This window comes from Herpailurus yagouaroundi, unplaced genomic scaffold, assembly GCF_014898765.1.
Source record: "Herpailurus yagouaroundi ecotype Mexico unplaced genomic scaffold, PumYag 77, whole genome shotgun sequence".
Classification (NCBI taxonomy): Eukaryota; Metazoa; Chordata; class Mammalia; order Carnivora; family Felidae; genus Herpailurus; species Herpailurus yagouaroundi.
The window spans coordinates 15,771,173-15,893,270 of record NW_024412388.1 but is presented as its reverse complement, the minus strand read 5'-3'; the positions used below and the strand labels follow the sequence as shown (position 1 = coordinate 15,893,270).

At 51.9% G+C, this 122,098-nt stretch overlaps 3 protein-coding genes across 21 annotated transcripts in view; 2 read left to right on the top strand and 1 right to left on the bottom strand.

Annotated features, from left to right (window-relative positions):
* RAP1GAP (RAP1 GTPase activating protein) overlaps window positions 1–21,736 on the top strand; it is a 62,129-nt gene extending 40,393 nt beyond the window's left edge. For 6 of the 17 annotated variants that reach the window (XM_040463973.1, XM_040463962.1, XM_040463983.1 and 3 more), the window contains 22 exons: window positions 300–335; window positions 1,445–1,492; window positions 2,421–2,459; window positions 2,923–3,108; window positions 5,236–5,339; window positions 5,601–5,679; window positions 6,042–6,095; window positions 7,142–7,225; window positions 7,432–7,532; window positions 7,667–7,796; window positions 8,814–8,969; window positions 9,427–9,498; window positions 10,142–10,228; window positions 10,676–10,813; window positions 12,639–12,770; window positions 14,572–14,649; window positions 15,558–15,667; window positions 16,592–16,747; window positions 18,291–18,414; window positions 19,406–19,508; window positions 19,854–19,957; window positions 20,690–21,730. In XM_040463973.1, coding sequence (XP_040319907.1) covers window positions 300–335; window positions 1,445–1,492; window positions 2,421–2,459; window positions 2,923–3,108; window positions 5,236–5,339; window positions 5,601–5,679; window positions 6,042–6,095; window positions 7,142–7,225; window positions 7,432–7,532; window positions 7,667–7,796; window positions 8,814–8,969; window positions 9,427–9,498; window positions 10,142–10,228; window positions 10,676–10,813; window positions 12,639–12,770; window positions 14,572–14,649; window positions 15,558–15,667; window positions 16,592–16,747; window positions 18,291–18,414; window positions 19,406–19,508; window positions 19,854–19,957; window positions 20,690–21,532 — 2,964 coding nt within the window. In that variant the 3' untranslated portion in view covers window positions 21,533–21,730. Of the gene's footprint in view, window positions 1–299; window positions 336–1,444; window positions 1,493–2,420; window positions 2,460–2,922; window positions 3,109–5,235; window positions 5,340–5,600; window positions 5,680–6,041; window positions 6,096–7,141; window positions 7,226–7,431; window positions 7,533–7,666; window positions 7,797–8,813; window positions 8,970–9,426; window positions 9,499–10,141; window positions 10,229–10,675; window positions 10,814–12,638; window positions 12,771–14,571; window positions 14,650–15,557; window positions 15,668–16,591; window positions 16,748–18,290; window positions 18,415–19,405; window positions 19,509–19,822; window positions 19,958–20,234; window positions 20,277–20,689 lie in introns of all 17 variants that reach the window. The other 11 variants (XR_005787042.1, XM_040464044.1, XM_040464066.1 and 8 more) reach the window with 11 other exon arrangements.
* A 13,048-nt stretch (window positions 21,737–34,784) lies between these two features.
* On the bottom strand, window positions 34,785–92,840 carry ALPL (alkaline phosphatase, biomineralization associated). Of its 3 annotated transcripts, none has more exons than XM_040464081.1 (12): window positions 92,713–92,840; window positions 54,030–54,194; window positions 50,111–50,230; window positions 49,666–49,781; window positions 48,360–48,534; window positions 47,433–47,608; window positions 43,608–43,751; window positions 41,633–41,702; window positions 39,155–39,289; window positions 37,024–37,215; window positions 36,459–36,578; window positions 34,785–35,762 (listed from the first exon to the last, which is right to left on the bottom strand). In XM_040464081.1, the coding sequence occupies exons 2-12, from the start codon at window positions 54,088–54,090 to the stop codon at window positions 35,497–35,499; spliced, it is 1,575 nt and encodes a 524-aa protein (XP_040320015.1). In that variant the 5' UTR covers window positions 54,091–54,194; window positions 92,713–92,840; the 3' UTR covers window positions 34,785–35,496. The 3 variants fall into 3 exon arrangements, with proteins under 3 accessions (XP_040320015.1, XP_040320024.1, XP_040320009.1); XM_040464090.1 differs by lacking the exon at window positions 92,713–92,840 and adding an exon at window positions 65,680–65,773; XM_040464075.1 differs by lacking the exon at window positions 92,713–92,840 and adding an exon at window positions 58,965–59,165.
* LOC121022690 (ATP synthase membrane subunit DAPIT, mitochondrial-like) lies at window positions 83,920–84,166 on the top strand. The gene has a single exon (XM_040464102.1). The coding sequence runs from the start codon at window positions 83,981–83,983 to the stop codon at window positions 84,155–84,157; it is 177 nt and encodes a 58-aa protein (XP_040320036.1). The 5' UTR covers window positions 83,920–83,980; the 3' UTR covers window positions 84,158–84,166.
* Window positions 92,841–122,098: the final 29,258 nt, after the last annotated feature.

Sequence of the window (122,098 nt, the reverse complement as noted above, 5' to 3'; positions counted from 1 at the left end):
CCCCCCCCCCCCCCCTCAGGCGGCCGACCCCACCCTGGCACGTCCCCGAGGGGGCGGGGCGGGGAGGGGGAGCCCTGGGCTGACTTCACTGAGCAGTTGGTCAGGGCCTGCTGGTCAGCTGCACGGAGCTCCCTTCTGCAATGCCCTTTCCACTTCCTCTTGCTGCTCGGACAGGCCCACGTGGTTAGTCAGGGTTGGGGGAACCAGGAGGGCAGAGGTGGGTGGAGACTCCTCGGGGACTTAGCAGGGTCGGCTGGGCCACCTGAGGACTGACCTGCCCTCCCCCGTCTCTGTTGCAGAGCACAGATCTGTTTGACATGATTGAGAAGATGCAGGTGAGGTTGGCTCTGTCGCCCTTTTCGGGGAGCCAAGGAGAGGGGTGGGCCGGGGTGAGGGCCCTTGCTCTAGCTCCAGTCCTGCAGCCTCTCTGAGGACAGGCCGGGAGCCCCAGGCAGACTGTGCTGGCAGGAGATGGCGGCGGTGAGTTTCCTGAGCCCTCGGTCTGGGGGTCAGAGTAGAGGATGGGGACCGGCAGTGCTAACTCCCTGTCTGACCCAAGGCCCAGGCCCCACTTGTGTCTCCCCTTCTCCCATTCCTGTGGAGGTCCCCAGCAGGGCTGGGCTCGGTGCCTCATCCCCCCATCCCCCCCCACACACACATCCGCACACACATCTCCCGCACACACCCACACGCACACACACCCACACATCCACAGACACATTTCCCATCCCCCTGAGAGGCGTCACAGGCTCTACAGGACCCCCATGTAGAATGGGAGAAGGGACAGATACCAGGCACAGGGTGACCAGAAGCTGTGCCACAGGCAGGGGGAGGTGCCCCACACCCTCGGCCTGACCCCTGCCCACTTTCCATGCCCAGCCCTGGTCTTCCCAAGCCTCTTTCTGGTGCATGGGTACATGTTGGGAGGTGGGCGGGGGTGGGGGTGGGGCAACTTGAACAAACCTCAGGAGCTTCCCCCCCATGTCAGTTCACCATCCAAACCCTCTCTTCTGCCCCTTCCTGTTTCTCTGCCTCTTGTAGTTTTTTTGTCTCCGCCTCTCGCCTCCTCTGTCTCTCTCTCTCTCTCTGTCCTTTTCTCCTTCTCTCTCTTAAAAACACACATCTGTGTAAGTAAATTTAAAAAACACACATCTGTGTAGATGCAATGGCCTCTGCCCCATACTCACACACTAGTGCGTGCCCCCAACCCTGTCACCACCCCTGCCCCCAGCCCCAGTGGCACACACTCCTGCGCAGAGCCCCCAGCCCTCCCTGCAGAGGCCTGAGTAACAGAGCCGGCCAACACCCTGCCCTGGGAGTACCCCCGCACAGCCCTGGCTTCCCCCTTCACAGGAAGAGGTATGAGCCTCCCATGGGAGCGCTGGCAACAGGCATGGGGGGGGGGGGGGTGTGTGTAACGGGACGTGTTACCTTCTCTTTGCAGGGAAGCAGGATGGATGAACAACGATGCTCCTTCCCACCACCCCTCAAAGTAGGTTGGAACCGTGGCCCCACCCTACCCTTCTGTGGCCGTCTGCCTGTGCTGTTTCCCGAACAGTCTCTCCAAAGGCCTTGGGACCTGGAGGGGTTGGGGAGACTCTCTCGCCAATCGTGATCAGCAGTTACAGGAAGACTCAAACCCAGGACCCAGGAGGCTTCTGCCTGGGAAGGCAGATGGGGAGGGGAGGAGAGGAGGAGATGGGAGGAGTGGCCTGGTTGCCCCCCAGCCTGCTGCGAGGAGACTGAGAGGAGGCGGGGGATGGAAGGAGATGCAGGGAGGCTCTTGTTTAGACTCAGAATTTTCTTGGGGTGGGAGTTGCACATCCCCTCCAGATAGGCGTGTGGTTCTATGCTGGATTTGGGACCTCAGCAATCCAAGAAGACTGGTGGCTGGCCTGGGAGGGAACAGGGGGACGCCCAGGGCTTCAAAGTGCGGGTTGAGGAGGGGGCTTGTGAGCATATGCCTGATTCGTTGTTCAGAGCAGGGTTCTCAAAGTGTGGTCCTTGGACCAGCAGCAACAGCATTGCCTGGAAGCTTATTACAATGTAAATTCTTGGGCCCCACCTAGACCCTGGGAAACGGGATGGGGCACAGCAGTGCGTGTTTAAGAAGCCCTCAAGGGCCATTCTGATGCACTGAGAATCACTGGTCCCTGGGTTTCTTCTGGGGAGGCGGTGAGCCTCCTTTTCCCCAGGCAGAGAGACACCCAGGGGAGACTGCGAGCACTCACTGAGCTAAGCTTGCTCAGCCCCTGCCTCATGGGGTCACCCCTGGGAAGCCCTGGGGAGATGACACAGCCCCATCCACACTCCCAGCCCAGGTGGCTGGCTGAGCAATGGAGCATTCTGGGGAGACTGGGAGTAAGTAAAGGGTGAGGGTCCCACCCCAGCTGGGTCTCTGGCCTGCTTGTGTTTTGTAGACAGAGGAGGACTACATTCCCTATCCGAGCGTCCATGAGGTAACTGGCCGGACCCCCTGAGCCCGTCCTCACCCTGAGTCTGGACTCTCAGGTCCTCCTCCCTGCCAGGAGCCTGACCATAGACCTTGCCATGGGCTCTGGGGCCTCAGTTTACTGGCCCAAGTCTTTATAGAGTCCATGTGAACCCTTAGGCCTTTAATCCCGACGTTTCAGCCTCTTGGCCAAGGTCATTCTTCCAGCTCTACCTTCCCGAACCAAGTCCCCATTCTTGGAGACTGGAACGGGGTTCCATGTGGCCTGGGTCTGTGCCTGCAGTAGGAGGGAAAGGGCTGGAGCAAGTACGCTGGGGGGGTGGGTGCAAGCCCTGGGGTCCACGTGGGCTCTGGGTTGTTCCCTAGCTCTCCTAAGCCGTGGCAGAAGTGACCCTGGGTCTGAGTTGGGGGGTGTCCTGGGGCCCTGGTAGGGTGCAGTGTGGGTGGCTCTCAGCTGAGTCCTCCGTCAGGTCCTGGGGCGAGAAGGACCTTTCCCCCTCATCCTGCTGCCCCAGTTCGGGGGCTACTGGATTGAAGGCACCAACCACGAAATCACCAGCATCCCGGAGACAGAGCCGCTGCAGTCACCCACGACCAAGGTGAAGCTCGAGTGCAACCCCACAGCCCGCATCTACCGGAAGCACTTTCTTGGCAAGGTGGGTGGCCCGCTGGTGTTGGGGGCTGGGCCCGGGAGGGAGCCAAACCCAAGGGCTGGGGCTGGGTGGTAGTCCTGAGTCCCACGTCCCGGAACATTTGTGGTGGATTCACGCTTTCATTCAACAAACATTATGGCATAGTGGTTAACATCAGAGACTACCGCGGCACGATCCTGGCTCTGTCACTTGCTACGTGGGACAATGGGCAAGTCACTTACCCTCCCCGTGCCTCTGTTTCGTCATCCATAAACACGGAGAGGGTGATGACACCCACCTCAGGGGGATGCTGCACAGCTTTAATGAGAACGATGCTTGTAAGGTATTTAGAATGGGGTCCTACATAGAGTGAGTGCTCAGTCAAGGTTAGAAAATAATGAGCACCAGCTGTGTGCCAGCCGTGTTCTAGGCACCAGGAGTGCAGCAGCAAACCAAACAGACCCGGGCCCTGCCCTCAGGTAGCGTGAGGTCAGGGCTGGGAGACTAGTGTAGTGTCATGGCCTGACCTGGCTTGGCACAAACCCCTGCCCCGTCTCCAGCCCCAGAGCAGGGATCCTGCCCAGTAACAACTGGTCAGAGTGTCACCCAGCAGTGCTCCAGGCAGAAGTTACCGGGTGAGATTGTGGTAGCTGGAGGGGAGGTCCCATGCTGGGATCTAGTGCGTGCCAGGCCCCATGCCAGCTGCTGTACCTCTGTCCATCTCCAGCCCAGCTGGTGGAGTGGGGTGTGGGTTCTGGAGTCTCATGGCCTGTGTGTGTATCTTGGCTCTTCCATTTATTGATGGTGTGACCTTGGGCAAGTCGTTTGACCTTCCTGAGCCCGTTTCCTCATCTGTAAAAATGAGGGTAACAAAAGTACACGTGAAGTATAGAGAACCATGCCGGGCACATAGTAAGTACTTAACGTTAGCTATTACTACATTTTCATAGTTACTCTGTGAGATCAGGATTGCTCTCGTTTTTACAGAAGAGGAAACTGAGGCTCATAGAGGTGAAGTTCTTGGCCAAGGTCACACAATTACTGAGCCAGGAATTGGACCTACCTCCAGCTGACCTTCCCTTAAGACGTGCCGGGAGGGTTTATGCTCTTGGCTCAGAGGACCCGAGGACTTCAGCGCAGCCCTCTTTGCCAAGGACCTGCCACTCCCTCTCTGCAGATGGTGCCAAGCATTTGTCCCCAGGCAGGGCTGAGGGGGACTCTTGGCTCCAGGCCCACTCAGACTGTCCCCGAGCTGCAGATTTGTGGGGCACATCCCCTGCCCCTGCCTCCTTCTCTTCCTGCCCTCCGAGCACAGGTGTTCACGTTTCAACAGAACTGACTTCCAGGATGACTCCTAGGGTGTGGCTGGGAGCCAGCCCCGCTGCCAGGGCCAGGGCCAGCAGGGGGAGCCCAGGGCCGGGCTGAGGTGGAATATCTTGGCACTCCTGGCCTGCCCTTGATTTGAGGACGTCCCCCTCTGGAGGTGCCAGCCCCGGGCTCCTCTCTGGGGGTACCGTTCCTGCCACAGCTTCCCCTCGGGCCTTCTGCAAGATTTCTTCCCAGCCCTGTAGCTTCTCCAGGTGAGGCAGGAGGGTGGGAACCTGCCCGGTGAGCCGCCCAGTGTGTTCATGAGATGTTTCACTTCCTGTTTCTCACGAGCCCTGGCTTCAGGGGCCAGAGAGCCACAAATTGAGCAATCAATCAGAGTATTTTTATTGAGCACCTACTGTGTGCCCAGCCCCGAGAAGGGCAGGAGCTGGGAGACAGAGAGGCAGGTACAAATGTGGTCCTGACTTTGATGAGGACCCCAACAGCCAGAGTAACTAACCTTCACCGAACGCCTACTCTATGCTAGACTGTTTATCTCTTTCAGCCCCTGCCACCATCCCACGAGGTAGTTGGCCTCCCGTTTTACAGAATGGGAAACTGAGGCACAGAGAGGTGAGGTGACCTTCTCAGGCTCCCCAGCTGGCAGGTGGCAGAGGTAGGATTTGAAGGCAGATCCGTCTGATGCAGAGTCTGCCATTAGCCATGACACCAGCTGCTGGGTGAAAGCCCCCCATCTGGGAGCGAGCTGGCTCTCTGGCCTGGTTTCTGGAGGCCCCAAGCTCAGCTCTGCCCTCCGTCCGCCCCCCCCTCCTCCCACCACAGGAGCATTTCAATTACTACTCACTGGACACTGCCCTGGGCCACCTTGTTTTCTCACTCAAGTATGAGGTCATCGGGGACCAGGAGCACCTGCGGTTGCTGCTCAGGTGAGGGTGGGGTGAGGGGTCCTGCGACAGCAGCAGGGGCTGAGGTCTTGTCATCTAAGAGCCCACTCTTCTAACCAAGGCCCAGGGAGGGCAGGGAATTGCCTGAGGCTGCCCAGCAAGTTAGCACCCCAACCAGGCCTGGCCCCATCGTCACCTCTGGTCCTCCCTGGGGTGTGTCCCCTCTGCCCCTATTGTGTGTGGAGGGCCTTCCGTCTCTCCTTCCCACTGCCTCGCCCCTCAGCGCGGGCTTTCTCCTCCCAGGACCAAGTGCCGGACACACCATGATGTCATCCCCATCTCCTGCCTCACTGAGTTCCCCAATGTGGTCCAGATGGCAAAGGTGAGGCGTCTTTGGGCACCCTAGGTGGGCACATAGCTGGCACGCTGTCATCTGTAGCCCCACACCCCAGCCCTGTGTGCTGCAGCCCTGTCTCCAAGGCCCCACCTCTCACGTGTCCCATGACGTTGGCATGCTGCCATGTGTTCTGGGCTCCTGTCCCCTGCCCGGTGCTTTTGGGTCACTTTGGAGCACCTTTGGATACAGGAGACCCCATTCTGAGCAACAGCGAGCCCCTAGTCCTGCTGCAAACTCCCTTGTTCCCTCTCCTTTCTGCTGCTGTCCTCTCCAGCCCGCGCGGCCGGTTGGTGGCCAGGGAGGCCCTGAGGCCCCAGCCTCAGCTGCTCCCTTCTCTCTTCCTGCAGCTGGTGTGTGAAGATGTGAATGTGGATCGATTCTACCCTGTGCTCTACCCTAAGGTATGGCTGCATCTGGGCCCTGCTCACTGGGGTGGGTAGGGAACGAGGGAACTGGGCACTTATTGGGCACCTGTTGTGTACCGGGTGTCTCCCGTAAGTCCTCTCAGTTAACCCTCACAACAATGGTGCAAAGTCACCAGTCTGCAGAAGAGGAAGCAGAGGCTCAGAACTGTTCTGTGTCTTATCCGGCGATGCACAGTGGATAAAGGAGGCCTGCCTTCAAACTTGGTATTGTCCACGTTGGAGGCCGGCCTTACTCTCAATGCCATTTGGGGACCCTCCCAAGGCAGTCAGTGTTCCTGAGCCAGGGGGCTCCACTGGCCTTGCCTTCTGACCCAAGGGGAAAAGGGGAGAGGGAATAATAACACAGGCACCTCTGTAAATGCTGCCCCGTAGACAGCAGCCACGCTCCCAGCTCTGGTGCTGGGTTTGAGGTGCTATGACCATGTGGGAAAGGGATGGTGGCTTGTCTTCAGTGAGTCAGGGGTGCTTCCCAGAAAAGGTGGCCCCGAAAGGCATGTAAGCCCTTGTGGCTCTGACTGAATTCTGGAGCCGGGAGAGGGGTGGTGGGGTCCAGGAGAGGTCCCCCAAAGGAAGGGGCCTCAGAAATCAGACGTTACCTCTTGGGTACAAAAGAGGAAACTGAGGCCCAAGGTGAGGGAAGGGGCTACTTCTCAAGGCTCCACTCAAGTTGGTGAGACTTGGCTCATTCTAGAATGACGCTGTGGGTTTACAGAGGAGCCAAGGAACAAGTTAGGTGTTGCAGAGTGGATGGAATAGGGCAGGGGGCCTGTGGGCAACACTCAGGAGCAGTGAGCTTACGCTTTGGACATGAGTTCAAGTCCCAGCGCTGCCACTTGTCAGCAGTTGACCTTAGGCAAGTTACAAGTTACTTAAGCTCTCTGAACCTTGTCTCCCTCGTGGGCTTGTCCTAAAGACTGAACGAGATGACACAGGTAAACTTCGCGGCACAGTGCTTGGCACGAAGAGCAACAAATGGCAACTTAAAAAAGCGGCCTATTTCACCCATCGCCCTCTCCCCCCAGGCTTCCCGCCTCATCGTCACCTTTGATGAGCATGTCATCAGCAATAACTTCAAGTTTGGAGTCATTTATCAGAAGCTGGGGCAGGTGCGCTCACCTTCTCCTCCCTGCCCTCCGACCCGCCTGGCTGTGGATGTGTTGCCACTGGGAGCACCTGCCCAGGGACTCCGTTTCCCAGGACCTGGGGGTGGGGTGCGAGAGGCTCCCAGCCTTCTCTGGGTGCAGGTGGGGGGAGGGACAGCAGCTGCTTAGCAGCGCTAGCTCGGTGACCTCAGTTCCCCATGTGTCCCCAGACCTCCGAGGAAGAGCTCTTCAGCACCAATGAGGAGAGCCCTGCCTTCGTGGAGTTTCTTGAATTTCTCGGCCAGAAGGTCAAACTGCAGGACTTTAAAGGGTGAGCATTAGGCGGGACAAGCACCGATTAATTGGACCCGTGCCCTCGGGCAGGGAGGGAGCCCCTGTCCTGGCCCCACAGAGGCCTGGCTGGGGCTGGAGACTGAGCCATGGCCTGGGGGGGGGCCGGGGCAGGTTCCGAGGAGGCCTGGACGTGACCCACGGGCAGACGGGGACCGAGTCTGTGTACTGCAACTTCCGCAACAAGGAGATCATGTTTCACGTGTCCACCAAGCTGCCCTACACAGAAGGGGACGCCCAGCAGGTAGCCTGGGCACCCCCCCCCCCACCTGCTTCCCACCTGTCCTCCTGTCCCTCGCATCTACCTGTCTGTTCAGTGTTCACCACACCAGGTTCAGGGGGCCCTGGGATATAGAGATGGAAATGATCCATTCTCCCAACTCGTGGGCTCTAGCTGGGGCAGGGTGACAAGCTGCTACAGTGTTGGGAAAGCCTCAGTTTCCACATCCATGAAATGGGGATGATAATGGCACCTACCTCATAGGTGAGCATAAGACGGGATGCATCTAGAGTGGCTAGAACAGTCTCTGGTACATATCAAGAGCTCCATAAATGTGAATTAGTACTTTTACGGGGGGAAGGGGCATTGTGGGGTGACATGGGGGCTCTTAAACGTGGCAGAGGTGGGAGTCAAGAAAAGCTTTCCAGATAAAGTGATTTTTAGCCTGCAAAGTTGCTGGGAGAAGGAGGGGGAATGTTCCAGGTGGAGAAAATGGCTTCCACCTTCTTCAGAGGCCTGGAGGCAAGGAAGTGTGGGGCACATTCTGGGAGCTGAACTCCTGTCCTAGGCTGCCTGCAGGGCTGTCTACCTTCCTCCGTGCCCCCACCCCAGGGGGATAAAAGGGTAATGTGAGAAAAATGGAAATATTTGTTTCTAGTGTCTTTTGATTTTCTTCTAAGAAGATCCTCCGTTCATCTCAGCAACATGAGTGTATACCGAGCGGAACCCGTTTGCTCATGAGAGGCCATGTGTGGGGCATTTAGGAGAAGGGCTGGGAGGTAGAGCCTGGGGACCAGGAGCCCTGAGTTTGTTCGAGTCCTCTGCTCTCTTGGCCTCAGTTTCCTCATCTGTCTCGGGATTCCAAGCAAACTAAAATAATTTTGAAACAAGTTTTTCACGACCTTGTGTTGAGGGGAAGCAAATTCTTAGACGTGCCCTTCTGCCGACCCCAAGCCCTCCCACACTCCTGCGGGCACCCTCCCCCGTGCCCAGGGAGCCCCTCTCCGGCCAGGTTTTGAAGGCCTGTGGCCCTGTGCTCAGTTGCAGCGGAAGCGGCACATCGGGAACGACATTGTCGCTGTAGTCTTCCAGGATGAGAACACACCCTTTGTGCCTGACATGATCGCATCCAACTTCCTGCATGCCTATGTGGTGGTGCAGGCCGAGGGCGGGGGGCCCGATGGCCCGCTCTACAAGGTGGGTGATCGTGGAGCTTCCCAGGGCTCTCAGCCACAGCCCCTCCCTGAGTCACTCTGAGACCTCTCTGAGCCTCAGTCTTCCCACCTGTAAATAGGGGGACTGTCCAGAGGGCTCTGAGCAACCCCCTTGCTCTGTTGATGGGGGATTCCCATCCCAGCCTCCCTGCTCCCCCAATTTTCCCGCCTCAAAGGAGCTGGTTGCCCTGCTCTACCCTTTAGCCTCCTAGGCCTTCCCTATCCTCTCCTAGGCCTTCCCTATCCTCTGTGACCTCTGAGAGCCTCCACCCTTTCTCACCATTCAAATTCAGGACCAAGGACGGAGGAGCTGAAATCCTGGGGTTCACTTACCCAGTCTGCAGTCACTGAACCTTCCCCAGCAGGGGGCAGGCCAGGGATGAATTAGGGGTCTCTGGCTGGGGTGGGGACTCCACAGAGACTGCTGCTCTCCCTTCCAGGTCTCTGTCACCGCTAGAGACGACGTGCCCTTCTTTGGGCCCCCCCTCCCGGACCCTGCTGTGTTCAGGAAGGTGAGGGGCAGCCCCCAGCCCCAGTCATGGACTGAGTAGGACAAAATGGGTGGGGGCCGAAGGAGGGGTGCACAGTCTGCTGTAAGAGGTCCTGAGGCCCCACTGTGTGCCAGGGCAGCTGGGCTCCCCTAACCCTGTCACCGGGGACTGGCTTCTCATTCACACGGATGGATACACACTGTGATCTTTATTTATAAAGTCAGGGAACAATCTGCATCATTATTTTAGATTTCTCATAGAGGCTCTGTGGCCCTTCCTAACTTGTATTATCTTTTTGACAATTACAGTCTTCTTCCTTCTAAAATGTTTGGGAAGGGGGCAACACATTTCTCTCATCTCTCAGAAGCCACACCTCGAGCCTTGGCCTCAGGCCCCTCCCTTCTCCCCCATACTGAGGCAGTGGGAGACCCCAGCCAGCCCCTTGCATCTGTGAGGTCTGCTCTTCCAAGGGGTGGGCAACCATGAAGGGCCTAGGGGGCCCTCACAGGTACCTGGGCTGGGGGGCTGAGGCCAAGGAGGCCCCCTTCTGAGAGAGATGAGGATGGCCCCAGGGCCCCAGCAGGGTGCGGCTCAGGAGCTCCAGCCCCTTGTCTCTGTGTTCACCTGAGCCCTTTCTCTCCTCTCCACGCTTGGGGGCTCCCAGGGGCCTGAGTTCCAGGAGTTTTTGCTGACAAAGCTGATCAATGCTGAATATGCCTGCTACAAGGCAGAGAAGTTTGCCAAACTGGAGGTGAGGATGGGCTGTTGGGCTGAACCCCTGCCTGCAACCTGGCATTTCAGCCTTGCCCCTGGGGAGGGAAATGCCAGGTTCAGACTTTGGCCTCTGGGAGAGCTGTCTGGGGTGGGGTGGATTTAGGGGCAGCAGGGCTGTGGTCCAGGGGGAAGAATTAGGACATTTCTAGGGGTATGTGAGGAATGTCCCAGGAGGTGCTCACAGGTGGGCAGGCTGGCACAGAGGACACCATGGGGGAAGGGGCAGACCGTGGGTTGGGACATGAGCAGCCTTGAGCGCCGCTGGAGCTGCGAGGTGGGGGTCCCAGGGAAGCCAGCATGGGCTCCTGGGGCCCTGGGCCCAGGCCCACTCCCTACTGACTCAGAGAAGGTGGCCAGGATTCGAATTGTAGAACCAAGGGCCAATCACTGGGGTCTCTCCTGATGGCCTCGACCTGGCCCACAGGAGCGGACACGGGCTGCCCTCCTGGAGACGCTCCATGAGGAACTGCACATCCACAGCCAGTCCATGATGGGCCTGGGCGGTGACGAGGACAAGATGGAGAATGGCGGCGGGGGCGGCGGATTCTTCGAGTCTTTTAAGGTGAAGGGCCAGGGTCTACCTGGGGCAGAGAAACTGGGACCTGGCTGGGGTGGAGTCGGGGGTGGGACTATGGACGAGGCTTGGAGGGGCGGCTAGAGGCGGCTCGCATTGGGGGTGGAGTCGGGTGGGGGCGGAGCTCTGGGTGGAGTCTGGGGGTGGGGTTGTTAGACGTGAGAAGAGCTAGGAGCTAGGTGGCAAGTACCTGGGCGTGGAGTCTGGGTGACAGCGAGAGGCTAGGTGACAGCGAGCCTCAGGACGGACCTAGGCTTTAGGGTGGGGCTCTGACTTGGGAGGAGTTAATGGTTGGAGGCGGGGCCTAGGCTTGGGGGTGGAGTCTACCTGGGAGTTCCGCGAAGGTTCGAGCCCTCTGAGCGGCAACCAAGTGCCTCTGGTGCCTCTGGTGGTGGCTACCAGGTCAGCAGGCAGAGAAGGGAGGAGGAGGTCTCCGTCCTCACTGAGGGAGAGAAACAGAAGTCTGAGATGCCATTTGTGAACCGAGTGGCTGTAGGAGAGGAACCTGGCCTGTATGACCTTAGGCCTGTGTGACCTACCATGGCTGTCTCCGCATTATCTTAGAGTTAAGAGTACAGACGGCCTGGGTTCACTTACCAGCTTGAGCATCCTCTGAGCCTCAGTTTCTTTCGTTTCTTTTTTTTCAAGTTGTATTTGTTTAAGTAGTCTCTGCACTCAACATGGGGCTCAAACCCACGACCCTGAGATCGAGTCGCATGCTCTTCCAACTGAGCCGGCCAGGCACCCCTGAGCCTCAGTTTCTCTATCCACTGGGTAGAGCAATGGCCGTTTACTTCATACAACTGTTGAGAATCATTTGTAAAGCAGCTAGATTAGTGCAGCGTAAGTTCAAAAGCCCACCTACCTCAGCAACTGCTGTCCAAAGTGAGAGAGGAGGAGGGAGTGTCTCTTTCCCCCGTAGGGCCTGGACGCCCCCAAGCTGCAGGTCCCCAGGCTGTGGCTCCTTTGCCACCTTCTCCGCTCCCAGGAGGGGGGCTGCCCATCCTCTGGGTGCCCAGCCAGGCTGGTTGGGCCTCACCGTCACCCCAGGGCAGACAGCAAAGCTGGAGACGCGGGTTTGCATAAGGGGATTGGCCCAGCTGCCCGGGCCTGCCCTGGACTTAGGCGAACAGACTTTCTTTGAGAAAGGGGCCTGAGGAGAGCCCTGCCTGTGCCCACCAGAGACCGGGAATGGGTGGGGTGAACATGGGTCTGGGGGCTCTTGAGGGAGGGCTCCAGTGGTCTCAAATCTAGTAGGTGCCGGATCAGGTCAAAGAATTTCTTAGAGGCCGAAGAGCCCACAGTGAAGGGCATGTGATTTGGCATCTGGGTTCCAGGCTCATCTCATTTGTAAAATGGGCATGATAATAATGCCCACCTGGTAGGGGGCATTGAGTGAGAAAATGAGAATGAAGTACCTGGCCCCATAGGAAATGTTCAGTGTAGATTGGCTGAAAAAAGCAAGGAAGAAAAGGAGAGAAGGAGGAAAGAAAAGCAGGGAGAGGAAGCCCTAAAGGACCCTAAAAGCAAGAAACTGAGGTTTCTGGAGGGCTCTCTGCGTGCTCTGGCTCATGCCCCAGCATAAGTGGCTTGCCCAACGGCCCCCAGCAGGCTGGTGGCAGAGCTGAGGCCCAAACTGCCCTTAGGCACCGTGTGGACTCACCTCTCCTGGGGCCTCACAGGCAGGGACTTCCGGGGGTCCCCTAGAGTGGCATTGGTGGGGAGGGGCCAGACGCCTGGGCTCCTGGGTTTCTGTGGGGGAGTGGGACCTCATGAAGTCTGTGCCGCCTCCACTCCCACCCCACCTTCACAGCGGGTCATCCGGAGCCGCAGCCAGTCCATGGATGCCATGGGACTAAGCAACAAGAAACCCAACACCGTGTCCACCAGCCACAGCGGGAGCTTTGCCCCCAACAACCCTGACCTGGCCAAGGCAGCTGGAATAGTGAGTGCCACCCCCAGTAGCCCTCCGCTCTCCCCGACCTCCGAGGCCCGGCCCCGCCTCCTCCCATTGCCCTGGCATTTGAGTGCCCAGCCTGGGTTCTAGACTCAGCCTAGCCACTGCTCTCCATGGGGGTCCAATGTCCGGGCCATGACACTGGGGTGCACAGAGCCTGCAGCCCCCTTCCCTCCTCCTGGCCCCTTATTCAGGTGGCTTTCTGTGGGTCAGCTCTGGGGCTCTCTCTATCTGACACTCTTTATCGAGCACCTACTGTCTATCACGTGCTGGGAATCGGGCTGCTTTGTGGGCACCTAATGTCAAGCCTTGAGTTGCCGGGAGCATCTACTGTGTGTCAGGACCTGGATTTCTGTGTGAGCACCTGCTGTGTGCCTGGCTCTGAGATGCGGGTGGGTGCCTCCTGTGTGTGGGGACTTGGGCTGCTATGTGAGCACCTACTGTGTCAGGACCTGGGTTGCCATGTGGACGTGTACTGTGTGAGCATCTACTGTGGGCCCGCCCTGAGTTTCCATGAGCACCTACTGTGTGTCAGGTCCCGGGCTGCTGTGCGGGCATCGACTCTGTAAGTATCTACTGTATGCCCAGCCCTGGGTTATTCTGTGAGAACCCAGCGTGTGTCAGGAGATGAACTCCTGACTGAGCACACAATATGTGCCAAGCCCTGGATATCAGTGAATCTGCGCTCTGTGCCAGGAAGTGAGCTGTGTGGTGTGAACATTTATTCTGTGAGCATCTATTTCTGTGTCCCTGGCCCTAGACTGCTGTGTCAGCACCTACTGTGTGTCAGGGCCTCTGTGGTTGTGGCTCCCTATTGTGTGTCAGGAACTGGGCTTCTGTGTGAGCACCTGCTGTGTGATTACTTCCTGTCTGCCAGCCTCTGTGGGATTCTGCTGCTAACACTGAGCGGGGGAGGGGGGGGGTTTGCTGGGCGCACGGGGTGGGTGAGGCCTTCGGCTGTGGGCTCATCGGCTTTCCGCCGCCTAGTGGCCACCCCTGGCATTGCACACGCAACTCTGCTCCTCCTTGTCCGTCCATCTTTCTTCCACTGATCTGTCCGTCCTTACTTCTGTCCTTTATCGCTGTATGCTGCATGCCAAGCCCTGTGCTCAGTGCTGTAAGGCCGTGTCACATGGCAGGAGATTCCCCACCCCCCAACCCCCCAGCCACCCCTGCCCCATGGTCTGGCCCGGCCCGGGGAACAAGGCGGGACCTCTGCCGTCCTGCAGTCACCAAGCCCACTGTCACTGGAGAAGCGGGCCCACCCCCTCCCTTCCCGCCGAGTGGCCTAGCCTCCTGTGGGTGCTGTAGAAGGGGCCCCGGGGCCGGGCCAGGCCAGCAGCACCCACCATGGCAGTAACCAGACCCATTTCTGTTTTTGTTTTTTGCACAACTCTCTTCTCTCCTGCTGTTTCCTTTTCCTTCTACCGTCTGCATTTTCCCTGGTTTCCCTTCTCTTTCCTTCCCTCCTGCTCCCCCCACTGACACCTTCGTCCTCCTCCTCTTCTTCCTCTTTCCCCACACTTTTCTCTCCCTGCTTCCTCCTTTCTGCCTCCCCGTTCTTTCCATCTCTGTCTCTCTGTCTGGCTTTCACTCTGTGACCTCCGTGTGTTCCCCCACATGTCCCTACCTGTGTCTCTCTCTGTCTATTGGCCGATCTTTCCCCCGTCCGCTGTGCCGCCCCTTCCTGGCCGTGTCCCTCTCTGTCAACCCCATCTCAATCTCTCTCTGTCTTTCTCCATGTCTGTCTGTCTGTCTCTCTCTGCCCCCGCCCTCTGCTGCTTGCCAGTCATTGCTTATTCCTGGGAAAAGCGCGAGTAGATTCGGACGCCGGGGCAGTGCCATAGGCATAGGAACGGTGGAAGAGGTTGTCGTCCGCGGGGCCGCCGGCTCTGGAGGCTGCCTGCACGTGCTGTTCTCTGCTCGCTCTCAGGACGGAGGCCATATTGGGGACGTTGCCCCCCCCCCTTCCCCCGGGCTGGGCCCGGGGGTGTGCAGGATGGGGTGCCGGCAGCTCTGATGGCACTCAGCACCTGCTTTGGGGCCTGGTACCTGTGTCAGAGCCAGCGCCCCCCCACCAGGGGCTTCTGGCCCTGCCCTGGCCCTGGGGACCCTCGCCCAGTCCCTGCCAGAATCTGGTGCCCAAAGACCCTGTGCCCAGCCGCACGTCCCCCAATATCGCCGGTTCTGCATGGACCTCCATCCCTCTCCTCTGCCCTGATGCCCCCTCCGCACCATGAACTGGCCTAGGGTTTCCTGCCCCTCCGTGCCTCCCTGGGGCCCGCCTTCCCGCCTCCCCAGAGAAGCTGGGGCATGCTTCTGGTGCCTGGGGCATCCCCCCCCTCGTGTGGTTAGAAACTGGGGGAGGGAAGGTGTCTTGCAACTGCTGGGCCCGAATCTCCCCCAGCCAGTTTGGAGATTCCGAGGTGGGGCAGGGGTTTATGTTGCTACATCCACTGTCTCCCCGCTGCCCTGAGGCTTCAGGTCCCATGATACCCCCGAGGGGCCGAGAGCCGGTAGCCATTCTGAGGACTCGGCCTGGGATGCGGTTCCAGGCGCTGCCCTGCTATGTGATCTCGAGCGCCCTCGCCCTCACCAGGCCTACTTCCCTCTCTGTTAACTTGAAGGGCTGTCTCTGGAGATGGGCATTCCTCTCATTCTTTCTTGTTCACTGCCTCTGCTTCAGGGCCTGGGGCAGCAGGGCCCCAGGTGGTATGTGGGGGACAGTGGCTCTCCCAGGGCAGGTGGGCACTGAGTTGGGCCCTTTCCCTGCAGTCACTGATCGTCCCTGGGAAGAGCCCCACGAGGAAGAAGTCGGGCCCGTTTGGCTCTCGCCGCAGCAGCGCCATCGGGATCGAGAATATACAGGAAGTGCAGGAGAAAAGGTGGGTGGGATGGGTCCCCTGTCACCCCCAGCCCCTTCCCTGACCCCCGTGCTGTGGCAAAGGTACGCAGGCAGGAGGGAGTGCCCACTCTTCTGCTCCCTGTCCCTTTCTGGGGACAGTCAGGTACCTGCTGTGTGTCAGGCCCCAGGGCCAGCTCGTCACCTAACGTGAGATGCCTTCATCGGTTCAGCGGTTCTGGTGGCTCCCCAGGGGGTCACACCTTGCATGTCAAGATGCTGTAGGGGAGAGGGCTCAGGAGTTGCCTGCCCAGGTCACGCAACCCGGGAGAGGCAGAGCCGGGATTTACGGCCTGGTCTGTGGGGGTCTGCGGATGCGTCTGTGCGGGCAGTGTGCAGGCAGCACGCCATACGAGCAGCGGAACAGCCCCTGGGAAGCGGAGGATAGTTCCTGAATGTGAGTCCTGTCTCTACCACACTGGGGCTGTGTGACTCTGGAAAAGTCACCGTTCCTCTCTGAGCCCCACTGTCCCAATCTGGAAGATGAGGACAAGCACATGAGCAACAACCCGGGGCTGCGGCAGAGGTATGGTGTAGAGCGCATGAAGCAGGGCAGGTGCGCTGAGCCCCCCAGAGCGGAGGTGGTGCCGTCCTCACGGCCACGAGAGCCCAGAATCCTGTGAACCCTGGATTTAAGCCTTGGCTTTGCCATGTCCTAGCTGTGCGTCCCTGGACGGATTCCTTCCCATCTCTGGACTCCAGTTTCCTTATCCGTGCCAGGGATAAGGAGGGTGCTGTCTTACGTGGGCACTCCATCACTGCCTGTTCCTCTCGCCGGCCAGGCCAGCCAGGGAGCTGCAGGGACCGCTCTGGGGTTGGCCCCTGAGGATCTAGGGTGCGGGGACGAGGCAGGAGGCGCCCGTGACCTTCTCTCACCACCTGGGCCTCGTTCTACCCTTGGTGCCAGGCCTGGTGCTGAATCCCCCCGCTGCCCCCGTGTGCCCCGCAGGGAGAGTCCCCCCGCCGGCCAGAAGACCCCAGACAGCGGGCACGTCTCACAAGAGCCCAAGTCGGAGAACTCATCCACTCAGAGCTCCCCAGAGATGCCCACGACCAAGAACAGGTTGGGGTTTGGGGCACGCCGAGCCAGGGGGCTCGGACTCACCCTTTCCAGTCCCTGCGTGGGCCTGGGGCTGCCTGGGAGCATTGGTGCTGCCACACCAGGGCGTCAGGGGTGCCTGGGTACTCTCGCAGGCCCTCCGTTGACACGTACCTATACCCACTGAGAGCTTCATTCATGCCGGGCCCCATGCCAGGCTCCAGGTCCAGCAGTGAGCTGGGCACACACAACCCCTGCCTCGTGGAGCTGACAGTCCAGAGTAGCATGACCTGATGAACTATTTCTAGACGGTGCCACAAGAGAACAACAAAGCTGGGGGTGCAGTGGGGAATGATCAGGTGGGCGGGGGGTAGGTGGTGCTCAGGGAAGACATCCAGATATGGGGGAGGCTTAAATTGAGAGCTCATTGAAGAGCCAGCCCTGCTAGGACTGGCATGGCAGAAGGAAGAGAAGCACAGCAAGCACAAAGGCCCTGAGGCGTGCTTGAAGGATTGAAAGAAGGGTGGTATGGCTGGAGCTCAGTGAGCGAGGAGCTGGGCCCCGGCAGACATTGTGCTGGGTGATGTCGGAGATGAGGTCAGCAAGGTGGGCAGGGGCTAGATCCAGGCTTTGGAAGCCGTATTGAGAACTTTGCGCTTTACTCTAAGTTGGGCCAGGAAAGAGCCTTTGGGATTTTAGTTAAGAGGAGTGAGACTTTCGAACCTGACTGTGGGTAGGATGTGAAGAGGTGGGGTGGGGAAGAACGGACGCAGGAGGGGCCACCCCTCCCTTCAACGCTGTGGCTCTAGAGGGCTGTGCTCTGCTGAAGAGTCAGGCAGGTAAACAGAGAAGCGGGAATGGATGGCAGGGACAGGGAGAGACAGGGCTCGCACACCCAGAGTGAGGAGGTCTATTCCCACCTTGAGAGGAGGAATCAGGGAGGAGACGCTTCAAAACCTTGGCCGAGTTTTGAAAGATGAATTTGCTTTTTGGGAATTGAGGGAAGGAGTGAGACTCCAGGCGGGAGACACAAAGTCCTGGGCCTGGAGCAAAACTGAGAGGGTTGAGAGTAGAGTGTGGAGTTGGAAGGCCTGGGTCCAAGCCCCTTTCTCCCACCTATGGCTGGGTGACCTTGGGCTGGGCACCCACCCTCTCTGAACGGTGTTTCCTCAGTGTTTCCTCATCTGCAGAGCGGGTCTAATAATGATAGCAATGAGACCACTCGGGCAAAGGCACTTGAAACAGTGCCTGGCCCAGTCGAGCATGCACTAGACCATAGTTTTATTGTTAATAGTTACTATTATTACTGAATACCAAGCCAGGGAAATTAGACTGTATCTGGGACAACGGGGAGCCACGAGAGGGCTTTGTACAGGGGAGGGGCATGCTCAGATCCATGAATTAGGAAGGACAGTGGTGGTGGGGAGCCTCAGAGGCCTAGGCAGCCGTCATGGGGGGCACAGAGGTACTTGGCTGGCTGCAGGCTGGGCCTCCCGGGGCAGGGAACCGGGGTCTGGCTCAGGAGGAGCCCAGAGCAGACGTGGGCTCACGGGGTGCTGTCTGGCAGAGCGGAGACGGCAGCCCAGAGAGCCGAAGTGCTGAAGGACTTCTCCCGCTCCTCGTCCAGTGCCAGCAGCTTCGCCAGCGTGGTGGAGGAGACCGAGGGTGTGGACGCGGATGACACAGGCCTGGTGAGAGGCCCAGGGAACGTTGGCGCTCTACAGTGGCCCGGAGGGGGGGCTCTTTGGTCCCCGTAGATGCTGCAGGCAGAAACATGAGCTTGGGTGTGACTGAGATGAGATCAGGGGACCCAGTCCAAAGGAGCAATGCAGACTAACCCTCCCTTACTGTAAAGCCTTCCATGGCTCCCCAGTGTTGCCCACAGAGCACCCAATCTCTGAGACCGTTGAAGATCTGGTCCCTCCCTACCCCTGCATCTCTCACCACTTCGGCCAATCTGCGCTCCTTTGCAGTCCCTCCAACATACCAGGCTTACCCCACCTCTGGACCTTTGCACTTGACATTTCCTCTGTCTGGAAGACTCTGCCTGCCTCCTCTTTCCCTCTCTGTCCGACTGACTCCTACTCATCCTTCTTGACTCAGCCTCACATCACCTCTGAAAGCTGCCTAGTCCTAGGGTAGGTTAGGAACCACCCCCCGCCCCCCGTTTAATGTTCTCGCAGGCCCCCCTGGGGCTTTGCCCCTAGCACCCTTGTGTCATTCTTCATTCATCAAACCTTTAGCGGCCACGTGTTCCTTGCCAGGCCCTGTTCCAGGTGCTGCAGGTGCAGCAGGGAACAGGGCAGACCGCGGCCCTGCCCGATGGGGCTCAGACTCTAGGATTGTAATAGTTCTTCACAGTCTGTCTTGCCTCCTAGACCTCAGTGTCTGAGGGCGGGAACCGGGCCTGATTTCTCTCAGTGGTTTGGCCCAGGAGAACATCAGTGAATGTTTGCCGAATGAACGCGTGGGGGTGTGTGGTGTAACGGCTGGGACTGTGCCTGTTCCTACTCTGTCCTCCGGGTCTCCCCGGGGCAGACGTTGCTGGGCCCCCATCCTCTTTGCAGGGGCACAAGGGTGAGGGTGTGTGGGTTGCAGCAGGCAGAGGACGCTGGGAGAGGGGAGGGAAGCAAAGCCAGTGCCATGGACGAGGGCTAACCTCCCTTTTCCTCCCATTCCCAGGAGAGCGTCTCGTCCTCAGGGACGCCCCACAAGCGGGACTCCTTCATCTATAGCACGTGGCTGGAGGATAGTGTCAGCACCACGAGTGGGGGCAGCTCCCCAGGTACCAGGCCGCAGACAGCTTCCCCTGCCAAGGCATTCTCGTGGCAGGAGAGGGACAGGGATAGGCACAGAGGGTCGAGACGACTTCTCATGCCCCAGGTGGTGGGTGTGTGACGGGACTTCCCCTGACATAGGGGACAGTGGGTGGGTCATTATCTGGCCTAAGACGGTTGAGGGCTCATGGCTTCTGGAAGGGTCTCGGAGGATGACAGAGGGGTGGGTAAAGACGGGAGTTAAGGGTGGGGCAGGGTCGCGGAGCACCAGTGCCTACCGCCCATCCATGCGTCCATCTCCTTGGTGCCTCCCCGCGGCCAGTGAGGTGGCTCCCTCCTGCCCCCCTCCCCAGGACCCTCCCGGTCACCCCATCCCGACGCCAGCAAGTCGGGGGACCCTGCGTGTCCCGAGATCAAGATCCAGCTGGAGGCATCTGAGCAGCACACGCCCCAGCTGGTATGTGCGGCTGCCAGAGGGCTGGCCAGGGCGGATGTGACCAGCCTAGAGGCTGCCTTGTGAGGACACTCACCCAGGAGGGGGTTAGCTGTTGGGGGAAGGGGACAGGTGTCCCAGGGGACCAGGGGTGGGTGCTGGACCACGAGGTCCCCCTGAGGCCAGGAGGGGTTGGGCTCATCTGGCCTGGGCACAACCAGTGTCTTCTGCTTGCCTGTGTCTCCTGCCCCATGTCTTCACCTATCCTGTCGCCTGCCTCGCTGCCACTCTGTCTGTGCAGGGCTGTTAGCCAGGCTCCAGCTCTGAAGGTGAAACTGAGCAGGTCAGACCCAGTCCTCAGCTCTTGTTTGGGGGGAGAGGGTGGGAGTGGGTGGGAGTGGGGAGAAGGGGGGTGACTCCTCCTGTTCCTCTGTCACTTCCTTGGGCTGAGAGCTGTGTACCTGGATTCGAATCCTCTGCTACTTAAATGCTGGGTGACTTGGGCAGGTCATCGGCCCCTCCCCGGAACTCAGTTTCCTTTTCTGTGCAGCCGGGCTAATAAATGCTGCCTCGCCTCTGCCCACGAGTCAGCAGGAGGATTTGGTGGGAGCCTGCAAGGGACTAGGTGGTTGCCGGGAGGGAGGGGCCTGGAGGGTCCCCAGTGGGATGGAAAGACCCAGAGCCTGGATCTGGGGCAGGCCCTTCCCGCTCCCGTCTCCCCGCATCGTGGTGTGTTCCTCTCTCTTAACCCTGCAGGTGAGGCCGCAGAAGCACAAGGTGAAGACGCAGTGTCAACTCCAGGTGGATAGGACCTCTGCCCCCACAGCCAGCACCAGCCTGTGGGCTGTCCCCTGCCCCCGCCTTGGCCACCTGTCTGGACTGTCTCTGCGGGGCGGAGCCATCCGGACCCAGGAGGGGGAAGCTGCTGGCATCATCCCCACCCCCCAGGCTGAGACAGGCAGTGGTCAGTTGAAGCAGAACTCCAGGCCTGGCTTGCCCCCGCTCCGGGCCCTTTGTCACACCCGGGTGCATCTCCGGACCCCTGGGGGAGCAGGACGGGAGGGCAGGATTGAGATATCTTGGTGTACACAGGGCCCGTTGCAGAGGCGGTGGGACGTGAAACGTGGTGGGATGGGCACTGGGCTGGGAGTCCCGAGTCCTGGCTTCCAGTGTGGGTTCTGCTGTGTGACTTTGGGCAAGTCAGTCTCCTTCTCTGGGCGCCTCTGCTACATGTGGACAAGATTGTTTCAGAGGTCAGTGATGACTGTGATTCCATGCACCTGCCCCAGAATGGGGGATTGTCCTCCCAGGGGCCCCCATTGCCCTCCCTTGCATCTTGGGCTCCCTGGGACCCCAGGTGGGCTGAGGGGCTGGGAGCTGGCTCTGCCTGTTGCCCCTCCTGGACCCTCAAGCTCTACCACAGATCTGCCGATGCCCCGGCCACTGCCTCCACGTGACAGACAAGTGACCCCCTTAGGGGGGAGGGAGACCTCCCTGGCTTCTCAGCCAGCACCCAGCTTAACCCCTGCCATCCCATGCTCTGGGCACTCCAGGTCGCGGGGTCTCACTGGCCTAGAGTTATGGGCCTCGCCTTTGTGACCCCTCCACCCAACTCCCACGGAGGGGCAGCCAGGCACAGCTGCTGTGAGTCCACATCCTTGTGTGTGTCTGTCCACACTTTTTAGGCACCACGCCAAAGGCCAGCCTTCCGGCCCCAACACCCATTTTGGAAGCCCCCGTGGCTGTGTGTATGTCGGTAACAGTTGTACAAAATAAATTCTATTTATCGCTATTGTACCCCGAGTTGGGCCTGGCTTTGTGTGAACCCTGCCCCGCCCGACTCCGGACAGATCTCAGTGGTGCTGAGGCACCAGCCTGCCCGTCCCCTGCACCCTACCCTTCAGAGCTGCTAAGCTCTGGGGGCACCTCCACGGTCAAACCACGGGTGCTGTGACCACCAGGCATGCTTCCTTTCCACCGTGCTGCCCTCCCCTCCACCCTGTTCCCCTTCTCCAAGGCAGGGGAGGGAGGGGTGGAGAATACAGCTCTGAAGTCAGGCAGACCTAGGTTTGAGTCCCCAGACCATCTCTTACTAGCTGGGTGGCCTTGATAAATTTGAGCCTCAGTTTCCACTTCTGTGAAATGGGAGCAGTAGTACCTCTCCCAAGGGTTTGTGATGAGGGTTCGCTGGGCCGGGGTATATCAAATACCTGGCACAGCGTCTGGTTCACAGTGGGTGTTCAGAGACCAGCTTCCCTCTCTCCTTTCTCTTGCTCAGTGAAGTCCAAGAATTTCCTCAATGTGGCCACCAGGGGGCGCCAAGGGATCGCTTACCAGGACTGATGGGGGCAGGGGTGGGGGCTCAGCCGCGCAGGGCAGTTACAATCAAAGGTACTGAGTGACACGGGGTTGGGGGCGGGGCGGGGGGGGGGGGCATGTGCACAAGGCGGGGCCCAGGCTGGGTGAGCGAGACATGGAAGACTCCGCAGCAGTGGTGACCGAGCATCCTGGAAAGGCTTAGGAAGGTGTCCCTAGGGCAGGAAACTGCAGGTGCAGAGGTATGGAGGAGAGTGTCTGGAACTGGGAAGGTAGCAAACAGTTCTGAGCGATGGGAAGGTTACAGGGTAGAGATGAAGCCAGGGGCCACATGGCCTTGAATGCCAGGTCAAGGGGTCTGTGCTGAGGGCAGCGGGGAGCCATGGAGGGATTGTCATAGCAGTTGGGAACTGCTGGTGTAGACCAGCTGGGCAGTGTCAGGCAGGGAGAGGAGGATCAAGGTGGCAGATGTTGGGGACAGAGGGCAGGAGGACAGTGGACAGGCCTGGAAGGACGGGGGTAGGGTGGGGCGTGAACATCTGGGTGAAGGACCTGATGGGATGTGGGGCTGAGTGGGGAGTCCAGCCTGGGTACTGGGTGAGGGGGGCCCCCTCTGAGGTTGGAGTGCAGGAGCAAGGGCAGCCTGGATGGCCACCTACCCTAGCCTCCCTGACAGTTTTGCAGCCCCCCTTCCCCTGCCACCAGCCCCCACGCCCTCCCCAGGACGGCGGTAAGTGCACCCACTGCCATGCTCTTCCTGCCAGGGCCCTTCTGTGGCGCTAGGATGTCTGGGGCCACCCGGGGGCTGTGACTCACACCCAATGCCTAACCGCACCCACCTGGTTTGGCTTTAGGCTGCCCTGGGCTCTGTGGGTCCCCTACTAGCCCCAGCCCTTCCCTGCACAACCGCACCCCAGTTCTCCGGCCATCACACCCCCTCCCATTCTCCATCTCTGGTCGGGTCTCCTCCCATCCCAGCGCCGAAGGGCCGGCAGCCACACTTCAGCACCAAGGTCAGGAGCTTGGCTCTGAGTTCCTTTATCTCCTCTCCGTGTGAGTTGGGGCACATGATTTGGGCTCTGTGGGCCTCAGTTTCCTCAACTGTACAGTGGGAACGCTAAACCCTGACGTGAAGATTCAAAAGTGCACCCTGGCACGTGATAGGCTCTGAGAAATAGTGTGCGTGTTGGGAGTGGGAGCCGTGATTAGCCATGAATGGGAACCAGACCTACAGCCCACATCAGAGGATGTGGGGTCAGCTTTCTGTGTGGACGATGGAGTAATCGGTGTCGGGCCTGACACGGGCGTCCGGACACGAGGCTTTGGGAACATACGATTGCGGGTTGCTTCCTTGAGCCTCAGTTCGCCAGGCTTTACTGGGACTGACGATCCTTTTATAAAAGAGTCTGGGCACCCCTGCTCATGGCCCTTACTCCCTCGTGCAGCTCCGACCCACAGCAGGGCTAGAGCACTGGGGGCTGTCGTGGCAGAAGCAGACCTTGCCTTTGCCCCCCTGTCTGCCCGGTCTGTGCCAGCCCCCCATCTGTGGCAAGGGCAGGCCTCTGGGCTGGCTTTCAGGCTGGGCCCCAACCCACACCCACCTCTCCAGGCTCCAAGATGGGGCCAGGGGAGGCTGAGGAGGAATCCGGCCTCTGGGATCAAAGTGTCCAACGCTGTTTCTCTTGTGCCTGCGCCAGTTCCGTGCTCACTCTGGGCTCTGAGGTGGGGAGGGCGAGCCAGGACACTGACCCGAGGCTGGAATTAGGGCTTGGGTGGGGGGCACCGGGCTCCGGGAAGCACTGGACTCTACTTAGAAATAGCTCTGGTGGTGGAAATGGCAGCCAGAGGTTTCTCCAGACGCAGGAGGCAAGAGGCCTCCCGTGGAGGGACTTGGGCACCTGGCTGACCTACCGGCCCCGTCCCCCGTGCCTCAGAGCTGGTACCTGTCTCTCCAGGCCTCAGGTTCGTTGCCTGTCAAAGGAGGACAAAGCCTTACCTATTGCTGTGAAAAGACTGTCATGGCTTCTAGGGTGCCTGGCCTAGTAGGAGGGGTCCTCCCCTGTCCCCTGGGGTGTCCCTGGACGTTCATGGTTAACCCTGAGGCGACTTTGCCAAGGAGACGGCCGCAGGCTCAGGCCCGCCCAGTGCCAGGGGACGGGGACCTGGATGTTCTCTACTGCTTAGGCCACAGGGGGTACTTAGCCAGGGACCCTGGAATGTAGAGGTCCCTCCCTCCCTGTACCCGCCCTGCCGAGAGGACAGCCAGGGACGGAGTCTCCTGAAATAACCAGATCTGGTTAGTGAGGCTAATTTTAAAAGCCACTCTGGCTGCCCCATAGGCCCTTCTGGGAAGCCATGAATATCCCTGTGTTGCCCCTGGGAAGCAGGGTGAGGGGAGAGTGGCAGGGGCTGGGGCTGGACTCCCACCCCTGACTGTTAGTGCGGGAGACCCCAAGCTGCCTCCCAGGGCCTGCCCATCCAGGACCCAGAGTCCCAGGCCCAATGTTGGGGCTCGGGAGCCCAGCCTCTGTCCCGATCCACTCAGGGAGAACTCCCGTGGGCTCTCAGGACCCTCCGGCACCTGCACTGGTCTCCCTGAAGCAGCACTGGATGGGGGGACTCAAGCTCTCTGGCTCTCTCCCACTGTCTCCATTGCTGACTATGTTCCTTTATCTCTGGATCTCTGCCTCTCCCTGTCTCACGCTCGAGGTCCCTCTTTGCAGCGGTGGCTCTGTCCCCCTCTCCCGGGGCCCATCGTGAAGGAGGTCAGACAGCATTCCTGACAGTCCATAGGCTGGACTCTGTGTACCAGGTGGGAGTGGGTGTCCACCTGGGAGCTGAGGGCCCGGTGGGGGAGGACAGCAGTCCTGGGGGCGGACAGGAGCTATAACTGGGCAGGCAGGGGGCCATGTCCAGGCACGACATGGGCCATCTGGACAGGCCAGGTGCCAGCAGAAGGAATGAGCTCCAGGGGTAGGATTGCCAGATTTAGCAAGTAGAAACACGGAGCCCAGTTAAACTTGAATCTCAGATAAACAAGAAATAATTTTTAGTTTTAAGTACACCTCATGCAATATTTGGGACATACTTATACTAAAAAATCATTCCTTGTTTATTTGAAATTCAAGTTTAACTGGTCATCCTATATTTTGTCTGGCAACCCTATCCTGGGAGGCTCTTGGAGGGAGCGGAGAGGTTTCTTAGGAATGACAGGTTTTATACACAGACCGTGGGAGCCCCAGCCTGGTGGGGTAGCACAACCATACCCCAGTGTCACAGCGCGGGCACACCTCCTGCCCAGAGAGATTTCAGTTCTCTGGGGGTGGGGACAGTCCTTGGGAGGCCGTGACCCCGACATCAGTTACCTCCTCGGTGGAACCATGGACATCAAAAGGGAGGGTCTGTGTACGTTCTCTGCTGAGCCCAGTGCCTAACCCAGGGCCCGGCACATAGTAGGGGTTGCATAAATATTTGCTGAATGAAGAATCCTCCCAACCCACCCCCCCATGGGGATGGGGATGCTTGGCCAGCAGGGGGCTCCAGCAGCCTACCTCCCAAGCTCCTTGAGGCTAACTGGTGAGTGCAGTGCCCCCACCCTGGGGACTCCCAAAGTGCGCTGCAGGAAGAGAGTGAAGGGGCAGACGGAGAGAGGAGGCCAGTTTTTCCCTATCACACCCCTGCCCCAGACCCCAGTTGCAACTCGGAGTTCAGCCTGGGCAAGAGTGTGGAGGGGGGTGGGAACGAGGGCAGGGTGACTTTTGGCTTCTGGCCTTGGGGGGCTGCTTGGGACTAAGGTGGAGGGGCAGGCCGCAGGGGTGTTGGCAGGGCTCGTCTGCAGGGCACTGGGACAGCCAGGGAGATTCCTGGGACCCAGAGGGTTGTGAGTTCGTGTTTCTGGAGAGCTGAAATGGGCATTTTCCCGTGGACTATCAATCTCAGGGGTCTCCCTGGAGGGATGACTATGCCCTCCCACACCTCCCCAGGAACAGAGTCCCTTAAGTAGCCTTTTCATTCACTCACTCATTCATTCATTCATTCGCTGACTCACCCACTGTCACCATTTGCTGAGAGGAACTCACTTCGGGTCTGGCGCTAAAGGACCTTAGCAATTTGGCTGGGCTCAAACACCTGTTCCACTGCCTGCACTTGCCACTGGCTCCCGGTGGATCCTGGGCTAGAGACTGAGGACCTTGGTTTTGCCCTCCCTGCGGTGGGGTCGAGGCCAGCAGCTCCCTCCCGGGGTAACTAAAGACAGGAGTTGATGCCTGCCCACGGTAGGTGCCGCAGGAAGGGGGGGCCTCACGATCACTGTAATTATCATCAGTATCATTTCGAGGTCCCTCTGGGCTGGGCAGGGAGCTGTCACTGGCCCCGAAGCCCTGGCTTCATGGCCAGTGTCACCCTGAGGCCCCACCTCCTCTCAGGGGTTTCCGCCACCTCAGCCCCCATCCCTCCTTTTCAAGAAATGTCATCTCTTCCAAGGTGTCTCTGGCTTCTAGATGCAGCAATGAATCCTTCAGAGAAAAGCAAAGAGATGGGGACAGAGCCTGGAGCGGCCGTCGGAAGGCAGGGCTTGGGCCTGGCCCCCTGTAACCTGCGTGTGAGCTGGAGCTTGTCCCTTCCTGCCCTGGGCCTCGGTTTCCCCAGTTGTACGGCGAGGGTGTGGGGCTGGACATCCTCCATGCCCGGGAAGGGACCTGTGTGGCATCCTGTTAGTAACGGTTTAGCTCCGAGCCTATAATCACATCTGCCCTGGGAAGAACTAACACAGCGTTTCTTTAAATTGGGCTCTAATTGCGGCTTTTAGTGGAGTCAGATGCTCCCCTCCCCCAGCTGCTCTGAATCAGGGAGGTTGTCCCAGCCTGCCCCGCCAGGCCCAGGAGTCCCCTGAGATTACTCTGGCTGTCACTGAGCCGGTGACGGGTCAGGGACTGATGTCTCGCGAGGACCTACTGTGTGTCATGCCCTGAGCCGGGTACTTTCCCTCCAGAGGACTCTGGGTCACCTCACTACAATTGTAGGCGGCAGGGGCCACTGAAACCACTTTTCAGAGAGGACATTGAGGCACAGAGAAGTGTAGTCACTTACCCAAGGCTGCTCAGCTAGGATGTGGCAGAGTCCGGATTTGAACCCAGATCTGTTGGATTCCAGGGCTTTGTTCTCAGCCTGAAGCTGAGATGCGCCCTGCCCCGGCTCAGTCCAGCCTCCCTCGCGGGGGGCTCTGCAGGGGCAGCCAGCATGGCCAGAGCCCCGGTCGCAGCCTTCTTCTGCTTCTTCCCTACTGGCCATGACTGGAGAACAGGGTGTCGGTGGACGTGGCCAGAGGCAGCCCCCCTCTCCTCGGGTGGGGCAGGGGCCTGTGGTTTCCCTGTTTGTTCTGGAGATCCCAGCCGCTTCCCTGAGGAGACAGCTAGCGGTTCCCAGGCCACAGCCCCTCGGGTGGAGCCAGACCGCGGCTGGCCAACCTGGGAGCACTGCCCACCAGCCCCACTGGGGTCTGCCAGGCCCTGGCGCTGGGTGGTCTGGGCAGGGGCCAGGAGGGGCCTCGATCTGGGCTGCGGGACGGGAGCCAGGCTTGGAGTCAGGCTCAAGGCTGCCCTGCCAGGGACTCGGAGGGCTCCTGAAGGCTGGGGATGGCTGGACAAGGGGTAGAGGCAGGCATGGGGCAAACACTGCCTTGAGGGGAGCCCAGGAGGGAAGGCCCCAGGCCCCAGTTCCATCTGAGGGCCCCAAGAGAAACATCCATCCCCTTCGGGATTGTCTCCTTTGGATGGCTTCCACTCAACCATTGAGCTGGTTCAGACAGGAGCCGACCTTAGAGGCTGGTGGAGAAGACAGGGTGGCAGGCAGAAGACCTAGATCCCAGCTCTGCCCGCCTCTGGGCCTCAGTTTCTCCATCTGTACAATGGGAAGGGGACAGGACTCCACGTTTGACAAGAGCTCCTCTGGCTGGGTAGGCGGGAGTTGGGGGGGTGGGTAGCCCAGACTGGAAGGATCTCAGTTGTTCCTGGATTTATTTTCAGAAGCTTCCGGCACCACCTCCCTTCCTCCCTCTCCCACCTTGGAGGAATCCCAGAAGTGAACACCTGCTGGAGTGAAAAAGGCTCCTGTGGGTTTTGGAGTCTGACGGACCCCGGTTCAAATCCTGGCCACTGGCTGGCTGTGATCCTGGGCCCATCACGTTCTCTCTGTGCCCTGCAGCTTTAAATACCGTCACGACCCTCTTCCTTGCGTCTCTAGCTGAGCTCCTCCACTGAATCCAGACTCATCCTTCCCAACTACCCACGGGCATGTCCACCCCCGAGTCCAACGGGTATCTCTAAGCCAACGTGACCCAAACCACTTCTCTATTTTCCCTCCAAATCTCTTCCCCCATGTCCATAAATGCACTCCTCCCAGGTGCCCAGGCCAAAAGCTCAGGGGGCATCCCCGGGTCCTCTACTTCCTCTGCTCCCCACATTCAGTCCCTCAGCAAGCCCTGCTGGCTTTAACTCCCAAACTTGTCTGGGCTCCAGCTGCTTCCCGCCACCACCACACTTAGCTGGCCCAAGCCAGCTCCACCCCCAGCGACAGCAAGGCCTCCAGACTGCCTCCAGCGTCTACTCCTGGTGTTCCCGGTCCTTCCTCTGCACGGTGGCCAGAGTGATCTTTCCAAAGCACAAACTGGACCACGTCACCTTCTGTGTCTAAGCCATTTTAGTGTGTGACTTCAAGTTGGTGTCTGACCCTTTCCGGGCTGCCTTCCTCCCTGGCCTCCAGCCCTGAGCGTGGTCTGGGGGACGGTGGAGAGAGGCCTGCGCCCCAGGAAGCACCAAAACTTGCCATGAGGGAAGATGCTAGGACGGCATCTGCTCATGCCCGGGGAGCGGGCAGCAGCCCCTCAGGCCTCGGCCGCGGGGGCTGTGGGAGGGAGCGGGGTGAATGGTCACATCTCACGCTCCTCCAGATCCTGCCTCAGGACCCTCCTGCACTCTGCCCCGGCCTTTCCCAACCGGGTGGGCTGAGTGAGCAGGGGCCTGATCACAGGGCCCTCAGCCAGGGTGTGCAAGCCCAGGCTGCCCTCTGACGCCCTGGAGCCAGCCACCCTGGCGGGGGCAGGTGGGGACAGAGGCTCTGCTGGCAGCCCACGGGCATTCCCCACCAGGACAAGGGCCCAGGATCTCCGCCCGTGATGTCCCGCCCCTGCCACCTTTGCAGTGACACTCCCGACCTCTCCTGGCTGCTCACCATGCCCAGAGGAGGTCTGGGCATGATTGAATCCCGCGCTCGGGCTCCACGGCGCTCAGCTTCCCGTCCTTCATCCCTCGGTAGTGTGTGACTTTGCATAAAGTGACCAGTTTCTCTCTGCTTCCCTTTCTTCCTCTGTAAAATGGAGACAGAAACAGTCCTGCCCTCTCTGAGAGTGGTGGGGAGGCTAAATAGGCTAAGTGCCCTGTGAGGCACCAGGAACAGTGCCTGGCGCTCTGGGAACACCAGAAATGTTCGCCCGCGTGCCTTGGCTTGGGTTCCCGCTACCTCAACGATCGTAGGCCTCTGTTCCCGCGGGTAGGAGGGACACGTGGCCCTGGCTGGTGGCAGACCCCAACGCGCCTGCCCCCCGCTTGGCTGGTGGGGCATGTGTGTCCTCCCCATCCTGAGGCCGGCACAGATGGCTGAGGAGCAGGACTCCATGGCCTGGAGTCATGATCACCGCGGCAGCACAAGGAGGCCCCAGGGAGCCACCCAGAAACTCGGGAGCCCAAATCCTCTTCTAAGAACTTAATCTCCCCAGCCCACCCTCCCCACCCCCCGATCGGCTGGTGCTAGATCTTGGTGGGAGGTCTTGGGTTAGCCACCAAGGCTAATTATAAACTCTGCTGGCTTGGGGCTCTTACTCCCCCATCGAAGGGCTTCTGCGGCTGATGGGGCCTGGCTTGTTTTCCTTGAAGGGATTAGCACCCAGAGGCCAGGGAGGGGACACGGGCTGGGAGTCAGGCACACCTAGGTTCAACTTGCAGCTGTCACAAGCCATGGGCCCTGAGCAGGTCACTGTGTTCTGCCACGCCTCACCCTTCTCATCTGCGAAATGGGGATGATATTGCCCACCTCACAGGATGGTGGGGGGCGTGTACGTGACACATGTGCCCGCAAGGTGTCAACCTCACTGCAGTTGATGTGCTGCTCCCTCCGTCCCTCAATATCAGCGCAGTTTGCTGACGAACTATTCACTCACCGGCTGCTCCAGCCGCCTTCTGGACAGGTGGGAGCTGGGACTTTCAGGCACATATTTGGGGTTTGTTCCCCCTTCCCGTCTCCATGGGCCCAGCTTCTCCTGCCTGGTCCACCGTCACAGTTTCTTTGGGCAGCCATGATGATCTTTCAAAAATGAGGCTCACTCCCAGGCTCCAGAACCTTCCATGGCTCCCCAGGGTCTTCGTTCACCTCCAGCTTCTTGGAATGGCATTCGAGACCTTCCTGCCCATCTGTCCCCACAAGGTCTCCTCTGGAATCCTCTCTGTACCCCCACGTTCTGCCTCAGTGCTCCTTGGCCCGTCGGGCCCCAGCCTGCTTGCTGCCCTCTCTGCCTCAGTGCCCGCCCCACCGTGCCCCCTGCTGGTTAGCTGCCCCCACAGCTCCTTGCTTCGCCTGTGCACTGGGATTGCTTCTGGCCATCTTGTGAGATGTGAGCTTTCCAAGGACAGAACCATGGCCCGTTCACAGGCATGGGTCCCGAGCTCTGTCTCCACCTGGCCGAAAGGGGCTTAGTGTGAGTTCCTTGAGTGCTGGGGACGGTGGCAAACAGGAGAGCCACACGCTGGATGGGCCGCCATCTCTCGGCTCAGATCAGCCACTGCCCTGCAGAAAGGTGCAGCCGTGCCAGCCAGACCTTCCAATTTCTCGAAAAAGCCAGAAGTCCAAATGTTACGTGATGTGAAATCTCCCAACGTTTTCAAACACCCTGAGGATGTAGTGATGTCTGGGGAGCGAGTGAGCATAAGCTCCGAGAGTCAATAATGCTGAGGTTGGAAACCTTCTCCAAAGCTGAAGATGTCACTACTCAGCCTTTTTTGCATCTGGGTGGTCATGTGACCACTTCTTACCAACGGACCATGAGTGGAGGTGATGTGTGGCACTTCCAGGAAGAAGTGGCTAAAAAGAGGGTCCCCCCCATCGATGTGCTGCTCACGCAGAACCTCGGTAGTCCCAGTGAGATGGTGCATCCCGGACTTGGAGGAGGCAGGCGCCCGACCAGAGGCACCAGATGTTTAAGATAGCAATAAACTCTTCCTGGGTTAAGTTCCGGATTTATCTTTCACAGAAGGCAGGGTTATCTGGATGAATACATGTGGATTTGCCATCCTTTCTTTGTTCTGGAAACCCTTGTGCTGTGGGTACTGACTGCCATTCCAGTGTAGGAATGGAACAGCAGCAAAGTGAAAGAACTTGCCCCGTTCGTAGAAACGACAGTGCAATGGAGCAGCGGCAGGCACCCCTGTCTCTCTGACCCACAGTCCGTGCTTTTTAGCCTCCTCCGCGTATCGCAAAGTTAAACAGATACTATTGGTGCCCTGTTTGTGTCCTCTGAGCATTTAACGTCCCAGCACGTGCCCGGGGGCTTTCTCTCAGCCCTTCACGGGCAGGTTGGAAGTGCCGAGCTGTCATCTTTCCGGGAGCAGCCCTTGGCCAATGAAGGATGAGAGTTGGTGAGTAAACGTCACAGCTCCCTCACCTGCCGGCAGGAGGATGGATGGAGGGGTGTCTTCTGCTGGGCCTCCTGGTGGCCCCGGGGCGGGGGGCAGGGGCGGGGGTTGAGTCCTGGTTGCCCCTGATGGCGAGCTGCTACATAACTTACCTTTTATCAGCTTCCCTCCTTCTCCTGTCCCACTTCCCCACTCTCCGCCTGGTGCCTTCTGGGTTCCTTTTACAAACCGCAGGTGCACAAATTCTTTTCTCAGGGTCTGCCTTTGGAAAGCCCAACCCAAGACACAAAGTATGGCTTGCACATCCTGGAGACATGTAAGCTGACTTCAGGTGGTACTGGGGAACGTTTAAAGCTCAACAGCTCCCGTGTGGATTTAAACAACTGTTTAGGACATAATAGTAGAGATAACATATAAATTGTGAAGGTGGTAGGAGTTGTGTTTTTGCCCTGGCAAGAATGTACGCATGTAGTTTTAATTTTTTTTAATGTGTATGTATTTGAGAGAGAGAGGGAGAGAGAGAGAGAGAGAAAGGGAAGGGAAAGGACAGAGAGAGAGGGAGACAGAGAATCCCAAGCAGGCTCCACATTCTGCACAGAGCCCGACATGGGGCTTGAACCCACGAACTGAGAGATCATGACCTGAGCTGAAATCAAGAGTAGATGCTTAACTGACTGAGCCACCCAAGTGCCCCATAGTTTTTTTTGTTTTTTTTTTAAGTTTATTTATTTTGAGAGAGGGAGAGTGCAAGCGGAGTAGGGACAAAGAGAGAGGAGAGAGAATCTGAAACAGGCTCCACATTGTCAGTGCAGAGCCTGATGTGGGACTTGAACCCACAAACTGTGAGTTCATGACCTCAGCTGAAGTCAAGAGTCTGATGCTTAACCGACTGAGCTGCCCAGGGGCCCCCAAGCACCCCTTAGTTTTAATTTTCTCTCCCAGCATCGGCGTGGCTGGACTCCCCTTTCTGCCAGGACTGCCAGAAAGTTCAGAGAGAAATCAGCTTGATTGCATTTTCTCCCCTGAAGAAGGGCACACTTCTGACGTGGTTTCTCATCTTTCTGAGTTCACATTTGACTAGTGTGTGTTGAGTCACTAGTATTGGCTGCGTTAGAATGTTGTCAGGAAGTCGGAAACGTATTATAAACAAAGGATGTCATTAAGTATAGGGGTTTTGGAATCGGATGTACGTGGATTCAAATCCCAGCCCCACAACCTGGGGACCTTGAGCAATCACACCACGCCTTGCACCCTCGGCTTCCTTAATCTATAAATGTGGATGACAGGGGCCTACTTCCTAGTGAGGATCAAATGAACTGAATCCATATAGATCACCAAGCAGAGCTTGTCAGCTGGTAAGTGTTCAATGTTAACGATTATGATTATTACCTTTATAGGGACTATCATTCCAATGAGGCAAGGAGCAGACTTGGAGAACCCTGTATACCCAATATCAGGTGCAATCCTGAGCCCAGTTCTCAGGCCAGATAATCAGGAATGGAAAGATCACCATCGCCAAGCTAGGCTGAAGCTCTGTGAAGGCAAGGAGCATGTCTGTGTTGTTTGCCACAAAATTCCTAAGACCTGGTCTGGTGCCTGTCACCTACTCAACACAATTAACCCTTGAACATGAGCGTTAGGGGCACCAACCCCCTGTGCAGTAAAACATCCGTGTATAATTTGTGACCCCCTCCCCAAAATTAGCAAATAGCCTCCTAAAGACTGGAAGCCTTACTGATAACATAAAACAGTCAATTAACTGTTAACATATTTATGTTGTATTATGTTAAAATAAATGTTAACAATTGACATATTTGATATCATATGCACCGTATACTATATTCTTACAATAAAGTAAGCTAGAGAAAAAGAAATGTTATTTAAAAAAAAAAAAAAAAACAGGGGCGCCTGGGTGGCGCAGTCGGTTAAGCGTCCGACTTCAGCCAGGTCACGATCTCGCAGTCCGTGAGTTCGAGCCCCGCGTCAGGCTCTGGGCTGATGGCTCAGAGCCTGGAGCCTGTTTCCGATTCTGTATCTCTCTCTCTGCCCCTCCCCCGTTCATGCTCTGTCTCTCTCTGTCCCAAAAATAAATAAACATTGAAAAAAAAAATTAAAAAAAAAAAAACATAAGGAGGGGCACCTGGGTGGTTCAATCGGTCGAGCATCCCACTCTTAATTTCGGCTCAGGTCATGATCTCACAGTTCGTGAGATCGAGTCCTACATCAGGCTCTGCGCTGACAGCATGGAGCCTATTTGGGATTCTCTGTCTCCCTCTCTCTCTGCCCCTTCCCCTCTCTCTTTCTCTCTCTGTCAAAATAAATACATAAAAAAAAAAAAGTATCATCTTTAAAAAAAAGAAAATAAAATCTTAAGGAAAATACATTTCCTGTCTTTATCCCCCAAAAATCTGCATGTAAGTGGACCCATGCAATTTAAACCTGTCTTGTTCAAGGGCCAACTGGATTTACAGGATGAATGAATGAACGAACGAACGAACGAACGGCTCCACTGGACCAGGACACGGAGCTCTGTCTGTCGGAGCTGTGTGGCAAGAGTGTCACAGGGCCCTTGAAGGCCTTCTTGCTGTGAGTTTCAGGGCCCAGAGGCATACTTTTCTCTCATAGCAACCCAGACCGGACTGCGTCCCATTCTATAGCTAAGAAGACAGAGACACAGAGATACAAAGCAGTTTGTCCAAAGTCACGCAGGTAACGAGTGAAGAAGCCCCCGGGTCAGCAGGACGCCCCTTCCTCCCCGCCGGACTCCATCTGCCCTCCTGGGCCCGGAGTCCAATTCTTCCCAGAGAAACAAGCTTGTTTCATTCTCTTCCTCACTGACCACAAAGACTCAGTTCTGTCCTCAGAAATGTTTGGAAAGTTTTATTTAAATGTCTTGTGTTCCCTTTTAACCAACACCAAAAAGAGAAAAAAAAAAAAATTTGCCATTCCAAACAGGGGTGTCGCTTCAGAGAGGAGTGGGCGTGCGTGTTAAGAGCTGGGAAGTGTCCGGCCACCCTGGGGTTGGATGGCCAGTCCCAGTTTACTTCCTGGGAGCCCCTGGCGGCCTCGGAATGAGTGAGCAAACCCCCATCCTGCAGGGAAGGACTCGGTCTCCCCTGCGGGTAGGGACATGAGCATGATGGGGCCTGGTGGTTCCAAGAGGGGAGGGGAGTGGGAAGGTCAGATCCGGAATGTTCCATGGAAGCTTCGGGGCCTCCAGGCCTGGAGAAATATGTTTGCTAGAAAAATAAGATGCTTTGAGAATTTCGGCAGTCTGTGTTCTCTGCCTGCCCAAGAGAAACCTACTCTGTTGGCCAAAGGGGCAGCAGGGAGGGAGCAGAGGCCGGAGGCCAGGAATGGGTCTGGTGCCAGTGGAGGATTCCAGAGGGGAGCAAGGCGGGCAGCAGACTTTGGTTTCCTGGGTCCTCTTTCTGGCAGCCGTCGAGGCTGTGAAGGCCCCCCCCGCCTCCCCAGCCCTTGAGGTGTGGGCTCCCAGGTGGTGGGCAGTGCTGAGAGAGGGAGGCTGGCCATCTGTCATGGGCTAGTGGGTGCCTGGGCCGCGGGCCCTCAGAACAGGATGCCCAAGGGGGGCAGGGCCAGCAGGAGGAACAGGGGACCTGGTGAAGGGCCACCTGCCGAGCTGGCCGAGGCACAGTGGTCAAGGTTGGCACCGATGCAGGCCGCGTAAGCCATCACGTGGGGAATGTAGTTCTGCTCGTGGACGCCATGTAGCAGGTGCGCCATGGGACCCTTGGCGAAGACCGCCACGTCCTCCCCACCGTGGGTCTCATGGCGCAGGGGCACAGCAGACTGCGCCTGGTAGTTGTTGTGAGCTGTGGGCCAGAAGAAACACTTGCTGAGAGCCTGCCAGGGGACTGGCAGTGGTTCACATGCCCTCGTTTCATAGAGGAGGAAACCGAGGCTCAGTGCCGGGAAGTCATTTTGTGTAAGGCCACGGGATTTGGGCCTGAGTCCGTTCTGACACAGAAGCCTGTACCCTCAACCCCCAGAAGAGAAGAATCAACCTCAGCTGGGCTGTTTCAATTAGAAGGGAACAGTCAACCCGGGAGAGCCTCCTACCACTGGCTGCACAGTTAGACCCCCATGGGCTACTGGGGCCATCATGAGCAAATGAATATTCAACAGGAGGGAACCAGATGAATACACTGAGAAGGCTCAGATTTTGGAATATTATATAGCCCATAAAGATGGCAGTGTAACACAGCAGGCACCTGCATGTGCCGGGCACGACACGAAGCTCCTCAGACCCAGTTAGTCCTTCAGACAACCTTGGGAGCTAGAATTCTTTTAAGGAGGAAAGGGAAGCTGGGGAAGACCACGTTGCATGCCCAAGGTCACAGAGCTGCTCGATTGTACAAGGGGGTTTGAACTGGGATTGCTCTGACTCAAGTCCTGGCTCTTAGGAGACCCCTGACCTTGGGGTCTCCTACAGGGAGCCTGCAGGGTTCCCAAGCCCATCCCCAAGGGGCACCATGTCCCCTCCCAGCTCTGGACTTTGACAATCTCACCGTAGTCCACCATGGAGACGTTCTCTCGCTCACCACCTACTACCTTGTAGCCAGGCCCATTGCCATACAGGATGGAGGTGAAGGGCTTCTTATCTGTGTCACTCACCATGGGGGCCAGACCTGCACAGAAAGGCATTGGCCCCGGAGTCATGTTGGAGTCCCCAAGCCCCAGCCTGGCAACCCTCAAGTCCCCTTTGAACTACTCCATGGAGCCACCTTCTAAACCTGGCTTACTTCCAACTAACCACCCCTCGGTTTTCACTGTGCCCACATCCCCCTCATCTGGTATTCCACCTGTCCGTCTGTCCATCCACCCAGCCCTCACCAGTCCATCCATCCATCCTCTCATTCTTCTATCCACCCATCACACAGGTAGCCACCCATCCACCCACGCATGCGCTTGACCCTACACCCCCCACCCATCCGTAACTTCTCTGTCCTACCCAATTCTCATGGATCCCACACGGGCCAGGCCCCGAGCTTGCTGGCTCTCCCACCTTGCGCCTGCTCCCAGACGGGCAGCCCTGGGAGTGCCCCGTGTCCACCCCAACAGCGGCCCACCTACCAAAGATAGAGTTGCCACGGGGGGTATACCCGCCGAAAGTGAAGACATGGGAGTGGTCTGCAGTGACGATGGTCAGTGTGTCTTCCACGGACGTCATGGCGCCTGCCCGTCCAATCGCCTGGTCCATTTCTACTGCCTCATGCAGCGCCTGCTTGGCCTTGCCTTCATGATGCCCGTGGTCAATCCTGCCTCCTTGAGACACCGAGGCAGAGGGCTCGGGTGAAGGGGACGGAAGATCGGTGCCCCCAGTCCCCACCACACTACTGCTGGATTAACCTTTCTCTGATGGGCCCCCTGTACCATGCCAGGCACTTTATGCGGCGTTCAACCTTTACAGCGGCTCAGAGAAGGTAGGCTGTAGACCAAGGGCTCATGCAAAGAGAGAGCAAAGCCAGATCCACCTGACTGAAAACTTTGTGCTCTGTCTGTGACCCCATGGGGCTCTCAGGGCAGCATCTTCAGCTGCTTGAAGGAGTCTGAGACCTCAGACAGACAGAGAAGGGAACCAGCAAGCCTGAGGTCCTACCGAGTGCCAGGCACAACAAGCCGGTGTCTTATTTCCTCGTAACAACAATCCTGGGCAGAAATGGGCACAACCGGCCCCATTTACAGATGGAGCAAATGAGTCCTGGGGGCAGAAGTGACGCGACCAAGGTGGGAGTAGCGGGATTTGAATTCAGGCATGACTCTCATTCTCAGTGCCCGTGGCAAGCCTTCATAAAGGCCTCTGAAGCCTGGATCCTGTGCCGCCTCTCCTATATGAGCGCAAGATGCTTGGCTTTGAGCCTGGCTTTAAAGGTCATGGCTCAGGGCTACATGACCTGAGGGGACCCCTCCTTGTCTCTAACAGGAGAAGGATGCCTGAGTGGACACTCCCAACTCTGAGGGTCCTGAGCCGGGGCGGCCTGGCTGCCCTCCCTTCCCACTGGCCTGAGCCTCACCACTCTGGCCTGGCAGGCTGGCAGGGTGGGTCCTCCCTTTGTTGTGGCTCTGGGAGCAGTCACAAAGAGAAATGCTCCCAGGGGAGCCTGTGCTCACCACCATTGGTTCCTGGCTGGGTCCTTGGCGTCAGAGGCCTGTTCAGGCCAGGCTGAGACCTGCCATGCTTAAGTGGGAACCCTGGGGTTTGGCGAGAAAGCGGCCAAGCCGGCTTGGCTGCCACTGGCCTCTGGAAGGCAGAGGGGCCTGAGTGTGTGTATATGTGTGGTGAGAGTATATGTGCAAGTGTGTGTGTGTGTGTGTGTGTGTGTGTGTGTGTGTGTACCTCTAGAGTTCAGTGAGGCAACATCAGGAACCACAGAAGACAATGGCTATTAGAACTTTGGAAGATTCCGGAAACTTTATCACTTCCTCACACTTCCTATTGTTATTGACTTAGCTATTGTGTAATCATAATAATGGTAATAATAGAAACACGGAAGATTTATTCTCTGCTGGGCCCTGTTCCAAGTACTTTATGTCTCTGAACGCAATGGATGCTGATAACACTTCGAAGACTATTTTTGGCCTCATTTTACAGAAATGTACAGGTAGAGGCCGCAGCAGCAAAGAACACAAGCCCGACTCCAGTGCTTCCCATCAGCGCTGGGAAACCCTGTGAACGTTGGTACGCAGCACTGCCAATCCCCAAAGTTCTGGCTGTCCCAATCTGGGGGACCCGGGACATCCCAGGGCCTGCCTTGGGTCTCCTTTCAGGCACAGGACTCACGAATCTGACGCTGGCCCCACACGTGCCTAGGAACGGCAGATACGCACCATCCAGCTGAGGGCTCCCGCAGACTGATGGGCGTGTGTGGACGAGGACCCCGGGCCTGTTCCTTGAGCCCAGCCAGGCAGCCGCTCAGATGCAGGGGGGTCCATCAGGGCCTACTAATTTGTCTTTTGGAAGGAGTGAAGCTCAGGGGCCTCGGGGGACTGCTCCTGGGAAGTCTTCTTGGACTAGTCAGCCTGACGGGCCATCCTCAGGCCCAAAGGAGAACGGCTTGCTGGGCTGGGGGCTTCAACACCCTGCGTACCCCATCTTCCCCAAAAGGAATCTCCTTCCCCCCAAAAGTAGACAGCTGTCTACCCCATCCCCCGACACCAGGAAGCTCCCCGGGAAGTGGCCCTGAGGCCAAACCTGGGGCCATACCTTCCACCAGCAAGAAGAAGCCTTTGGGGTTCTTGCTCAGGATCTTGATGGCAATCTCCACCATCTCAGAGAGTGACGGGTCAGTCGTGCTGTTCCTATTCAGCTCGTACTGCATGTCCCCCGGCTCAAAGAGACCTGAGGGCACAGGATGATATGGATGGTGAGTTCTCATGACACTGCAAGGAGGGCCCCGAAGGAGCCCGGGCTATCTCAGGGAACACAGGTTGGGCGCATACAGCTTGGGGTGAGAGCAAGCAGGGGGGCAGGGAGAAGCTCCTGTGGGCCCAAATGTGCCCAGTGCTTTGAGAACATGCCTCCTTTTGCCTTTGCAGCCACACTATGGGGAAGGGCTCACCGAAGTCCATTTTACAGAGAAGGAGACTGAGGCACCGGTGCTCAGTAGCTTGGTATCTTCGGCTGCTAAGTGGGAGATCTGGGACTTAAGCCCATCAGCCCAGCCCCAAGCCTGAAGGCCTCCAGGCATGGCACCACAGCCCCCAGGCTGAGGGCATGGATTCAATGGGGGCAGATTGCGTGTGCACCTACGTGTCATTTACAGGTCAGGTGTGAAGGGTATAGTGTCCTGTGCGGTAAAATGGTAGAAGGTTTGGCTCACGTCTTGGTTTCCTCACTTGTGAAATAAGACTGGTCCATTCTTTGACCATGTCACGAGATTCCACGTGTACCGGGGTGGTATTTCTAGTCCTGGATGTTCTTTTAGAACACCTTACCCCTTCTGTGAGTGGGGGCACAGTCAAGCAAGAGCTCTAATGGACAGAATGCTCACCGTGTGCCACAGGCCGTCCTAAGTGCTTTGGAAGCACATAGGTGCCAGCCTCCAAGATGGCACCCAATAGTCCCCGTCTTCTGGAATTCACGCCCTTGTGTGTCCCCTCCCACACCAAGACTATCCTGTGTGTCCAAAAGAATACTGAAGACATGATGGTATGTGACTTCCAGGCCAGGGCATAAAATATTACAGCCTTAGCCGTGCATACTCTTCTGAGGGAGGCCAGCTGCCATGTTATAAGGACACTTCCGCAACTCTATGGAGAGCTCCATGTGGCGAGGAACTGAAGCTTCCTGACAACAGCCTGCGCCAACTTGCGAACCTTAGGAGTGAGCCATTACGGAAGCCCCAGCCCCAGTCAAGCCTTCGGATGACTGCAACCTCAAGGGAGACCCAGTGGAGACTGCAACCCATGGGAGCTGCTCCCAAATTCCTGACCCCCAGAAACCGTGTGAAGTAATAATGTTAACTCGTATTTTAAACTGTTAAGTTTGGAGATCGTTTACTACACGGTAACAAGTAATTTATTTATTTATTTTTTAAATGTTTATTTTTGAGAGAGACAGACAGACAGACAGACAGAGCATGAGTGGAGGAGGGGCAGAGAGAGAGGGAGACACAGAATCCAAAACAGGCTCCAGGCTCTGAGCTGTCAGCACGGAGCCCGAGGCGGGGCTCGAACTCCAGAATGGCGAGATCATGATATGAGCCAAAGTCGGTCGGTCGCTCAACCAACCGAGCCGCCCAGTCGCCCCAACAAGTAATTTACACAGTGCATTGGCTCACGTGTACTCATGGCAGCCCTGAGGTAGGCCCCATCATTAGCCTCATTTTACATTATTCCTACTCTACAGAAGAGAAAACTGAGGCGCTGAAAGGAGAAACCACCCGCTCAAGGTTGCAGAGCTCATATGTGGTAGAGTGGGATTTGAACCCAGCACTCTGGCTCTAAGATCCATGAGTGGGCCTGTTGTGCTGCATGGGAACATGTATAACTCTACACACCTGTGTGTGCTATAGGGTGTGTGCTGTGTGACCCAGGCAAGCAGAGGGCTGTGTGTGTGTGTGTGTGGTCTGTCTAGGGGATCCTCCCAGGTGCCCAGCTTTGAGCCCATAACCTCCAATGATACACCCAGGACCTAGAGGTGTGCTCTTTGGAAAAGGTTTGTAGGAAATTTTGCCACCACTCACTGGGCACAGCAGCCAGGTGGGAAAGGGGACCCAGGTGTCGGCGTGGTGGTGCTCAGGGCCTCATTCCACCTCACCAGGGCCCTGACTCCCCACTCCCCGGGGGACATCCCCCAGTCAAGACCAGCAGAGACAACCCGGCTGGCTTCTGCCCTGGCCACACAGCAGGGCTGGCTCCAGGCCTCCTGCCCCAGCCGGGGTTTGGATTTACCTGGGCCCTGATGTTAATGAGATGAGTGGGATGCCACAGGTCCCTTCCCCTACCTGAGCGTTACTTTCCCTTTGTGCTCAACGGAACCGTTCACTTTGCACAGCCAGCAGATTTCAGGCCCAGTTCTATGAACCAGACCCCCTTCCTCATCTCTCCCAGGTCCTCGACCTGGGAGCAAAGGTCCCTAAGTAGAGGGAGGGCTGGGACCTTGGCCCCTCAGGTGCTGGACTCACAGCCCCAGCCCCAGGGCACCCAGCTGGGTGTCCCCTACTCCACACCCTCCACTTACCCAAGAGGTAGTCCACGCTGTAGGGGTCAAGGGTCAGGAGTTCGGTGCGGTTCCAGACATAGTGGGAGTGCTAGGAGGAAAGGCCAGTGTCAGCCACGTGGGAGCTGGGGGGTTGGGAGGACAGAGCCCAGTGGGTCTCAGGGACTGGGGCACATATTTGTTTCCTTCAGTCATTTACTAACCCCTCCTTGAGGACCTCCCATCTCTGCCTTCAAGAAATGACATAGAGAATTCCGAGAGACCAAGGGGCACTGTGGGCCCAGAGGCAGGATCAGGGAGGGCCTCCTGGCGCAGGTGATGTCCTAATGGGGCCCTGGAGCACAAGAAGCCATCGATCAGCCTGGGGTCAGGGAGGAGAGTTTCAAATAGCAGGGAGGGATCATGGAGCCGAGAAGAGGAAGGTGCAGGTCACCAGGGGCCTTGAGCACCCACTGAGGGGTGTGGGCTGTGTGTGTTCTAGAAGCTATGGAGAGCTAAGGAGGAAGTAAAACCCTAGGTCTCCCCCAGCAACCTCATCTAAGAGGCTGATAAAGGAAGTGCTGCTTCCCCAGGACAGAGGCCGCAGGAAGAGGCTGGCTGACTTAACTGGAGATGTCACCACTCAGCACCAGAGAGAGCCAGGGGCTACAGTACCGCCAAGACTCAGCTGTGCATCCTCAGGACAGCCCCTTGCCTTCTCTGGGCAATGGCATTGGGATCTGTGGTTTTGGAGCCTCAGTGACTGTTAGGGAAGGAGGGCGGGAAGGCTGAGGAAGTGGGGTTCCCCACCCCCGCTTTGCTGAGCTGGTTCTCCTGTGTGACCTCATTCAGGTCTCACGTCAGCCCTACGAGGGAGATACTGTTATTCCCATTTTGCAGACAAGGATACTGAGTCACAGATGACAGAGCCACTGGGAGTCTGACTTCAGCATCCACTGTTCAGGCATGAATTTCAAGGTATGTACGGCCTACCTGGGAACCCACAGGGACACCCTGTCCGTTGACTGGTGTGGGTCCTGTCTCTCCCTCTTGGAGTCCAGATTGAGCTCCAGGGTTAAGCACCTGCCCAGGCCAGAAGGACTAAATCCTAGCCCCGTGTCCCGCACAAAGAAACTGAGGCTGGGAGGGGCAGTGTCTCTCTGGCTTGGGCCAGGAAGGGGCCCGGCCCGGCCAGAGCTGACTCAGAGGAACAGAAAAGGTTCAAAGCGGCTCAGTCCCACCCTCATCTACCCTGTGGGGGCCATCCCCAGGCCCCTGCCTCCACCTCACTCTTGGCCCAGCCCCATCCCACAAGGCCTCCCCGGGGGCCAGTCCTGGAACCCTCAGAAACCCAACCCCAGAGTGACATCAAAGTGGCTCCCAGGCTGCTCCCCACTGTCTTCAGCCCTGACCACAGTCACTTCCAGACCCCAGAACCACTCCAGGGAGCCAGCGCTCGGGCCCTTCCAATGCTCCAGCCTCCCGTCCCCAGCACGTGCCCTCACCAGGGCCAAAGCCAACTCAAGATGGATGGCTTCCACCTCCCACCGTGGCTCGCACCCTCCCCTTCCTGCCACCTCCTCCTCTACTCCTCCTCCTCCTCAAGGCTTCTCAGCCCCTCCCTGTGGTCTGTCCCCTGTGGGTTCCCGTAGGTCCTGGGCTTCCAGCCATCCAAGCACACAGAGATCCACATTCCTTTGACCATCTGATTCATCCCTTGGAATTCATGCCCGGCGAGGGGTCCCACACACAGTAGGGGCTCAAGTGGCCTCAATGTCCATGCAGGTGACTCTCTGGCCCCCTCTCTTCACTGCCTAGTTCTCCTGGGTGCCCTCCTCTGAAGGGAGGGATTAATTGAGCATGTATTATGTGCCATTCATGTATCTGTTAGATCATCGGAGCCCCTCAAGGTAAGAATTATGACCCCCCCACTTACAGAGGAAGAAACAAACTGAGATTCAGGGAGAGGTTCCCCAGAGCCCCATTCCTGCAGCCACCTGGCCCCTCAATGGGTTACCTTGTGTCTCGGTTTGAAGCTTTTCCAGATGTCAACGAGGTTCAGGCCGTCCAGCCTCGTGCCCCTGGCCTTCTCGTCCATCTCATACTCCACATCGGTTCTATTCTTGGGGAACATGTACTTCCGGCCACCCCCCATGATCACCTAAAGGGGACAGGAAACATCAGTACCCCAGGGTTCCAAGCCTCAAGAGCTGGGCTCCTAAAGACACCGGGAATAGTGTGAATGCTTCTCCAGCTTAGAGAGTCTTTTTTTATTTTTTTATTTTTTTATTTTTTTACATTTATTTATTTTTGATAGAGACAGAGCACAAGTGGGGGAGGGGCAGAGAGAAAAAGGAGGCACAGAATCCGAAGCAGGCTCCAGGCTCCAAGATGTCAGCACAGAGCCCGATGCGGGGCTCGAACCCACAAACTGTGAGATCATGACCTGAGCCGAAGTCGGACGCTTAACCGACAGAGTCACCCAGGTGCCCCTCCAGCTTGGAGAGTCTTGGTTCCAGTCCACACTGCCTGCCCTGAGCCTCTGCTTTTCCAAGCGGGGAGATGAAATCATGAGTCTATTGAGACCATGGTTTGGGGCTTCTGGGTGAAATACTAGAGGTACTGGTAACTTCTCCTACTTGGTTTTCCAGAAGCCTGACTCAGCTCCCACTTGCATAAGATAACATGTCTACAGAGGACTAACTGCATGTCAGGTACTAAACACTCCAGGTATATATATATTTTTTTAACTTTTTAAAATGTTTATTTTTGAGAGAGAGAGAGAGAGACACAGAGTGTGCAGGGGAGGGGCAGAGAAAGAGGGAGACACAGAATCGGAAGCAAGGCTCCAGGTTCCGAGCTGTCAGCACAGAGCCCGACGCGGGCTCAAACCCATGAACCGCGAGATCATGATCCGAGCCGAAGTCGGACGCTTAACCAACTGAGCCACTCAGGTGCCCCTTCAGATACATTATCTTAATCCACTTCATACCAAGGCTGCAGGGGAACCTGTGTCCCCATTTTCCAACTAAAGAAAGGGGAACAGAAATGTGATCTTTCTCCCCTAAGGCCACACAGCAAGGGACACGGCCAGGATTTGATCATGAGGCTTCCCTGACCCCAGCACTGGGACCCTGGTGCATCTGCAGGGCCGAGGACAGGGCCTCCAAGAGCCTCCTCTCCCCTGTGGGAGACAGAATGCCACAGGCAAGAGGCCTCTGCCAGGGAGGTCTCGGGACAGCCCAGCTGGAAGCCTGGGCAAACAGTGGCCAGTGCTCACGTCTGTGTAGTCCCCGCCAGGCTAATTTTACTCACCACGGCTGGCGTGCGCGGGCGGACGGACGCGGGACTGTTTGTTTTCCTTGGGAGTCCATGTTTGAAGTCCTGACTATTTTTAAAATGGGGCCAAGAACACAACAGCCGCCGCCTGCGGTGACCGCCACACCGGTGTCCTCCTGTCACCGCGGGCACCAGGCCAGGCCGCCGCCCCTCGACACCTTGGGAGGGCAGAACCCGGCCATGGCTGGCCTCAGCTCCACTGTCCCAGGCCTGGCATTTCCTAGTACTGTTCTCGCCCTTCCGCTTCATTCCCTCCTCAGAACCCAGGGGTTCTGCTCCGGGCCGACGGTGGAGGTGGGGATGGCACCCGCGGCCACCCTGGGTCACGGGGAGCTGGAAAGGGCACGGGCTTGGAAGTCCAACTTGGGTTTGACTCTGACTCTATTGCTTACTGACCAAGGGCCGGTCACTTCACCTCTCTGAGCCTCGGTTTCCTTATCTGTAAAATGGAAGTAACAACCACCCACAGGATTGCTAAGGAAGGAAATGCAGTGATGCGATATAGTCCCAGCACCCGGGTGCAGCCCCAGTGGGCAGTGTTCTCGTTACCAGAAGTAGTGGGTATCAGAGTATTTCCAGAGAGGCGAGTTCCTCACTGCCAGCCCCAGCCAGGAGCTCTGGGGGCAGGGCAGGCTGCGAGGGGACGGAGAGGGGACCCCGGGTCACCGGCCCCGGCTCCCCACCCCTGTTCCCACAGAACCTGACCCCTTGGCATTTTCAGAGTGGAAAATGAAGCCCCCAATCTTCTTGCCTGGAGCCTCATCATTTCCAGCCCCAGCAGGGACTTCACACGCTCATTAAACTCCCAAATAACAGACTTGCTGTTTGGCTTTGGGGTTTGGGTTTGTGTCTTTCTTTCTTTCTTTCTTTCCTTTTTTTTTTTTTTTTTTTTTTTTTAGCAAAAGATATTTATTTTCAGGGCGGACACCAGGAGTTGTGTTTCATGTGCAGCCGGGGGGCTGGGGGGCTTTGGGAAGGTTGAGATGCAGGAGCGGACGGGAGGGAAAAGGGCGAGAGGAAGGAGGGCAGTCTTCACCCTGGCCCACCTCTTCACTCATGCCCCAGCCGACGCCCCGGCGGCCTGAGGACCCCCGTCCACCCTCACCCCATGGAGAACTCTTCCCTAAGCTCCTGTCCCCCTCTCCGGCTGTTCCTGGCACATCTCCCCAAGGAGCAGCCCCGTAATTACACCCTGCACTTGTACAACAAATGTTCTCACATCCATGACCTCATCTCGGCCTCCAGCGGCCCCGGGAGGGGGCAGGTGGGGCTCTCTAGTCTTGTTGCACAGGTGGGGAAACTGAGGCTCAGGAAAGAGAAGCAGCTTGCCCCAGGATGCGCGTCAGGTGGAGGCAAAACCAGGACAGAGGCTCAGATACAGATACAGGCTCACGAGGAGGGATCAACGGGACTGTTGGTCCTGAAATGGGGTGCTCAACCCACCGCCTGGGAAAAGGAAGTCATGGGTGGGTAGAAGGGCCTTGGAGGCTGGGGGGAAGCACTGCATGGGGGACAGAGGCAGGTCTGGGAGCCAGTGCAAACTGGCTGGTGTCTGGTGGTGGTAGAAGCAGGTGAGGTGTAGGCGGGACCCGGGGGCTTTCTTTGAGCCTCGCCGAAACCCCATTTTAGGTTCAGGGAGCTAAAGTCCCCTCGCCCCCTCACCAGACCCCAGCAGTGGGGTAACAAGAGCCTGAAAAAAGAACAGCTGGACATTCTCATGTAAGAACAGAGTAGGGACCCCTCTGAGCACCACGTGGGCAGTATCTGGGCTGTAGGTGTGCACCTGCACGCCTAAGCCTGCTGTCTGCCGAAGCTATGTTGCAGGGCAGGGGTATGTGGCTCGTGCATAAGGCTACCACTTTCTGAGCCCTCACTAGGTGTCAGGACTTACTCAACTCTGAGGGATTATTTTATTTGGATCTCTCAACGGGCTTACAAGTTAGGTACGTTTTACAAACGGGCCATAAAAGGAATGGGTATAGAGGTTAAGTAACTGACCCAGGGTCACACAGCTAGCAAGGATTTGAAGGCAGGGAGTTTAAAAACGAGAGCTTGTGCTAACCACGGCCCATACCACCCTTCCTCTGGGGTCGCTAGTTGAGTGCGTGGGACACGTGCCTGTCAGTGCACGTGTGAGTGTGCAGGGCAGGTACTCCCCTCAGATGGCCACTGTGTCACCCCTACTTCCCCGTGTGGGGGTGGGGGGCTGGTGGTGCAGCGCCAGATTCCAATTTACAGAATAATCCCTGGGCGCCTGATTCTTGGGGTGTGGTGGTATAGCCACAGCAGGGTTTATCCCTCGGCCCCACCGCGGAGAAAGCTTCCAGCGCTTCCCTGCCCCAACCGCAAATCCCCTAATGGGCTGGGAGCCTCCCAGGTGTGTGGGGAGCCAGGCCGAGCTGCTTTTCCTGAGCCAGCAGAGGCCTGAGGCCCAAGGCCCGAGGCCCGAGGCCCACCCTCACAAGCCCGCCCGTGCCCGATTGAGCTGCACCCCCACACTCGCCTCGATGTCCCTGACGTTGTGCATGAGCTGGTAGGCGATGTCCTTGCAGCCCTGACTCAGGGCCTCCGGGGGCATCTCGTTGTCTGAGTACCAGTCGCGGTCAGCAGAGTGGGCGTAGGCGGCACTGGGGGTGGCGTGGTTCACTCTCGTGGTGGTCACAATGCCCACAGATTTGCCTGGGGTGTGGGAGAGGACAGTTGGCTTTGTCTGGGAATGGGGGTGTCCCAGCTGCCTTCTCCCTCCCTCTCCTGACTAAAGACTGGCTTCCCGTCAGTTCAACAGACTGCCTGGGCCTCAGTCTCCCCACCAGTACTGAAGGAAGGGGTTGGTAGGGGGAGTGGTGGCTTCTGAATATCTGGGCAGCACAGCTCAGACACTCTGCCTCTGTGGCCCTCCCCTTCTTGAGAGCCCTCAAGCTGTGAGCACCTGAGCCAGAATCCTCCCCTCCATCACACACCCCACGGACCCTGCCTGGGTCCCCTGCAAGAACACAGGGGCTCTCCTAGGGGCCCTCAGGTGGTGTGGCTCTGTCACTTTCCCAGTCAGCCTCATACTCTGACCCCAGAGTTCCTGGGACACGGGCCAGGGCCTCCCCTGCTTCCAGGGAGAAGAAGGGAGAAGTAGACACTGAACTCCCACCGGGCTACGTCCCTTACCTTTTCCTCACACCAGATGTATGAGGGGGCAAGGTTTTCATGCTCGTTTTAGAGTCCAATAAATAGACTCAGGGAAATGAGCCGGGCCCAGAACCACAGCTGAGTAACCCCCTAAGCCACTAGCCCACCCTGTCATGGAAGGGGTCCCATGAATATCTCACAGATGCCCAGACATCAAAGCTGGAAGATCTGCCCTCTCCCCATTATACAGTGGGGCAGACTGAGACCCAAATACAGCTGGGCCCCATTCCCTGCCACTACCCCCACTCACCAGAGTCCTTGGCCCAGCGCAGGACGGAGGTGACTTCGTTCCCCTGAGTTGTGTTGCACTGGGTTCGCTGGGTGGCTGCGCTCACCCCCACGGTGCCCTCGTTGGCCTTGACCCCACATAAGTAGGCAGTGGCGGTGCCTGCACTGTCCGGGACCTGAGCGTTTGTGTTGTATGTCTGCAGGTGGGAAAGGAGGGGCAGGAGTCGGCCGGGCCTTGCTGGTGGCCTTCACATCACCCCCACTCACACCGTGGGGGCTGGGGCAGGATGGAGACAGAGGCCTCCTATGGCCTTGGCTGAGCCCTGCTACCTGCAGAGGTCCCCCAGAGCCACAGCATCACCTGGCTGCCAGCTTCCTGCCCCCACTCCCTGTGCCCTGGCAGCCGGGGCAGCAGGAAGGGGTGAATACAACCCTCCAACATGCAGAGGAGTGGGGGCTGGTCACTCAGGCCTTCCTCAGGGTCTGGGGCTATGGGAACCAGCAACGGGGAGTGGGAAGCAAGTAAGTCCCTGAGCGGCAGGGAGGGGGGTAAGGAGGGGGCGACAGGGCTGCTGAGTTCTTGAAAAAGCGAGGTGAGGGAGGCTGGGGAAAAGGAAGGAAAAGGGAAGAGAAGCAAGGTCTAGAACGGAGGAAATGGGGAAGAGCCCCCTTCCCCCATTCAGACTTCTAGCTGAGACCCTGAAACTATTTGCCCGTCTTCCTTCCCACCAGCCTGAGAGCCACGGAGAACATTCCAGGCCCTGCCATTCCCCCAGCAGTGAGCCCTGGGCCTGACCCAGAGGGTCCAGAGGATCAGTATCACAGAGCACCACCAGCACCAGCCCCTACGACCCCAGCAGCAAGAGCCGTAGGGAGAAATCTAATTCACTTCCAGAGGCGCCTGGGGAGAGAACGAACACAACGGATCCGGCGCGGAAGCATATAAACTGCGCGATTCCGTCGACAGCAAGGACAATCTGCGGTGTCGGAAGCCAGTGGGCGTCGGGTGGGGGGTGGAACGAGGGACTGGAGGAGAGCTGGGGGACTCTCGGCGGCTGTCACGTTCAGTGTCGCAGCCTGGACACTGGTCATACGGACACGTGCGGTTTATACGCTGGCGCATGCACGCTCTCCTCTGTGCGCTTCATACTTCAATTGATTTTTAAATCAATGACTAAAACCCTCAAAATAAAGTCTCGGGAAGCAGCTGCTGCCATGCCCATTTCACAGGGGGGCCCCGCGGAGACCCCAGGAGGGCTGACCGCCTAGGCCGCAGGCTGGATTCCCCTGCCCTTCCTCGGTGCTGCGGGCTTGGGGCCGGAGCTCACCTTGGACAGGGCCACGTAAGGGAACTTGTCCATCTCCAGCCTGGTCTCCTCCCCGGGATTGTGGTGGAGCTGACCCTTGAGGATGCGGGCGGCCGTCACCGTGGAAACACCCATCCCTGCGGCAGGGGAAGGGGGCGCCTCAGTCTCTCGGGCTCCCCGCCTCTCCATCTCGGGCACCTATAGAATTCTAGTTTTGCCCGGCCTGGCTGGGCACTGGGCACTGGAGCACGGCTCTGTAAATGTGACCAGGAGGCCCCTTTCTCCCTTCCCTCCCCAGACCCTCAGGGACCGCCTGGCAGAGCAGACCTCTTGGGTCCACAGCCTGGACCCCCATCCCCTTTAAACATGCCTCCCAGGGCCCCAGCCTCTTCAACACAGCCTGGCTCCCCAGGCCCTTCCCTAGGTGCCCCCACCCAGCCCTCTCCTTCGGGCCCCCAGGCCTCACCATCTCCCAGGAACATGATGACATTCTTAGCCACGTTGGTGTTGAGCTTCTGAAGCCTTAGGGCATTTTTCAGGGTCTGTTGAGCTTGGTCCCTCCAGTACTTGGGGTCTTTCTCTTTCTCTATATAGACAGAGAGGCAGAGTTATCCGGCAGGGATGGGGGGCAGCTTCCCATCCCCAGACATTACAGACCCCCAACTTCTCGTGCCTGAGGGCAGGACTGCCTGGACTTGGGGGGGGAGGAAGCAGCAGCCGTCAGTCTCAGACGGCTACCAGGTGGCTTGTCGACAGTTGCCAGGCCAACCCTCCAAACAAGCCTGTGGACGCTGGGCCTTCTCCCCATGTCTCAGACTGAAGAAACCGAGGCCCAGAGATGCCAGCCACCTTGCCCAAGGCCACACAGCTCTGGCTCCACTCTCCAAAACCCATGCTGTTTCCTTCCACCCAGTAGAGACATTCTGCTAAGGCAGCAAATGAATTAACTGTGCAAGCACAATCGGGAGGGTAATGTTTAATCTGTCCGAGAGAACTACTTTCACCTGAAGGAGTCCCCAGATGTATCCAGCCATCAATGATCAACTCTGCTTGGCTTAATCATTAAAGTCAGCAGAAACCTGAGTTACCAACAGCATCGATAGCAGTACTGGAAAGCAGGACTTGCCTTTTGTTTAATGAATCAAATTTAAAGTAGCCACGCACAATCTTATTCCTGTTAGGATAAATTAGCAAAGAGCCTGTTCTGTGTCCCTAACCTTGAGAAACACTGGGAACCAGGAATGCTCTTCTTCCCGCCCCCGTCCCCGCCCCCCATGTAGTCCAGAAAGAACGCAACTGTAGTGCCCGACAGACTTCAGTGGAAACCACAACTGCGCCAAGTACCGCCGTGTGGCCAGGTCACCTCCCTGAGTCTCCGTTTCCTTCCCTGTCAGATGTGGTTCTCTGTCTATTCCTCCCAGGGTCACGAGGAGGGCTGGATTCGAGAAATTGACTTCCTGACCCACAGGAGAGCAACATTCCCCGCCCCCACCCCCACCCTTTATTTTTCTTTTTAAGTTTATTTTTGTTTATTTTGAGAGAGAGGGAGAGAGCAAGCAGAAGGAGGGGCAGAAAGAGAGGGAGGCAGAATCCCAAGTAGGCTCCGTGCTGTCAGCGCAGAGCCCCACATAGGGCTCAATCTCAGGAACCATGTGATCGTGACCTGAGCCAAAGCCAAGAGTCTGAGGCTTAACTGACTGAGCCACCCAGATGCCCCCTGGAATCCGTTTCTCTTGCAAGCAGAGGCCCGGGAGCCAAGCCCACCTCCTCACCATGGCAGCCTCCAATGCTGCCACTCTTCCGAAGGTATCTGCTGAGCTCACCAATTTCAGACCCCACAGGCGGAGTCCCCAGCTGGAGTCTGGAGAGCCTCGGCCCTTCTATCTAGCTGTATACCTTTAGGCAAGTTCTCTCCATTTGAGTTTCTGCCCCCCAGGAAAACGGGAGTGCATAGACAGTTTTAGGACTGAGATGACGTCTCAACAAATGCCTGAGCCAGTGGTTTTGATCAGGGATCCCACTGGCTCAGCGCTGGTTCCCATCTCCTTCCTGCCTCCCTCCACGCATACCACAGTGGCAAGGCTTTGGTCAAGGAGCTTCTTCGGCCATTTGGGTGCCATCTGGGGGGTGATGAACTTCTTGCCGTCTCGATTTTCCTATAACCAGGCCCTCCCTCCCCCTTCCCCAACAGCTTGGCAGACCCCCAGGGGCTGGACTGGCATCAGCCTCCCTGCACTTATTCCTTCGTCTTGACTCAAGCTCTGATCCCAGTTTGCCAGTTTTCCCACTGTGGTTGGTCCCTGGGGACTGAGAGACTGTTCAGTCTTTTTCACCAGAGCCACCCTAGGGCCTGAACCTGAGAAGGGTTTAGTGGATGTCAAACCAACTTCATTGTCAGGGGACTGACTTGAGCAATCATGGCTTTGGACAACCAAGTATCAAAAGGCCATTGTTTTTGGAGAACATTAAATGACATGCACAAATGCTCAGAATATAATGCCACATGAAAAGTACTTGTCAATGTGTACTGTATAATTCCATTCACATGAAGTTTAAAACAGGCAGAACTCATCTACGGTGGCAGGAGTGAGCCTGTGTCATTTTGGCTTGGGGGTAGGGTTGCTTGGGGAGCACACAGGAAGGCCCTTAAGTGTCCCAAGACTGGAAATGTTCTGTCTTAATCTGGGTGGTGGTTACAAGGACATACAATACGTAAAAACTCATCAAGCTCTGCGTTTTAAATTGGTGCACTTTACTTTAAGCTATACTTAACTTAAAAAAGAGCGAGAGGACAAGCTAATGCCATCACACACCCAATGGAATGTCTAAAAAGGAACAAATACAAAAGATTGAATCGCTGAATATTTGAAGAGTTTTCATTTCGTTGCTTTTTCATCTTTTCACTTTTCATCCATCTGTTTCATGCACCTTTCACCCAGGTGGGCTATGAGTGCTGAGAAAGCAGGGACTTGGTCCTAGAGCCACCGCTGGTCCCCAAGGATACACACCGAAAGGCATCATGGGACCACAGAGGGGGTGATGGCCTGGGGATCCAGCAGCTCAGGTTCTATCCCTAGCCCTGACTCTCTCCCCGAGGAAGGCCAGTCCCTTCCCTGAACCCTAATTTCCTCATCTGTTGAAAATATTTTTGGGGTGCCTGGGTGGCTCAGTTGGTTAAGCGTCCAACTTTGGCTCAGGTCATGATCTCATGGTTCGTGAGTTTGAGCCCCACGTCGGGCTCTGTGCTGACAGCTCAGAGCCTGGAGCCTGCTTTGGATTCTGTGTCTCCCCCTCTCTCTCTCTGCCCCTCCCCCGCTCCCTCCCTCCCTCTCTGTCTCTCTCTCAAAAATAAACATTTAAAAAAAAGAAGAAAATATTCTTCCTAAGAGAACCCACTCCCTGCCTGACACTGACTATACTGGGTGATTCTTTTTTCTTTTATTTTTTTTATTTTTGAGAGAGAGAGACAGAATTCGAGTGGGTTGGGGCAGAGCGAGAGAGAGGCACAGAATCCGAAGCAGGCTCCAGGCTCTGAGCTGTCAGCACAGAGCCTGATGTGGGGCCCAAACTCACGAGCCGTGAGATCACGACCTGAGCTGAAGTCGGCCGCTCAACTGACTGAGCCCCCCAGGTGCGCCAATACCGTGTGATTCTTATAACAGGTGTAAGGAGGAGGAATTACTGTCTCCACCCGGCAGATGGAGAAACTAAGATTCTGGGAGGGCAACCAGGGACTTCTACCCACATAGTGGACTGAGCCAAGATGGGCTCCCTTCTTGCACTTGGGGCTGCTGCTGAGTGGCCCTGGGGTGTCCGACCAGATACAGGTCTAGGTTGGTAACGTGCATGTGTTACCTTGGAGCTACGGAAGGGATGGGGAAAGAAGACCAGTCTTTGGAAACGTGGATAACACTCCAGATCTGAGCCCGGTCTAAGTGGGGGTCCAGGAATTAACTTGTCTAGAAAAAAACTTATCCAGAATCAGTTGAAGAATCAAACACAACACTGCACCATAGAAATACTTCTAGGTTAGTCTCCCATAACCAACAAAAAATGAAATTATCAAATTCACCAGCAAAAATTACCAACCACAAGGAAACGTGTCACCATGAGGGAGAGTTAAATAGACAAAGCCAACAGCAGACTTAGCCTCCCAAGACTTGGAATAGTTTATGCCCCAATTAAGGAAGAGGGGGATAATATAAAAAGAGTGGCCCGTCCAACATTAGGATGTGCAGTAGCAGAGCTGGGGGCTCCTGCTCTGTGACCATTTGTCTGCAGCTGTTAACTTGGACAGTTCTATGACCTTCAACATAGACACTGCCCTCATCCTATCCCACCTGCACCAGGTTTCCCCACCCTTCCACCTGGGTCCTCCATCGTACCTGGCACTAAGGAGTTGGTAAGGCAGGTGGCAATGGCCAGCACCAAGAATGGAGAAATCATGGTGCACTCCAAGACCTGCTTTCTCTCTCGGGCCCAGAGGTATGACCAACGTGGGTGGGAGGGGATGGGCTGGCAGTGGTCAGATGCTAACCGATGTTCCGATCCTAGAAATTAAAGGGGGGGGGAAAAAAAGACATGTGGGCCACAGCTCCAGAATTCATTTGTCCATCCACTCATACTTTCACTCATTTGTTCATTATATGTTGAGTACTTATCACCAATCAGGCACAGGGCTAGGCACTAGGATGTAAACCCCAATGGTCCCTCCCTCAGGAAGCTTAAGCACATACAGTTGTGGCAGTATAATACACGAGTTCCATGAAGAAAAATGGTTCTTTCCCCATTTTCCAAGTGAACCCCCACTCTCAGTCCATCTGGAGCCTGGAACCCACCAGAGTTCAGTCTTTCTGTATAATGCTTCCCAAAACGCAGCATGCATTTTGGGCTCTTAGAGGGTTTGTTAAAATAGACCCAGTATCCACCTGCCATCGCCCAGAATCGAGTGCGGTTCCAACAAGCTCCCAGGTAAGGATGCTCCTGCTCCTGGTTCTGAACCAGTCTTTAGCCTTTGAATTACCTTTCCCAAGCACACTGGAAACACAACAGAGTCCACCCTTTGTTAGAGACAACCACACTTGCCACATTCTCTTCTAGAGCTTGTCATTTATGGTGAGAGATATAAAAGGAATAGAACTGATACACAGGAAGATTGGCTACTGAAGGTGCCCATTTCTGGGTGGTGACATTTCAGATGGCTCGGTTGCTTTTTCATTGTCTTTTCTGCGTTTCCCAAATAAAGATGTTACCTTTATAATTTTAAAAAACTGTTACACACACACACACACACACACACACACACACACACTCTAGAAGGAAATACATCAAAACATCAACTGTGGTTTTTTCTGGGCAGGAAGACTATGAATGATTATTTACTCTTCTCTTTATTATTATTTTTTTGAATTTTCCAAATTGCCTAAAATAAGCATGTATGAAATGGCATAAGAAAGTTTTTAAACTGTGGTCATACTGTCAGGATCACAAAGGATAACCCCAACTGCAGCTGAGAAATGTACTAACCCCGTTGTGCATAAATGTTGCTGGAAGATGAGAAATTTTAAATGGCAAGAGTTTCACAGGAAAATAGTACTGCCACCAAAACCCAGATAAAAATGATCATTTCATTTGTCGTGGGAAATGGCAACAATGCTCAACATTGTACAGTTGAGTGTCACGTTAGATAAGAAACCACTCTGCCCCTAGAAAAGGGGATCTTGATTCAATCTTTAAAACGTGCGCCAGGGGCGCCTGGGTGGCGCAGTCGGTTAAGCGTCCGACTTCAGCCAGGTCACGATCTCGCGGTCCGTGAGTTCGAGCCCCGCGTCGGGCTCTGGGCTGATGGCTCAGAGCCTGGAGCCTGCTTCCGATTCTGTGTCTCCCTCTCTCTCTCTGCCCCTCCCCCGTTCATGCTCTGTCTCTCTCTGTCCCAAAAATAAATAAACGTTGAAAAAAAAAAAAAATTTAAAACGTGCGCCCTGCATTTCAGTGCCCAGAGGTGAGGGCTCACCAGTATCGCACCCACAAAACACCCAGCAGTCACCAAATGTGCCATTCATTTGCACCCCTGTGCTTTTTACCACCCCTCTTCCACATCCATCTGGCTCCCTTAAAAACCCAGCTTGATGGGGCAGGAGGGAATTGAAAGGAAATACTCTACATCTGACATCTACCAGCACTTAACTCTGAGGTGGAATTTCAGACGATTTCTGATTTCTCTTTTTTTTTATTTTTATTTTTTATGTTTTATTTTTGAAAGACAGGGCGTGAGCAGGGGAGGAGCAGAGAGAGAGGGAGACATAGAATCTGAAGCAGGCTCCAGGCTCTGAGCTGTCAGCACAGAGCCAGATACAGGGCTTGAACTCACTAACTGTGAGATCATGACCTGAGCCAAAGTCAGATGCTTAAGCGACCGAGCCACCCAGGAGCCCCCTGATTTCTTTTTACTCTGCTTTTGTTTTCAAGTGTTTCTAGAGTAAACCCTAACATCAGAAAAAAAATGTTAGTAAATTGATATACAATATCGGGGCGCCTGGGTGGCCCAGTCGGTTAAGTGTCCGACTCTTGATTTCACCTCAGGTCATGATCTCACGGTTTGTGAAATGGAGCTGTGAGTTGGGATTTTCTTCTCTCTCTCTCTCTCTCTCTCTCTCTGCCCCTCCCCCACTCACGTGTGCTCACTTTCTCTCTTAAAATAAACTTAAAAAAATTATTACACAATATCAATACATTATAATGTTATTCCAAATGGCTTAAAAACCAAAGTCGCCTTCTTTCAGGAAGCCTTCAGGATGGCCACTCATTCCAGTGGCCACATCAATCATTGTATGTCGGTACCTGTTTTGAAAGTAACTCTTTTCTGGTCCATCTCCGCCGCCACACTGGGAGTCTCTAAAGGCAGGGACTTTGCCTTGTTTGTTCATACTCCAATGCTTGACACAGTAAATACTGACATCAGTTGAAAGCTAATGCTCTAAAGAGGGAGGCAGGGGGAAGGGAAGAATCAACCCCAAATCCTTCCTTTGTGTGTGCAGAAAATGCAAGTGTTGGCAAGGAGATGGTATTCCTAGAGCAGCCATTCACTGCTGGAGGAGCGTAGACGGGTACAGCCACTTGGGAAAAGCAGCATCAGGGCTTCTGGGTGGCCCAGGCAGTTAAGCGTCTGACTTCAGCCTAGGTCACAATCCTGCCATTCTGGAGTATGAGCCCCGTGTGGGGCTCTGCCTGTTTCAGATTCTGTGTCTCCCTCTCTCTCTCTCTCTCTCTTCTGCCCCTCCCGTACTTGCGCTCTGTCTCTCTCCCTCAAAAAAAAATAAGCATTAAAAAAAAGAAAACTGGCAGCATTTACCAAGGCTGACACTGTACCTATCCCCTCTAACCCATTTATCTCCAACAGAGATACACACACACACACACGCACGCGCGTGTGTTCACCAAAAGACATCTATGGGAACATTCATATCAGCCCTGCTTGTAACGGCCTCAGAATAGTTCCATCTTCAGCAGGATGGATAAATACGTTGTGTGGGTTCACAGGCTGGAAAACTACACAACAGTGAGTATGGACAAATCCATACAACAACATCTTGCAAAGGGAAGGTTGAATGAAGGAAGCCAATCCGAGAGTACAGAAGTCACGATAAAGTATGAAGACAAAGCTAGGTGTTAGGAGACAAGATAAAGGTTACACTTGGGGTTGTGGAGACCGAAGGGGGCACAGAGGACTTGCGATTGATCTGAGAGCTAGTTACATGGGTGCATTCTGTCTGAAAACCCAATAAGCTGTCAATGTATGGATAAGGACACTTTTTTTTTTTTTTTTTTTTTTTAACATTTATTTATCATTGAGAGACAGAGCATGAGCAGGGGAGGGGCAGAGAGAGAGGGAGAGACAGAATCTGAAACAGGCTCCAGGCTCTGAGCTGTCAGCACAGAGCCCGACGCGGGGCTCAAACCCACAGACCGCGAGATCATGACCTGAGCGGAAGTTGGACGCTCAACCGACTGAGCCGCCCAGGCGCCCCGATGAGGACACTTTCCTGTATGAATGTATATTATACTTCAATAAAATAAGAGCACTACTCTCTGAGAGCGTACATAAACGATCTATAAATAATCTATAAACACAGACAACATGAAAATGACCTGTGTACTGCACTTCTGTTTATAATGACTTTCACCATGATTTCTCACTAATAACCTATGTAGTGGACAGAGGGGGTCTATGATCTCCTTTATTATTATTATTATTATTTGCCATGATCTCCTTTGTGAAAAAAAATCAAGGCTCATGATAGTGCACCATGCACTGAGAAATATAGGACTTAATTCTCTCTCCATCCAATACAAACAAGAAAATACGGAAAAACAAAAGTGAAGTGTGGCTCCAGGAGATCTACAGGGCTCATCCAGCCTGCATGATTATTCTTATTTCTCTTCCCTGCTAGCCTGATGCTCTGTGAGAGTAAACACCACTCCACATCTTTGAATCCCCAACCCTACGCACACAGAAGCAGCTCTGTAAATGCTAACTTAATGAAAAGCCTCAGGATTCAGGCTGGAATGCTCTGGAATTTTGACCCCAGGGATGTGGTCTTTAGACCCCTGTCCTAGAGACAGACAGGTGCCTTCTCCCACTGCCTCTGCCCGAAAAGGAGAGGGAGTTGGAATCTAAAGCCTTCTGCCCACCACCCTCTGCCAATGCTCTACGAGCTCAGAATGGAGCCTCCAAGGGTGAGCCAGCCCCACTGCCCCCCACCTCCCAGCCGGACTGTCTCTGCCAGGCTCCCAGCTACATTCCCTGACATGTCTCCGGGGCTCTGGGCCCCGGAGAAGGAGCAACTACTTGGCAGGTCAGGAGAAAGAGCAGAGGGGTGGGGCCTGGGCCCTAAGGACTGAGCTGGGGCAGAGGACATGGGAGCCCCTAGGAGTCAGGAAAAAGCCAGTCCTGGGCGTCTAGGTCTCAAAAGGTCCAGGACAATTGCCAGATAAAAATCACTACCATTCCTTGGGCACACACGTTGTGCTGAACACTGTGCTAACTGTTGACATCTGTGATGTTACTTACTCCTCACAGCAAGTATGGTTAGCCCGCTTGACAGTTTAGGAAACTGAGCGAAGGATCTCAGCTATCCGTGGCCAAGTGCAATTCAAGCCCAGGCTGACTCAGCCTTTCTGGGCCTCAGTTTCCCCACCACGGAGAAGGAGAGAGACCAGCGCCCGCCCGCCCTTTATTTCACAAGAGCAAATAGTAGACAAATGAGTTTAGGGCAGGAGATCTGGAGGCAGGGGAGTTGGGCCCTGGTGAGTTCTCCTACCTGAGGGGCCTGGCCAGGCGGCAGGTGAAAAAAAAGAGCAGGCTTAATGTCAGTATCAGGAAGAGGAGGCTGAAGACCACCGTGAGGACCATGTCCAGGGTGGGGGACAGAAGGCTCATCTTGAGGCACAGAGGGCCCCACAGGGCAGCCTCAGTACCCTGCAAACACCCGGTCACCCTAGCCTTGGATGCTCGCTCCAAAGCCCTGGGTCAGTGGCTGTGACCTGGCTTTGTTCCCTGGGGTTAATCTTTGGGGATTAGCCCAGGGGGGATGAAGCAGGAAGGGGGGCACAGCCCGTGAGGCTCCCCTCCCCCAAGCCAGGCCTTCCCCACATGATGCCTGTTCAACTTTGTTCATCATTCTTCATTCCCAAACATTTAGTGAGCACCTGCTGTGTACCTGGCTCTGTTCTAAGTACCAAGGACTCATTGGGGGAACAGGATAGATACGGTCTCTGTCATCTTGGAGATTCCTGACTGGCCAGGGTAGAAAAAGCACTTACTACGACGCACCAGCCATTGTGCCGGTCACCCTGTGGGATAAAAGCACAGAAGGAAGGGATGCCTGGCCGGTCCAGGTCATGGCTGGCTATTCCTCTGAAGCAGCAACAGCGGCTGTTCCACCCCCGTTTACAAGCCCAGGAATGAGACTGCACCGAATCAGCCAGAGGGGTGAACTTATGTCCAGATTAAGAGGAACTATTCTTATTGGGGGCCAACTGTGTGCCTCACCCCATAAGAGAGGCTCTAGCAACGCTGCTTGCAAAATGAAGGCAACAGAAGCTCAGAGGTGTGACGTCAGAGTTGGGATTTGAACCCAGATCTGCCAACTTCCATGGCCTGTCACCCCAAGCCCTGCACTGCCTCAGAACTGGGACAGCAGCAGCCCCACAGGACAGCAGGGAGGCTCCAGTGAATCACTGCCAGGGGCTGGCTCAAAGCCACCTGTCACACACACAGGCTAGAGGTTGCTGAGATGCTGCCTGCCCGGAGGGTCCCTTTCTGCTTCCAAAGTCCCCCCTTTCCATATTCATCTCCCTTTCTCCTGCGTTCCAACATCTCATCAAGTGAGGATGGTAGTGATAGTTCCCATCTTACAGATTCAGAAACTGAGGCTCAGGAGTGCCTGTGTGTCCCAGTCAGTTGAGCATCCACTCTTGCTATCGGCTCAGGCCATGATCTCACAGCTAGTGAAGAGCCTGCTTGAGATTCTCTCTCCCTCAAAAATAAACATTAAAAAAAAAAAAAAAGAAGAAGAAGAAGAAAGAAACTGAGGCTTAGAGAAGCGAAGCCATGAGACATGTCCAGAGCCCAGATGAACACCAGCCTGTGTGCCTGTGAGACCAGGCCTTTTCTGATTACACTTCCTGCCATCTGGGACACCTCAGACCCCGTGGTACAAAGCACTCAAGGTCATGGCACAAAGCACTCAGTGTCATGGCACAGAGCACTCAAGGTCAGCACTCATGCCAAGAGAGGGCCCCTCATTCTGGTCCCAGAAAGGCCACTAAGCTCACCACGAACACAGGAAATTCAGTGGTATCACTCCATGAAAGCCTTGTCTTTCTCAATAGGCCCTTACCTCAAATCGTGTCAGACCCTCACAACACCCCAGTGATACAAGCAGGGTTGGCTCGTTGGCCCTGTTGACAGGGAAACTAAGACTCATCAGTGCAGTCACTTGGTCAGCTGTCATATGGCCAGCACGTTTGGGCCCGGCCCCACCTCCCCCCGCTGCGTGATGTTGGGTCAGTCCCTGCACCTTTGACCCTGACATCCATTGCCCTTTCAGGAGAGCACCTGTAGCGTACCAGACACTGTGTGACATACGGGGGCCTCAGTTTAGTCCTCATTAACAACCCTGAGCTGGATAATTTGTCCCCCTCCCCAATGAGGGAAGAGCGGCCTGGGCAGTGTTGGGATGTGGGAGGGGGGCAGACAGTGGTGATGATCCAGGCTCACACAGATGAAAGGTGCTAAGCCACGCCCTGCATGGGACTCCTCACAGGACCTACCCGGAGGTCACCCCTGCTGCGGGGTCTCTCCACCACAGCTCACCCAGAGACCCTCCGGGCCCACCCAGCTCCCAGGGCTGGGACAGCTCTAAGGCTCCCCCACCCACCAGCCTCACAAATCAATACAAGTCTCAAGGAGGATCACCTTGTGCTCCCTAGCCTTACTCTGCTGGGCCAGAAGGCAGTTATCTGTCGTTAGGGAGCCTCCAGACTAGAAGTCGCTGACCTGGAAAGTCTGGGCTGTGGCGGGTCCTTTGAGCACATTTCCCCAAACCTACCAGGCCACAGGAATCACCTGGGGGCAAATCGGAAAAAGCCCTATTCCCAAGTGGTTTGGGGGGGTGGTGGGGAGAGACAGACTGGGAAGAATGAGTGATGGGGGTGTTTTACAACGATTGGGAGGCAGTTAAACGTCCAGGTTCCCATATATGCAAAACTCCACCCTGGAGCCAGGAGCCCCCACCCTGCCTGGATTGCTATAGGTACTGAGGACCTGATGAGGTTTGAGCGAAGGGAGTGTACAGAAAGAAAAGGGTGTGACTTATTCAAATTTTAAAAAGGAGATTAAAGATACATACCAACCCCCAAATTCCCATTCCCCTGCCCCCCCCCCCCCCCCCCCAGACCTACTCAGTCAGAATCTCCTAGGGCAAGACGTGCTGAGTCATTCTGTGAGCAGATTAGTTTGGGAAATACACCTTTACACAGTGTCCCATTGCCCAGATGGGAAGACTGAGGCCTAAAGAGAAAAGACTTACCCTGGTTGCCCAGCTCCTACTCCCCCCACACAGGGAACAATCAGAACAGGCCAGAGCCAGCGCCCTCTGGGCTGTCAGCTGGGCCCTCCTGGCTCTGCAAGGGAGCTGTGGCTGCAGGAAGTGCTGAGTGCTCCCTGAGCTCCCAGCAGGCTGGGGATTGGGATGGGGGTTGGGGGCCGCCTACAGTTCCAAACCGGGCTGAGGCAGCTGCCCAGGGAGGAACATTTCAGCTGCAGGGTCAGAGAGAGGGGACACAGAATCCCTCTCTCAGCCAAGTCTGGCGTTTCTGGCAAGCCTTGCTGGCCAGGACTTTATTCATTCACTGACGTAAGTTATTTATGGCCGCCATGAAGCGGCCTCTGGGTATAGGGCTCAGGAAGGAATGCGTGGTGGTCAGAGTGGGCTGCAGGTCAGACCCAAGGAGGGGCTTCCCCAGAAGGAGGAGGGCCAGATGCCAGGGACAGGGCAAGGCTCAGACCTCAGCTGCTGACAGCACTCTCTCCCGGCAAAAAGCAGATGTGGGAGTGCCCAGGGAGGCACGGTGTCAACCCTGCTCACTGCCAAGCCGTTGCTGTCTTTAGGGCTCAGCTGAGACACCAGCTGTCCCCTGAGCACTTCCAGCCTCAGCAGCTCTGTACACAGCGTTCTCTGGTCTAGAATGTTCCCTGCTGTCCACTCCATGCATCCCTCCCATCATCCTTCCACCTTCCGCAGAGCTGCTTTGCACCCCCGTCTCAGCCCATGTGGTAGTTCTGACTCTTCCTGAAGCTTCTGGAACCTGGGGCGCTCGAGGCCTTGGTCACCTCTATCAGAGCCTTAGAGAGCCATCAGTCGTCGCTTCTTCCTGTGGCGTGAGCTCTGCTGATGGTGGCCGCCCCGTGGCCGGCAGAGTCTGGCACACAGCTGGGTGGCCAGGGAATGTCGGTAGGTGGGTTTGAAGGGTGGTGGGGTCAAGGCGTGAGCGGCTGAAGACAGCTCAGCCGCAGAAAGAGCGAGCTGTGCAGCCAGGCCACAGGGTTCAGATCCTGCCTCTGCCCCTCTTGAGCCAGGGAGAGTAGCGAAGGGCCACGGACCCCCGGCCTGTGTCTGCAAAGTGGGAGGCTAACAGAAACCACAGGGTTGCTGTCAGGATTGTGTGAGTTAATAGATGGACAGGATTCAAACAGACCCCAGGGCATGGTAAGTGTTCAGTGAATATCAGCCTGCAGCTAGGATGGGGGAAGGGGGGGCAGGATGGTGGGTAAGAGGAGCCCGTGAACGCCTGGAGCAGAAAATGGACAGACCCTTCTCTGCTGGCTCAGCTTGGCCAGGCAGGCATTAGCCCCCAGGGCTTTCCCACAGACCTGCTTGCCTGGAAGGCCCCACAGGACCGCCACTTGGCAGGAGGTGGGTATTTAACTAAAGGCAAGGGGTAGAGGTTCCAGTTCTCATGGTCGAGGGGCTCCATGTTTCCACATGGGAAGAGACAACCCACCAGAAGCAGTGCAACGTGTTCTTTTCCGCTTGAAGGGGAGAAAGAGAGAACCCCCAGGATCAGCCAGGAGGGTTCCACGGACAGAGCGGGAGGAAAGCCAGGGCGGAAGGACGGTGGGGGTTGAGGTGAACACAGACAGAGGGTGCCCCTGACAGGAGGGCGGAGGGGCAGCCCAGACCAGCCACAACAGGCTCTGCCTGCTGAGCTCACGGGGTCAAGAGCACACCCTGCATGTCCCCTGCCCGCTTACATGCCAGCCCATCTTACAGGTTAAGTAAGACACTGAAGCTCAGACGGTCTGCTGCTTGCCCAAGACCACACAGCAGAGCCGGAATCAGAAGCCCCAAGGGCCTGGGTTCTGCAGCCAAAGCTTCTCTGGGGCTCCCTGGGGCATCTGGATGGTCTTCATGCCACACACTGGCTCTGTGGGCAGAAGACTAGAGCCAGTCAAGGTTCAGCTGGTAGGAGAGCTGGCAGGGTGGGGAGTGGGGGGCGGGGCCCAGAAACCCATTCCCGGGAGCTCAGATGGCTGGGGCGCCTGGGCACAGGAGGGTCAGGGATGGCTCCTCTATGGGCACACGGGCTTCTACCATCCCACGGAGAAGTTACGTTCTGTCCCAGACCACCTTGTTCTGGGCCGAGCCTGGAAGCTGAGGGGGGTGGGGGGAGGAGAGTATGTGCTGTGTGTTTCTAAGGTGTTTGCCACCCCCTGCACTTGGGTGTTTCACTCAGCACTCCTGCAGCAGAAGCCCCTCTGCTTCCAGGAGACAGACAGACAGGTCTGTCCATCCTTGCTCTCATCATCGACAACACGAAAAGGCAGGCACAGAGAGGGTACACGAGCTCCCCAGGGTCACACAGCACACCAACGGCAGGCACAAGTCTCCACAGTAACCAGCTACAATCTGGGGGCTATTACTGGAAGCACAAAGCAGTCTGGGAGGCCTCGCGTGGGTGCCAATGTCTTGGAATTCCAGACATGAATGATTTGTGTCAATTGAAAAGAACAATTCAAACTGAGACTATTCTAAAAAAGGCCTTGTTTTGCACTTCGTCATTGTACCCTTAAATAATAGCAAACCTTTTCATAGCCCTTACTATGTGCCAACCATTGTTCTAAACATTTTACCTCTATTGCCTCATTTAATCCCTAAAACAACCTACCCCATAGGTGCTATTATTACCATTTTACAGGTGACAGAACAGAAACACAGAGAGGTTAAGTCCTTTGCCCGAGGTCACACCGCCAGTATTCAATGCTCCCTGTGGATGTTTCTGTCTTCCAGGGCCAAGTGTAAAAACTAAACTCCCAAGCAGCAGGCGAGCCTGGAAATGAACCACGTTTGTTCCGGCTACGGCATGGACGTTGTGCGTCTGTGGACGAATGGACCGCATGCAGCTGCTATTGGACACGCTCACTACATCCCATGTCACCCCAGCCCCTGGAGGAGGGTTCCTCAGCGCCACTTAACAGAAGAGGGGTCAGGTGAGGGGATCTACCCGGGGTCATACATGGTGACACCCTAGACGCACGCCTCCTCCCCCCGGAAGCCTCCTATTCCAGCTGGTCCTCAGGCAGGTCACTGGAGCACCATGGCTCTCTCTGCTCCCCGCCCCTCGAGGCCCACGCACCTTGGCAGCCTTCCCCTAGGAGAGGAAGCCGCCATTCCACAGGCCCCACGTGCGCCCTGAGAGAGGCCGTGACAACTCCGGATTGGGGAGATAGGCGGTGAACTTGTAGCCTGCTGGGTGCCAGCCAACACAAGCAGCATCCCTGGGTGGCATGTGTGGGGGGGGGCGGGGGGGGTCGCGATCACCCTGCTCGCGTCAGAGCAGGGAGGACACGGATGTTCCCAGAGATAGCACTCTGCAGCTGGCGCTGGATAACAGCGTTCCTTACATTCCCAGAGAACCTTCCAGCAGCAGGAGGCGGCGGCTCCTGCTGCTATTGCATTTGCTGGTGACCCCAGGAGGTATCAGGGCAGGGATACCGCCCCCCCCCCCAACAGGAAACCTGGGCCGGCGGAAGCGAGGGTCCCACCCAAGGGCGCACAGCTCGGCAGAGTCCCCACTGCTTACTGGTTTCACCACCTTGGGCACGTCACTTCACCTTTCTGGGCCTCAGTTTCCTCACTCGTGCAAGGGAGGTCATCGCAGTGAGTGCCGATGTCACTGTGCGATTGTAAGCATGAGAACACACGACCAAAAAACCGGAAGATAAATACCGAGGGCTCGGCCCATGAAACACACAATAAACGTTAGCTGGTAGTAATAGGTACAGTGAGCGTGTCAGGCCCGGTTCTAAGCGCTTCGCATGCACTGACTCGCCTAACCCTCACAGCAGCACTCTCGCGTGTGCGATCGTTACTCCCACTGTACAGAGAAGTTCAGGTGCCTGGCCGAGGTCACACAGCTATTAACAGGACGCTACGGAGACGGAAAGGGAAGGACTCTTAATGGAGCACCTACTATGTGCCGGAGCTTTGGGTTCCGCCTTCCAAGGATCCTGGGAGGTGGGAATTATCAGCCCTGGGTCAGAAGACAAAACGGAGACTCGGGAAATGGGCGGGAGGAGCAGGGTCACACAGCAACCGCGTGGGAGAGCTGGGGATCCGGGCCAGGCCTGGCTGGCTCCACATCCGGCTTGCTACCGCCATCCAGGTCATCTGCCAGGGCAGCTTCCAATGGCATCACCGATGGCACAACGGAGGCCTCAGCCACCGCTAGGTACGGGGAGCCCCGCACCAGTGTGCTGCGTGATCTCATTCTGCCCGTGTCTGTGTGTGCACTGGAGTGTTGGCTGTGAGTGCTGTCGAATACCCACAGTGTATGTGCCCGGCCACTGCCTCACCACCCCACCACAGGTCCTGAAGTCAGGCCTCCGCCCCTGGCCCACGCCCCCTGGGCCCCCTCCCTCCCAGGTCAGCCTTTCTGGGTTTATAACTCCTCAGAGGGGCTGAGACGGGCAGGGGCAGGCCAGGGGGGTACAAGTCAGTGTCCTGGCCAAATACTCAAGAGCTGTTTCCTCATTTGTGAAGCAGGGATAATAAATGCCATTCTGCCTCCAATATCAGCTTCTTGGAAGGGAGGAACTTTGCAAACTGTAAAGTGCTCTGCAGATGTTCCTCTGGCTTTTCACATTCCTTCTGATGACGATCGTGGATATTTGCTGTAATCTTTGGCCACCCAGAATCCACTTCCCCTTCCTGACAATGTCCCAGTTTCCTTGGACGGCAACCCTCCCCCTTTTGGCCATGTGGTTTGGATGAGATTGATCTCACCCCCAGCAGCTGCAGGTGGGTCCTGACTGGCTTAAAGTGGAAGACTCTCTCCGCCTGGATGGTGTGTTGTAAGGGTGAGGCAGTGGGGAGGAGGGCTGTGTGGAGCCTGAAGATGAAGCAACTCCTTAGAAGGTGAACTAGACGCAGAGAATTTGGAGTCTTAGGTAACATTGCTTGAGTCCCTGGATGCAGCCATGCCTGAAGCTCGTTTCTGAACATCCAGGTTCCATGAGCCAATTAATACCCCTTATTGTTTGCCTTGGATTTACTGTTACTTGGAACACAGTCTGACCTTAGAGCTCCAGTTCAGTTGGTTTCTCTGAGCCCCTTATAATGTAAGCAACTGCATCGTGTCGTACTCAGCCAGCTGTTCCCACCAAAGGAAAAATCTTGCAAACAAGTTAAAGATGGGTTAGTAAAGTTCAAATGCATGGCTAAATAAAAGTCCAACTGAACACAAGGTAGGTTTTCTTTTTGGAATGTATAAACCCTTGGAACCGTGGGAGATCCTTGAACAGGACGTAACAACCCTACTACAGGCAGGACTGAGACCCTCCCCTTCCAAAAGTTGTTGTCAGTGGACTTTAGCTCTTGGATCACCACGTTCCAAGTGCCCCTGTGTTAGGGGCTGCAGGTGCAAGATCTTCCTTGTGGGACCTTCTCTAGTGACGATTGGTCATAATACACATTTTTACTGGGTTTTACACAAAAGCCCTAGGTCGGAGTACAGAGGGATCCTGCTACACCCATTTCACAGAGGAAACACAGAGAGGTGAAGTGACCTGCCCGAGATCCTTCTGCTAAAGAGGGGCAAGGCCAGGCCATGCTGTGGGATCTGCCTGGCTCCAAGCCCAGTGCTTTTTCTCCTAGGCCTTTCGGTGCAGTGTTGGCGTTGGGGGCTGTCATTTCTTTGAGGTAGTCTGTTCTGCTTAGGGGAAGTCAGAGTGGTTTAAAAAGTTAAAGAAGTGGGGCACCTGGCTGGCTCAGTTGGTAGAACATGCAACTCTCTTTTATTTTTATGTTTTTAATGTTCATTTATTTTTGAGACAGAGAGAGAGAGAGTATGGGCAAGGGAGGGGCAGAGAGAGAGGGAGACACAGAATCCAAAGCAGGGTTCAGGCTCCGAGCTGCCAGCACAAAGCCCGATGAGGGGCTCAAACTCACGAACCTCGAGACCACAACCTGAGCATAAGTTGGATGCTCAACCAACTGAGCAACCCAGGCACCCCAGCAACTCTTGATCTCAGGATTGTGAGTTCAAGCCCCACGTTGGGTATAGAGATTACTTTAAACAAAACAAAACAAAAAAAATCACACACAAAAATTTAAAAATTCAATAAAAAAAAAAAAAGGCTAAAGAGAAAGCCAAGTATCATGGCTTCCCTGTTTGCCTGAGGCTCTTGGCTCTTCAAGAAGCCCCAGTACTCAGGCCCAACACCTTTACTATCCTACGGGACTCACCTCCCACCGGCTGTGGCCAGAGAGGGACCAGGAACCACCCTGAAATCTAGGCCCCGAAGCCCCAAATGCTTTCCTAGGCAGCCCTGGGCACCTCAAGCAAGCTGTCCCGACCTCTACTCTACATTTCCAAGATCCAACTGATACTGACTCATCCCTATACACGAGGGCCCTTCCCTACTTGTTATCGAACCAACAATCAATCAGTTGACCGCTATTTACTGAGCACCTGCTATAGCTGGGGGCTGTTCTACATGCAGAACCAAACAACCCAAATCCTGGCTGGGCTGCCGGCATGAGCAGACAACAAAGAAGAAATAAAGTCAATAGGATACCACGTGGTGGAGGAAAAGGAGGGGGGGGGGAGGAGGACATGGTGTTTGCAGTTTGCAGTTTTAAATAGAGAGGACAGAGAAAGGCTCACGCAGAACTCCTCACCCCTCACCCCTCACCCCTCACCCCTCACCCCGTGGCTTTGCAATAATCCCACACAGCTGAGCAGGAGACTCCCAAACTGTGGATAAGGAAACTTCAGGAAGCTTCAGGATTAAATCTCAGGTCCACCTGCATATGCTAATCTAACCAGGGGTTACTGGGCTCCCCTATGCCCTCTCCCCTAACTCTACCAAATGGCACTAGCAGCCCTCTTGCAGATGACGCAACTGGGGCTCTCAGAGGTGAAGCCACATGCCCAGACCCGCAGGAGCACAAAGAGGTCAGGGTTCAACCCGAGTGCCACCCTCTGGAGCTGCGTCTTGGCAAGGCCCACATCTGCCTCCATCTTCAGCTCTGGGCTTGTCGAAACTCAGACTGCCTCTTTGCTGATTTCCTGTCCTCCAAGAGTCGCCCTCCCTTTCCCAGAGACCCTCTGGCTCTCTATCCCAGGTCATAGGAGCCCCTAATTGTCCAACCCACCCTTGTTCTGCCCATCACTAAACCCACATTTGCGTGAAATCTACAAAAGACAGCTTGTGAATGGCCAAGGGCAGGCAGACAGCTGGAATACATGTATAGGGGGGTGGGGGAGCTTCTCACTGAGATTTCCCATCTGGGTTTTATCCGGTAATCCCCAAAACCCCCAACTAATCTTTCTGAACATGGAGCATAGTGGAAAGATCTTGGCCATGGAGAAGGTAGACAAGGGTTAAGTCCTGTCGGTGCAGCTTTGAAAGTGACTTTGCCTCTGGGGCTGCAGGTTCCTTATCTGTCAAACAAGGTTAGTCATCCCCATCTTGCAAGGTTGTTGTAAAGATAAGATGCAATGGAGAGTATCTGTTAAGAGATAAAATCCAATAGAAAGCGTATTTAGAAAACATTTAGCAGGGCACAAACAAAGAATTTGTTGAACTGAATAGAGATTTGCATAATGGTGAACCACCACCAACAGCATAACAATAGCTGCATTCATTGTGCTCTCACACTTTGAGGTAGGCACCCTTAGTATCAACCCCATTTTACAGAAGAGAAAAAAAAGCAGAGAGGTTAAGTCACTTGCCAATGATCACACAGCAAGCAGTGGTAGGGCTGGGACTAGGAACCCAAACTGTCCAACTCTGAAGTAGAAACTTTTAACCATGATGCTAGGTTAGCAAAGGAGGCATTGAAGTACAGTCACTAAGCGCTAACCCCGGAAGGGATCATAGGCAGCCCCACTCCAGGACCTTCACTCTTCACTACCGTGTCAGCTTGTCAGAGCTGAAAGAGAGTCTAGGAATGATCTACCCTAGGGGCTCCTGGGTGGCTCAGTCAGTTAAGCGGCAGACTTCGTTCAGCTCAGGTCATGATCTCACAGTTCATGAGTTCGAGCCCCACGTCTGAATCTGCTTCAGATTCCGTGTCTTCCTCTCTTTCTGCCCCTTCCCTGCTCATGATCTGCCTCTCCCTGTCTCAAAAAAGAATTAAAAATTTAAAAAAAGGAATGATCTACCCTGACACTCTTTTTTTTTTTTTTTCCCAAGCAGGAACCTAAAGAGGTAGTGTGACCTTCCCCAGAACTGACAGCCAGTGAATTGAAGAATCAGGACAAGCAGCCAGGTTTCCTAACTCCAGACTCCCATGCCATCACTGAGTATCACAGTGACCATAAGGGACCATCAGGGAAGGAGTCTCAAGTATGCACCGGAATTTTTCCAGAAGTGGAGGGAAGACAGTCAAAGCAGAGGAAATAGCCCATGCAAAGTTCTGGGAGCCATGAATGTCTTTTTTTTTTTTTTTTGAGACTAGTGAGCTGTGAGGTGCATGCAAAGGGGCAAGGGCAGATGATGAGGCCAGTTTTTCATATTAAATATTGCCACTTTGGGGGCACTTGGGTGGCTCAGTCGGTTAAGCATCCGACTTCAGCTCAGATCATGATCTCACAGATCATGAGTTCAAACCCTGCATTGGGCTCTGTTTAAATTGGTATAGGAGCGGGGCCTAGTCTTTAGGGTGGTAGAAAATACTAGAATAGAAAACAAAATTGGATTTGAGTTCTGCTCTTGGCTCTTTGCATTGAGCCTTACCCAGCATACACTCCCGTCCCCAACAAGCCCAGTGCCCCAGAACAACCGAAGCCAGCGCTCTCACTTGGACGTCGGCAGCCCAGGCAGGTGGCATGAGTGTCTTCTGGAGTAAAGTCACAGAGGTACAGCAGGCAAAGTGGGATTGCAGGAATCAAGAGGGAACTGACAGGCCTCCAGTCCCTCTACCACCCGTTCCCTTCCTCATGGCTGGTGGGTTCTGACCTAACCAGACAGCCCCCTCCCCTGGCGGCGTCTTTCTGGAGTGCTGGAAGTGAAGCCCAGTCCTGTGGAGTTGGTTACCTGGGAAAGAAGAGTGGCTCTGCCAGACTGAGGCTCTCCACTCCAGGACTGTCATCTCCTTGGGTTCACTGGTGCTGACAGAGACTAGGGTCAGGCTTAGATTTTTAGCCCAGTGCACAGCACCAGACAGAATAGCTGAGTCCCCCTCCCCTGCCCCCCGAGAAATGAGCTCACAGGTTAAAGAACAGGGAATCCAAGGAACACAATGGCTTCAAAACAAACTGATTAAAGATACCACTGGAATCAGCTGTATTCAACAGATGGACTGAGAATTTTAAATAAGAATTAGAGGGGTGCCTGGGTGGCTCAGTCGGTTAAGTGTCCGACTTCAGCTCAGGTCATGATCTCACAGTTTGTGAGTTCGAGCCCTGCATAGGGCTGTGTGCTGACAGCTCAGAGCCTGGAGCCTGCTTCGGATTCTGTGTCTCCCTCTCTCTCTTCCCCAACCCCACTCACTCTCTGTCTCTCTCTCGAAAATAAATAAACATTTTAAAAATTAAATAAACCTTAGAAACACAGAAAAGAAGGGAGATATTCGCAATATAAAAAAACAGTAGAGTATTAGAGGACCCAAGTAAAAATATTCTGCATGAAAAGCCTGTCGAAATAACAAACGTAATAGGTAGAGTAGAAATAGGGAACTGGGATACCAGATAGAGGAACACTTCCAAGAAGAGGCCAGGAAACTTTAGGAAACAGAAAATATGAAAAAGATGGTAAAACTTAAGTTAAAAAGTTAAACATCAGGGCACCTGAGTGGCTTGGTCGGTTAAGTGTTGGACTTCAGCTTGGGTCATGATCCCCCAGTTCATGAGTTTGAGTCCCTCATCAGGCTCCTTGCTTTTCTTTCTTTCTTTCTTTCTTTGGGGGCCCCCCCCCCCCCCCCCCGACTTGCACTATAAATAAATAAATAAATAAATAAATAAATAAGTTAAAACACCACCCCCAACCTTACTCCATTAATTTGAAATGGATCATAAACCTAATTATAAAAGCCAGAACCACAAATCTTCTAGAAGCAAACATAAGAGGCTATCTTTGTGACTTTGGGGAAGGTGAAACCTCAAAAAGAAAAAAACTGATAAACAGGACTTCATCAATAGTTAAAATTTCTGCCCATCAAAAGATACTATTAAGGGGACACCTGGGTGGCTCAGTCGGTTAAGTGTCCAAGTCTTGACTTGATCAGGTCATGAACTCACGATTTGTGGGTTCCAGTTGGGCAGGCTTGCTGCTTTCAGCGTGGAGCCTGCTTCAGATCCTCTGTCCCTGTCTCTCTCAGCCCCTCCCCCTCTCACAGGCACATGCATGAGCGCTCCCTCCCTCCCTCCCTCTTCCTCTCTCTCAAAAATAAATAAGCATTAAAAAAACAAAAAAAAAAGGAGGGAACGTGGGTGGCTCAGTCAGTTAAGCGTCCGACGTCAGCTCAGATCATGATCTCACGGTCCATGAGTTCAAGCCCTGCATCAGGCTCTGTGCTGACAGCTCGGAGCCTGGAGCCTGCTTCAGATTCTGTTTCCCTCTCTCTCTGACCCTCCCCCACTCACACTCTGTGTTTTGCTATCAAAAAAAAAAAAAAAAAAAAAAAAGAATAAACGTTAAGAAAATTAAAAAAGCAAAAGAAGTAAAAAAAAAAAATGATAGCATTAAAAAAGTGAATAGGGGCGCCTGGGTGGCTCAGTCAGTTAAGCATCCATGTCTTGACTTTGGCTCAGGTCATGATCTCACAGTTTGTGAGACTGAGCCCTGTGTGGGGTTCTACACTATGACATCACAGCACAGGAAGGAGCCAGATTGGGATTCTCTCTCTCTCTCTCAAAATAAATAAATAAACTTAAAAAAAAAAGTGAATACAGGAGACACATAATGGAAAAGAACATGCATAGTACACACGACTGCAAGACTGCATCCAGTAAATTTAAAAATACTAAAGTTGAGAATAAAATGATTACCAGCCCCTCCCCTCCCACACACAATGGGCAAAAGACTTAGCCACTTCAAAAAGAAAACGTAACAAATAACCAATAGTTCATGGAAAGGTGTTCCACATTATTGCTATCAATGAAAATTAAACCCATTTCACACCCACCAGAACAACTGAAACCAAATGAAAGTATGCCTTGTAAAATTAAACACTCAAGAATGTAGAAAAATCCGGAAGTCTCATATATTGTTCATGAGAATATAGTGTAGTACAGTGAAGTTGGAAAAGAGTTTGGCAGTTCCATATAAAGGTAAACATACATTTACCACATGATCCAGCAATTCTACCCCAAAGTAATTGCTCAAAAGAAATGAAAATATGCCTACATGAAGATTTATACATAAGTGTTCATAGCTTTATTTATAATAACCTCAAACTGGAAACAGTTTACATGTTCATTAACAAATGAATAAACAATGGTGGTATAGTGATAAAACAGAAAACTGCTCAGCCAAGAAGAGTGAACAAAGGATACAACAAACATAGATGCATCTCAGAAACACTATGCCAAGTGAAAGAAGCAGAACATAAAAGGGTACATGCTGCGTAATCCATCTATATGAAACTCTGGAAAAGACCAATCTAATCTATGGTAAAAGAAATCAGAACAATGATTGCATTTTGGAGGCAAAATGAACTGGAAAGGGGCATGAAGGAACTTGCTGGAGAGATGGAAATGTTGCTCTTTTTAAATCTTGGTTTGAGATCATGGTTACAAGGTAATGTATATTTGTTAAAACACACTGAATTGTGCACTTAACATCTATGCATTTTATTGTATGAAATTATGCATCAACAAAAAGAGCGATGGACATCTAAGTGCCAACATCTAGATAACAGGAGTCCCAGGAAAGGAAAATAAGTCAAGGGAGGAGATATTTCAAGAAATAATGAAGATAACCTTGGAACTAAAGAAAGATGAAAGATCTCCCTTTGAAAGGGCCTCAAATATACCAAACAGGACAGAGAAGGAAAAATGAACTCTTAGAAATATTATAGTGAAGGGGTACCTGGGTGTCTCAGTCAGGTAAGCGTCTGACTTCAGCTCAGGTTATGATCTCATGGTTTGGGTTTGAGCCCTGTGTTGGGCTCCACATTGACAGTATGGAGTCTGCTTGGGATTCTCTCTCTCTCTGCTCCTCCCCTGTTTGCTCTCTCTCTCTCTCTCTCTCTCTCTCTCTCAAAATACATAAATAAACTTAAAAAAAAAGAAATATTATAGTGAATATCAAGACAACAAAATCATTCTAAAGTCTAGAGAAAAACAGATTACTTACAAAGGAATAATCAAATTAAATTGACTAAAGTACCAAAGGAAAAGAATTGGAATCAAGAATTTCATATCCAGCTAAACTGTCATTCAAATACTAAAGGCTAATGAAAACCACACTACATGGCTCAGGTTTGTCCAAAAAGACACCCCACCCCCCAATTTTTTTTGGAAGTAACCACTTAATAGAAACAAAGTGAACAGATAAAACTAAAGATATCTGAAGGCTGAGCAAATAACAAATAAAGTTTATTTTTTAAAAACAATTTTAATGTGATGTCACAGGGGCTGAAGGACAAGCAAGTGAAGAATATGAGGGCTTAAGAGGGAGATGGAGAGAGATGAGAAAATGTTAATCTGGTCTTTGTAGGGAAAAACTACAGCTGACAATTTTTTTAAAGTAATAAAACATTAAAAAAGAAAAGGCAAGATAAATTGAAATAAAAATGCAGGCAGGCAGAAATAAAAGTACATAAACAGATTCTTTTCAGAAACACTCAAACATTTTAAAAATTGATCACATACCAGGCCATAAAGCAAGCCTCTCATTTTAAATGACAGGTTTTTACATAGCCCACATTCTCTGACAATGGTACAATTTAGAAGTCATGTTTTTTGTTTTTTGTTTTTTAGAAGTCATATTTTTAAAAGGACAAACAGTTCCCCATACACTCAGATTAAAAACATCTCTAAATAAACTGGATCAAAGAAAAGTCATGGTAGAAATTTAAAATTACTTAGAATTGAATGATCACAGAAACATTTATACACCAAAAATTATAGAATGCAGCAAAGAAAGGGTAAAAATTAACGAGTTAAGTGTCCAACTTAGGAAGTTAGAAAACACAGCAACCCAAAGAAAATAAAAGGAGATTATAAAGAACAGAAATCAACAAAACAAAAAACAAAGATTCAATTGAAAAGATCAAAGCCACAAGTATGTCCTTTAAAAAGTCCATAAACTTGAGGCAAGATTAATTTTAAAAATACTATAAAAGAGGGGCACCTGAGTGGCTCAGTCGGTTAAGTGTCTGACTTCGGCTCAGGTCATGATCTTGCAATTTGTGAGTTCCAGCCCCGCGTCGGGCTCTGTGCTGACAGCTCAGAGCCTGGAGCCTGTTTCGGATTCTGTGTCTCCCTCTCTCTCTGCCCTTCCCCCACTCATGCTCTGTCTCTCTCTCTCTCCCTCTCAAAAATAAAGATTAAGAAAAAAATTTTTTTAAATACAATAAAAGAGATAAGACAATTATTATAGAAAAGGGGATACGATTTTTTAAAATGCTATAAGCAACCTGATGCCAGTAAATTTGAAAATGTAGATTAAATACATATATTCCTAAAGATACAACTTACCAAAACTGACTCAAGAAGAAATAAAAAACCTAAATTTAAAAACTGAAACAGGGGCACCCGGGTGGCTCAGTCGGTTGAGTGTCCAACTTTGGCTCAGGTCATGATCTTACGGTTTGTGGGTTTGAGCCCCACATCGGGCTCTGTGCTGACAGCACGGAGCCTGGAGCCTGCTTCAGATTCTGTGTCTTCCTCTCTCTCTGCTCCTCCCCTGCTCACACTCTGTCTCTCTCTCAAAAGTAAACATTAAAAAAAATTTTTTTTTAAATAAATAAATAAATAAATATAAACTGAAGCAGGAAAGTAAAAATCTTTCCACAAAGGGAACAGGCCAAGGTGATTTTACAGATCAGTTCTATCAGACTTAAGGAAACAAATCATCTCAAATTTACCCAAACTTTTTCCAGAAGAAAGCAAAAGAGAAAACATTACTATCTACTTCTATGAGGACATTATAATTGCAATACCAAAGCCAAAAAAGTACAATATAAAAATGAAAATTAGAGGTCTATTTATAATTCCAAGCAAGAGATTATCAGACCATAACCAATATATACATAATGAATGTTATGTTTCTCCTAGGATGCAAGAATAGTTTATTAGAAAATCTATACATGTAATTAAATTCATTAACAGATTACAGGAGAAAACCATCTAATCATCTCAAGATACTTTTTGAATGCATTTAATACCATTCAACACTAATTATTATTTTCAAAAAGCTCTCAGTAAGTTGTGAATAGAAGAGAGCTTCCTTAACCTGAACAAAATCAGTTTACAAAAAATCTACAAGGGGCTCCTTGTAGGTGGCTCAATCAGTTGAGCATCAGACTCTTGATTTCAGCTCAGGTCATAATCTCACGGTTTGTGAATTCGAGCCCCACATTGGGCTCTGTGCTGACAGTGCGGAGCCTGCTTGGGATTCTCTGTCTCCCTCTCTCTACCCCTCCCCTGCTCACTTTCTATCTATCTCTCTCTCTTAAAATAAACATTTTTTAAAAATCTACAAGACATATATATTAAAAGGGGAATATTAGCACATTCTTTCTAAAATAAAAAAACAAGGCAAAGATACCTAGTATCACCATTTTTATTTAAGATTGTACTGGCAGTGTAATAAGGTTGTCTGAACTTTTTAAGAAAAAAGTTCAAAAGCACGAAGATCTAAAAATACAAAAGAAAACTATCAACGGGGCTCCTGGATGGCTCAGATAAGCGTCCGACTCTTAATCTCAGCTCAGCTCAGGTCTTGATCTCACGGTTGTGAGTTCAAGCCCTGCATTGGGCTCCATGCTAGTCATGGAGGCTACTTAAAAAAAAAAAAAAAAAAAACTTTGTACCTTAAAAATAAATAAAATAAAATTGTCTGTTAAAAAAAAAAAAAGGAGGGGCACCTGGGTGGCTCAGTGGTTAAGCATCTGATTTCAGCTCAGGTCATGATCTCAGGGTTCATGAATTCAAGCCCCCCATTGGGCTCTGTACTGACAGCTCAGAGCCTGGAGCCTGCTTCAGATTCTGTGTCTCCCTCTCTCTTCGCCTTTACTGCTCACACTCTGTCTCTTTCTTTCTCCAAAATAAATAAACATTTAAAAGAAAGAAACAAAGATTGATAAATTGACCTTTGTTAAATTTTAGAATTTCTGTTTCCAAAATATGACTAGACTCAGGAATACGAAGAACTATGACAAATCAGTAAGAAAAGGACAAAAAAAGGACAAGAAAGAAAAATGGACAAAAGACGTCACCAGAAGAGGACTCATACATACTCTACACACTCAACTTTGCTGGTAATCAGGGAATTGCAAATCAAGTCTACAAAGAGAAATTGTTATTCTTATCGGATCGGAAAAAACTGTAAGTCGGACAACACCATGTGTTACAGAGACACAGAACAGTTCTTATATGTTACTGGAAGGGGTACAAACAGACCCAACCCATTTTGTTCTTGTCTTGTAATGCTGAACAAATTTTCACATACCCTATGACCCAACAATCCACGGCTAGGTATATATCAAGAGAAAATTCCTATATGCATGCATTGTAAAATGTGTATGTGAATATTCATAGGTACTTTTTCCACACTAGAAAAACACCTGAAAGTAACCCAATGCCACCAACAAGAAATCAAATGAATAAATGTTGTGAAATAGTTATCTGGTATATATCATATATACAAAAGTAAAAAAATATATACAACTACATGCAACAATTGAATCAATTTCAGCTATAGGATTCAGTGAGAAAACAAGTCTAAGGAGAATACATAAAGTATGATACTTTTATGAAGTTAAATATATATATTTATGTATGACTCATGTGTATGAAACACACATATGTGATCTTAAATAACAATCAAAAAAGTCAAAGTTTGGGGCATCTGGCTGGCTCTGTCAGTACAGCATGTGACTCTTGATCTCAGGGTGGTGAGTTCAATCCCAAATTGGGCATAGAGATTACTTTAAAAAAAAAGAGGAGGGGGAATGAGAAACCCTAGATTCAGGAGAGTGGTGACCCCACATGAAGACAAGTGATGGCAGAGAGCTGGAGGAGCCTGGAGGAAGATGTAAATTACTGTCAATATCCTAGTCCTGGTAGTGTGGATGACAGTTCATAGGAGTTTTTAATTTATTTTTAGTAATAAAATAGACAAAGAGCCATTGTGGACCAGTGATGAGGATCATGATTAATCCATTGAAAAAGACCCCAGGGTCCATACAATAACTTAAAATGGAAACAAAAGCGCTCCCCATATTTGCATTGTGCCAAACACCATAGAAAGTGCTCGACACCTATTCTCTCACTGTGTCCTCAGCAGTCTATGAGCTAGAAACCATTACTGTCCCCATTTTATGAGTAAACTGAGGTTTAGTCACTTGGTCATGGCCAGTTATATGGAACCGAGGTCTGAATGACTCTTAACCAGGTCCCTGTTCCTCTTGGAGCCTCGCCTTTCTGTCAGACTAGGCAATGTATGGAACTTTCTTGGCAAAATTAATGTCCACCTGAATGCAGAGGGGCTGTGTGGGCACGTTGGAGAAAAACTGGTTAATGACTATGGGACCTAGATCTAGTCCCACCACCTCCCTTTGTGACCTCAGGGGGCTCACTTTCCCTCTCTGGGCCTCAACTGCCCCACACCATGTGTACTTAGAGAGGGATGGAATGTCAAGTCCCAAAGGCCATTCCTACTCACATTTCTCAAGGGGCCATCCAGCAAACAGGAGGTCACCCAACCCTTTATTTCTCCTGGCAGGCCCCGCTTATTCTTCCACAGCTGGTCAGATGTCTGCCGTCTCTGGGTCCTGCCCGCCTCTCTGACAGCACCTCCTGGCCCCCACCCTGCACCACTCACAACTTCTCTGCCCTGCTTTCTCCCCTCAGAGCTTTTACCCTGGCCAATCATCAGCCTGGAACACTCTTCCCCCAGGAAGATGTTTGGCTCATTCCTCCTTCTTCAGGTCAAAGACCACCTCTTGTGTCCTTTCCTTCCCTGCCCACGCGGAGTGAAGAGGCCTCTGCTCCTCTCCAGTTCCTCACTATTTCACAACCCTGTTCATACCGTTCACAGTGCTCACCACTGTCTGAAATTAACATAAATACTTCATCGTCTGTCTCTTCCAGTACAATGAAGCTCCAGCTGGACTTTGGTGGCGTTCACTGCTGTATCCCAGCACCTAGAACCACACCTGCCTATAGATGATGCTCAGTAAATATTTGTTGGAGGGGAAAAAAAAAAAATCTAATACCACCTGGACCTCGTCCAGAAATCCCTTGTGGTCATTCTGCCCAAGGCTTGGTTAGGTGGCCTCCTCCAGTCCCATGGCTCCTACACTTTCTTTCATGGGTCTCTGTAGGGACTCCTTACATGACTATCTCCTCACACACTGGATGCTTCCTGAAGGCAAAAACTAGACCAGATTCATCCATGAATTCTAGCACCCAGCCCTGGGCCTAGCAGGCAGTTGGGCTAAGAAAATATTTGTCGAATGAGTGAGCAAATGAATGAATATTGTCCTCTGCATTTATCTTTCCCCCTTCCTGACTCTGCTTCCTCCTTTCTCCACCCAGACACATGCTAAGAAGTTGACACCCAGGTGAGCTGGTGAGAAAGGCCACTGAAGCAGGGGCAGCCCCTTTCTTCCCCCACCAGGAGCCACTTCAGAAAATGAGGAGACACAGCCAGATGCCGGCACTGCCTCTCCCAGGAATCATCTGGGGCCTGGCCTGGCCAAACCAACAAGACAGGCACTCTCCCTATATTCTGCCCACCGTGATTGGATGAGGAAGTTGGCAGGCCTGCCTCAGAGCCCCAGCTAGAGGCCTTGCAGAGCTGAGCCCTCCACGGCCAGGTGCCAGCTGGGAAACACTCAATCATTCAAATCACACAGCTACCCAAAAGAGGAAAGGATCCACTTCCTCCAAAAGGGGGAAGTGGGACAGGCAGGCCAGCCCAGGGATTTGGTGCTGAAGGAGGAAATTTCAGAGCAAAGTCCTCACATAAGCCAGCGCTCTGAGATTCCCCACCCCAGGAAGACATTGGAAGGCTGGGATAGAAACCCAGGAGAGTCAGGCCTGAGGCCAGAGCCCTGGACTGAGGCTGGGGCCAATATCCCGCTGAGGTCTCTGAGTTAACAGTGGCTTCAGCCAGGCTGGTTGCCCTGGCCTCCCCCTGACCCTGGTCCTGGAGACACAAGGACTGCCCTACTGCACCCACCCCCCACCCCAGCCCCCATTTCTCCCTTCCCCCAGGAATCACGCAAGGGACAGAGAAACTCTGCACTCCTCAGCTCAGGGGGCCAGGAAGTGTCCTGTAGTCTGTTCCTGCCTTGCACCTCCTCCCCGAGTCTGGCTCCGGAAGAACCATGAGGTTCAAGAGGGGTTTACACATCTGGCCTACATAGATTTATCTAGTATTAAATGATCACGGACTGATATTCTGGAGCCAGGCTGCCCAGGTTCAAATTCTGGCTTAACCACTGATGAGCTAGTTACATGACCTTCAGTCCTCTTTTGTGCTTCTATTCTCCACCTTTAAAAACAGGGATTCCAGTAGCTACTCTGTGGGGAGGCTAATAGGACCCGATGAAAAAGGGCATACCACACGTAGGGATTCAGTGAATGATGGTGCTTACTATTATTCAATAAATTAAGGTTGTTTGGAGCCAGGTCTGGAACTCTGGACCAGACATCCCCAGACAGACATTATCTCCCTCACCGGAGCCAAAACCAACCTGCTCAGCAGACTGAGAAGCAAAGGGGAAAGACTCTAGGCTCTGAGTCCAAATCCCAGCTCCCCCACCTACTAGCTCTGCAACCCTGGGCAAGCTATTTAACCACACTGAGCCTCATTTTTACCTCTGTGCACTATAGACCACAGCAATACCTCCTTCGGGGCAGTCATGGTCCTTCTTCACCTGGAGAGGTGCTAGTCTTTGTTGCTGTTGACCATGGGCAGTTCCAGGCAACCAGGGTGCTGACACATGCCAGGACTATCCCAGGCAGGGGTGAGGTGACAGCTTGGTTTCCCTTCCTGGAAACCTCTGTTTAGGCCCAGCCTTAGTGTATGATGTGCAAATACTCATTCATTCACCAAATATATATTAAGTGTCTACTATGCACCAAGAAGCATGGTTCATATAGATGCAGCACATGATGGCCATTACTATTATCAGTAAAGAAATTAAGGTTGTTTGGCACCGAGGGTGCATCTGTGAACAAAATGTACAAAAAGACGGGGCAGTGGTAATCGTTGGGGGAACCCATTCCCGACCAAGGGCCTGAGCCGCCAACAGGGAAACTGGCTTGTCCTGCTGCCAATCGTTAACAAACGATTTATGAGCTGGTGTCACCGGTGGAGATGTGAGGACACCAATGGAGATGTAGGAAGGGCAGCTGAGCTCGTCCTGGGGTGGCTCTGCTGTTCAAACCCAGTGGGACAGCCTCCCCAGGTGTCCCCACGGTGAACCGAGTGCAGCTGAGCTGGGGAAAACCCTGCCGGGTGTAGCAGCCTTTCATTAACCCAAGGACATCAAGCATTTGCTGCACACAGACACCTGGGTTGATAGACACTGGATTTCACAAAGGATTCAGATGAGGTTCTTACCCTCTAGGAACTCATACTCAGAGGCAGACACTACGCAGGTGACCGGATTACAAAGAGCTCAAGATTTCTGAGCCAGGTCTAGAAAAAAAAACCATGCTACCAACAGACAACACAGGCAAAGAGGGCGCTGCAAAGAAGAGGACAGCAGGTGCAAAGGCCAAGAGAAGAGAGGCTGGGGAACACATGTGGGGAAAGCCCATTAGTCTGGGATGCTGATCGGAGTTTGAGGGCTGATGTTGCCATTGGTTGGACCTGAGCCTCAGCTTCCCCTTTTGGGAAGATAATATTTTTTTTCAGGCTGTTTTAACGATTCAATGAGTTCATGAATAAGAAAGGGCTTTAAGGGGGCGTCTGGCTGGCTCAGTAGGTGGAGCATGTGACTTGTTTGTGATCTCGAGGTTGTGGGTTCAAGCCCCAATGTTGGGTGTAGAGCTTAAGCATAAAGAAAAGAATGGGCTTTCAAAATGGAAAAGTATGATAGGAGCCTACAAACTGAGGTTGGGAGTATCAAAGTGACTTATCCAGGGTCGTGTGGCTGATTAAAACAGGAGCTAAGGGGGCACCTGGCTGGCTCAGTTGGTAGAGAACTTTTGATATTGGGGTTGTGAGTTCAATCGAGCCCCACGTTGTTGAGTGTAGAGATTACTTAAAAAATAAAATCTTAAGGGGCACCTTGGTGGCTCAGTCGGCTAAGGTTCCCGACTCTTGACTTTGGCTCAGGTTATGTTCTCACAGTTCGTGGGTTCAAGCTCAGCACTGCTAGTGGGATCCTCTCTGTCTGCCTCTCCCTGACTCCTGCTCGTGCTCTCTCAAAATAAATAAACTTCAAAATAAATAAAATCTTTTTTTTTTCAACGTTTTTTATTTATTTTTGGGACAGAGAGAGACAGAGCATGAACGGGGGAGGGGCAGAGAGAGAGGGAGACACAGAATCGGAAACAGGCTCCAGGCTCCGAGCCATCAGCCCAGAGCCCGACGCGGGGCTCGAACTCACGGACCGCGAGATCGTGACCTGGCTGAAGTCGGGCGCTTAACCGACTGCGCCACCCAGGCGCCCATAAATAAAATCTTTTAAAAAAACTTAAAGAAAAAAAAGAACAGGAGCCAGGACTGGTACATCCAGGATGGGGGATCAAACCCCACCCCACCTCAGCTGTACCACTCCTGAGTTCCCACCTCCTGCCCAGTCATCAGTTCAGAAAGTCCCAAGGAACAGGTAGAACATTGAATCCAGGTCACCTGGGTGGCTCAGTCATTTAAGCTTGATATCTGCTCAGGTCATGATCTCACAGTTCAGTTTGTGAGGTCAAGCCCCGTGTCAGACTTGTGCTGATGGTGTGGAGGCTGCTTGGGATTTGGATTCTCTCTCTCTCTGCCCCTCCCCTGCTCATGCTCTCGCTCTCTCTCTCAAAAATAAACAAACAAACAAACAAACAAACAAACAAACAAAGGAATGAATGGACAAGCAGAAAGAACATGGAATCCCCTGGCGCAGGGATTACCATTTCCTCCCTTTGGACCCCAGACCCAATTTTCTAACCTGTCAAAGCAGAGATGCCATTTGCTGTGCTGCCCCCAGGAGTATGTGGAACAGAGGTGTTGCGTGAGGAAGAGCACTCTGCACAGGTAAAGGAGGGTCACAGTCACAGACGAGAAATGAGGATGGTGAGCTGGGGAAGGGCAAGTGTGGAGTCTGGAAGTCCCCACGCGGAGCCGGCGAGGGAGCCAGCTGCAGACTTGCACAGCTGTGACTTAAAATCTCAGCGGCCCCACCAGTTCACCAAGCCTCCGCTGGGTCACCAGCCAGGGCAACTCAGGCAAATTGCTTCACCTCTGAGTCATTTCCTTCACTTGAGAAATGGGATTAAAAGTGTGAATAGATATAAAGCAGTTAGCAGCATGGCTTGGTGCATAATAAATATTCATAAAATGTTAACAACTCTTATTATGACCATTATTACCTACTACTGATACCAGCACATAGGGTGGGGGAGGAGTGAGCCTAACTCTCTAGGACGATCTGCAACCAGCCTCTGTCTTTCCACTCTTACTTTTAAAGCTTGGGCTGTGACCAGCTCTAGAAGCCAGCACCGCCCCCTTGAGGACTAAACAGGGGCACAACTGTATGGCCCTGGAAAGGTCCTCACCCTGCACCAGAGGTGAGTTCTGGCCCAATCTAGCTGAGTTCCTCCTGCTTTCCCATACAAAGGAGGAGCAGGGTGACAGTGACCTGGAGGCCATCCTGGGCCTGTCCCTTCCCCACCTTCCACCCAATAACTAAATCTAATTTGGTTCTGTGACATCCTTCAGTCTTATTTGCCAACTCAAATTAGTTGATAATGGCTGCCTAGAGCGCTGCGTTTAGAAGGTACTTGAGGTTGGAAGGAAACAGAGCAGTGGTTGATTAGTGATGTCTGACATGGGCGTAAAGTAAGCAAGTAGCAGCATGAACTAGAAAAGTCCTAAGGCGGTAGGCTGAAGAACACAACAAGCGGAACTGGTGTCTTTTGCAAGATTGAAATCATGGCAGGTCCAGAAACTGATACCCAATTCCAACTCACTGGTATCAGAAAGTATTTCAACTCTTACACTCTCACAGGTAGAATGAATTGTGTACTGGCCACATACGGAGGCATCGCTTTGATGGTCTCATACTTCAAGTCAAGGTCTAAAAAAACACCAGCTGTGAAAGCAACATAAACAGATTTTGAAGTGTACTTCATCTGCTAAGTTCCTATGCCTGGAGAAGCTAGTGTTCAGGTGGGGTAACTGAAAGCCAAGAGGGAAAGGGTCTTGCCTAAGGTCACACAGCCTGAATGGCAGGGCTGGGATCCACACCCAGGGTCCTCTGGCTTTCTGAGGATGCTTCCTGCCAGGACTGTCATTTCCTTCCTCTTGGCTAGAAGAGGGGGTGTCCAGGCCCCAAGACCCATTGTCTGAGAGAATAAAAGCCCAAACAGGGCCACCTAAGCTTGGTTCCACTCCATCACCTCCTTCTCATCCACCCTCCCCCCAACCCCCAGCCTTCAACCCCACCTCCAGCAAATCCCAGAGGCAGATGGTTCCAGTGCAAACAAATGTAGATACCAAGGTCCCCCAAGGGCTTGGATCCCACCACAAAGATTTGAATTCAGATGGTTATCTGATTAGGCAGGACAGCCTGAGACCCGGATTTGGTGATTCCGCCTTCCAGCTGTGTGTCCTTGAAAAAGTTAGTTAGCTTCTCTGAGCTTCCGTTTCCTCCTCTGTAAAACAGAGGAGGACAAAAACACAATAATATCATTCAAAGTGATTAGCTCCAGTCCTGACACAGAGTAAACCCTTAAATGTTAATTGTAAGGATTAGGTCAAAGGGGGAAAAAAAAAACCCAGCATTTTCACACCAAAAATATTCAGGTGATGCGGGCAACGGTTTGGAGAGCAAGCCTGTTCATCTTTGATATCTGCCTAACTGAACTGAAATATGAATTACTGTTTGATGATTTCAAAATAAATAAGGAACCAGATCCTTCTAGGAAAATGGATTTTGTCATCCGTGTCACAGAGGAGGAAGCAAGCTCGAGTGGCGGATCCGCAACAGGAGGGGACAAATGGGTGTGCTTCCCACTTTCCAGCTGCTTGATTTCATGCCTCAGTTTCCTCGTTTGTAATGTAGCATTGGCCATACAGGGCTGTTGCCACACCAAATGAGCAGTTCCAGGTGCGGCCACTGGGCCACCTCTGGCCTGGCTAGAGCAGTTACTGAACTGCTAAATAGGAATGGGCGAGAAGAGGGAGACTCAATCCACTGAGGCACTTTCTGCCCAGGAGGGTGGCAGATGGGTAAGTTATTAACTCCTGTATGTTAAGAGACCATTAAGTCAATGTGGGGACAGGTGGAGGGAGAAATTAACAAATGATACTCAGAAAGGCCAAGCCTGACACAGTTTGGTGACAGCCAACAAGAGGCCTGGGGGATTACAGGACAGAAATCCCGGGAAACTTGGCCTGGGATCTGAAAGGGTACCCACCCCGCTGTTTCAGAGACAAAGTGAAAAGGTGGACCAAAGAAGGCAAGAGGCTGACTTAACAAAAAGTCACATGGTAGATCCTTTTTAAAGACTGGATTTATGGGGGCGCCTGGGTGGCTCAGTTGGTTGGGTGTCTTGACTTCGACTCACGTCATCATCTCATGGCTCGTGAGTTTGAGCCCTGAGTCGGGTTCTGTGTTGACAGCTTGGAGCCTGCAGCCTGCTTCAGATTCTGTGTCTCTCCTTCTCTCTCTCTGCCCTTCCTCCACTAGCGCTCTGTCTCTCTCTCAAAAATAAATAAACTTTAGGGGTGCCTGGGTGGCTCGGTCGGCTGAGCGTCTGACTTCGGCTCAGGTCATGATCTCGCAGTCTGTGAGTTCGAGCCCCGCATCGGGCTCTGTGCTGACGGCTCGGAGCCTGGAGCCTGCTTCCGATTCTGTGTCTCCCTCTCTCTCTCTGCCCCTCCCCCGCTCATGCTCTGTCTCTCTGTCAAAAATAAATAAACATTAAAAAAAATTTTTTGGGGGGGCGCCTGGGTGGCGCAGTCGGTTAAGCGTCCGACTTCAGCCAGGTCACGATCGTGATCTCAACTCACGGTCCGTGAGTTCGAGCCCCGCGTCAGGCTCTGGGCTGATGGCTCAGAGCCTGGAGCCTGTTTCCGATTCTGTGTCTCCCTCTCTCTCTGCCCCTCCCCCGTTCATGCTCTGTCTCTCTCTGTCCCAAAAGAAATAAATAAACATTGAAAGAAAAAAAAAATTAAAAAAAAAAAATTTTTTTTTAATTAACTTTAAAAATAAAAATAAAAAATAAAGATTAGATTTATGGCTTTTCAAATAAAAGCCACCTAAACACTTTTTTAAAGAACATTAAATGTTTGCTGATCTTTGCCCAGAGGCTTGCGCACCTGACCTGGCGAAGTTCATCCCCGAGTCAAAATGAGGTCTGGGAGGATGAAGATACTTCTATGAAACATGCCTGGGGGCAGGGCCTCACTACAGGGTGGGTGGAGGTCTTACTCCCAGAAATAGCTTCCCAGCCCCCCTCCTCTCCTCCCTTCCCTGGGTCAGAGGTACTGGGGGAAAGGGTTTGACTCCCACATATCTACCCTCTGAGCCTCAGTCTTTACAGCAAAGCAGCAGGAGGTGGGGAGGTGAGGATCAGAGATAATGTTGAAGGTACAGGCACCCAGCGGGCACTCACAAAATGCAAACCCACACAGGGCACATTTCTGAGCTCCTCCAAAAGGGCAAGGACCAGGGGGCCCGTGGTTACTCCCAGGAACGAGAGCTCCCGCTTGTTCGTCTTGTATCCCCAGAGCACTTGTGGACACCTAGAATCTCACGTCTAGGCAGCTGCCTCCAGAGCCCCTGTATTTAACCACGAGGCTTCTCGGCCTCCCACACTGCCCTCCAGCTCAGTCACGTGGACTTGGAGATCTGTGCTGCCACCATGGTGCCTGCCCGTCATGGCCGGGTCCTGGCACCGAGGAAAGGGGACACAACAGAGTCATGGGTTCAGAGCGCAAGATGGCGTTTCTTGTCTGTGGAGTGACACCAGAGCACAGGGCTGTCGGGAGCATTAGGTGAGCTGGTACTTGTCCAGGGAGTCCCTTCCTGAGGGAGCTGCATTAATCTGTACCCTGGAGCACCCAGGGCTGCCTGTCCCCAAGGAGATAGGCCCCAGGCCCAGCTATCTGCGTCCTGACAGGCTGATGGTGGCACCCCTAGACCTCTAGAGCCCTTAGATTCTCCCCGGGGACCACGAGAGCTGGAAGAAAACCCCTACGTGTAGCCACAGAAGGATGTCCACGTGTCCCACGTTCCTACTGCCAGCCTCCTGAGGGCTGGCCCAAGCCTCATGCAGTCATTCAGATGAGATCTGAGCCCTCCTTCCAAGGCCTCACAGCACCTTGCTCAGAAACTGCAAACTCACAAGGCAGGCAGGTCATGTCAGTGAGGCAGGTGGGTGTGAGGGAGAAGGCAGTCGTGAGGACTGTGGTAACATGGACAGAGCAGCGGCTAATCCACTCCAGCCACAGTGGCCAGGCAGAAATGTGGGCCCGTGTGGCCACATCTGATCTCAAGAGAAGTAAAATGAAATCGCTTGGCTGAACAACAACAACTACTCAATCAATGTTTTTAAATCACCGTAGGAGTCACTAAGCTGCCACAGCTGTCCCCTGCCACCTTTGGAGGGCAGCCTGTGCCAGACCTGCCATTACCTGGGCCATAAATATTCGAAGGCCAATTGATTGAATTAGACCCATTCCAAGTCTTGGAGAAGTCAGGCGTCTTGGCTTACAGATAAGGAAACTGAGGCTCAGAGAGGGGAAGTGAGTTGCCCAAGGTCACACTGGTAGTTAGCATATCAACTCTGCTCTCCTGAGTTGAGGATCTTTTTCTACTAATCCACACCCCCTGCATCCTCCCTCAACAATTCTTTTCAAAAAATAGATACACTACAGATGCACTCCCTTCTCTGGGCCTCAGTCTCTCTGGTCTGCAAAGCAGCCAGCTGACTGCGTCAGCTTCTAAACACCTTCCAGCTCTGAAATCCCAGGCATCTATGAGGTATCCTCACTGGTCAGTACTTTGTGGCCTCAGATGAATATAAAATAATAATAATAATGGGGAAGACAAGTCCACATTAGCTGGGAAGGAACACTACAATTTTTAGTGAAACCTAACTCCTGGTTACTGGAATTCAGAATGAACAAGGGTAATACTCAGGCAGTTTAACCACCATCCGACAGTTAAACAAAAACACATCTGGTTTAACTTCATGTTCCTCTCTCCTCCCCCAACCCCCTACCCTCATCTCAAATTTTACCCCTTAATTTGAGAAGTCAAATTAAATGCAAACAATTGATTTCATGCCACAGTGAGGTTGAGAATTTCAGCATGGAAAACTTTAAGCAGGAACTTTTTCTGGGAGCAATTATGAAATGTTGGGGGGTGGGATGGGGAGGTGGAAAACGTAGAGACTACTCTTAAATGTTCTTTGGACAGTGAACATTGTATAAAAGTTGTTGAGGGCCGACTGTGAACCCAACACTCAGAGAGGCCAAGTGACTTGCCTCAGGTCACACAGCTAGGACTGGAAGCCAAAATGCCAACCCCAAAGCCAGTATTTTCCCTGCTCTCTAGGCCTCTTAACCTAAACAGGGCCTTCCCTCTGGCCCTTATGGACCATCTGCTAGTGATGAAGGAAAATGCCCTGGGAATAGAACTCCTAAGCCACCAACACTTAGCCCAGTGTTGGAAAACCATTTATGATCTTGCTGGCCGCTCATAGCAGCTGCAAAGTACATATTACTAACCCACATTGCCGATGATTTCTTCATCTGAGATTCAGAGAGGGAAAGTGATTCGTTCAGGGTCACAAAGAACTGCTGGGAATGAACCTCTCATCTACTGCCCCCAGCTGCCCTCTAAATGCCAGGATACCTCTAGAAGGAAAAAAAAAAAAAAAAAAAAAAAGGAAGCCATGCTTCTTAGCCTAGCTCCAGCCTGCCTGTGACTACGTTGCCCTGGGAAGCTTAGTCAGCATTCCTGTGGCCACGCAGGAAGATTTCTGAGCACTGGTCCTCAGCCCAGCTTGCTCACTCTCTCCGCAAAGCTCTCTCGGAGCTCTGGGATTTGTATTAATAACTTCAGTCGGACCTATTTCAAGGTGAGAACTCTGAGCTGTGCTGCTGGATCCTACTCCTGGATTAGGAAGGCCCCATCCCCAGAGATGGGTACGACATGGAGATCACCAGGCTTGGAATTTTAGCCACCTGGGCCCTCACCCCCACTTCCCAGGTAACATCTGTGTGTCCTCAGACAAATCCCTCCCTCTCTCTAAGACCAGTGTCTTCATATGTAAATCGAGGACAGCATCTAGCTTGCAGGGAATGTCAGATAAGTAAGCCAAGGGACAGGCAGGACTTGAGCTTGGTTTCACCCCAGTCCCAAGCTGGGACACAGCGAGGCACAAGCACAGGCAGAGGGCGGGGCGCAATGCATGATGACAGCTCCAAACCTGTGCCCGGCACAAAGCTCCAGGCTGCTGAGCAAGGCTGTATCTCAGATGGTAGTGAGGGCATCATGCCATCCTATAGGGCAGCCAATCAGAGAATGGGTTGAGCCGAGGCGAAGGTGGGTGGCCAGGGTTCAGGGGTAGTGACATAACCTCACACCCAGGGTCAGAGTTGCATTTTTTGCTGAGATTAGAGCTGATCATAGTCAATATTTTCTTTAAGTACAGGCACTAGCTAAACACCTTGCATGCATTAATCATGTATAGACCTCACCATCAGTAGGTACTGGTTTGTTGTTTAATATTTTTGAGAGAGCAAGAGAGAGAGCTCACACGCCCGAGCAGGGTAGGTAGGAGCAGAGAGAGGGGAGCAGACAGGATCCAAAGAGAGCTCTGCACTGACAGCAAAGAGCCCAATACAGGGCTCAAATTCACAAACCGTGAGATCATGATCTGAGCCAGATCTGAGCCCAAGTGGGACCCTTAACTGACCGAGCCACTCAGATGCCTCAAATTACAGTAGGTACTGTTTATTGATGTCTTCAGCTTCAAGGAGGACACTGAAGCACAGCAGGGGACAGAACCTGTCTCAGGTCACACCGCTAAGTTGCTTTTTCTTTTTCTGTTAGAGAGAATAAAATGTTGGCCAATCAATTTTTTTAAATTTGTTTAACATTTATTCATTTTTGAGAGACAGAGAGAGACAGAGTGTGAGTGGGGGAGGGGCAGAGAGAGACAGAGACACAGAATCTGAAGCAGGCTCCGGGCTCTGAGCTGTCAGCACAGAGCCCGACGGGGCTCGAACTCACAGACCACAAGATTGGGACCTGAGCTGAAGTCAGACGCTTAACCAACTGAGCCATCCAGGAGCCCCCAATTAAAAAAAAACTAAGTTTGGGGCACCTGGGGGGCTCAGTTGGTTGGGCATCCAACTTCGGCTCAGGTCATTATCTCACGGCTCGTGGGTGGAGCCCCACATCGGACCCTGTGCTGACAGCTCAGAGCCTGGAGCCTGTTTCAGATCCTGTGTCTCCCTCTCTGACCCTCCTCTGCTCCCACTGCCTCTCTCAAAAAAAAAACTTTAAAAAAAAAGTTAACGTTTTTTAAAGTTTATTTTATTTATTTTGAGAGAGAAAGAGCACACGGGAGGAGCAAAGGGAGAAAGAGAGAAACCCAAGCAGGCTCTGAACTGTCAGTACAGAAGCCAATATGGGGCTCAAACTCACGAACCGTGAGATCATGATCTGAGCCAAAGAATTAGGCCCCGAACCGACTGAGGCACCCGGGAGCTCCTTGGCCAATCAACTTTATACATGTTATTGCATTTTCAGTTTTATTTTTATTTGAGAGAAAGAGACAGAGAGAGAAAGTGGGGGAGAGGGCCAGAGGGAGGGGGAGGGGAGGGGGGAGGGAGAGGGAGAGAGAGACAGAGACAGAGAGACAGAGAATCCCAAGCAGACTATACACTCAGCACAGAACCTGAGGCAGGGCTCAAACCCACAACCCTGGGATCATGACCTAAGCCGAAATCCAGTCAGATGCTCAACCAACTGAGTCACCCAGGAGCCCCTGTATTACTGCATTTTCATCTTGATTGCGATTCTATGGGAATGTCGGAATATCAGCTCCACGAAGAGGGCTTTTGTCTGTTCTCTCCTGCTCCATTGCCAGCACCTAGAACAGGGCTTGGCACAAAGCTTAATAAGTATTTGTTGAATAAAGATAGCATTGTTTTCTGGCCTCAGTTCAGTTTTATTCCTCACAAGAGTCTTAGGAGAGAGACATACTCCCATTTTACAGGGGGTGACACGGACACAGAGCCTGTCTCACTCCAGGGGCTGGGAAGTTGGGAAGCTGTGTCCAGGGACCTCTGCTGCTTAGGGACTTCAGAGGCACGGAAGTTCAGGAAGAAAAACAGAGACAGAGGGACAAGATGGGCAGGGGCCGGGAGCAGTAGAGTGGGTGGAGAGAGGACAACACAGGTGGGGAGGGCTGGACCTTTGGAGAAGGCAGGTCTGGAGGGTGGGAAGGGATGGAGCCTTGGAACTCTGAGTTCAAATCCTGGTGTCCTCACTTGCTTAGTTTCTGTAAGCCTCAGTCTCCCCATGTGTAAACCAAATGGTGCACGTGAAGGGCTGGGGCAGGCCTGGCACACATCAGGCCCTCAATGCAGTCTCTGGCATCTTCACTAAGTCAAGGAGCCAACCCTTGCCTCCTTGGGAAACCTGCCCACCTGTACAAGTTTTCCCCAGGGCTTAAAAGCCCTTTCTGGCCTCAGAATCCGAAGCTTCTTTTGATCTCCAGCGTTTTCCTCCTCCACCCAGAGGTCTTTGTAAAGGCCCCCCTCCCCCAACCCCATTATGTGTTAGAAAAGGGTCAGAAGGGACAATGATGGGGCTTTTCTCAGCTCCCTCCCCCACCATTGTGACCATGCATTTAACCTAAACTGGGCATGGGAATCAGCCTTGGGCAACCCACTTACCTGCGGGCAGCCAGAGGTGAGGGGTAGGCTCCCTCTGCTTCCAGGGGTCCAGGGCTTCGCCCCCCGCCCCCGCTGCTGTGGCCACCCCAACTCCCAGCAAACACTCACACGCCAGTTGTCCCCTCTCCCCTCCCCCGCCACCACGCGGCTCTGGGACCCCAGAGCCTCCCTCCCTCTGCTCATTCCAGCTTTGCCCCAAACTACTTTGGACCCCACGTGGACACGCTAGCCTCCTCCCCAAGCGTCTGAGCGTGATCTAGAGGTTCCTAGGTGGGCGGCATGGAAAGACACCAGGCAGGGGGCTGGGGTTGGCAGCCTGAGTCTCTGGATCTCCCACCAGATGGGTATCATGAGGGCAGCTCGGTCACGGGACACCGGGGAGAGGCGCGAAGACAGGTGTAGGTCCCAGGCAGAGACCTAGGAGGCAGGAGACCCTAGAACTGCAGCGGCCGTCCCGAGCGCGGTCCCCTTAGCTCGCGGTCCCCGTGGGCGCCACGTCCAACCTCCAGCCTGGCCCAGCGCGCTGCCGAGAGCCTCGGATGTGCACGAGTTCGGGAGCGGGACAGGTGGCTGAGGGTCGCGAACGGGCCGCCCTGGGTGGTGTGCAGGCGCGGGGGTCCGCGCTCTGACATTTCTATCCCTTCTCGCCGCCGGTCCCGGACGAAGGGAGGATGTGGGAGGGGCCCGTGTCGACCACGTCCCCAGGGATCCCGGAGAGCCGGGGGATGGCATCGGGTCCTTACCTGAGCACAGTTCGTGGGCGAAGGTCTGTCCTGGCACAAGTGACGTGGGGCCGGCGCGCTGGGACCGAGGGCCCGGAGTGGCGGGAGCGCAACGCTGCCGGGGCCACCTCCCCCGCGGGCTTATAAAGGCGGCCGCGGGGCCGGGAGGGAGGCCAGGGCAGCCCTCCCCCGCGCCCGCCCCCGCCCCCGCCCCCTCCCCCAGCCCGGGCCGGGTCCTCCCCGCCCCGCCCCCCGCCGGAGTTGTGTTGGCTGACCTGGCAGCGCGGCCAGGGCGCCCCCTGCCGGGAGACGGGGCGCCCCAGCTCCGTCGGGCTCCTCGGCCCGTGGGGGAGGGACGGCGGGGGGGCCCCAGCTGCCGGCTTGTTCCACCGCCCCCTCCCCTCCCCGCTCTCTCGGTCCCTGTCCTCCTCCCGCCGGGGCCTTCTCTGCCTCCCTCTCTGCGAGGTCTGGCGGATTCAAGTCTCTGCGCGCGCGTAGCCCAGTTGTCTTTATCTTTGGTTCTAACTTCGTTCTGTGTCTCCTGTGGGTCTTTCTCCTGCCCTCTGTCTTTCTGCCCTTCTCTGTGTGTCTGTCTGTGTCTGTCTACCTTTCTTGGGGTCTCTCCATATCTCTATTCGTCTTTATGCACGTGTCCTCTGTCTCTGTCCACCTGTCTGTCCGACTCTCCCTGCCCCCTCTCTCCTTTCCAATTCAGACCAGACGGCTAACACTCTATCCGGCTAGCTCTCTTCCCTGCCCTTGGGTTCTCTCCTCGGCTAGGGCCACAGGAAGCAGAGGGTGACCTAGGAGGGGTGGCTTCCAGAAGGGAGCCTCCACTAAACAGGGGCTGTTACCTCTTTTCTCCTGAGAGGGAAAGGGCCAGCCAGGGTCCATGCTGACTTGTCCCAGACAGATTCCCAGCCACTAGCCTCCTGGGTGACAGAGGAGTGAACCACACTTCCCAAGAAAAGGAGTCAGACATCCCGGGTTCAAGACTCCACCCTGGTGACCTTGGACAAGTCACTTGGCCCCTGTGGATCCCCCTGTTCCATAGCCACTGTATTCCCTGGTTTCCCTCACCACTTGCTGGGAGAGTCATATGAGAGAATAGTTGAAAAGTGCACAGGAAACTCTAAAATTCTAGATGAATGTGAGGGGGGTGGACAGGAGTAGATCCCAGCACTATAGGCCTCGTCCCTACTCCCCAGTGACCAGCCCCATGAGCAGGGGGATCTGCCTCCTTTCCCTGAGAACCAGACTGAGTTTGATTTCTCCTGACAATGTTCTGCCAAGTCTCCCAGCAATGTCTGAATGCGTTCAGCGACAAAGACCTGACTGCCTCCCGAGAAAAGGGTATTTTCGGTGGCCTTTAGGGCTGCCTGGAGCAATCTGTGCCTCTAACCCACAAAAGCCAGTCGGAGATTTGAAGGCACGGACGTTGGGTCCCCCAGATCTCTGCCATCCTCAATATCTAAGCCCCAATCTTCCTGCAGCCACCTTGTCCTAAAGGTGAGAAGGGGGTCAAGTCTAGAGCAGAGGGGAGATGGTGTTAGCACCAGCAGAACCCAATACCAGCCCAGAACTCTCTGACCTGCTCCATGGCAGCTCAGGGCCAGGCATCTTGCATATATTATTTCCCAACAATCCCATTTTACAGAAGAGAAAACAGAGTCCCAGAAAGAGTACATGACTTGCCAGTAAGACTGGAGCCAGAAGTGGGACCTGGCACCAGAAACCAAGAATGTCTTTGCATTTGTTTTTGCTTTCTGTATTTTTAGCAATTGATATTGTTTTTTCATTTACAGGAGTAATACAAGGTATCTTTAGCAGAGGAGAGGGGTGGCGAGAGAGAGAGAGAGAGAGAGCAAGAGAGAGAGAGAGAGAGAGAGAAAGAGAGAATGAATACCAAGCAGGCTCCATGCTCAGCTCAGAGCCTGATGCATAGCTCAATCCCACAACCCTGGGATCATGACTTGAGCCAAAATCCAAAATCAAGAGCCGGACTCTCAACTGACTGAGCCACCCAGGTGCCAAGCACACCCTTTTTCTTTTTCAGGAGCGTTATTTATATATTTAATGGCTTAGGTTATTACAGCAAAAATCATGGATGTGGTACATGAGTGAAGTTTAGGAAATACATGTTTGTATAAGACATCATGGGTGAAAACATCCAGAACTGACCAGAAGCTAAGAAGGCCTCTGTCATTGCTTACAAACTCCAAGCAAGGGTTTAGGGATAGGAGGAGGCTTGAGATGGTGTCATCATCAGTGAGCCAGGGGGAAATCCCCAGGCATGGTAAGTCTGCCTGTCATAGCGTAGACAGATGCTGGGAGGCTGAGCCAGCAGGAAGTTGGGGGAACTCTATTCCACCTGTCATGGGTCCCCAGCACCAACCCCTGACTTCTGATCTCCCCAAAGCTATGAGGGATAGGATCTTCTGGGTGCACCACATGGCCAGCTTGGGGCCCCTGTGTCTGGGTGATTTTCCCCAAGGTAGTATCCCACCTTGGGAGTCCACTGAGAGGAACCACTGCCTGGGCAACCCCACCTCCTTCCTGCCTTACCTCTCCTAGCCTGCTCCTGGGCTCTGTCCCACAAGGAAAATTCAACTGAAGTAGGGGCAGGGGGCACCCAGCAGCCACTGCTGCCCATGCTCCCTGGGTACCTCCCTTCCCGGTGCTGTCAGTGAAGCAGGAAGGAGGCCTGGATGGGAAACCAGGATCCCCACCTTCCAGCTCTGCCCTAGCTTTCTGGGGGAGCTGAGAAGGTCACTTTCCCTGCCTAGGCTCAGATGCCCTCTGCCTGGATGGACTGACAATATCTAAATCCAGATGAGAGTCCAGGATTCTGGGACCACTTGGCTGGTAGAAAGCAATTCATTATATTAGGTTTCTCTACATCTACACATCCCCTGTCTCTGGAGCTCTGTTTCCTTATTGGAAAAGTAAGCAACTTGGACTGCTTGACCTCCAAGTTCCCTTTGCCCAAAGAACTAATGATTTAATGAGTCTCACAACACTTTTATATGGTGGACAGGGCAGGCATTTATAGTCCCCACAAGAGATGAGGAAACTGGAGTCCAAAGATGTTATTTACTGAAAGGTCAGGGTTGAGGTACCTGGGTGGCTCAGTCGGTTAAAGTGTCCAACTTCGGCTTAGGTCATGACCTCAAGGTTCGTGAGTTCGAACCCTACATCGGGCTGTCTGCTGTCAGCACAGAGACCACTTCAGATCCTCTATCCTCCTCTCTCTCTCTGCCCCTCTCGAAAATAAATAAACATTAAAAAAAATTTTTTTAATTAAAAAATAAAGGTCAGGGTCAAAGCTGGGGCTTCTTCTACTTTTTTCTACTCATCTGTTTACTCCATATTTATTAAGAGCATGTGATGAGCCCCCTGCTTTTTAACAAGGCCTGAAGTTTACCAGGCCTTAGAAGCCAGGTTTGAGATGAGAAGGCCAGGAGGTCCAGAGTTCTAATTCTGACTTCCACTGCCCCTTGGGGAGTCTCCTTCACTGGGAAATGCTGAGATGGAGAGCACTGGTGGCTCAGGCCCTGGATGGAGAGAGAGGAAGGAGAAGGGACAGAGAGAAAAGAGACAAAACTCTGAGGTCTGTTTCCAGGGGTTGGTGGGGGGAGGGGGGGCAGTTGAGGAGTGGGCTCTGACCTGGGGCTGGGGAAAGACCGCCTGAAATCTAGGTGGATATTTTTTTTAACTTTTTTTTAAAAGTTTGTTTGTTTGTTTGTTTGTTTGTTTGTTTAGAGAGCACACGAGCAGGGAAGGGGCAGAGAGAGGGGGAGAAAGAGAACCCCAAGCAGGCTCCATACCACCGGTGCAGACCCCGTCTCAGGGCTAGATCTCACGAACCACCAGATCATGACCTGAGCCAAAACCAAGAGTCCAGCGCTTAATGGACTGAGCCATCCCGGAGCCCCTCTAGGTTGACATTTAAGGGTGCTGGGCTCTGGAAACGCTTTGTCTATTCTGACCCCTGTATTCAAAGGATCATTCCAGGGGCGCCTGGGTGGCTCAGTCGGTTGAGCGCCGACTTCGGCTCAGGTCACGATCTCTACAGTCCATGGGTTCAAGCCCTGCATCGGGCCCCTGTGCTGACAGCTCAGAGCCCGGAGCCTGTTTCGGATTCTGTGTCTCCCTCTCTCTGACCCTCCCCCGTTCATGCTCAGTCTCTCTCTGTCTCAAAAATAAATAAATGTTAAAAAAAAATTAAAAAAACAAACAAACAAACAAAGGATCATTCCATCTCAAGCCCGGGCATAACCAAAGTTTCAGCCACTTGTGTCCTGGTACCACTTTCAGCCCCACCTTCAGCTCCATAGAACAATGAACTGAAAGGCTCTGGAAGACTAAGGAGAAGACGGTTTCGTTCGACCAACATGACACCCAACATTACTGAACACTGACTTCGTCACAGGCCCTGGTCTACGTGCTTTGCACCTGTTAACCTATCCGATCCTCACAACAACCCTACAGAGTAGGACTTTTATTCCCACTTGACAGGTGAGGAAGCTCAGGCATACACAGGCTGTCATTTGCGCAAGTGCCTGCCGGGCGGGTGTAAAACGCTATGTCCACTAAATCCGCAACACTGAGGCTGCGTCATGAATGTCCCCCTCGCTTTTCAAAGGAGGAAGCTCTCAGCTCAGAGAAGCTTAACAATTTTATTCGTCCAACGGATGGATGACTGCTCCGTGCCAGGCACTCTTCTAGGGACTGGGGACACAAGTGAATAAAACAAAGATCCCTGTCCTTATGGAGTTGACATTCTAGTTAGGGAAGACAGATAATAAACATTATAAATATCTAAGTTATATGGTACATTAGACGATGTTAAGTGGGGGGGGGGGGGGGTGCCCGGGTAGCTCAGTTGGTTAAGTGACCGACTCTTCACCTTGGCTCAGGTCATGATCTCATGTTTGTGAGTTCAACCTCTGCGTTGGGCTCCAAGCTGGCAGCGCAGAGCCTACTTGGGAGTCTCCCTCTCCTCTCTCTCTGCCCCTCCCCCTCCCTCAAAATAAATAAACATTTTTAAAAAAGAAATGTTAAGGATGTGGATAAAGAGCTATAAGGAAGAACAAGAGTGCCTCCCGGGGGCAGGTTGTGGCATTAAATAGGGTGTTGAAGGCCAAGAAGATAACACTGGAACAAAGATGAAAGGCAAGAGAGAGCCTGTCTGAGGACAACCAGTCAACGGAGAACCTGAGTTGCCTATGTCTCATGCCTGGGCTTTTGCGCTGTGTGTGACATGCCCTCCCAGACCAGTTCTACCCTCCAAGCCTCACACCAGCCTTGGCTTTGGCCCCAGGCCTAGGTTTACTCCCTAATCCTGCCCCAGCCCCTGTCTGAATCCCATCTGAAGCCTAGCGCTTGCTCCAGTCCCCATCTTCTCTTAGTCCAATCTTTCAGGCAGTACTACCCCAAGGCGTCCCTTCACACGGACAACTCCATCCCCAGTCCGGGTCCCTCCCATCAGTCAGCTTTGCAGCTGGCGCTCAGTACCCTAAGAACTGGCCAGTCCCAGCTGCTCTTAAAGGGAGCCCTCCTCACAAAAGGGGAAGCCCGCTTGTGAGAAACCCCATTGTCCAGGGAACAATGTCCCCATTTTGTCCTTTATTTCTAAAAGGGCTTGCGAGCAGGCTCTGAGCTCTGAGCTCCCAGCTCTGAAAGGGAGCATGTTGCTTCCTATTCTCAGCCTTAGAGAAGCCCGTAGGCCAAAAGGAAGGACTAAGGCCATCTACTGAGGGCTGGATTCCAGAGGCCAGAGCAGATTCAGGCAGGCCTGGCTTTAGCAGTCCCGTGGCATTTCCAGAATGGAGGCAGGAGACAAGCCATCCCTAATAAGTAGAAGAAAAGCTGGCTGTACCCAGGATGGCAGGTGAGAGAACTTTTCCACTCTCCATCCTGCCCTAACACACCAGGTTTTCATCATCTCCGATAAAATCTTCCTTGAAGATTTGTCCATCCTCCTGCCTGTGCCTCAGTCTCTCTATCACCTCCCTGTCTTCCAACGGACACATCTGAGATGGTTCTCGGACATGTTCTCACTGGAGGTTGCACCACTTTGGCCCCTCACTTCCTGTTAGACACAGTCAGGGACCCGAGCATGCTTTAGGGTGCGGACAATGGCAGGCCGATATTGGTAGGTTGAGGTTTACTTTAGTGATATTCATAAAGGCTTAGTAGGTGTCTAATCTATTTGCTTTTAATCAAATACATATAGTAGTAACCCAAGCCAGATGTGACTGCCACATCTTTGTTTCCAGAACATGGGCTGAGGATATCTACCTCCCGACGACTGGCCTTGGGTTCAGTGCATCCCCCTGCCCTTGCTTTCACCGATGACCTCTACCTTGACATGTCAAAGCCATGGCAGGGGTGGAGACGTACCACTAACTGGCCTCTTGACTCCCAGCAAAAGCAAAAGAGTAGGAGTTGGGCATCTTTGTCAGACAAAGAATGCCTAACAGGATATGCTTGTGAGGGACCTGAGGGGTGTTCAGTTTTATCTCCTGCCAAGGCTTTTACTTCCTGGCTCTGCTTACACCAAATACAGCTTGACGTAGAACATTCTGCTTTTCAACAGGAATCCTGAACTCACCGTCAACTTGGATTGCAGACCATGGGTGTAAAGGGCTTCTCTTAGCAAAGCCCTCCTACTTCCTTCCGTCCTTTTAAACAGGCCTATGTCCACGGAGTCCTGTCTCTTGCAGAAATTAACCAATGACGACAAAAAATGAACACCTATTCCAAAATCCTGAGATTTTCCCACAAGTCTCCTTAAAGAGCAGCCTTATAGGCACTGGTTTGAATTCCAAGATTCAACAGACTACAGCACAACCAACTCCTTCACCTTCTACTTTAGAATTGCCAACATCTCAGCCAGGAGCCTGGGGTCCACCTGTGCCCCTCCTATCTCCTGAGCCCCACACGCCCTGGGTCTATTACTCACAACATCCCACTTCTGGTCCCAGTTTCTCTATCGGCTAGGAAGTTGTAACTCATAGAAAATCCAACTTCTCAGACTGGTTTTGAAAATAAAGGGAATTCTCTGGCAAACAAAAACAAAAAGTCTACGTTCAGAGAGGCTTTTCGCAGTGGCGCAGTGATGTAATCAGGACTTGGTTTTGCTCTGTTTTTCCATGTCTCAGCTCCTCTTCCTCCTTCTTGGCCCCACTCTCACTCAGGCCAATGTCAGCAAGTTACAGAAGTCTCCTTTAAGATATTTTTAAAAAGTAGAAATCTATTTCCTCACCCAAACAAACACAAATCTTAGGATTGACCCAATGTCCATCATGGACTCCCTAACAAAGTCACCACAATGATTGATTCCAGCCAATCCAGGGCCGCTGGTGGAGATGGAATGGGATTCAGCTCACCCAGCCTGCTCTGAAGGAAGACGGGAGTAAGTGTTGGGGAGGCAGCTCACAAGCACCCCCACACACAATGGCTTTAGGACTCAGGCAAGTACTCACACTCTTGCATTTATGGATGACTTTGTACTTGCCAAAGCACTTAGAAGTAAAAAATAATAAAAATATTTGATATGTGTAAAGTGTGATAGGTTTTAAAATATATGCTCATTTATGCTCACGCTAGAAAGTTTAAAGTTTAAATGCAAAAAGGAAAAATAAATGAAAATGCCCTGTAATCTTATCACACAGAAATATCCCATTTAACACCTCGGTATTTATCTTTCCAGATTTAAAAACAGAAGAGAACAAAACAAAAACTCTAAAAGCATGGGATCATAGGAGACAGACTGCAGGTCCCTGCTTTTCTCATGTAACTTGTACACATGTTCCCAATCCCTCCCAGGTTTTTAAATCCTCTGGATGCCATTATTTCACTTTCTCCTCTGGATGGGGGTTATTATGATCCCCTTCTACAGACAATGAAACAGAGGCTTGCAGAACGAGTCAAGAGCAGGCAGCTGGCACACGATTCCTAGCCCCTAACCATGGTGCTTCACAGTCTCTGAGTGGGGGAGGAAGGGTGCGCTGCCGCTCTTTTACAAAGTGCCAGCAAGTGTTCCTGGAAGGTAAGACTGGTGACCACATGCCATACCTCCGGGACAGTTCGGTCTCCTTTCCAGCCTCCTCGTTGGTGGTTCCAGAGGGCTCTGGGCATTCGGAGGAACGCCCGGGGTTTAATCTTTACCACCCCAAAGTGCAGTGTCATGGAAACCCAGGGACTCCAGACTCTTCCTCTACCTCTAAGGGTGGGGGTGGTGTTGGGGGTAGGGCAGAGGGCAAACACTTCACTTCAGCTGCCAACTCCCCCTGCTTGAGTTATGGGTGCAGGACTGGAGTAAAAGCATGTGATACATGGCCTCAGAAGGCCTGAGTCCCTACCTCCTAACAGCGTCTAGTTAAAAGGCTGTAGTGATGATCAACCCACTCTGAATCAGACTACCTGGATTCAGACAGACCTGGCTTCACTGGCTATGTGACCCTGAGCAAGTGAGCTGTGTGACCTGAATTTCGTCTGCTGTGAAATGGGCATATTAATACACACCACATGGCTTTGTTGAGAAGTTGAAGACAAACTATATAAACACCTGGGAAGAGTGTATGATACCTAATAAGCATTTAATAAATATGAGCTATTACTGATTATTACTATTATTTTATCAGATATCTGTAATGAGGAGTCTAGTTGCAGGTAATAGAAAACCACTGCTGCAAGGAGGAATTTATTAAAAGGAAGTTTGTCCAAAGGAGCCAAAGGCAGGGAGGCTGCCAGGCCTCCAGAAGAAATTAGAAGCAGGGATTTGATCAATCACCAACCAGACCACTTCCTGTCTCTGAGTTTGCACCTGCTTCATTTCTCTCCCTGCAGACCCCCTGACCCCTCTTCCCAGTCTTTGCCTCAGGGCCTCCCCAGGGCTGCCTACCAAAGTGCACATGGTATAGCAGTTTTGGGGTGGCCAGAGGAGAGAATCGGATTGGCCCAGTTGGGTCACATGTCCACTCCTGGGCCAATCAACTCTGGGCGGGGGTGGAGTCACACAGTGCCAAGATGGCAGCTCCCGAGGAAGTAGTCGGCTTAGCGCTGGGACCCGACACCCGGATGATGAGTTCCCTCCTCGTGGAAGCCGCTGTTGCTGCTGCTCGGTTCTCGCAGTGAGAGGCCCAGCTCTCATCCCGACTTACGTAATGGGCCTGCTCGCAGTTTCCCTCCTCCTGGGGGAGGCCCGACCGCCCTACCCATTGCTCTTAGTAGCCACCACAGGACACCCCTGCACACGCACACACACACCTGGACACACTGCAGGTTCAGCCCAAACCTAGACTGGTCTGCTGACCCCATGGCCATGTGAACTAAGAAACTGAGGGGAGGGCAGTTGTCGATCAAGAGAGAGGCAACGTCAGATTCTCCTGGGGCGGGGCGCCTTGTGGAACCGAGTGGAAACAGGACAGGAGGAGAGCACAGTCACTCAGAGAGAAACTGAGGTAAGAGCGACCTACTGCCCAAGGCCCTGAGCGAGTCCCCCCGGCTCCCACTCTCCAGTCCCCACCTCCAGCGCAGGAGGCCTGGCAGAGCTTACTCTCCCGGGCTCGTGGAGATCCCTGGAATTTCCAGTTCCAGCCTCACAATTCCCTCTCACCCCGATTTCTGTTTTGTGTTACCAAAAATGCCCCTACCCAGGAAAATTCACTTCCCCATTTCTCCTTAAAATGAGCCACAAATCATCCAACTTCCGCGTTTCTTCAGGGAGAGAAGGCACAACCAACCCACCCCCTTATTTCTCCTGGGCAAAGCCAGTGGGGGATGTGCAGGCATGTGCCCATGTGTGTGCCTAGAGCGTGCACCAGAACCACAGCCATTTAAGGATACTTCAATGCTGGTTCGCACCACAATACTCTTCTTGTCCCAGTATCACCTGATCTTCCCAGGAAGGAGGGGACAGAAAGCAACTTGCCCAAAATGGCCTGTAGAAATGAACAGTGTGGCTTCCCACCCCAGAGCGTGGGCACTGCATTCCTGAGGGCAGCAGGGGAGGGTCCATAGGGTGGGGGGACCTTCTCCGGGCCTCAGAGTTGGGCCGGCCATGACACGGCAAAGCAGGACTGGAGTAAGGACTTTCAGGAAACTATTTCCACCACTATCGGTGCTTCCGCATGTACATGCAGAAGCTGATGCCGAAACCACTGCCCGCCAGACAACCATTCACTGGGAGGGAGGGGGTCACAATGCCTGGGAGTGGCTCTACCTAGCTCTTCACCATGCCTAAGAAGCTCAACCTAGACCCCCGTCCTCCCTCTTCTTTCCTCCAGCAGATCTTCGATGAAGATTTATTCAGATTCAGTGAAGGTTTTTTTTGTTTGGTTGGTTGGTTTTTGTTTGTTTTTCTAGCACCTACTGTGTGCTAGGACCTGTCCATAATTAAATTATACATGTACTTAGTCCCTCTTTTTTTTTTTCTTTAAGTAGGCTCCAGGAGCAACACAGGGCTTGAAACTCATGACCCCAAGATCAAGAGTTGAGTTGTGGGGCGCCTGGGTGGCTCGGTTGGGCATCCGACTTCGGCTCAGGTCATGATCTCACAGTTCATGGGTTTTAGCCCCACGTCGGGCTCTGTACTGACAGCTCAGAGCCTGGAGCCTGCTTCGGATTCTGTGTCTCCCTCTCTCTCTGCCCCTCCGCTGCTTGTGCTCTGTCTCTGTCTCTCAAAAATCAATAAACATTAAAAAAAAAAAAAAAAGTTGCATGCTATGCTGGCTGAACCAGCCAGATGCCCCAAGTCCCTCCTTTTCAGGAGCCACCAGTAACTCTGAAATCTTAACTCCTGTATTTGTGAAATGACAAGGTTGAACAAGGCATGATCTTGGGCCCTGTCCTGCTCTGATAGACTAGGAATGAGGTATCTCATCAGTTGTGAGATCTGCATTATGGTAATGAATGGTAGGCTGTTTTCTTTTTTTTTTTTTTTTTTAAGATTTAAAATTTTTAAGTAATCCCTACACCAACATGGGGCTCAAACTCACAGCCCTGAGATCCAGAGTTACATGCTGTACTGACTGAGCCAGCCAGGTGCCCCTAAGACTATTTTATTTCTTAATCTTGACCTTTCTCTACACCTGTGGTTCCTGATCTCTCCAGGTCCCCAACACAGAGGGTGTGTATGGAGGAAACTCTGATTGCTTGCTGAGAATCCAGCTAATCCCAAATTCCTGACTGGCTGGCTAAAAGACTGAGGTCAGACTGACAGCAGTGACCCTGACAGGTGACATACCAACATTCTAATCCTGGGTGCAGCAGCAGTCCCTGGGCGGGGCTGTGTCATACTCCCATCCCAACCCACCCTCCCTTAGCAAGCAGTGGTTAGGCCCAGGACACCAGGAAAATAAAGGAATCTCCCCAAATCCGAACAAAAACCAAGAACAAAAGTTCATTTTGACAGTCTTATTCAGAACTTTGCAATCAGTAAACTTAAAATACAGAGGTATAAACTAGTTTTAATTTTGGCATACCTGTTAGGTATATATTTGTGGTTTAATGTTATTTATACTTCTAATCTCACAAGAAGAGTTTGGTAAGGGACACTACAGCGCTTAGGCATCTAAAGGTCTAAAGTGGGGTCCTGGTGCTGGGAGTCAGGTCCCCAGCCTTGGGAGTGGTGGCCCCAAGCCATCACCTTTCTGTCTCTGATTGGAAGGACTTGTCTGTTTTCTTATCACTGTCTCTCAAAATATCTTAAGACCATAGTTGCAAAACAAGGCAGTTTTGTTCATATTATTTTTTTCCCAGGGGGAGGGGTGGGAGGGAGGAAAACAGTCCCTAAAGAAAACAATAACAACGTTTCAATTATTTTTTTTTTTATCCCAAGCTGGTCCTTTGCCAGTTGATCCTAGACCAAAAGAAAAATCCTTTAATGTGGGGAAATAGGTTCTACTTACATAAATGGGTCAGTAAAAAGCTTAGGGCAGAAAGCCACCACCACGGGGTGGGGGTGAAAGCACCCGAGCTTAGCTAGCGAGGTATTATAACGGGACCACGGGTAACTTGTTATATCACATGCAGGAAATTACTTTCCATCTGGCACCAAGGTACCTTGATCACAAACACCACTTAGCCCCTAGACCCTTTCCTTTTTACACAGTGAATGATTACCGTCTGATTGTTTTCTCCATGCTCACGTGTGTAAGATCTTGTTTTCTTCACGTTCACCACGTGGGTAATATCTTGTGAGCTCAAAAATACAGAGACAAAACCCCTACAAAACCCTTGTTCGGGGCTCTCATCTCCTCCCGGACATTAGCCTCTCTCGTATTCAATTCTGTGTCCACTCTCTTGCTGGACAAGAGAGAACTCCAGACACTTTAATCTCTAGGGTATTTTGGAACTAGGTGGGACAGGGATCCCGTAGGATAGTTTTGAGACTGTGGCACTGGCTAGAAACAGTGTTTTCTTCTGCTTCCCTCTAGATGACGACATGCCGTGTCAGCACCTGGCATACTTCTTCAGCAGATGCGTTTTCCCTTGCTTTAAATGCAGCTGATTTATTTTAGAATTAAAATCTCTGTTGTAAATGGAAAACCGATCTCATTTTCCCTAAATAGAAGGTAGCCATGACCATGGATTCAGTGAGTTCTAGCTTGAGTCTGTTGCCTTTGAGCACCTGTTTGGGAGGTGTGGAAGGGATCTTGATAGATGACAGATTGAAGTAAAACTGGAAAAGGAAAGCTTTCTCAATATGTGATTTGAGGTTACTTAAGACCACATTTTGGTATCACCCCAAATACTTTCCTACCCTAGGTTCTATGAGACTGTGAGTTCCCTGAGGGAGAGCAATGAACGGATGTCCTTTATGACCACAGCAGCCCCCAGGGCCAGCTCTTCCCTTGGGAGTCTAGTTAGGTGAGGGGTGGAGGAGCCTATGCAGAAGAATGGAGCAGAGTTTCATTGTCTTGAACTGCTACTGGGTCCTGGGGGTCTTACAAGCAGGGTGGGACTAGGGATTTGAGTCAGGCTAGTCTGACTGGAGGGCAGGGTGAGGCAGATCTCTTCTCTGGCAGCCCAAGGCCCCAACACAATCCCTGAAGTGGCCAGTTGATATTTGTAATTCTAAAGGAACAATAATTTTTTGCTTCTCCCCACACCCCTGGCCAGTGTGTGCTTTCTCCCTATTTCCAGCATTCAGTGCTAATTACCTTTGGGGGCAAATTGCCAAGGGTTTGAGTGGGATGTAATTCTTTTCCCAGTTCTGGAATTTTATCCCCTCCCCGTCCTTGGGTGGAGGGGTGCTTTGACATCCAGCTTTGACAATTATGGCAGCATCAGTTTCACTTTTTCAAATCCCTGAAGCCTGAGGGGTTTGAGAACCAACCTTGATCTCTGTGTCTGATACACAGTTTCCGTCTTGCCTGAGGGGTTGGACAGCCACGTTGGAGCCTCACCTTGGCCACTTGCAGTCTGTGTGTCCTTGACCAAAAGTACTGCTCTGTCTGAACTTCAGATGGGAATTCATTTACTCTTTAGGTCAATCTAGTTTTCAAATCCTCACAATAGCTGTAAAAGCCTAACACATCCCTGGCACATAGCAGGTATTCAAAAAAGTTGGCTTTCCCTTTCCTTTTTGTCCTGGCACATAGGTTTTCCCAGTGGAGGAAGGGACCACTATTCCCAATATGATCCCTGAATCTGAGGTAGATGAGAGTGAGCGGGTAAAGCATCACTTCCACGGCCCCAGCCTTCAGGTGCCAGGCCGGCCTCAGTAGAGAGTCACTGGTTACTGAGCACTTACTGTATTCCAGGCACTGCACACTGTCAGCAGGGTGACTGCTGCCCAGAATATTTTTGTGCTCTCGGACAACCATTTCTTGGCATCATTCTTGCTGGCTCTGTCTTCCATATGAGGTTTGAAATCCTTTCCAGAATGCCCAGACAGGGATGTTTCCAGATCTTAAGCAATAGAGTATTTCTAACACCCACCCCCACTCCCTGTCATAAACACACCAGCTGGAAGTTTCCTCAGTAGCAGCAGGTTCTCAGAACTGCATCACTACCTCCCTCCCACCCCCCGCCCACCTCATCCAGCTGCCTGGCCATAACCAGTCTCTCTGCCTTCTAGAACCTCAGTTTCTTCAACTCAGTGGAGATGACAGTACCCAGCTTCTCCCCAACACCTCATCCTGGTCCCCTTTGGGAGTTCCTATCTCACTGGAATTGCCTTTCATCCACGGTCACACCAGAAACTTGAATGTCCTCCTTGTCTCTCCCTCCCTGTGTCCAGACCATCTCCGGTTCCTGTTTGATTTACACAATAAATGCCTAAATATTTCTAAATTCTGACCACTCCCCTCCATCACCCCACCCACCATCCTACTCAGGGCAACCAGTTCCTCCTCAGGATGACTGCAAGGCCTCCCGGTGGTCTCAGGATATAACCCTGCTTTCTATTCTAAGGGCAAAGCTGATCACATTATGCTCCTATCTCCGTCCCTGCTGAAGAGCCATCGATAGCTCCTCCTTGCTCTCGTGCTAATGACCTGATTTCTTCCTTTGGCCGATTGGGCCTTGCAAAGTCTCACTCTCACCTCCTTAGCTACACTTAGCTCCTTGCTGCTGTAGCTATCTGAGCCTTCCTTTGGTTCCTGGAATGCACCATGCTTTCGCCTGCCACTGGGCATTTGCACATCCTGTGTTTTCTGCCTGGATAGCCCTCTTTACTCCCCAAAAGCCTTGCCTTATTCTCTCCTATTTATTCAGTTTCCAGCTAAAGAGTCACTTCCTTCCAAATGTCCTCCCCGATTAGCAGTCCTGAAAGAGTTCAGGTTCCCATTATACCCTTTTAGAGAACTGGGCTCATCTTTCCCTCTTGACTGGAACCTTCAGGCAGGCAGGGATGGTGGCTGTTTTAATTCACATTGTTCCTCAGAGCTTAGCACCTAACACCCAGTAGATAACTGATTGCATGAAGGCTGTTTTGAGAATTAAATAAGGAAAAAGAAGGTGAAATGGAGAGTGAATTAATGTTTGGTAGGTGACCACGTGGTGCCAGGTGCTTTAGATACGTTGTTCTAACTAGTTTTCACTAATGGTATATTTTGTATTTGAGAAAACAAATTCAGAGATTTTAGGTAACCAACCCATAGTACGCAGCTAATAAATGGTAGACTTAGGATGAGAGCAGGGTCTTTTTAGCATCAATGTTCATGGTCTCACCCTTCCCACAGTCTGCCTCCAAGTTAAAAAGTGAAGGGAGGGGAGGGGTGCCTGGGTGGCTCAGTCAGTTAAGCGTCCAACTCTTGGTTTCTGTTCAGGTCATGATCTTATGGTTTTGTGAGTTCAAGCCCCGCATCAAGTTCTGCGGAGTCTACTTGGGATTCTCTTCTCTCCCTCTTTCTCTGCCCCTCCCCCACTCATGCTGTTTCTGTCTCTCTCAAAATAAATAAACAAAAACTTAAAAAGTGAAGAGAGGGGCACCTGACTGGCTTAGTGGGTTGAGCATGTGATCAATCTCAGGGTTGCAAGTTCAAGCCCCATGCTGGGTGTAGAGATTACTTTAAAATAACAATCTTTAGGGGCACTTGGGTGGCTCAGTCAGTTGAGCGTTCAGCTCTTGATTTCGGCTCAGTTCATGATCCCAAGGTCTTGGGATCGAGCCCTGCATTGTTCAGTGTGGAGCCTACTTGAGATTCTCTTTCCTTCTGCCCCTCTACCCTTCTTCCCTGCTCCTGCACATGCTTTCTCTTTCTCTAGTATAATAAGTAAGTAAGTAAATAAATAAATAAATAACAAAAAGAAAGTGAAGGGAGTGTGTTTTGCAGATTCTGAAGTTGAAATAAATATTAGCCCTTTATGACCATCTCCAGAACTGCCATCACCATAATAACAATAGAAATGGAGGGAGGTGGGGGAGTAGCTGGAAAAAGAAATTTTCAGGGGCAATAGATATGTTCTGTATCTTTGCTTATATTTGGGGTGGTGGTAGCACAGGTGTATACATTTATTGCAGTTCATTGAAATGTACACCTAAGATGTACGAATTCCGCCATATGTAACTTTACCTGCATTTCAAAAACAGCTATAAAAGGCATTCTTGGTACAACTAGGGAAACTTGAATATGTAAATGATATTGTTAAATATCAAAGTTAAATTCTTGAGTCTCAAAGAACTGTAGAGTTACCGTATGACCTAGCAATTCACCCCTAGCTATACACCCAAAGGAATTGAAAACATATCTACACAAATACTTGTACATAAATGTTCATAGGGGCATATTCAGAATAGCTAAAAAGTGGAAACAACACAAATGTTCATCAACTGATGAAGGAATGAATAAAATGTGGTTAAACGTTTTCTTGAAAGAGTATGAATAAATAATTTTCAAAGACAGATTTTCAGTCTGAAAAAAATAAAATGTGGCATATCCACTTGGTAGAATGTTATTTGGCAATAAAAATGTAGCAAAAGCAGTGCTCAGAGGGAAGTGTATAGCTGTAAATCCCTACACTAAAAAAGAAGAAGAAAAAAGAAGATCTCAAATCAATAACCTAATATTCCACCTTAAAGAACTAGAAAAAACGAACAAGCTAACTCCAAAGCAAGTATAAAGAAGGAAATGATTAGAGTGGAGATTAAAAAAGAAAGAAAAAAGAGGATGAAAAAAAAAAACAATAGAATCAATGAAACCAAAATTTGGTTCTTTGAGACCAACATGTTTTTAAAATTTTTTTTAATTTCAATTAAAAAATTTTTTTTTACTTAAAAAATTACCTTCTTTCTTTCTTTCTTTCTTTCTTTCTTTCTTTCTTTCTTTCTTATTGATAGAGAGTGAGGGAGAAACAGAGAGAAAGAGGGATAGGATCTAAAGCAGGTTCTGCACTGACAGGGCTCTCTGCTGTCTGCATCCAGCTGGAACTCACGAACCTTGCAAACATCATGAACCATGAGATCATGACCTGAGCTGAAGTCAGATGCTTGACTAACTGAGCCACCCAGGCGCCCCAAGAAGATCCATTTTGTGAAAAGGTTGACAAACCGTTAGCTAAACGGACCAAGAAAAAAAAAAGAGAAGACTCAAATTATTAAAATCAGAAATTAACGTGGGGAGTATTTTACAAAGATAAAAAGGATTGGGGCATCTGGGTGACTGCGCTGACAGCTCTGAGCTCAGAACCTGGAGCCTGCTTTGGATTCTTTGTCTCCTCCTCTCTCTGCCCCTCCCCCACTCACACTTTCTCTCTCTCTCTCTCTCACTCTCTCTCTCTCTCTCAAAAATAAACATTAAAATTAAAAAAAAAAAACAAAAAGACTCAAACTACCAAAACTGAATTTAAAAAAATTTCTTTTTAATGTTTTATTTATTTTTGAGACAGAGACAGAGCAAGAGCAGGGGACGGGCAGAGAGAGAGGGAAACACAGAATCCGAAGCAGGCTCCAGGCTCCAAGCTGTCAGCACAGAGCCCGACGCAGGGCTCGAACTCACAAACTGCGAGATCATGACCTGAGCGGAAGTTGGTCACCCAACCAACTGAGCCACCCAGGCGCCCCCAAAACTGAAGTTAAAAGAAAAAAAAAGAAAAGAGAAGAAAAAGAAAATCTGAATAAACATATAACAAGAGAATAAACCAGTAGTCAAAAAATTGCCAACATAGAAAAGCCCAGGACTAGATGGTTTACTGGTGAATTATATCAGCTGGTTAAGGAAGAATTAACAGCAGTCTTTTTAAAACACTTCCGAAAAGTAGAGGAGGGAACTCTTCTCAGTTCATTCTTTGAGACTAGTATAACCCTGATGCCAAAGCCAGATGAAGACATAAGAAAACTACAAAGCCAATATCCCTTGTGAATGTAAATAATCCTCAAGGAAAACAGCAAACCAAATACAAACCGAATATGTTATAACCAAGTGGGACTTATCCCAGGAATTCAAGATTAGTTTAACATACAAAAACCAATCAATGCAATTTACCATATCAATACAATAAAGGAACAAAACTACAGGATCATCTCAATGGATGCAAAAAAGAAAAAGCAGTCCAAAAGATCTAACATCCTTTCATGAGAAAAACACTCAACAAACTAATGAGAAGAGAACTTTCCTCAGTCTGACAAAGGGCATCTCTGAAAAACTCCCAGCTGGTATATTGGTGATGCTTTCCTTCCTAAGATCAGGAAAAGACAAGGATGTCTGCTCTCACCACTTCTATTCAACATTGTTCTGGGGGTTCTGGGGAGAGCAGTTAGGCAAGAAAAAGAAATAAAAGGCATCCAGATTGGAAAGGAAGAAATAAAACTATCTCTATTCTCAAATGTCATGATCTTGTATATAGAAAATCTTAAGGAATCCACTAAAAAACTATTAGAACTAATAAGCAAGTTTAGCAGGATACAGTTTTGTAGGATAAAAACAAAATACAATATAAAATACTACTATACAAACATAAATAGTATTTATATGCACTAAGCAATAAATAATCCAAAAGTGAAGTTAATTAAATAATCCCATTTACATTATCATCGAAAAGAATAAAATACTTAGGGATAAATCTAACCAAGGGAGTGCAAGACTTATACACTAAAAACTACAAAACAGGGGCACCTGGTTGGCTCAGTGGGCGGAACATGTGACTCTTGATCTCAGGGTTGTGGTTCAAGCCCCATGTTGGGCACAGAACTTAAGAAAGAAAATAATGGGATGCCTGGGTGGCTCAGTCGGTTTAGTGTCCAGCTCTCAATTTCAGCTCAGGTCATGACCCCAGGGTCATGGGATTGAGCCCCATGTTGGGCTCCATGCTAAGGGTGGAGCCTGCTTGGGATTCTCTCTCTCTCTCTCTCTCTCTCTCTCTCTCTCTCACTCTCCTTTTGCCCCTCTCCCCAGTTCATTCTCTCTCTCTCTCTCTCTCTCTCTCTCAAATAAAAAATTTAAAAGAAAGAAAGAAAAATGGCATACATACATAAATACTATGAAACATTGTTGAAAGAAATTAACCCCTAAATAAATAGGGGTTTGTTCATGGTTTGGAAGACTTAATATTTATAAGGTGGCAAAACTCTCCAGATTGATCTAAAGATTGCATTTCCTAGAAACATTCCAACCATTTTTGCAGAAATCAACAAGCTGATCCTAAAATGTATATGGAAACTCAAGGGACCCAGAATAGCCAAAGCAACCTTGAAAAAGAACAAAGTTGGAAGACTCAAGTCTTGATTTCAAAACCGACTGCAGAACTACATTGTTCAAGACAGTGGTGGTATTGGCATAAGGACTGACAGAGACCAGTGGAATAGATCTGAGAGTCCAGAAATAAACCCATAAATTTATGGTTAACTGATTTTTTTTCCAAGAGTGCCAGAACCATTCAGTAGGGGAAAGAAGAGTCTTTTCAACAAATAAATGGTGCTGGGAAAACTGGGTATCTACATGCAAAAGAATGAAGTTGAGTCCTTCCCTCACATCATGTACAAAAATGAACTGAAAATGGATCAAAGGCCCAAATGTAAGAGTTAAAGGTATAAAATTCCTGGAGGAAAACATAGGGGTCAATCTTCATGACCTTGATTTGGCAGTAGATTCTTAGGTATGATACCAAACATATAAGCAACAAAAGAAAAAGTAGATAAATTGGACCTCGTCAACATGAAAAACTTTTAGGCATCAAAGGATGCCAGGAAGAAAGTGAAAAGACAACCCACAGAATGGGAGAAAATCATGTATCTGATAGAGGTCTAGTATTCAGAATGCTGTATAAAGAATACTTACTGTGCAACAACAAAAAGGAAAACAACCCAATTTTAAAAATGGGCAAAGGGCTTAAATAAACATTTCTTTCTTTTTTTTTAAGTTTATTTTTTTTATTTTGAGAGAGAGACAGCGCAAGTGGAAGAGGGGCAGAGAGAAAGAGAATTCAAAGCAGGCTCTGTCCACACTGCCAGCGCAGAGACCAATGCAGGGCTCAAACCCACGAAGCCGTGAGATCATGACCTGAACTGAAAGCTAGAGTCGGGTGCTTAACCGACTGAGCCACCCAGGCACCCCTAAATAGACATTTCTCCAGAGAAGATATACAGGGCCAGTAACATTAAATGGTGCTCGGCATCATTAGTCGTTAGGGAAATTTAAATCAAAATCACAATGAGGTGCCACTTCATACCCACCAGGATGGCTGTCAAGAAAAAGACAGAAAATAACAAGTGTAAGGATGCAGAGAGTTGGAACCCTCACACATCGCTTGTGGGACATACAAAATGGTGCAGCTGCTTGGAAAACAGTTTGGCAGTTAATCAAAAAGTTAAGCATAGAATTAGGATCTGATGAGTAATTCAAGAGAATCGAAAACGGATGTTCAAACAAAAACTTACACACATGTTCATCGCACCATTATTCTCAATAGCCAAAGGGTGGAAACGGTGCAAATGTCCACCAGCTCATGAATGTATAAACAAAATGTGGTACATTTATGCGATGGAATATTACTCAGCCATAACAGAACAAAGTCCCGGTACACTCTACAAGCTGGATTAAACTTGAAGACATTATGCTGAACATGGTAAGTAAAAGGAGGCAGGCATAAAAGCCACATATTGCATGATACCATTTCTGTGACCCACAAAGGTAAAAAAGGGCTCACAGAGACAGCAGATTAGTGGTTGCCTAGAGCTGGGGTGGGGTGGGGGAACGGGGTGGGACTGCTTAATGGATCTAGGGATTGGTTTGTGGGTTTGCGAGTGATGAAAATGTTCTGGAACTAGAAAGTAGTTTTGGTCGCCCAGCAATTGTGAGTTTACTGGAAGCCACTGGATTGTACGGGTTCAAGTGGCGAATTTCACGTTATATGAATTTTACCTCACTAGTGATAGTAAAAAGGAATGATGGTCTGAGGCTTGCTACAACATGGATGGACCTCAAGAACGTTCTGTTTTGTGAGACAAGCCAGTCACAAAGGGCCACATACTGTGTAATTCCACTTATGGATGTCCCAAACAGGCAAATTCATAAGGACAGAAAGTAGGTTGGTAGTTGCCTAGGGCTGGGGTTGAGGGAGGAATTGGGGATTGGAGAAGGAGATGGGGAGTCACTGCTAATGAGTACAGGTTTCTTTTTAGGGTGATAAAAATGTTCTAAAATTGATTGTGGTGACAGTTTTGTCGGGGAGGAAGACCTCCCTCTGCCCTTTTGTCCTTCTAACTGGACTTAGAATCAAATTGACCTGAGACAGATTAATAGGAGAAAATAAAATTTAACAGGCACAAGTACACACAGAATAAGAAATCCACACAGATGAGAAATTCCAAAGACAGTGAGGTAACATGAAGTTTATGTGAGCTAAGGAGAGGAGTAGGGGGCTGTGGATACAAAGGGGAGGAAGACCATTAGCAAGAAGGTGAAGGGAGATGTTTGGAAAAAGTTTCTCTATTATGCAGATAAGTTTCTTAGGTAAAGGGAGTCTCTTTTTATAGCTCTCTTCCTGGTACAGGCTCTCCTTTCCAACATAAATTTAGGCAGTTGAGGGGGAGGCAGAGAGCTTTTCCTGCATCTGCTGGGTTTTTATTACTTTGGGGGGGGGGGGATATGACTTTTAACTCAAAATAATCTTTATGCCAGAATGGGTCATCTTGGGGCAGCCTGCCCTAGACCCCTACAGTTTCACACCTCTGTGAATACACTGAATTGTGAACTTGAAGTGAGTGAATTGTATGGTATGTGAATTGTATCTCAATAAACTTGTTATAAAAAAATTCTCAGGTGTGAAATTGGTACCCTAGTTATATAGGAAAATGTCCTTGTTCTGAAGATATATAAACTTAAGTATTTAAGTGTCATGATGTCTGCAACTTCTTTTCTTTTTCATTAAGCTTGTTTTTTAAGTTTATTTGTATAATTTTGAGAGAGAGAACACATGAGCAGGGGAGGGACAGAGAGAGAAAGAATCTCAAGCAGGCTCCATGCTGTCAGTGCAGGGCCTAACGTGGAGCTCGATCTCCTGGACTGTGAGATGACCTGAGCCAAATCAAGAGTCAGCTGCCTAACCAACGGAGCCACCCAGGTACCCCATTTATTTTGTATTAAGTTTTTAATTTTAGGGACACCTGGGTGGCTCAGTGTGTTAAACTTCCGACTTTAGCTCAGGTCATCATCTCACAGTTGTTGAGTTCAAGCCCTGCCTCTGGCTCTGCACTGACAGCTCAGAGCCTGGAGCCTGCTTCAGAGTCTGTGTGTGTGTCTATCTCTCTGCCCCACCTCACTTGTGCTCTCTCTTTCTCAAAAATAAGTAAACATTGAAAAAAGGTTTTTTTATTTTAATTCCAGTATAATTAGCATACGGTGTTGTATTAGTTTCATGTGTATAATATAGCAATTTGCAACAAGGGGCGCCTGGGTGTCTCAGTCAGTTGAGTGTCCAACTCGATTTTGGCTCAGGTCGTGATCCCAGGGTCGTGGGATCGAGCCCCGTGTCGGGCTTCACTCGGAGTGTGGAGCCTGCTTAAGATTCTCTCTCTCTCCCTCTGCCCCTCTCTCCTACTCGCACTCTCTTAAAAAAAAAAATTAAAACGTGTTCACATAGAGCTGTGCCATCCAAAGCGGTAGCCACTAGCCACATGCAGCTCTTTACAGTTTCATTAATTAAAAATAAAGAACTCGGTTCCTCAGTTACACTAACCACATTTTAAGTGCTCAGTAACCACATGTGGCTAGTGGCTACTGTATTGGACGGTGCAGGAATGAAGCATTTCCATCATCCTAGGGATTCCTACTGACCAGTGCTGACACGTATGGAGATAAAGCAAATGTGGTATAATATTAGCAAATGGTAAAACGTGGTGAAACATATATCGGGGTTTCCATGGGGCAGCCGGATCAGATGGAAGCCAGCAGCGTGGGTGGTGAAAGAATTCACCTGAGGCGGAACAGAGGCGATAGAAATTTATTGAACACACCACAAGAAGGCAGTGCAGGCAGGACAGCAAAGGAGAGACTTAAGGGGGGAGTGAGGAGGTACGGTAACATGTGGAAATTTCCTTTTTTGGTACCTGTGCCTGGTTTTCAGTAGCCCACTGATCAACTAGGGCCTATAGATATCTTGAGGCGGGTCACCTAAGGAGCCTATTCGCATTCAGCTAGGTGGTCACCGTGGGCCCTTTTAACTTAGGTTTCCATTGCTCAAGCCCGTAGCCTAACAGCAGCCTCCACAGTTTCTTGTATCATTCTTCCTTTCAACAGAGGGATAGTAATGATAACATGGCAAAGAATTCCCAATGCAGGTGCGCCTTGGTAGCTCAGTGGGTTAAGTGTCCGACTCTTGACTTTGGCTCAGGTCAGGATCTCATGGTTCTTAGTTCCAGCCCTACATTGGGCAACTTCTAGATCCAGCTTCGAGATCCTTTTCCCAACAGTCTGCTTGTTCAACACTTTGTTCCCAGATTGCTCTCTCCCTACAGTGAGGTATGTGCAAAGTATGCGATGCTCTGCGTACCCCTGTTCATCCCCATTTCTCGGAGAGGTATTACAGGGTAGTGGTTTGGGAGCTAGAAAGACTCGCATTTAAATCCCTGCTGTCACTTGTAAAATGAGGCTGAGAATAGTAATTGCCTCTTGCCCTATGGAAGGCTCTTATCTTTGGTCCTAGCACAAAACGAGCAATAATTATAGGCAGCTAGGATTGCTCTAGAGTGAAGAAAGATGGGCTGGCTGAGACTGCAGGTTAACCAGCCTAGCTTCTTATTTTGAGGAGTTTCCAGTGTCAAATGGTCAGCCATCTGCTGGGGGACCAGGATAGCCATCCTGGCAACTGTGGCTTCTTTGTGTCAGCGGCAACAACAAAAGAACAAGTGTTGTGACTCTTCAGTGAAGTTAAGTGTGCCCCTATGCTGATGTTAAATGTCCCGAGTTTCTGGAAGGGTAGAGCTAGGTTGCCAGGAATTGTGGTTTTTAACGCCCTTAATGGCAATTCTACATCCACCCCCTGCTTCTTTTTGTTTTGCTGGCACACAGGTTTGTGAAACCCCCAGTCTGGGAACCACTGATTCAAAAGATATTGGAAATCGGGGGTGGGGCTTGGGAGTAGTGAAGGAGAAAGTGGCCAGAAATAGCCAAGCCCAGGAGTCAATAAACTGAAATGACCCAGACATTTGCATGTTTATAACCAATCGGTCAGGGAAGCGTAGCCATTTGCTCGTGGTTGTTCCTGAGAAGGTATTTGCATTATCTTTTGTTTGAGCAGTTGTGGGGTTGGGAGGGGTAGGAAGCTGGCACTTCCTTCCTGTGCCTGCCAAATCCGGGTTACCAGATTTGGGATAGAGTAGGGCAAAGGTGAGGTGAGGCTCTAGGTAGCAGGAGAGAGACAAGGTGGGGGGAGGAGGTTGGAGGCGGGGGAGTAGAAATGGGCTGGACTGGACCCCTACGGGCACTGGAATGCTCTCTTTCAAAGGGAGACTGCAGGACGGTTCCGGATTCTGTCCTGTGAATTTCTTGCTTTGTGACCCAGGGCAGATCAGTTCACCTCTCTGAGCCTCCCATTTTCTCATCCATTAAAATAACATCTCTTGGGGCACCTGGGTGGCTCAGTCCGTTAAACATCTGACTTAGGCTCAGGTCATAAGTTCGAGCCCTCATCGGGCTTTGTGCTGACAGCTCAGAGCCTGGAGCCTGCTTCGGATTCTGTGTCTCCTACTCTCTCTGCCCCTCCCCTGCTCGTGCTCTCTCTCTCTCTCTCTCTCTTTTTCTCTCTCTCTCAGAAATAAATAAAAACATTAAAATAAAATAACATCTCTTCCCAAAGTCAGATAGTTTCTGCTCTTATGCTCATGTTTAAGACTCTGTTTTCTCAGCTGTAAATGGATATAAAAATCACACCTACTTCATAGCATGGAGGTGAGGATTGCCAGCACATTTCCTGGCACACAGTAGGTATTTAATAAATGACAGCTAATACTGGCCATTAAGCTTTGTTAAAACCACAGGGGAGCCTGGGTGGCTCTGTAGGCTGGGCGTCAGACATCGGCTCAGGTCATGATCTCACGGTTTGTGAGCCCACGTCGGGCTCTGTGCTGACAGCTCGGGAGCCTGGAGCCTGCTTCGGATTCTATGTCTCCTCGTCTCTCAGCCCCTCCCCTGCTCATGCTCTGCCTTTGTCTGTCTCAATAATAAATAAATGTTAAAAAAAAAAAAAAAAAAAAAGAAAACCACAGACCCCAAATGGTTTCTCTTGGGCCAGGCCCAATCACCAAACCAGAGCTTAGTACTTAACCTAATTGCACTTTCAACTTCCCCCTGAAAAATAAACCTTAACCTATCAATCAGGAATTTTCTGATAAGCACTCTTGAAGTTATCTATCACCTGGGCCCTCTCCTTTCCCCAAAGGCTGAAGAGGTAATCTGCATGATAAGTAACCCCCTCCTGCTCTTTTTCCTAAGAGAAGGTGATCTTGCTGGAATAAACCTTTCTTTTCTTCTGCTTACAACTTTCTTGCCCCTTTGCTTCCTGCAAAAGAGTTATATTTTGTAAAACTCCTTGGAGCACTCTTCTACTTGCCGGATAGGATGCTGCATGGTTCATGAATCATTTAATAAAGCAAATTAGATCTTTAAGTTTCGTTGGTAGAGTTTTTGTTTTTTAAGTTTTTTTTTTCTACATATCTACAATCCCTTAATCTGCAGTCTGAAATTTATCTTTTTTTTTTTAATTTTTTTTTCAACGTTTTTATTTATTTTTGGGACAGAGAGAGACAGAGCATGAACGGGGGAGGGGCAGAGAGAGAGGGAGACACATAATCGGAAACAGGCTCCAGGCTCTGAGCCATCAGCCCAGAGCCCGACGCGGGGCTCGAACTCACGGACCGCGAGATCGTGACCTGGCTGAAGTCGGACGCTTAACCGACTGCGCCACCCAGGCGCCCCAGTCTGAAATTTATATAGCTCTGAAAGCTCCAAAGTGTTTTTGTAAGTTTGCAATCAAAAGTCATTGATAGCAAAAACCTAATCTGAACTGACACCAAGCTATTTATAATTTTACTAGGATAAGCCATTTATTATGAACATATTAATGTAGTTGATTACTGCATTTGGCCCCAGAATAAGCACCAAATCACCTTTCTAAAATCTGAAAGTTTTTGAATTCTGAATGACCTCTGGCCCATCGAGTTTTGGATAGAGGACTTTGAGCTTGTTGTAGGGGCATAAAATGACATGGCTGTGGTCAAAGCCAGGCCTTCCTGGCTGCAGGGAGTGGGGAAACCCTTGGGGCCACAGGAGCCTTAGAGGTGAGAGAAAAGGAGGAGGAAGGCAGGCCTAGCAGAGGGGATCTTGGTTATGACAGAAACTGACTCTGGTTGATTTAAGCAGCAAGGGAACTTGTTGGAAGGGTGTTGGGTTTGTTCCAGGGTATTGGTATGTGGGAGAACCAGGCTTACAGACCTCTGGGCCAAGAAGCCATTGTCGGGAAGCAAGAATTCCTGTCCTCCTTCAAGAGCCCTTCCAGCTGGACTAAGAATCAAATTGACATGAAACAGATTAACAGGAGAAAGAATAGACTACGTACGGGGAAACCACACAGACACGGAAATTCCAAAAACAGGCGAAATGAGATATACTTGTCGTTCTGAACTAAGGAGAAGGGAGTAGAGGTCTGGGATCTCGGCTCAAAGGGTAATGCCCTTTCCAGGGCAGTGAGAAGAGTAGATGTTTGGTAATTAGATGTTTGCGGTGCCATACAGATGGGTCACTGAGATTACATCTATCTTTGTTAAAATCCTTATTCTAGGAAAGACCCCCAATTTAGATTCTTCTATGTGGCTGCAGGAGGGACGAGTTTCTTTTCAGCCTGCAGGGTCTCAAGTGCCTTCAGCTCCAAATAATCCACTGCCAAAGTGGCACATTCAGGAGCAGATGGGCTGTCTTGAACCCCTTCACCACCAAAATCACCCATGGAAGTGGTCAGGTGAGTAACAGCCCAGCCCCAAAGCCACAGCCTGCAGTGTTAATCCTCATCCACAAAGGACACCAGATGACAAAGGCCATTTCCTCCCAGCTGCTGCTGCAACCCATGGGGCACTGTCTTTCTGTCTCTGCTTTGAATTCCAAGCAGGAATGTCTGATTGGCAGAATCAGTGTCACATGACAATGCGCAATCTGCAAAGGAAGCTGGGAAAACACACATCTAAAGATTTTTGCCTTTAAAACGAGAGGCCTTTCCATCTCCTGCCATGACTCCTAAGGAAGGGATTCCTCTAGAATAGGAACCAGAATTTAGTTGCCAGACAGCCAAAACAAGAATGAGCAGAGGCTCAGTATCAACAGCTTCCCAGAGGAGGGATTGATTCTACCAGGGCCTTGAAGAGTGAGCAGAACCCCAGCTGGAAAGGTGGAAGAGTTTAGAATCTGGGCAGGCACGGATATGTCTGCCTAGAGGGTGTTTACTAGATGATCTGCACTGAGCGAAATACTTCATTCTCATTTCATTTCACAGCTGCAGGTAGCAAGGGAGCTATTAGCATTTTTCAGATCAGACTCTAAGAATCAAAGAGGTTAGGTCAACTTGCCCGAGATCACACAGCTAGAAGGTGGAGGAGCTGGGATTTGAAGACAAGCACCGACACCTTGCCGCGAATCCCGACACTATACAGGCAGGAAATAGGTTCCATATGGAGTGCCTATTCCTATCAATTGATAGTGACTGCTTGGAGCCCTGCATCAAGAAGGATTCCGACGTTGTCTCTGAGATATAATGTTAGAAGGGCTATAATCAATTAGGGATGTCTGCTAAACAAATTTGGCCTGAGAACTCAAAATTCACGCATTTTCAAGTAGGCATGCAACATTTATCCAAATCAACCATAAACTGGGCTATAAAAAAAGATAACACATTTCAAAAGATTGGAATTATTCAGACTATATTCTGTAGTCATAAAGGGAACAAAATTATAATCAATAGCAAAAGAAAAATAGAAAATCCCCAATTGCCTGGAGTTCAACATTACACTGGTCAAAGAAGAAGTCAAAATGGAAATTAAAAAAAAAAAAAACATTTGAACTAAATGATAATGAAGATATGACATACTGGGGCGCCTGGGTGGCTCAGCTGGTTAAGCGTCCGACTCTTGATTTCGACTCAGGTCATGATCTCACAGTTCATGAGTTCAAGCCCCACCTTGGGCTCTGTGCTGACAGCATGGAGCCTGCTTGGGATTCTCTCTCTCCCTCTCTCTCTCTGCCCCTCCCCTGCTTAAAAAGAAAAGAAAACAAAAACAAAAAACTTTAAAAGAAAAAAAAAGATATGACATACCAAAACTTGTGGGATGTAGCTAACACAACTGTTAGGGGAAAATCTGTAGCCTTAAAATGTATATGCTAGAAAAGGAGAAAGGCTTGAAAAATAATGATTAAAGTGTCCATCTCAAGAGGCTGAAATAAACAGCAAATCAAACCCACGGAAAAAAGAAAATAATAGTGGCACAAAAGCAGACACCCAGATCAATGGAGCAGAATAGAGAACCCAGAAATGGACCCACAAACGTATGGCCAACTAATCTTTGACAAAGTAGGAAATAATATCCAATGGAATAAAGACAATCTCTTCAGCAAGTGGTGCTAGGAAAACTGGACAGCGACATGCAGAAGAATGAACCTGGACCACTTTCTTAGACCAGACACAAAAATAAACTCAAAATGGATGAAAGACCTAAACGTAAGACAGGAAGCCATCAAAATCCTCGAGGAGAAAGCAGGCAAAAACGTCTTTGATCTTGGCCGCAGCAACTTCTTACTCAACAGGTCTCCAGAGGCAAGGGAGGCAAAAGCAAAAATGAACTACTGGGACCTCATCGAAATAAAAAGCTTCTGCACAGCAAAGGAAACAATCAGCAAAGCTAAAAGGCAAACAACGGAATGGGAGAAGATGTTTACAAACGACATATCAGATAAGGGGTTAGTATCCAAAATCTATAAAGAACTTATCAAGCTCAACACCCCAAAACCAAATAATCCAGTGAAGAAATGGGCAAAAGACATGAATAGACACTTCTCCAAAGAAGACGTCCAGATGGCCAACCGACACATGAAAAAATGCTCAACATCAGTCACTGTCAAGGAAATACAAATCAAAACCACAATGAGATAACACCTCACACCTGTCAGAATGGCTAACATGAACAACTCAGGCAACAACAGATGTTGGCGAGGATGCAGAGTAAGAGGATCTCTTTTGCATTGTTGGTGGGAAGGCAAGCTGGTGCAGCCACTCTGGAAAACAGTATGGAGGTTCCTCAAAAAGTTAAAAATAGACTACCCTACAGCCCAGCAATTGCACTACTTGGTATTTATCCAAGGGATACAGTTATGCTGTTTTGCTGTTTTGAAGGGACACATGCACCCCAATGTTTATAGCAGCACTATCAACAATAGCCAAAGTATGGAAAGAGCCCAAATGTCTATTGATGGATGAA

Coding starts and splice junctions, on each gene's coding strand:
- ALPL (XM_040464081.1), bottom strand. CDS start 54,090: ATGATTTCTCCATTCTTGGTGCTGGCCATTGCCACCTGCCTTACCAAC. Junction 50,231..54,029: donor TACCAACTCCTTAGTGCCAG/GTACGATGGAGG, acceptor CTGTCTATATAG/AGAAAGAGAAAGACCCCAAG. Junction 47,609..48,359: donor GCGCTGGGCCAAGGACTCTG/GTGAGTGGGGGT, acceptor CCCACACCCCAG/GCAAATCTGTGGGCATTGTG.
- LOC121022690 (XM_040464102.1), top strand. CDS start 83,981: ATGGCAGGTCCAGAAACTGATACCCAATTCCAACTCACTGGTATCAGA.